At 42.6% G+C, this 117,073-nt stretch overlaps 4 protein-coding genes across 5 annotated transcripts; all 4 read right to left on the reverse strand.

Moving 5' to 3' along the window:
• Positions 1-32,730: 32,730 nt before the first annotated feature.
• On the reverse strand, positions 32,731-37,510 carry SPTSSA (serine palmitoyltransferase small subunit A). Its single transcript, XM_074585131.1, has 2 exons — positions 37,193-37,510; positions 32,731-33,980 (listed from the first exon to the last, which is right to left on the reverse strand). Exons 1-2 carry the CDS (start codon positions 37,293-37,295, stop codon positions 33,877-33,879), a joined length of 207 nt encoding a protein of 68 aa, XP_074441232.1. The 5' UTR covers positions 37,296-37,510; the 3' UTR covers positions 32,731-33,876.
• A 1,618-nt stretch (positions 37,511-39,128) lies between these two features.
• On the reverse strand, positions 39,129-47,146 carry EAPP (E2F associated phosphoprotein). The gene is made up of 6 exons (XM_074585132.1): positions 46,964-47,146; positions 46,237-46,418; positions 44,777-44,875; positions 44,293-44,416; positions 43,326-43,448; positions 39,129-41,814 (listed from the first exon to the last, which is right to left on the reverse strand). The coding sequence occupies exons 1-6, from the start codon at positions 47,035-47,037 to the stop codon at positions 41,550-41,552; spliced, it is 867 nt and encodes a 288-aa protein (XP_074441233.1). The 5' UTR covers positions 47,038-47,146; the 3' UTR covers positions 39,129-41,549.
• Positions 47,147-47,376: 230 nt separating this feature from the next.
• On the reverse strand, positions 47,377-76,625 carry SNX6 (sorting nexin 6). Of its 2 annotated transcripts, none has more exons than XM_074585135.1 (14): positions 76,547-76,625; positions 76,303-76,350; positions 70,495-70,599; positions 69,528-69,638; positions 67,827-67,948; positions 65,816-65,939; positions 64,458-64,553; positions 63,040-63,145; positions 60,506-60,581; positions 59,178-59,217; positions 57,930-58,016; positions 56,835-56,994; positions 55,696-55,781; positions 47,377-49,250 (listed from the first exon to the last, which is right to left on the reverse strand). In XM_074585135.1, exons 1-14 carry the CDS (start codon positions 76,550-76,552, stop codon positions 49,197-49,199), a joined length of 1,221 nt encoding a protein of 406 aa, XP_074441236.1. In that variant the 5' UTR covers positions 76,553-76,625; the 3' UTR covers positions 47,377-49,196. The 2 variants fall into 2 exon arrangements, with proteins under 2 accessions (XP_074441236.1, XP_074441235.1); XM_074585134.1 differs by having other exon boundaries at positions 76,303-76,353; positions 76,547-76,622.
• Positions 76,626-97,804: 21,179 nt separating this feature from the next.
• CFL2 (cofilin 2) lies at positions 97,805-103,651 on the reverse strand. The gene is made up of 4 exons (XM_074585136.1): positions 103,472-103,651; positions 101,726-102,033; positions 101,550-101,626; positions 97,805-101,458 (listed from the first exon to the last, which is right to left on the reverse strand). Exons 1-4 carry the CDS (start codon positions 103,472-103,474, stop codon positions 101,346-101,348), a joined length of 501 nt encoding a protein of 166 aa, XP_074441237.1. The 5' UTR covers positions 103,475-103,651; the 3' UTR covers positions 97,805-101,345.
• Between the last annotated feature and the right edge of the window lie 13,422 nt (positions 103,652-117,073).

Here is a 117,073-nt window from a genome sequence, read left to right on the forward strand (position 1 = left end):
TCAACTCTCTCTTTTTCAACCACGCGAAGACATCGGAAAGGCTGCTGAATTTTGATAATACAATAAATCTGTCTTAAAAAGAGGCTGAGTTCTGGGACCAGCCCCGTTTCCTTTGGAAATCCCATGTGTTATTTCTGAACCTGCAGACACCATTATGTTTTTTTAATTTAATTAACTTCCAATAAAGCTGCTTATACTGGAAACAATAAAACTCTTTCTACCATGTCACTCTTCCTTCTTTAACACACACACAAAACACACAGAAGCGTCAAGAAAGCTCCAGGCATTCTAAGAAAAGAAATAACCAAATACCACCAAATATTTAATTTTCTATACCGGAAATGAGAAACAGGTGTAATTAAAATAACACTTTTTAAATTAAGTGACCTCTCTTGACCAACCATCTGTGAATAATTCAGATTTTTTTCCCATTATTACTGTAAAATTAAAACTAGGGCATATAAATGACGAGATCCTCTTTAACTATCTTTAAGCACCAGCAATATATATTTTCCACCAGTTAAAATCCTTAATGATACCAAAAATCTGTCAAGCATAACTCCCCCAATTCATTTGCCTGAAACCATCAATATTTTATCATGCATTTGCAGTTGGCTTTAATTTAACAGTCCAGGTTACTAATCAAACAAAACACCCAAGTCATTAAAAGTTAGCGTGCCATTTAGAAAGTGCATTTCACGTTTATTAAAATATCTTTCATGGAGCCATTAGAAGGCTAAAGTTTTAATTACAATCAGATATTTAGTTCTACTTCAGTTATGCTTTTGGCACTCTCTTGCAACTGCCTTGATTAATCTTCCAGACAGAGCTCATCCATTACCTCCTGAAATTATTTTCCTCTTAACTTCTTCATAATTCATCTTTTTTCTTCCCCCCTCCAAACATGTAAAATGCATTAAAAAGGTGTGCACAATACCTGCCTGAAAGATAAGTCATTAGAAAGATTCCATTTCAAATGCAATTTATTCTCAAAAGTACCAAATAGCCATAATTCAAACAGATGTATTGAAATTGAAATGTAGGTTTTCTTGTCTTTGTTGTCATTTTAACTGTTTTCCTACAGATGAGAGACTAATATGCGCGGCTCTTTCTCCTGTCTCGGATTTTGAAATATACAGTTCAGCTGAATTTTGTAATTCTGAGGGCACCTCAAGCTCACACACAGCCTCTGCCACAGAAAATTTCCCATCTTTTTCCTCCTCCTTAATATAATGGTCATATTGCAATACATTTTACCAAAGTTCTGTGCTGAGACCATTTCAATGGCTTTTTTTCCATCCATTTTAGCAAACATTGTGTGGAACCTCAGTCAGCAGTAATGAGAAAATACTCTCATTTTGATTGATATTTTAGATCTTTGGTGTAACTTCAGCAACAGACACTTACACTATGTTTTGCAAAGATTCATCCTAAATAGAGGTAAGAATTTCAAGAACAGCCAAGGAAGCAAATCTGGAGAAATGAATCTGGCACAGAGACCCCTCACATCTCCAGCTTGAACTTTCACATTTCCTCTGGATCTGGAGTAGAGACAGATTCAGCCCTCCAAACTCTACATTTGGGACCCATATCTCAATCTCCATGCGTGTTTGCTGGAGATACAGCCAGGTTTGGATTGCACACACAAAAACAAGACTTTGAAGAACAAGTGGACAGCTGAAGATCAGGCTTGTTCATCCACAGGTTTAGATTCTTATGCACATTGGATTTTTCAGCCCCTTCTTCAAGGCTCAACCTCATCCTCAGATGGAATGGGATCAGAGAACGGCCATCCGTGCCTCGGTTCTGCAACATCATCCTTTACTTCTTCCATAACTGCAGGAAGTCTACTGAGATATACATTGGAGAGATCCTGCCAGATCTCAGACAGCCCTTTCCACCCAGCTGATAAGGTCTCCTCTGCACCTGCCTCTGTGCTCACCCCACAGGTTGCCCCTGCCTGTTTCTAGATGCCTCCTGGAGGAGGGTGGGCTGCCCAGGTTGCCCCATGTCCCCACCCCCACAGCTGGACCAGGAGACAGCCATCAACAGGGAGAGGTTCGGCCACGATCCCAGCAGAAGTCTCACAACAGCACCGGACAAACCCTTCATCTCCCCCTCCTCCTTCATCATCTGGATACAGGGCCACCTGCAAGAGGAAAGCCTCTGTGCCCACATTTGTCTGAGCCAAACACAAATCGGCATCTCTCCTACAACAGCGTCTCACCACAATAGTGAAGCCTGGTATTTCGAACCTGCAGAAATCGTATGGTGGGAGGCAGGGAATAGATGGGGTCCGATTAAAGCCCTCTACCCTCATTGATGCGATCGGCAGAACTGGCTCCACAGAAGCTCAGGAAGAGAAATGCAGACGTGTTTCAAGACAAAGCTCAATTACTTAGGCAGCAAAATGGGAGATGCTCGAAAAGCCTGTCTGCACGGCCCTTGTACGACACTGCGTGCATTGCACTGAAAAGCCTGTCTGTACTGTCTTTTGTTGTAGAGAATTTGATTGTTTTCTTTTGAACCTATCCACTCCATTTTTTAATTTATATTTTTATTGTTGAAAAATACAGCAAATTGCTTTAAACAGATCTGTTGGGGTTTTTCATCATATTCTTAAACAACATTTGAAGAAGTAAGTTAAGAAATGGGAGCATGTAAGTAGGAGGAAGACGGAGAATTACAGGAATGGATTAAAGAGATAGATGGGATATTGTGATTATCAGTAACCTCAGGTCCCCAGTGAGTGTCACACACTCCACGTGGACCGAAGAAATACAGGAACGGCAGCACCATTTGTAAAAGAAAAGGAAACAAGCAGACTGGACTAGAATGATGTTCAGGTTTGGAACCAGCCCTGCACCAACAAAAGCTCAAGTTTAGGGTTAGAAAAAGGTCTTTTTACTGTACCCATGTTTCCAATGTGGGTAGAGAAGCCCTACTCTGTCCCATGACTTGGAGAGAAAAGCAGGCTAAAATTGATGATGTTCTCTGCAGCAAAGCTCAGTAACGTAGCACCATCTAGTGCCAGCTGTGAAAAGCAGGGAGGAGGAACAGGCATTTCCCAAACCACCCCGACAGAGTTGCGTTCCCTAAAGCCAGACCCTGCTGAAGAATGAGCCTTTTAAACATGCGACTTCATGACAGCCAGACGGACCAAGGAAAATTCTGGCTGAGGAACTGAAGAATGGGGCTGCGACGAGAGAAACGGAAGAAAATGTGGGGCTATTTACAGCTCTTTAAAAGTGAAGGGTAAAAGTTGTGGTTCTGACACTGATGAGGGCTGTATGAAACTTTTATCAGGAAAAGGACTTGTATCACTGAACCTCCTAGACAGTTTTTGAAGGAAAATTTTTCTCCCCTTTAGTTTTTCAAAGACTGCTCTGATCATCGTTGGAACTTGGGACCTTGCTGTTACGTGAATTGGTTGTTAGATTTACTCCCAAGTATACTACTAAGCAATAATAAACCAAAAATACACTTAAGATCCTCTCCATGTAGGACGTAAGAGAAACTTCCTGTAGGTGGAACTGTTTAAGAGAAGCCGGGGACATGCCCTTACCAACACACGTGGCGTGAAATCCTATCCTCGCTGGAGTGCAGCGAGTGTTATCACTGTTTTCAACGGGACTGTGATCCCTTTCATTCCTCCTACATCTCATTATGGCAAGTGCCAGATGCTGATATAACTTATCCGAAGCCTCCCGTTATATGTACTGCACTTCACTAAATTCACAGGTGTACCAAATAATGAAATCTGCTGGAGCTATAGGCAGCGTTAGAGAGCAGAACACAGGAAGAAAATTGACTCCCTTTCATACATGGCTTAAGCATTGCCAGCTGACTGCTGTACTTAAGGGAAGAAAAATCTTCTGAGAAGCATATTGACTAGTCTATGCATAGAAATCATTACATAGCTATAAAGTTGGAAAGCGCAGACTTCTCCTGACAGCAAAATTCTGCTGTCCCTTAAGAGGACTGGGGCTCAAGGAGATAATACTTACAGTAATTATTGAACTTTTTTTTTTTCCTAAAAAATATCTTCATTTTCTTGTAAGTAGCATAATAAGGGCTGCTGAACCAAATAAAAATGGATTTATTCCTCTGCTTATAGAGCATCTTTCCCATATGGCTCCTATGTCTGTCAGACCTTGGGCACCAAAATGGTAAAAAATACCATTATTGATGCTAATACTTCTAATAATAATAACTTATAAGGAAAAGAATAAACTATAACACCCAGAGACCAACAAAATGCCAGTTGCTCTTTTGTCATTGGTGAGATATATCAACAGGAGTGGAAAGCATCAGGTCTTTCTTTACCTCTTATCTTTGGTGGTAAGAGTAAAGGAATATAACAAGAAAACAAGGAAAAAAATCTAACGTGGAACTAATGCGACATTTACCACTTATCATCTGATTATTGTACTTGCATGATATTTCTGTTTCTCTAATCTTTAATCTTCTTGTATGTAAATTGAAAGACCTCCAGGGCAAACTTCTTTCTACACGCCTGTGTAGCATCTAACACAGTGTGCTCCCGATCTTGCCTCTGGCCTCTAGGAACTCATGAAATTAAAATAATCAAACGATAAGGGTCTCCATGCTAGACTCGCCAAACAGTTTGGGCAACACAGTACTTAGTTTCTCAGCACCCCTGGGTACTTTGCCAGCTTGCAGAACTGAGAGCCCTAAATGAGGTGCCCAGTCTCCCTAACAACACACTGGGAGAGCTGGACTGGGCAGAGGCAATTGCCGCGTGGATAATGGGACAGTGCTATCCATAACCAGGAATCCACATGCCAGGAAGCATTAATGGGATCCTGCAGACCTCCTCACCTCCCTGGTAAATCTACGGCTACTTTAGGTGTCTGATGATGAACTTGACAGAGGCTTGAGCACACACGTGACCCCAGAGCATACGTACTTTGCTGGCAGTCGCAGATTTGCCCTGTGTTTCACATCAGCTCGAGCAGCACTGTCATTAAATGTCAAATGGGGTCTAAAGATTGATTCTTGAGTCTAAACATTGGTCTTGATTCTAAGGATTCATTAATATTACCTGTCATGTTGTTTAAAGCCAACTACAAGATCATTAAAGCCTTTCTAAATATTACTTCCCTACTTAAGTAGTAACCTACAGTCATAAGAACTTTGGTAGCTATCAAAAGGATAGATGAGCTGCGGAAATACAGATACAAGATCTCCACAAAATAATTTGTCTTTTATAACAGTTTACATTCTAGGAAAGTTTGAGAAACTTTGATTTGAGAGTGATTGAATAGTCATACGGCACAAGCTCTTCTCACGTTGTAAAGACAGAGTTTAAACTGTATTCAAACCATACACAGGAACATAGCTTGCTTTTTAAGTTTCTAGAGCATCTTGCCTTTCTTTGAGGACAAGATATTGTCACTCTTATGTCTTATGAGCACATCAAGTGCATTCAGCTACCAAACATACCACGTTTGTGCATCGGTTGAAATTTGCCTTTTTCATCCACTAGTATGTGGTTACAAGACACTTGATAGACCAAATTAACTGAATTAAAAAGTAATAATAATTAAAAAAGATACAAATAAAACAATGGAGTTAGGTGACTTCTGCCACTCAGTCTGCCACAAAAACTCTGGGAGACAGAAAGATGCAAGCTGGTGGAGACCACCAGTGGAGGACTCCTACCTCCTGGGCTCCCCATCAGCATACAGTGGAAAATGAAACCCTGCAAGCCCACAGCAAGAGAGCTGGCAGAAGACAAAGTGGACTCCAGATTAAGAAGGTATCAGCCAAAGAAATCAATACACAGCTCCTGACAGTCCTCCATGACAACTACACAAACTCCCTCCAGGAGGGCAGGATGACTAATTACTCAGGAGAGGCTTTTGCACTAACAACCTAATTCAAACAGAGATAGTGCAGTGCTCCTCCTAGATTTGCAATAAAAGGTTTGGATACATATTTTGACCATTTACATTTTATAACAAGAATCAGAGCTTCTAAAACCCAGAAAGGTGGGTGTCACAGGACGCTGAAGACTCGACGGGACAGAGAGCAAGGCAGCACACTGCTGTGACCAACCCTTCTCCAGTTGCAGGATGAGGAACATAAACCCACCTAGACTCCCTTCAGGACTTTCCCACGTCTGATTTCTTTGATCCCAGTGATGATCTCTCAGAGCCAATTCATGCCCAGTGGCTGCCCAAATACCTCAAGGAGATTTGCAGCAGTCAGGCTACACATAGTGAAAACGTGTATTTGAAGAAGTCGAACAACAGCTACCAGGAGGTGGCCCAGCAAATTGGATAATTTAATCTGAACAACCATCTACTCCAGACTGACAGCTCTCCTTCCTTGGTGCCTCTGAGCAGTGAGGAACACCAGCTGAAGGACTCTGTTGAACTAAGACGGTATAAGATGTTGACTAAATGTCAAAGAAGATGTTATTTTAGAGGCCAAAGACCACTTCAGAAACCTCCAAGGAAGGTACACCAGCAACAATGATAAAGAAATTGCAAAAACTAGGATTTTCTCTGAAGAGCGGTCAATAAGCGGTTGTGCAGTAGAGCTGATGGCAGAAAGAAATTCACAGTGAAAGACGGTCAGGAATACTAAGGCTGGTAGGGAGTCAAAGCATAAGGAAACAACGTGGTAACATTTAATTAGTCTGGAAGGTATTTGGGGTTAAAAAAAGTGAATAGAAACTCAGGTATGTGGACATGCCAGCAATACCATTTTAACAGGGTTATAAATCATTACTCATGGTTTGCTAATGTCAAGCAAGGAAACTAGTAATAGTACTAGACTGGATTATCAAAGTGAACAGTCAGTTAAGGTGATATTAATTGTATTTGACTGATGAGAAGGGGCGGGAGAGCGAATAGCTGGCAGAGGGAAAATGTAAAATTTGATGCCTGCTAAATGAGGCATGATGAATAATGGTTTTTCTTGTCAAAACCACTGCTAGATTCCCCTCGAGCTGTGAGCGGGTATTCAGGAACACGTGTCTGATTTTAACCAGGGGTCTGATCCTTCTCCTAATACAGGCAACAGAAATTATTATAACTGATGCAAACAGAAGCTGAAAAAGACCAAGGTAATGTCCTACAGCCACAAGCTGAAATTCCATCTTATTTCACAAAACGTACATCCAAAGCAAGTTAAAAACAATCCAGGGAGGGTATCTATTATCTTGCATGAACAGACAGCAGTTGTTGACAGGAGTTAATAGCATTTCCCATGAAATTGGGCTTAACCTGTTTTTTGTTGAAACCTATTTCGTTTCATGTATTTATTAACAGTAAGTAGAATTTCTGACAAGATACTCTCTAACCAAAGCATTAAAAGTGGGTCTCAGCTAAATAAAACAATATAGCAGCAACGTAAGTCATTCTGATATTAGGATAAGGTTATTCAGAGAGTTAATATCAGTGGTTTCTGTTTATCTTACCTGCTACATCTTTCCAGAAATTGTTCAGCTGTTAGCCTACTCTATTTATGTAAAAAATTGTCCCATTTCAATGTACATGAGGCTGAATTGCAGGGTTGGTTTTTTTTTTGGGGGGGAGGGGGGGGAGAGGGGGAGAAACAGTAACAATTACATCTGTTGGCATCAACCTGATATATTCTAAAACTGCTCTCAGTTTTCGTTTAATTGTAGAGAATCAGGACATTACCTATCATCATTATAATAAAATGAATTTGTGGTAGGGCAACCTAATAAATCATTGCTCTCTTCAGTTTTCATGTTACACAGAAGACAACTCTGTCCAATTATTGGACGAGAGCCCCAGGGGTTATGCACATCCAGACTTACTCCACATAACAAACCAATAAAAGATGCTGAAAGTCAGGAGCAGAGCAGAGATGCACTATAAAAGCAACAACGCCTGAGATTCATTCTCTCTCAACTCCCTTTCAGACATTTTTTCTGTATCATTGCTGAAGCCTATTAACGCTAGGTGTTTAACAGCAGGCTGCAGAAATAATTTTTAGGCACAGAACAAGCAAAGCGTGTCCTGGGGATGGACTGCGCAGCAAGCAGAGCCACCATCCCTTCAAGGTCCCACTGAATCCAATGAAGAAAACATGGAGCAGCAAGGGCTGTGTAGTGAAAATCATGCAGGGAAGCTACGTGGTCTCCACATCCAAAATTTTAAAATGGAGGTCAAAAAGAGCCTCAGCCAGTCATTCCATTGCAGAACTTCTTGCATCTTGCCCAAAGCATCCATTACTGGCCACCTCGAATGACTGTGAAACAAATGGATAGTCTGACTGCTGTGCGCCAGGCACAAAAAAGGAAATTAGTATTTTGAGAGATGCAGAATTAGGATTCCCAGCCCACTAAGTCACAGGATTGCAAATAAGGCCGCATCACCACGGTTCAGGCCCAAATTCAAACTTCCCCCAAATTTGGAGGGACTGAGAGCCCAAGTTCTAATTTAGGTTAGGTAGGATTAATGCATGAGCTCAAGGGTCAGCAAAGTCTGCTTATGAGTCATTCCAATGGCACCTAGAGGACAAGTGTACATTGCCACTGAGATCAGCGAGCAGGCCTGAAGACCTTACGGAGCCCTTGAACCCTTGCAGGCAACACAAGGCACAGGTGGAGGTCAAGCTGGAAAGGAAAAGGGACTTAAGTGCATAGCAGGACTTAAATCCAGCATCCCCCTGCAAAGTAAATTCAGAGGTGCCACCAGGCATGTCTTAGTGCTAATGAACTGATCCCGGGGAACCTTAAGTCTGATGACTTACTTGTCACTGTGTTTGCAGCCCTGTAACTATGCAGGTGTTTCTAGTCCGAGAGCTCTGCTACGCTGCTGGAGTACTCAGGAGCCTACCTCTGCTGGGTTCTTCTCGCTGCAGAGGTGGCTCCAGGCTCTCCCTGCAAAGGTCCTGTAGTCACACCTCCCTCCTCAGACACACACACACGCACATCCTCCTGACTCATGCACGCCTACAGCCACAAGCACCACCTAGACATCTTCTGCCTCCCTCGGACACAGCCTGCATATGCGCCTGCTGAGATGCTCCAGCGTTCACCCCACCATCAGGAAAAGAAGCTACAGCAGGTTTGCAGATGACCTGGAAGCACCTACCTCCTGCCCACCTGCACTGGGAGAGATGTCAGACCCAGCTCCAGCCTGGGTGTGCGCCAGACGAGGGGTCTGGCTTTCTGGGCTGTGTTTGAGGGACAGAATAGGCAGAAGCATGCATGGACCCCCCATGCAGTCTGTAGATTATAGCCCAGACCACGCTGTCATGTATAATTCAGAGAGAAGGCACTGCATGCTATTAAAGCTTTTTATGTTACAAAGCCCATGATGTACAAAGTACAAGTTAATCGTTACTCATACTTACTACCCAGGTAGTAAATAATTTGAGGGTTTGATTTCTTGTATTTTGAGGAGGTTTTTTTGTTGTGTCAGTCTTTTTCTTTTTTTTTTTTTTAAACGTACTCTACATTTTTTAAATTGCACTGCTTGTGAAAGTAAAAATACTAGCACTGGAGCGACACAAACAAACTCCACATAAATTTGTAAGCAGATTCCTACAAGCACTTCTTCAGCCCAGCCTGAAGCACCCCTGCTGATCCTATGCAAAAACTGCCAGTTTCATACAACTGCCTGCTGCTGATGTGACCTTTCAAAGATGTTAGAGTTGCAGTGAATTACAGAAGAGTTCAGTATGCCTCACACGGGCACCAGGAAGAAAGCACAGTTGTGTGTGTTGTTCAGGAAAGAGGAAAGCGCTATTATAGACGTGCCTTGCTGGAAACCAGCCCTTCATTTCTCTCTAACAACAGGGTCTCCCATTCTGTGCTCATTTCTGCAAGGAGTATACGTGGCTTTGTTTGATAACAGCAGCGTAAGCAACAAACAAATAAAGGGAACTTTCACTCCTTTTTTGTTTTTGTCCTTTTCCCCCCCCACAGCCTTGTGTGTATACATGAGATATTCCCCCCCCCCGGCTCCCATTGCCTTAAATCTATTCTAGCATGATGCCTCTTAATCAAAGAGATGCTGAGGTTGACAGGGACCCTTTGCAGGCCATCTAGCCCACCCCCTGCCTTTCTGCAGATTTCTAATCTCTGTGTTACAAGCACGCAAAAACAGAACATGGGTAGGAGGCATTCACACATGCACTTTTCAAAGGACTCTAAAGCCTTTCTATCCTATTAATTTTTCCATACACTGTCCTTTTTTATTTTTTCCACCAGACAAAAAACAAAACAAAACAATAAAAAATAAAAAAAAAAAAACACCAAAAGAAAAGTGTCCTCCTACAGCACTATGAGAAACAGGGAATGGGCCGTTGCAGAAAATGCCCAGAAACGCAAGGTGGGGATCGCCCCTTGGCCGCGAACGTGCAGAGGCACACACAAACGAAGCCTTCGTAAATTCAGATATCTATTAGCACAGTCTATTGTCGGCGGTAAAACTGTTGAGAAGGTCGTACTTCCACTAGCTGTCACCTCCCAGAAACTGCCACAGTTGAGGTAACTTCATCTATAAATGGAAATAGAGCGTTTACAGCTCCAACTCCTTCCCCTGAGGTACTTTGATACAGCCTGTAAAAGCAGCCCCCATGTGAGAGATGTCCTTTGCATCTGCTCACACAGGCGTGGGCTGAGGCTCTCCTTTGCGGAGGTGCTTGGTGGGGCCAAGAAAGGAGAGCGCTCATCTGTGAAATTTTGCGGGGGATTGATGGATTTTTTTTTTTATTATTTTTTATTTATTTATTTTCAAGCCAAGCAAAACAATTTGTAGCGTTAAACTGATATGCAAACACTATACCAGCCTGAGGTAAAAAAGGAGAGTAGGTGGGCAACATGGGTATAAAGCTGTGCCTGAAAAAAAGGGCTTGTGCAGATGTGATGAGGCCAGGCTGTAAGACTTCCCACTCGCACACAGCAGAGGGCTGTGTTGGGCTTAGCAGAGCCAGGACTGACAGCCAGGAGACTTACTCAGCCGCAGAAAAAAAAACACGGGCCCTAAGCAGAAACAAATCCCCAGGTCACTGTAGGATGGGGAAGAGTCAGGAAGGACCAGTACGACCCTCCGGGTCTTCCCTCCTTAGAGCACCGGAGGTCCTGTCATCACTTCGGTTCTGTAACCAACAGTACAATGGAAACTTTGGTCCATGCAACCCAACTTCCCCCGAAACAAGCTTACCTCCCCTTTGGTCTTGCCCAGTTTTAACCCTGAACATTAATTTATTTTGCTACACAAGTTTGTTCCAGAAGAGAGTAGCTCCTTTGTTGCCACTGTATAAATCAATTGGTCACCCTTTACTGGAGAAGTACAGGTAGTTCTGCTCGCTCCATTACAAAAGGGATGTATCAGCGCTGGGACCGGTTCTCGGACAAACGTTACGGATGATTAGAAACCCAGGAAGTATAGAGCAAGCACAATGAAACAGGGCTGTTATCCAAGAAAGGAGATGGGTGCTTCAGTATACCCTTTAAAACAACACAGATACTGTGTACCTGACAGGACACAAAATACTTCAGTGATGTAATGTGGGATATTCTGAGATATACAGTATGCACTGTTGCTATAACAACGTGCCAAGAGTGCTACCACCATAGCATTAAAACTGCAGATATTTCTGATGGGGTTTGATTCATAAGCAAAGAGACAAAAGCCTGGAAGGCTGTAATGAGCAGAAGCTTGTAGTCAGATCAAATACTTTTACCTTTCAGGAAGGAGGGGGGAAAATAAAGAACTTCAGGATTTGAACGAAGGAAAAACAGCATTAAACAGTTGTAATGACCACTCAGCCTGAACAACTGCTTAGCACCAACACTGCTTCTCCATAACGGGTTCGCTATTGCTGTAACGACAAAAAATGGCCTGTGTCAATACAAGGAAGAGCCCTCTTTCACTTCTCGTATGACTAAGCACATGAGGCTGACCTACCGTCTAAGAGGTGCTCATTTAAGGACAAGCTCTTCTGTTCCTGGCATATCTTGGGGAAAATGAGTTCGTTCTCATTTTGCTTGCTGTGATGTGTCAATACTCTGGAGAAATGACAAGTATTGTGGTCTAGACAAATCTATTGATGAGCAGCCGCCTCTCACGTATTTTTGAGAAGTAATAGTTTTGGTGTCTCCTGGAGCTTTATCAAGGGAGCTCTTTCCTAGCAATAGCACATGAGGCAGAACATCAACAGAGAGAAGTTCAGTCTTTATAGCACTTAGTTGAGCGGGCTCGGTACCCCATTGCTATTTTCATCGTTTGAGTCACCCAAGCAATGAGTGACTTCATACAGGAGCAATTTGTATAGGAACCTATTTTGAGAAGGAAAAGGCTTGCTCTCAGAGGTACACCAATTGCACATCAGGCAACTCAGCCCGTTCTCAAATGAGTCACAAAAATCTCCTCATCGGGGTAAATGCCAAGATACACTAGCCATGAGTCACAGCTGTCATCCTCCATTTCAAAAGGTTTGAATCCTCATGAACTTTTTGTGGGATCAAGACAGAAGCATGACGATGCTAACCTTGAAACACCGGAATTAAGCATTTCCACCATAATTTAGACGGGTCTGTCCTGTAGCCCTATTTCAGGTGACTGAATTAGCACCTGGACCAGAAAGGAGACAATTTATACATATAGGAAAGAGCAAGAACTGTCAGAAACTCGGCATCTCACCTAAGCAGTATATCTTCAATCTCAGGAGTTACGTGAGATACATCTCATTTAAAGGTTGGGTTACTGTCTCCCTTTTTGTTTTCCTGTACATCCAGTACAACCTGGGGATGGAGATTCCTCTGAATATAAACAATCTTATCAAAGTAAAAATTAGGTGGCAAGCACTGTGTGAGAAATTGCCAAAAAGATTGTACGTATTTTTCCACGATCTTCAAAAATGGTGGGTCTCATTTAAGAGGTACAAATCAATAACCAGAGCCAAATCCAGGAAAGCACTGCCTGTTTTTTCAGACAAAACTGGGCTGTTCATGCCAGCCTGATAAACACAGTAATGTACTAATATAAACAAACTAATCTCACTGTCACATAGTTTGCAGCTTTGTAATCATTTGCAGCTAAATTCATTTTCATTTTACAATGAAGCCTAATTGGCTGCAGATTATCACATTGTATTTTATATACCTGGCTTTGTTGTAATTTCCATTAACATTGCTGACATTGTAACCTCATTATTGTCATTATGCTGACAAGGAACAAGTTTGCACGTGTCATCTCTCTGCCTCTAGAGAGCTTTATGATAGGCTGTGAGGTTCACCATTACTGAGCTCACGGTCCCTCAATATTAAATTCAGAAAGCAGTAAACATCTAAAATCCGGCCAGTGCAGATTCAACCTACTCTTTGCAGTGCTGAGAGCTAACTCCGTACGGAGTACAGAGCATCGCAGCCAGGCCACCCATGCACAGCATTAGCACCCATCCCTGGGAATCAGAGGATGGACCTACGAGAGGTAGGCACTGCCCAGGCATGGCGTCACCCACGTCTGCTTCCCTTCTCCATGGCCAAAATCCACACAAAATCCAAGAGGAAGTAACAGTGGAGTCACTAAGGTGCATTTATCCACTCATTAATTTAAAGTATGCACATTCCCCCAAGCAGGGAAATAGACTGCACAGGGATGTTACAAAATCACCATCGCTGGTGATGTCTCAGGTTAGACAGACATCGGTCTAGCCCAACATAGCGGGTGATGCTGACCTGCACAGCTGGTCCTGCACCTGTGTGGGAGAAGTATGGCAATGTCCAGCCTCATTTTATTCTATGGATCTCAGATTGTGCTATCCTAACATTGCCTTGACTCTTTTTTCTTTTTTTTTTTTTTCCCCTATTCATCAAAACGAACATCTTAAAAACCCACAAATGTGCAGAGAAGCGAGAGCTGCCTCCCCCTTACAGCAGCCTAGCTCATTTTGCCCGTTAGTATGCTGATCATTACCCTGTCTCGGAAAACGTAAGTAAACCCTCAGCCTTCTGAGCAGAGGGAAACAGAAAGGGGGCATTGCACTGGCCAGTCTGCTCAAGATGAGCTCACCACCAAAAGTGCTCAGCACAAGGTGGAACAGTATCACATACCAGTCGCCTCTGTCCAAATATGTGGAGGTATTGCCCAAGAGTAGCTGGAACACTTAAGCTCAAGCAGTCAGGTAAAATACCTCCTAGATTAGACATAGAACCACAGTGCAATTAGAGGCGTGGTAGGAGCATACCTGAGCCAGACCCGCACCGGTGGAGCTATCTCAGGGAGGGCAGCGAGGTGACGGCACAGACTCAGCGTGGGCCAGGTACACATATAAACAACCTGTGTGTCGCCAGTGATGCTAAAATCACCTGTTTGTCAATATCAGGGTAAGTAACCTGACACAAAGCCGAGGGATCCCCCCCCCCCGGCAGCTCTTTTCCCCAGCGTTGTTTAGCTTCCCTGCTAAAGATTGATGATAACCATACCTTCCTCTGGGCTTGCAACCGGTCACTCTAAAACCCGCTGCCCCAGGTTGCTTCAAACAGCCCATCAAGCAGGGTCCTCCAACAGAGCAGTCAACACAGGCTTCATCACCTCCCGGGACAGGAGCAGAGCTGCTGGGGGCTGCTGGTCCTGGATACCCCATCCCGAGAAGGCAGCACTGCCATCGGCCCCCGTCTGGAAGCTCTGTAAAACACCAAGGGTTTTGCAGCACCAGCCTGGCCAGCACGTCACGGTAATCCCAAAGGATAACAAAGGTACATCTGGCAAAACTCAGCGTTACCTGGGCACTGCCATCATCGTACTCTGCATACTGGCTATGACAGCAAAAGCTGAACCTATAAGACTTCCCAGGTGGAATGGGATGCGTCTCAGCTGTACAAGTCATTTGCTCCTTGTATTTTTAAGACAAGAGCGCTATCGGTGGCAAACAATCGTATCTGATACAGTAAAAACACATACCTCTACCAGGCTTCACCACAGATCTAAGATTTATAGGGGCTTTTGAAAGCTACAAAAGCAGGTATTTGTTCCTTCCCCATACCAAACACTTCCGATAACAAGAGTCAGCAACCTGGTTGCACAAACCCTCCCTGACAATGAGGGGAAATCTCCATTAGCATCCAAAAGCTGCAGGCTGGAGTAGGCAGTAAGTAATAATCAGGTGTAATTTTATGGCAGAGCAAGCCAGAACAACATTCTGGACTCTGGCTCACCAACGGAGCTCCTAGGTAATCTGTAACTAGCACTTCACACTTCTTTCCAAACCAAAATATCTACAGCTGCTGTATAAAAACAACCTCAGCAAATAAGTACAACACAAGCATAAATCTAGATGTTGAGAAAGCTCAGAGAGAGACGGGTAAGCAAACAGGAAAAGTTGTTCTTCTAGGGTATGATAAAGTCAGACCAAACAAAACCAGAACAGTAGGGTAATAAATACGGAAAGCATATCATCCATAACCTAAGATATGGATGTCCTTGGCTCAAAAGCCTTAAAACAAGGGAAAGGATAACCAACCAAAGGCGTAGAAATGGGAGGAACCAGGAAACAGACTTTCAGGACAACCAGAAAGGGCATAAATTTAAAACAGTATAGGAGCTGAAAGGGAAAAGAGTGAGCAAAGAGGGGAACGAGGGACAACATCAGAACAAAAGCAGGAGGACAACAGAAATAAGCAGTCTTGTCAACTTTCATCTTCCTAAACGTAAAGATTCTGGCTCCAAAACATCATTAAATTAAAAACAAAACAAAAAATAAAAAAAATGCAGGATTTCAAGACTGAAAGGACTTCCCCCCCCCCCTTTTTTTTTTTTAAGAATGGGCTTAACCTCATTTTGTTTATTAAAGATTTTGACTGTGTGCAGAGCCTGCGCTTGGGTGTGCCTTGTTTGGCGCTGAGCTGCAATATAAACAAACTCCAGCTGTGATGCGTGAAAAGCCCAGGAGCAGTGGAGAGCTTAAAGCCTCTAATGTCTGTTTAGACGGAAAATGAGGCATTGGAGACTCCAGATAAACTTTGGCACGTTAACGCACTTCTAAGGGGAATTAGGAACTGGATAAATAAGAGTTTGTCACAGCGGTGCTGTTATATGGAGATGGGGATGAGTTCAGAGTATTTTCTGCTATGCTGTGCCCAGGCACAGTCATCCTTGTGTTTCCTTTTTCACTGCAAGAGCTATGGCAGGTTGAGAAGTGGAGAAAGATGTGAAGGAATACTGTGTTTAACTTACCTTCAGGTCTACCCTTTAAGCACTGCAGCTATGTCCAGATTTGACTTGAAACATAAACCACCTGAAGTATGGGTTTGTGCCACTGTAACACAGATAGGTTTTTCAATGTAGATAAGGTTTTCAAACCAAGAAGTGAGTGTCTGAAAGTCAGCTTTCAGTAGGGATAAAGAAGACCAGGTTCTCAAAGCTTTCATTAAACCCACAAGCCGGAAAACAATCATAACCTTTCCGCTCTCTGTGCGTCACAAGAAGAAAACACGGGGGCGCACACTCCTGCTGGAAAGCTGAATGTATTTGTGGGCACAAGCCATCCCCACTCAGCTCCACCGTCCTCAGAGCAGAGAGCTGTATTCCGCATTCCCCTGCTGAGGTTTCACAGGCTGAGATAAAAGCACAATTAAAGACAGCATATAAATCCCATACACCTGAACTCGTGGTACATAGCCAGGATATTTACTCTTCGCCTCGGTACTTACCAGGCAATGCTACGTACTTCTATGCTGTTGTTTCATTACCTAGGCTCTCATTAGTGCCTACTTGCCCAGGCTTGACCACAAGCACTTAGATCCGCAATAAAAATATCCGTAATCTAACTCACCGCACTATTGTGCGGCAGACCTCCTACCCTTCACAAACGTCAGGAAAATGACACAACGGGTCCGGTGCTCAGGCCACCGGTGTGGGGCTGCAGAGGCTGGCACAGACACCGACCCCACAATTCCCAGTCCTCAAACACCAGTTGGAGACAGTTCTGGAAAAGCAAAAACAGGAGCTGAGGCTGACCAGAGACAGCAAGGTGGTGGTGGTGGCAACGAGGTCAGCTACCTAAGAAAGAAGGTCGTATAAGAAGAAGAATTATTTCAGCTTCCTGTGTGTAAGAAAACACCTAATAAACCCAGATTGCAGCAAAATTGCTCTCTTCCACAGGTGTGTGATAGGATATATCATAGAAATAATATGGTCACAAAGTGCAAAAATTAATTATCATAGTAACGAATATCAACAAAAAAAAAAATAAAATACGCGTAGATTCTCTGGGATAAGTAAATGTAAAACAGAAAGTCAGTTCCCCCTGTTCCCAAAGCAAAGCATAGTGCTGCAGGCATCTACAAACTCTGTAACCCAAACTGCCTGGAACAGGCTCTAATCCAGCACCTCCAGGTAACCGTATTCCTCCGCTGCCCGTTTTCCAGCCAGGCCACAGCCTTCAAAAGCGGCTTCTGGCAAAAAGGCGTTAGTAACGCCTCGTGCAAGGCTCCGTCTCCCTTCAGAAACACTCTGTGAACAGGAACTTGGTTTAATCCAGTTGCCTGTTGTCTTCAGACAGACGATCGTTGCAACGATCCATCTAGTGGCTCATAATGAAAACAGTAATTAATAATCAAAATTTTGAAATGCAGGTATCCAGTGTTACTGATGTTAATTAGGAGCTTCCATTGGGTAAGAAGTGAACATTCAGTACCAGGCAATCCCATCTTTCAGGTTATTACCAGTTTTTCAATACTGTATCATATAAGATGGCCCTTCGAGTCAGGATTGAATCATCTTATCATCCCACCAAAAGCAGGGAAAATTAAGGTGTATGGATATTTACCACTGCCAATCACTCACCAAGTATGACAAAAGGTTAATTCTGAAAATTTACTATCTCCAAAATGTAAGGCATTAGGAAAATGCAATTTTTTTAAAGAAATACTTGGATTTCCACAGGCCAATAAAAGCCAAGAAGTCCATATGAAAGATATGTTCGCACAAAGCATCAAAAATTTATTTCACCCTTTAGAAATGCCTTTGTTCCTTGGAGGAAAGTTTTGAAAACTCCTCAGCCTCATGTCCTGCTTTAACCCGACCTGGAACACAGTTCATATCAGTAGGATCGTATCAGACAGTTCCGGAAAGCAAAAACAGGAGCTGAGGTTGACCAGAGACAGCGAGGTGGTGGGGTGGCAACGAGGTCAGCTACCTAAGAAATAAGGTCGTATAAGAAGAAGAATTATTTCAGCTTCCTGTGTGTAAGAAAACACCTAATAAATCCAGATTGCAGCAAAGTTGCTCTCTTCCACAGGTGTGGAAGGCATGGAACTAATATGATTGGATTAGCCAATTTTTGGCCCTTCATTATGCCAAAAAGAGATTGTTTTGCACCAGTATAGGTCTGTAAGAATTAAAAATCTCTGATTTTTTTTCCTTCTCAGTTATCCCTGGTTACCTTCCGCTTCCTCAGCTGATGCCAAGCTCCCCATTAAAATTAGTAGGAATAGATCCACAGAAGACGTAAGCAGTGGAAACCTTTCTCCCTAACTTTCTAAGGCACACCCTGGTCTCACCCGTCACGTTCTGGTTGCGCTGCCTGATGCTGACAGGGTAGCACCATCACCACTGGTGGAGGGCGGAGCTAGTGGTTCAATAAACGCCCAAGCTGAATAAAGACGAGGTAGAATTTCGTACGGCTTTGAGAGGTCTGCAACGATATCACAAAGCTAATGGAAGTAAGTCCTACTTGAACACTTCTCGAGGGAAGGCAACGAGCCTTTTGCACCCAACTCCCTAAGCTCAGCCCAAAGTGCAGTCTGAGCTGCGAGAAGCTTTCTGGGCAGTTCGCCAGAGATATACACTGTATATATACGTACAGCAAATGGACTTTCATCAGAAAACGTATTTAATTTCATTCTTGAGTTCAATGCACCTAACTGCCCTCAGTAAGAAGGAAGGTAAAAAAAACCTCACACGGAGCCGCTCTGTGCTGCCACAGACTAAACTATATGCCGTAGTGCAGGCGGCTCAGGCTGCCTGCAGTTCTCAGCTCTGTGCAGAGCTGAACTGTTCAGCCAGGGATTTTGCATTAGCGGTTCCCTGTTGATTTGCCTGGCGGGTAGCGATTTCCAGCTTCAGAGCCTTCAAATGGGCACACTTCATCAGCGCTCAGTTCGTTTTACAGAAGCGTTTACAGCGAGTGCAAGGAATAGACAAGTGTTTATGCTTTGAGAAGAGACTTTCACAAACATTCAGCTCCACCGCAGTGGGCTTAGTTGTCTTAGGGTTTGAATTTTAAGTACCACTTATAGGAGGGAGAACAAATAAGTGGTAAATCTGCTGCACTCAACAGACAATACAGCCAGGTGGCATGATCTCCCCAAACAGTTCAGAGGCGCCGAGGTGAAATCCTGTCACATCGGTGACACCAATCCCCTCACACCAGAGTCACCTAATCCCTGCGCTATCTGAAGAAAACTAGGAAATGGAGAAGAAAAGGAAATAAGAGCACTGGCTCAAGACAAGCAGAGACCTGTCCTCTACTCGCAGCTTGTTGCTGTGCCTTCACCATTACCTCACGAGGTCCAAAACCACGAGGCTCCTCACCGCAGCGCAGCTGAGCCTGCAGCCAAGGCGCTGGACCTGCTGCAAGTGCGCACTGTGGGGAAAGAGAAAGGAGCCAAGGGGAGGCAACAGGCTTCACCCTTTCTTAAAAGCACATGAAGTGATAAGGCTGCACCCCTACCGACTTCAGCAAAGTTTTGAAACGAGCTACATGTTTCCCCCAGCGAGACTCTGAACAAAATCTTCTAAAGAAAAAGAAGCGTCACAAAATTATTAGCTGCTCCTATAATCTGTAGATCCTACACAACTGTTTCTCTCTCCCTACTCAGTTCCCTTTAAGTCACCAAAGGGGGCTTTCACCAGCAAGCATCAGAAAACCACACAGGGGTTCTGTGGTATTTGTTGTCTTTGCAAATTTTGATGACGATCTGACAATTTTCCCAGCCTCAGCGTGCAAAGCTCTGCTCTCTGCTTCAGAGACCAGCCCTACCGATATTCTGTGCCCTTCATCTCCCTTCAGCTTCATTACCTGTATCAGCTAGCCTTGAACAGATACCTTTGCATTACTTTAGGTAACACTGAACTGCCTCATTTATTCTGGTCGAGATGAGCCCTACAGAGAATGTGTTTAGCTCACGGTTTCTCGTTGGCACACCCTGCTGCCCTCCTCATCTTCCCCCACCACTATCCATCTTCCCCCACCACTATCCATCTCCAGTTTTTCTCTGCTCCACAAAGAACACGGCCAGCCTCTGGAGATCTCAGCCGTGGCTCTGCCCTCTCTTTGAGCTTCACCAGCTCAAAGTAAATGTTGCACACTTCTTATGGCTGCCAGGAAGCATGACATTTTGGGGAAGAAGTGGGGAGTGTTTTCCGCGGCGGGGCGGGAAGAGGCATGTCTTCTTATCTCTTCCCAAACATACTTCATAGTCATCGAAACTTCCCTTTTGAAAAGTGCTGGTTTAATTCAGGGCTGCTGTCATCCTTTCTTTCATGACTACCATACTGCGTCTCCCCTTTAAAAGGAGAGTAAAGTGGCATAGGAAGCATCATACATCTGAAGATCTCCTTCCTTTCTGTAACAACGCAGACACTTTACTAGCTCTGGATGCTATTTGCAAAAATTTTAAGTTGCTTTATTTTTCTTCAGACGTCGTATATAAGGTGTTTGCTAAGATCATAGAATGGTTCGGGTTGGAGGGGACCTTCAAGATCATCCAGTTCCAACCCCCTGCCATGGGCAGGGACACCTCCCACTAGACCAGGCTGCTCAAAGCCCCATCCAGCCTGGCCTTCAACACTTCCAGGGAGGGGGCAAAATGGCTAAGTAGCATCCTGGGGTGGGAAGAAGGGTGCCAATCAATATTTCAAACCTCAGTGGATGCAGGGCTGACAGCCAGAAATGATCCAGCTTTATAATTGATTAGGCCACACGATCTGTTTGCTACATATTCACTGGCCTTATGACACATGTCCTCCCCTCCTTAATAACTGATACGCAACTCTTCCCTTCCCCATCTTCTACTCCTTCCATCACCTGAGATCACAAGGGGAGGACAAAGAGGAGCTGGAAATTAAAAACTTGTCATGTTCAATTACCATAAAACTACCAGAATAAATCATACCATCTGTAAGCCCACCAAAGGTACTAAAGCAGAGTAACGGTATGGAACAAATCATACCAAACCAATCTAATTTCCTTCCATAACAGACCAACAGGCCTTGCGGACAGGAAAGAAGCAATCGATGTCAAAACTCGATTTCAGTAAAGGCTTTTGAAGTTACCTAACATGACAATCTCGTAAGCAAGCTGCAGAAGCAAAGATTAGATCCAACCACCATAAGGATGGCTGCAAAAGTCATCAGACACTATTCCTGAGGGGTAATTACCCACAGTTCCCTGTCAAAAAGGAAAGATGCATTGAGATGGCTATTTCACAGATAACTGCCCCACTTCCAACTTCGTTCAGTGCTTTCAGTAATAATTTGGACAACGGAATAAACAACCTCACTAAATCTGCACATGAGAAAGTAAGGGGAGTTGTAAGTATACTGGACAGCAAACAGAATTCAAAGTAAACAAACTGGAGAAGCAGTTGGGAAAAGGAGACAAACTGAGCAGGAACCTATGTGAAACGCTGCATTTTCATAGTAACACCCAACTGAATGACTTTGGGACAGGAAACAGCTGCTGAGGTAACAGCTCTTAAGAGGATGGTAACGCAATAGGTATCAAGCGGAAGGCAAGTCAACATAATGCCACTGTGAAAAGGCAAACATCAGACGGGGATGTATGAACAGGATTATTTCATGTGTCTTTCAGGATACGTTTTTTCTACTTTACTTGGCGCTGGTCGGGCTTCAGATGAGAAAACACCCAGTTTCAGAAAGGATTTGAGGCAATTTTGCTTATAGAAGATTGTTAATTCCCCGCCTCATCCCTCCAGCCTTCAAGTATATAAAAACCTGTTGCAAAGAGAAAAGGAACAATCAGTCATCTTTGCGCACGGCTGACAGAACAGGTAGCAAGAGGCTTAAATGGAAGCAGGATTATGGTTAGAAATGAGGAAAATCTTCATAATCGGACGGGTAACAGCCCCACCCCACAACCGATTACCCGGTTTGTTCCTTTATTTGTACATGCATATGATGCATGCAAAAAGCATCTTGAAAAGACACGTTAAGGACAAGAACAATCAGAAGACCTTTTGACTCCCAAAGCTGTAGGTGACCCTGTTGGTCACGAAAATAGACTCCCTTCTCGTCAAAACCATGCACTGCTTTTTGCTGTGCTAGGAGTCCCCAAAATGAGTCTCCAATTGGAACAGAGCTCTGCGAAAACACACAGCTGGGGAATCAGCCACTTCCAGACAGACAGATGCCATTTCCTTCTCACTAGTGCAAACCCCCCCTCTCACTGACAGCATCCCCATTAAAAGGTAATTCTTGGGGGGTTGTCATTGGGCGACGGCTTTGTGAGAAGGTTGATTTGACTAGGAACCTTAAATTTACAGCTTGCTTAAAAGCATAGCAGTTGTTGTTTGATGTTCATAATCCACTTGACATTCTGGCTTGTTATACCAGTACATCAAGCAGGTATGACAAACAGGCTAATTAAATGGAGAGCCGGGACAATTTTCACAAGCTTCACCCACACCACAGAGGCGAGCTCTAATTCCTTGAGTGCTGCCACTCAAAAGAAGTCACCGTCTTTAGAGTTGTTGTCGGGGAATCACAGGGATTAGGTGTAGTTACCATGAAATATCAGTTGAGTTGTCAGTGGGAAATCTGTCTCATTCACAGAGTGACATTTTCAATCAGGTGTAAAGAAAAGCTGGAAGCTAATGCACTTGGAGCCAAACACACTGTGGATCAAGGGATACCTAGTCTGGACGTGTGCTAATGAGGATGCTACGGCCTCCCTGGTACTCTCCTAAATTCATTTGGATGTGAAAACAAGGACTGGAGCCTGGGTTCTCCCAGGTAAGTGACCACACTCCTACATTTTAGCTACATAAGTAAAACTGGCACCAACTTCAGCTAGCAAGTGTAATCACATCCCTTACCCGTTAAACTGGACACAGTGAGAAGACAAACTCAAGTTACAGGGATCCTCATTTTTGACAAGGTCTCAGAGCCCTTATAGTCCAAAGACGCTAAAAATCACCTCTACCAAGACTAGAAGCTCCCTCCCACCCTTATGAACTACTGCAAAAGGACACAAAATAAAGGTCTAGTCTCTGACTGAAGGCACCAAAGTGTCACTTTTTAAGTGTTCTCACTTAAAAACTTAAACAACAAAAAAACAATTCTTTACAAAGTGTTTTTTTTCTTGTTGATGAAGATCCAGGACTGGGAGACAACAAAGCATTCCTTTTAACAATTCTGCTTAACCACACATCATTTAGGAATTCACAAAACATGAACAGCAATTCTATAATAACCAAAAGGAAAGAAAAAATTACTCCATAAATACTGACTGACTGCAAAAACAGGCTTGTTTTCTCTGGTTTACAGTTTCAGGCCTTTCATGAGGACAACCAGCTCCCATAAAAAATGCTATTTTCAATTTCCACAGGGAACAGCCTCAAACTGGATTAGTGAAAATTGGATTCTTCTTTCCGTTCTCTTCCAGAAACAATACTTCACAGAAAATGGAGATGAGACATTTTGATTTCTTAACAGCAGAGTCATTCATGACTACAATATGTTAAGTCTCAAGTACAAAAGTCCCCGGAATATAGATAAGCATGAATCAACGATCAACCTTTAAGACCAGAAGACAACTCAGGACACGCATTCCAAGGCAAAAAAAACCAAGTCACTTTAATGTACCAACAACAACAAAGTACAGGACAAGTCCATGAGACACCTATTCTGAAAACAGAGCTCATGAGAAGGCAAATAATTCTGCTCAGCTCACAAGGTGTTCGGTTTTATAGGAAAAAGATTTCCAAAATATTGCAGCACATGCCTCTCCTGAATCTTTTTCTCATTTCAAGCTCAGAAAATAGTGCTTACCATTCTGTTGTTTTCAGACTCATTAACTATAACTTTTTATTGAGTAAGAAGAGCATTGAGGGAAATGCAGTGTTGCTGTGAAGATCATCTTGGGACCACATCACCACTGTCATCTCAGCACCTTCCCTGTACTTTCACTCTGTCATCCTATGAGTTTCTAACACTTCGGGTTCTGTATAATTCTCCTAATGCCTACTGCTATTATGATCTGCCTCAGTTGCTATTATGATCCATGTAAATTTTTTTGGTATCGCTTCTTCACCTGACTTTTTCCTCAGTCTTTAAAGAGCAATAGAAAAGCTGGTTCGAAGGGACTTCGGAGATCACCTAGTCCAGCTTCCCATTGAAAGCAGGACCATTGCCAGCACTAGTTCCATTCAGGTTAGTCACGGCCTTGTCCAGCCACGTCTTGAAAACCTTCAAGGACAGAGGTTTCACAACCGCTCTGCTGTTAAGAAATCAAAATGTCTCATCTCCATTTTCTGTGAAGTATGTGAACCTGTTCCTAACTCCTAACCATCTTTGTAGCCTCTTCTGCACAGTTTCTCACCAGCCTTCTGGAACCAAAGAGCCCAAAACCAGACACAGTATTGGAGCTGAAGCCTCAACAGCATGAAGAGGATAATAATTTCCCTTGATCTGGTGGCTATGTTCTCCTGCTGTAGCCTAGCACACAGGCTGACATATTTATGCTGTGAACTCACTGCTGGCTCATGTTCAGCATGTGGCACTAACTCATATGATCTCTCTCAGCAAAACTGAGAATTTTTCACTTCTCCTTGTCAAACTACGTGAGGTTTATGTCAGCCATATCCTAAAGCCAGGCTCTATCTTTCGGCATATTAACTCCCTCCCTCATAGAGGAACACTGTCTAATAATCAGGGTCATCTGTGAAGATACTGAACATCAGGCCCAGTCTCACCTTAGAGTACTCCACTTTTAGCCACCTTACAAATGAACATTGAGCAACAGATCTAAGTCTAGTGATCCAGCCAGTTCAAACCAACAAACAGTCCATTCACTTTACTCATACTTCTGTGGTCCAGATGAAAACGCTGCAGATGGGAGATTGCGTCAAAAGCCATTCTAAAGTCAAGGTACCAGAATATCTACCACTGCCCTCATCCCCATAACAAGTCATTTAACATAAGGCCACCTGGTTGTGTAAGCAACGCTTTTACACATCATCTTCATAGCCTGTCCTTACTTCTTTCCACTTCTTGTGAGCTCTTTTTTGGCCTTCTAAGTCACTAACAAGCACCTTGCTCGTATAAGTAAGCCTTTTGCAAAAAAAATTCATCCTCACAGGCAGGAGGTCACAGCAGACCCTCACCACAACATCATCACTGTTACTGTCTGCATCTTGTTTTCCTTTGTTGTTGTAACTCAGTGCTTTAACCTTGGTAATTCCAGTCTCCAGCTGTCAAAATATGTGTGGCAACTCAGCAAATGAAACCAAACGGACACAGATAAATTTCTGTTTCTCCTATACATGTTCCCTCTTACATCTACCATCCTTCTAATCTAGGCCTGAAACTATTTAAGAAAGCATACAGCAGTTGAAACCACTCTAATGCACAATGCAAAGGGTTTATCAGTAGCTGTATGGAGAGTTCAAATGCTAATGAAATACCAGGCTAAAGATGTTTTCCCCCACAGGACTGCTTCTTAAAGCAGGTAAAGACATCCATGACACTGGTATACCATGGGATGCGTATACATTGGCTTTAAGAGGAATAAATATTGCCATCATCAATCAACTTAGAAACCACCGATCAGCGTAGCATCTACTCCCCAGATTGCAGTCACCAGCCAAGGGCAAAGGAATGAAAGGCTTGAGCTATGCCTGCCACTCATCTGAACAAGCCTCAGGATCTTCAAAAGGCACAAGACAGAACATTTGCGCTTGCACATGCACATCACATTTAGCAGAAGCAGCACCAAAAACCAAGGTGTCATGCAGATGTGTAAAGGTTGTCCACCTCACGCCATGCGACACAGCGCAGAGGCCAGAGTTAGCATCTCTCCGTGATTCAGCTTATTCAGGATTCCCCGCAAACCCTTTCAATCTTTTCAACGTAAGCATGGCTTAATACAATTCTCTTTCCAAGGAAAATCAGAGAAGTTGCACAAGCCCTTCTGCAGGGTACTTTTGGCTCTCAGCATCACATTGATGAAGATGGTTTTTTTGAAACGAGGCTAACAACCAAGAAATAATTTGATATAATCACCCACTAATTCAGTCCCGAGTTTGGGAATTATCTGCTAATTCTGATTAAAATTCAGCAAGTATTACCCAAGCATAGAACTCTCCAGGGCCTGGGATGCAATACAGGGGATTTTCTTCAAAATGTTAGTTTTGAGCTGGTAACGTAACAAAAGTAAAAGAATAAGCTGTCATGAGTCTGGCACCTGTAACTAAATGCTCGAATTCAGACCAAGCGTGCCTTTGGATAACTCTTCAGATGATCTGATCATGCAATCCTATTATATCAGCAAGAATATTATGTGAAGACGTCTTCCAGAATTTCGTAATCTTTTGTGTATTGTGTGTATTAAATAGCAACACTGAAAAATGTATTCTGAGGCGTTTCTTGCTTTTTGAAGGATACAAAGCAAGAACAGTTTGAAAGAAAAACAATCCAAATGGAAGACATGAAAACACAGAATCGCAGAATGGTAGGGGCTGGAAGGGACCTCTGGAGATCACCTAGTCCAACCCCTCTGCCAGAGCAGGGTCACCTAGAGCAGGTTGCACAGAAACGCGCCCAGGCGGGTTTTGAATGTCTCCAGAGACGGAGACTCCACCACCTCTCTGGGCAGCCTGTTCCAGTGCTCTGCCACCCTCAAAGTAAAGAAGTTTCTCCTCATGTTGAGATGGAACTTCCTATGCTCAAGTTTGTGCCCGTTACCTCTTGGCCTGTCAGCTCTTGTCCTGTCCTTGTCCTAACAGCTAATTATTACAGAAGCAGGAGAGGAACACAAGCCTTGGCCAGAGGATTTTTGCTTTAAATTCTTATGTAATCATAAATACTTAGTTTTCCTCCCAAAAACAAGCAAACAAACTTCAGAGAAAAGAAAAATAACATCAACCATTGCCAAGACAATTTTTTCCCCAAAAAATTCTTTTGGGGGCTAGGTAGTACATCTTCTTGTCATTGTGAAATATGGGATGAAATACGCTGTCCCTCTCAAATTGCAGGGAGCACAAAATGCAAGACATGCCAAGACAATTCCACCTGCAGATATGGGCACAAATAAAAATCAGACACGTCAGACATGACGTTGTAACCGTATGAACATTAGTGAAGTGCTGATCATCTGTTAGTTCCAACTATCAGACACATCTTAGAGCAGGGAGCTTCAGGTTTATCCCATGGTACACCAGGAACATTCAGGTTTATGAAGATTCACATCCAAGAATGCACATAGAAGAACTGTCAGTCTTAATGAGAAAGCAACCAATTACATATAAATTGAATCTTGGGCTTCTTCCGCAAACATTATCTGGATAACCTTTTTATTTTGAGGCAATATAGAATCATAGAATGGTTCGGGTTGGAAGGGACCTTAAAGATCATCTAGTTCCAACCCCCCTGCCATGGGCAGGGACACCTCCCACTAGACCAGGCTGCTCAAAGCCCCATCCAGCCTGGCCTTCAACACTTCCAAGGATGGGGCGTCCACAGCTTCCCTGGGCAACCTGTTCCAGTGCCTCACCACCCTCACAGTAAAGAATTTCTTCCTAATATCTAATCTAATTCCTACACTCCCTGATAAGGAGTCCCTCTCCACCTTTTCTGTAGGCCCCCTTTACATACTGGAAGGCCGCTATAAGGTCTCCTCGGGGCCTTCTCTTCTCCATGGGATCCTTTAAGAGGATTATATAAAATAAATACTATGATTAATTTTTTTCTGGGAAGATAGTAATAAGCTGTTTATTACTCATATGCTTCATTTGCAGAAATCAAGCAATAAAGACTAGAAAAGCCACCTTCGAAGTCAGTTAACTTTTTACCATTGAAACACTCTCAATGTAATCCAGCCTAATGAAACATGTTGCTGTCACAAGATTGGTATTGTACACGGCACACCCGCTTCAAGGTTAAGAAAGAACAATAAAAGACAAAAAAAAAAGTGTCTTCCATTAACTTATAAAAGTGCATTTCGGCCACTAACAGGCTATAACAGAGAATCACCACCAAGATCACCAACATGGAGGATGGCTCTCGTCTTTTCCGAGATTCTTACATTTGGTTTGTAGCTGCAATTGGCATGTCCTTTATCCAATTTAGCGATTACTGCTCCATGATTATCCGTCTGCAACTGGCACATCCTATATCCAATTTAGCGATTACTGCTCCACGATTATCTGTCTGGCTTAAGACAGGTGTTGAGGCCGCAGGGTTTTCCATCAGTTTATTTCATCAAAACATCCGTTTACGTAACACGAGATATAACAGTAAAGCCTTTAGGATGATTATTCAGTCTCTAATCCCAAACAGCATCACTCCAAACCACTAAATAAATAAATAAATCACTGTGACATCCTACCAGTGCTAGCAGGTGCCTTTATGGCATGGAGGTTTCACCCAGGTGAAACCATAGGTCCACACATTCCGGCTACGCAGTCTATAATATGCAGTCATATTACCAGCATGGTACTATCACCCCTCAATTCAACTCTTCTGTCATGTAAGGCTCCTAGCTTGGTAACTGTTATATTTACAGGAAATACTTTCTTCCGTCTAGTAAGTTTTGTAGTTTAGCACAGGGATCAGCTTCAGATTTGAAAACATGGCTACACTTTCTGTTTAGGGAAATGATTCCTACATTTTCTAAAACATTAGAATAACCTATTTCATAAAAGTTTAAGTTTCACAGAAACCAGAGGCTTTGTAAAAGAATTTTCATCCCTCAGTTCATCCTGTTGCTCATCCAAGGCAAACAAGATTTTCATTTCCAGTCTCTTTTCTTTGGTATCAGTCGCACTGTATGCGCCTTCCCTGTGGTTTTACATAATGAACCATTTTTAGATTAGAATCACTGTTAACTCATTTAAAATTCCTCCAGAATGAAGAATGCCATTAACAGGGGGTCCTCTCCGCACAGGAAAGTGGAATCTCTTTAACAGACTCCAAAATGCCAAGGAGTTGTATGCTTCTGGAGCCACAAATTGTAGCAGCAGCAAAACATAGGGAACTGTTGTAAGTGTAAAACAAGAGTCTCTGATACTTGACAGGGCTCTTGCCGAAATAAAGCATGCTTCTCTACGTTCATATTATAAAGCCTAAATACCTGATCCGTAACCAGGTGTAGCTTGTAAATTGTACATGTATATCATCATCATATTGACTATTAAAATAAGCAGTACTACCTGCAAAATAAAGTGCTAGCTGGTGCCTTAGTTTGGGTTTGGAGGTTGTTTGGTTTGGGATTTGGTTTCTTTTTATTGGTGGGGGTTTTTTTCCCCACTATAACAAGAAGTCCATGCAAGAATAAGCCGAATTCTGTTAAGGGTACATACTGGATGGCTCAGTGAATCCGCAGAGCACTGTAAAGAGGTGCAGCAGCAACACAACCTCAGCAGAGTCTGACTTACAGCCAAGGCCACCTCCCAGCTTTTGTGCATTGTGTTAAACACTTAGCGATAAGGTATTGCGTAACATAATTCCCCATTTTATTTAACACTAAGTACTCGTAACATTCGAGATGGACACCTGCTGCCGTTGCAGAACTATTATGAAGGAAAAGCTCGACTTTAATGATACTTTAGAAATCGGATCAGCCTTTGAATCAAGTTTATGTCAAGGCCTGTTCAACTCTTACCCAGCTGAACTCTCAGGGAGAGTGGATATTCACAATTTCTTAGTCTTCAATCACGCAATGACGGTTTAGATGGACTGAGGATCTTGTGACGATATACTGAAGATTACAAGAAGATCTAGAATTTCATCTCTCACCATTACACAGAGAGGGAGCTGGATCCAGCTCTGGACTATGATGCCAGATTTTCTCCTTAAACCACCATGACACGAACAAAAGGCAGAAAAGACAGCAGCCGTTGTGCTCAGTGGTGACTGCTGTTTCAGGCTGACCCAGCAGACCAAACAGAGAAACAATGCGAACGACATGGAAAGCTTCGTGCTTTTGTCTTTAAAAGAAAAAACAAAAAAACCCAAACCCAGTGGTGTGAGGATAACATGTCAGCAAGAGGGGAAGAAACAGTTTTCCTAAAATAGCAGTTGCAGAAAACATGGGCAAATTAGCAGGGGAAAGGACCTTCTGGCACTGAAAACCTGTATTGAGGTCCCAGCTCCAGAGTAAGCTGCTCTGATATTTCAGAGGATGGCTCCTCTCTCCGCAGCTTTGGGCGCGGCCCACTAGTCCCACGGTATCAGATCTCTTCACCACAACATAGCCTTTATTTGCTGTTAGCCAAGAGCAAGCACCCCATCTCTAGTATTTATAGTGCACGCTTCATTACTGCACCTGAATGAAACAGGGCAAGGCCTCGCATCATACCAGTTGCACCAATTTGCAGTAATACAATGCACGCCTATCGCGCCAGATTCATCTTTACAGTGCTATGCTCCTTCCACACCTATTTATTTTTAATAGTGAATATTTACACAAATGCAAAAAGGGTTTTCTTGCTAAATTTTGCCAAGAAGGTCTCACTTAAGGATTCTCTGGTGTTTTCCTTCACAGGGTAGTTAAGAAACCAGGAAAGAATAAAAACAAACAACACACAGCCTCTGTGTCTAAATTAATGGCTATGTAATAATTTCTGACGAGAAATAAACAGTTTGTGTGTGTGTATATATATATAAAAATTATATACATATATATATAACCAATCCAGGACACACATACACACACATCCCAGATCCATTTCTGGCTCCAGACTGACTTTCTGCAATACTGTGCCTTTTCCTCTTTTGGTTATGGGAGCAAAGGTTTTTAATGATGATTTCTACAGCACCCAGCCCTCACGTCAGCCGAGGGGCCTCTGGAAGCCTCCAGGGCTGCGGGCTAGGCAGACTCCTGCCAGGGTGGCCAGCAGGGACCAGCACAACAAGCCATCCCAGCTGGGCGGGATGCTCCAGCCTCAGGCTGGGCTGACTGGTGGAGCTGATGCCATCAGTTCTGCTGTAACACGTCACGCATTTTTGAACACTTATGACTCTATCTAAACCCCAAGAGCTATTACTATTAAAAGACTAACAGAAAGCCACTTGCAGGGTGCTCAGGTTTTCTTTCTCAGTTCTCACAATTACTTTTTTCCAACTTTATCTAAATTACTGATGGCTCAATTATTATCACCCTGTTAAAACAAAAGCATAATGGACCAGCTGCCTCCAAATGGTATTTAAACTGCCTTCGACCTCCGGCTTGCACCAAAAATGCTTACGGTTCTCTCACAAGGAGGATAGGATCCCCCAACTAACATAATAAAGCAGACTGCAGTGGGAAAACAACTTAGTAGTCTTATGATTCATTTATTTCATTTATTATTCAAATTCAATGATTAATTAAATCCCTACCAATACCCTTATTTTAAAAAAGAAAACTTACTCCCCTTCATAATTATCATCCCTTGAACCGTCTCTTCCCTAGATCAACTTTAGGAAAAGGACACGTTGCAGAAACTTTCTTCTAGAAATTCAAACTCTAGTAACGTATAGTATTTTATTAACAAAATTATTCCATCTTTAACAGAGTTATCTGGAATCTAACAGAACAGTCCACAACTATGAGATTCTTGATTTATAATTAAAAAAAGAAATGCTGAAAAAGACTGTACTCAAATTAGCAAATTGAATTTGAGTATGATATCGATCAAGCTCACTCCAACGTAACACAAGTCATTGGAGATGATGGTCACTTTTTTTCCCCTCAAGAAACAGCAGACAGCTAATAAAAGTCGGGATAGCAAAGCCCTTTTACAAAGCCTTTCACAAATAAAAATCATGCTTAACATTCCTAATGTAACCAGATGGAAGGGCTTCCTCCTTCCCCCATCCCACTAAACCCCTTTCTCAGCAGGAGATGGGTATCAGTCACAGTAGTAGTTCGCAAAGAAACATCACAGTACCAATTTAATCCACAGACACCAGGAATTTATGCTACATCACTCCAAAAAGAGTATGTTAACTTATCGTTACCTCCTTATATATTTAAAATACTCACATACCACCCCGGATACATTAAAAAAACCCCACCACCCCAAAAACCTACCTATGTTTAGATAACCAGTTATTAATAAGCGAAGGCACTAATTTAGTGGGAGACTCCTACCAACTTCAGTGAATCGAGGGTTCACCTATGAAGTTCAAGGCTGTTTATAGCTCCCAAGACAACAACAGAGTTTTAATCAAATACACGTGAAGTTCTTAAATACAGGGGAAAAAAAAAAAAACAACGAAACACTCTATGCTCCTAAGTGTGCATTTGAGAAAATTAAATAAACCTAAAAGACAGTATCTTTATAGAACAATTTAGTTATACAGCTTAGGTATAATTCCTGATTTCAGTAGAAGTTGCATAAGTGATATAACTGTACCTATTATTAGTAAGCCATTAAAAAAATCACAATTCTTTTGTCAAGTATCATTTTTCCCCTTTTGGAAAGTTCTGAGAAAAGCAAGCAGCATTCAGAAACACATTAACTTCTCAAAGAAAGCTTTGCATCAAAGCTCTGCTTTTAAACTTTTATTTTTTAAACAACGACAACAAAAAATCCTCCACTTAGGAAAGTTAAGTTGTCACCATCTTACATTTCAGAATACAAAACTGAAAAAAATCCCTATAAAAAAAAAAGACAGGACTTCAGCCAAGTATTGAGCTACTTATTGCTGTAGATGTAACTCAAGTCCATTTAAACCCCTATGTTTTGGTCGTCTGTATCGAGAACATGTTTGGAACACTAGCAGCAATAGAAAACCCCTTTAAAACCTAGACATAGTTACATTGTTGAGTGAAAATCAGCAGAAACGATAACCATCGGAACGTAAGAAAGCATCCTGTAAAAGTACAATTGAATTGGTAGCTAGAAAAACAGGGTTGATTTAAAGTGCTATCCCAAAGCCTTATGTGGGTCTATGTCAGTAAAGAAAAGTTCCTTTTCCACTAGATATAGCCCAGAACCACGGCAGTACTCCAAACATAACGAATGCAGTCTTCACTCTGCCTCAATGCCTCACCTCCCCCGCCCTCCTCCAACAAGTAGAATACAGAAACTTGAAATAATTGCTAATTTGAAACTCAGGCGATACGCACAAATATACTGTTGAACAAAGTTTGGACAACAAACAGTACACCTGAGTTCAGTCATACAAACTAACTTTTGTAAATAGCATTAGACGAATATATCCATGTCTCTAATATGAATCTAGATGTATTTTCTTACAAAACGCATTAATAGAAATATCCAGGCAAATACATACCATACAATAGCAAAAGCTTTAAGCCCCATTTAATAAGATGACTTTCCGATTAAAAATAGAAGGCAATTAAGATTTACTCAAAATTACAATTAAGAAAAGCTTTCACAGTGCAATATTGAAACTGTCACAAAGTTAAGAAAATACTGATATCAAAGTACAATCACAATGTTAAAGTAGACAAAACTACTATACAAGGGCATATCTTGTAAAATTAAAAGGAATGAACACAACATAGGGGACATCTCTCGTCCCTGCTCTACATATCTCGTTTCCTAGTCTTCAGAGTCATAATTGTGTCTTTCCGACATCGGTAGAAGTCTTGTTAAAACTAAGAGGTTCATTCTTCTTTGCGGACCAGATTTCAAAGCCCGATTACTTCTTGAAAATACGTTCTTCATCACTGCACAATTTCAAAGTAGTGCAATATTGCCATGATGTGCTGAGGCATGAACACGTAGCCCGTGTAGAGTGCCATTCCGACAATGGAAACTAGCATGGAATCTGAATTACAGTTGAGGAAAAAAAGCATTTGAAGTAGAAAGTGCATTAGCTATCATGTAACTATAGCACTAAAACTTTCCCGGTAAGTATCTTATAACATTACATTTTTAAATCAGACGGGGTCAACTGTATTCAGCAATTACAGCTATGGGAAGAACCAACTGAACACCAAAAACCAGAACACTGGTAGGAACGATCAGGTGAATTACAGAAGGATGCCTTGCAAGTTATCCACTGCCTTGTCATGGACACACGAGGACAGGCCAAAGTACGGGAAGCACAAGGCAGGGAACAGAAAATGAGAATTGAGCACGTACAAGTTTTTACATGCATCTTCCTAGGTCTTCTGCAAGTCTTGCAGAAGCCAGCGCCATTCAGCCAAGCAGAGAAAAGTCAACTATCACAAAAAACCAAACCAAACCCACAATAATATCGGTAGCTCTACTGAGTAAGAGCTCTTATTGGTGGATGACCTACTCATTTTTAAGCAGAGGTCTAAGCATTAGACGCTGACCTCAACTTCTTGGAATAGAATGACCTAATAAATTTAATTTATGATGCGCAAAACACATCTGGTACGAAAGTTGTGCTGTTAGCGTAATGAAGTCAGGAAACCTCAAATCCATTTCTAGCTGCCAGTGTCCTCTAGGCTCTAAGTCACCACATTATTTCATTAATTTTTCCACCTGCATGTCATGCTCAGACCCTTCCTCATGGGCCGGCAGCTCAATTTATGTGTTTCTTTATCCTAACTACCACCAAACAACAACAGGGTGAGTGAAAAAGCATTAGTAACGTCGTGACATGCACCTTTCTAACTATTTCACTCACAAAGCCTCAGAGCATCAGCACAGCTTTGAGTCAAGTTGTGTACTTACACAGACGCTCATTAGTACTTTACTATAGCAGACCACCCGGCAAAACAAACTTCACATGAAGCTATGTGCTAAAAAACCTTAAGATGACCACTTTATTAGTTGAACTTCTAACAGGGACCTTTTATATAGAGAAGTGAGACGACAGCTTATAATGCATACGTACAACTGGACCTTTGTCAAGCTCTAGGGCTCTTTATCTACAGAAATTATGGCATCAGATTACTGAAAGATTATGCCAAAGTTTTGAATTTCTGAAATTCAAAAGTACTCAAAATTAATAATATGGTTTCACCCAACTACCTGCAGAGATTCAGTAAACTTAGACAGGAACACTATAAAAAGCACTGGAGATTAACAAGCACGATAACACTGGACAGCAGTACTCGGTTTCCACAGGTGAATCCAGAGGAGCTGCACATGCTCTGCATCTTCAAGAAATCAAATCACCACAGCACGTGTGTAACAAATGCTCAACGACCAACTTCCCCGTGGCAGAGCAGAGGTATTAGCTGCGCTTATTAGAGCGTACTAGCTGCTTGGTGTATTTTTAGTCCCAGAAGATCATACAGTAAGAGATACTAAAATGAAGGTCAACTCATAAATCCACGTTTCCGTATCAGCGCTCCCTTCTGATTCTGGAGCACAAGTAGCAGCCAGACCAGCAGCAGAGACACACACCAGCAGCTCCCAAGGCTGCTGCGTCTGCGTGGCATCCGAACACCACCCGGCAGACCTGTCCCACCAACAGCGAAAGCACCCAGTTTGAGGACAAAAAACAGTTTTGGTGACCCGAGATCGCAAACGATATTTGTGCCGCCCATGACATCTGTAAGTTAAGCGGCAATCACTTCACTACAATATAAGCATTTTATGAAAGCAAACATGCGCACACGCTCTCATTTACTTAACTGCTTTGCACAAGTTAAAAAGCTGCATGGTTAATACAAAAGAAAAAAAAAAGTACTTGCGACTAAAGTAACTGCAGGAAAAGCAAAGAAAGCAAAGATGGAAGTTTCCTCAGTTATACAGACATGGCATAACAGAGGAAGGTTATGTTAGCAAGGAACACAACATTTTGAAGATCCCCTACCTAAACAACTGTGCACTTTAAGTCTATAAATACTAGCAAAGAGGAATAGTAAGTTATCTCCACTTCTACTGACTTCACACAGGAAACAAAATACCTCTGATTGCAGAGCTGTAACTTGGGCAACCACTTTTATATAACAAATGTGAGTTGCTTTATAAAACTGAATAGTATCTCAGTAAAAGCAGCTTCTCACAACTATTTACACCCTTCTCTTTGTTAGTGTTTTGGCTAATTTCTCTCTCTGCCTCTCAACATTAATTGGAGATGGCTCAGGGTCATTCATATGAGAAATCATTTTAAGTCAAGATCAAAACAGACACGCTTAAGAGAAAAATACCTGTGATACCATAACAACGCTTGAAAGAATATACTGTCTATACGAAAGGGATGGGTAAAGAAGCAAACCTATACGCAGTCTTTACACAGACGCCTTCACATAAGCATCTATCAAGTTCTTCCACTCCAAAAGAGCAAAGCAAACTTACCAGCTCACGGATTAAATACTCATCTACTAAAAACCCATGTGGCAAAGCACCATGCAAAGGTAAGCCTGCAAGGATTTGCAGCATGCACATTTGCTTTCCACTAGGCAAAAATACAAAAGCATTCACGAAGGACACCTGTGCTTAACAGAAAGCTTGAGATGCCCGTGCAAAAGACAGGTGAAAGAACTACCACCACTCAACAGAAGAAAAATTACAGGAGAAATAACTTCAAGACAGGAATTTATGCCCGAGGAGACACAGGGACTAGACTGACAGACGCCCAGTGACGGGATGCGGCGTTCCAGTGTGAGGGCTATTCCCCAATTTGGGCGGCGTGTCCCTTTGTGAGGGCGAGGAGCTGTAGCCCCTGCCTGCGAGGAGGGGACCAGCCCCAGACCCGCTCCCGGGCGGAGGGTGCCGCTCCTCCGCCCGCCGCGGGCACCCGCCGCGCTCGGTGCCTCAGACCAGCCGCCCCCCGCCGCGGCCCGGCCCGGCCCCGCTCCCCGGCCCGGCTCTCCTCCCGCCGCCCTCACCCCCAGAACGCCCCGCCGCCGCCCCACCACCCTCAGCACGGCCAGGGCCCAGTCGCCTCCCCGGCACCGTCTCGCCTGCCCGGCACCGCACCGCACGGGCGGCACAGCCGGCGGGGCCGACACACCCGCCCGCGGCCTCGGGGCAGCCCCGGAGGAGCCCCCGCAGGGGGACGGCAGCCCCCCGCGCCGCGCAGACAGACGCCAGGCCCGGCCGGCAGAAGGATACTGAAGACAGTGCGCTCCCAGGGCTCCAGCATGTAGAGCGCGGTGACCAGCAGGTACTGGTAGTACAGCCACGACATCCGCTTCCAGGCCGAGCCCAGCGCCATGTCGCGCCCCGCGCTCTCCCCACCCGCCCTGCGCCGGGCCCAGGCCGAGCGGAGACGGGGGCGGTGGCAGCCCGCGGCCCGCCTTCCCGCCGCCGGGACCGGCACCGGCCCCGCCCCGCGCCCGAGCGGCCACCGCCCACCGAGATGGAGGCGCTGAGGCCTGAGGGCCAGGCGCGCACACGGGGCGCTGTGATCGCCACAGCCAGCCGCCCTCCGGCGGGGGCGCACAGCGGGACAGCGGCTCCGTCCCGGAACGTTCTCGTCCAGCGGTGGGCCACGGCCTGCGCCCGAGCACGTTACATTGCACGGCTGGCAGTGAACCGGCAGCAAACGGCCCGTCTGAGTGTCTCGGTTTGAGGACTAATTTCTCTTCTTATGCTTGGTAAAACTGCACTTGCAGAAGGCTCTAGTGAGTGAATTTGTGAAAATATTTACTTTATAGCCAGCTATGGTATGCAGGTTTCGAGGTCTGAGCGTTTTCGAGCTCGCCAGGTACAGGGACGAGGAGGAGCGAGACCTGGGCGCTTGACCCCGGCTGGCCAACAGCATCATTTCGTACCATGAATGTCACATTCAATATAAATTAGAAAGTTTTGCTGCGTAGTCTCCCTTGATGGCTGCGGTCCAGGGAACTCCTTGCCCTGGTGCCGGACCCCTGAGCCTTTCCCTTCCCAAAGCCGCAGCGCTCACAGTGTCCGACATTTGCTGTCCACGGCTCGGAATGGGCTGAGTATGATCCTGTATATTTTACATCGGTATTAGGATCAATACTGGTTCTTTAGTGTTACTAAGGTTAATTATCTAGTCTTATTCTAGTAAATCTGCTTATATTTGAACCCACGTTTCCTTGTTTTTCCCCCAATTCCCCTTCCCGGGTGGGGAGGGGTGAGCGGGTGAGAGAATAATTGTCTAAATGACAATAAATTGTTGTGGGTTACTCAAACAATAATACTGAGTCATAGCTAGGAGACGGTGCTGCAGCCTATTTTCTCTCATCCTGTGTAATCTAAATCGATGTTCTGGGAATTACAGAAGACCTGAAGCCTGGCCCACGGGAAGTGGGGTGAAAATGTGCTGCAGGAGCCTTCGGTGCCTGCAGTGGTCGGAGAGTAAAGCCCACCCAAAACCATGTCCCAGATAAATGACGATCTTAACAGTGGACAACTCTGGGTAGGTTAATGGAAAAATAAAGAGGTGACAGATCAACTGTTTAACTGTTGCTAATTTTGCACTTTCCTAAGGCACTAGGGGACAGAAACCAGAGGGTGTGGGACACTCCTGCCCTGGCTGCTAATGGGCCTCAGATAAGGAGAAATTCCCAGAGGCTGGCCTGGGCCTGCACAATTAGAAAGGCTGTTGGCAGCCTTTACTGACAAGCGAGTTGAGAGCTCTTCCCAGCTGAAAGCTCGCTGGAAGGGGACATACGCAATCATCAGGCACCATGATGAAGCAGAGCATGAGGTGCAACCACTGGGCACGGGGGCCAGGCCACCAGCCAGGACTTCGCACACCAAGGGTGCACACCGTAGATTAGAAGCTGGTATCGACCCACTGGACTCACCCTGCTTGGTAAATCAGTTTGCAGTTGTGTCACTGAGCGGTGTGATTCTGTTCTGGCAGCCTACCTTCACCTGTGCTATTAGTACAATGAAAAATGAGGAAACACAGTCGCAGGAGGATGCACGTACTGAACTATTTACACAGATGCAAAATACAACTACAGTACCAGGAGATGACTGTGAAAAAGAAAACCAGGTGGCAGAGACAACTGCAGACTGGTTTGTGTGGCAGAATCTGAAAAGGGATTTAATTAAACCAGAGGACATTTAGACACACTTTATCTATAAAGATTTATTTCAGTAGAAGAAGAAATGAGAGCATTCACACAATTAGTACTCCCACACAACTGGCTACAGCAGCTGTTGTCCCTATCCAAGCCCACTGTTGCTTGTGGCAATTGCAGCTGGAGGAGTCCTGTGTTGGTGTTGCTTCTTGAAAAAGCGATGGGAATCATGAAAGCCTCCTTTCTATATAAATATGTACACAGTTCAAGGACAGGTGGGGTATTCAGCGCAACTAAAGCATTGCTCCCATTCAAAGCTGCAAGAACGTTATCAATATGGGCCAAACGTGGCCCAGTCCTGCCTGCTCCTGGGCTTCCTAACCAGAAGCTCTGCCGTTCAAGTGATAAGGCAAGCAAGAAGCAGCAGCAAGCAAGTACCTGGGATGAGAGGAAAGGTAATGTCCAGAGACGTGCCAGCTTCAAAATCTCCCACTACATCTGCCCTAACCCACCAGGTGGTGCCCAGGCCCCTTACACCTTTTCAGTATGTTTTTTTTGCTTGTTAGCCCCTTAAGAAAATTGACAATATCCCTCTTTATAGAGTTTCCCCTCCTTCACCAGCTCCATTCTACCCCAGCTCAGGGACTGCCATCACCTATTGTTCCTCCTGCTACCACCAGCATGGACACTTGAGCCCTTGAACTACATTCCCGCATGCTCATGTTTCCAGTAGCTCAGTGCAAAGACCCTCAACCTGGCGCTACACAGAGCCTTCACGCTTCACCTGGAATGTGAAGATGGCTACATCGAGGCCAGTGTGCCCTACAACACAGACTATAACCTCTATTGCACCTGCTCCTCCACACTTCTACGAGGAAGAAACAGTTCTTCGAACATTCAGAATTTTCCATGTACACCTCCTGGCTTATGGCAGACAGGAACAATTTATCCCACCTTAGATGATCCCATAGCTATCAATATGCAAGTCAGACGCTCCACCGATCAGTCCGACTGTAGGTAGCAAAGACAAGATTGAGATATTATCTCAGGCAGATCCCAAGCCTCAAAACAAGCATGGCTCAGTTTTGATCGTAGGTTGCACAGGCAGAGGAAGGCATACCATACCAGCCAACCAAGCGTTCGGCAGCTGCCTCGACAGTTCTCTACTTCATCAAGCAGAGGTTAGGCTCCTGCTGACTTGAAAATATTAAGTCAGTGCTCTCCTCATGTAATCCTGACACAAGAACCAACCTTTTTTTTTTCCTTCTTACTCTCGTGTAACACAGTGTAGAAGGAGCGCGTGTCGGTTAGTAAAATACAGCACCAGGGATTACAAAAGTTAACCAAAGAATGACAAGATTTTATCATATCTAAGGCACAGAAGTATGTTCTTCAGGTTCCTACCTCCTAAGTTTAAGTATTTCTGACAATTCCTCAAAGCACATGTAACAAATTATTCCTAGTACTATTAAAAGAAAAAGCATAAAGATGAGATTTTTTTCAGACCCTTGTTCGAAGTGAAGTGTTAAAAAAAAAATAACTAGGCTATAAAGTGGAGACGTTACTTACTAAAACAAAACAAGATTTCACCTCTTGGGAGCATGCCTGGAGGACGAGAGGGAAGGATCCATTGTTAACACTGCAGTGGCTTCATAGACTAAGCAAGAAGCCTAAATATTAAGTAGCAGAAGCCCTCTATGCCCCAAGAAGAAGCTGTAAACGTACTAAAGAAACACAAAAAGCATACAAACTAGCTCTATGGTCATAGATTCTTTTTAAAATGTGTCTTTGTAAGGAAAAGACAATAGAAAAAAAAAGTCCAGTATTTTCTTCATATACATATTTACATTTAAAACTCCTAACTGTATTGCTAACCATCAGTATGTTCACTTAAATGATCCATGCCAACAAACTCGATATAAGCTAATCTTCCCCTCGGTATAAGTTTCCATTTTTGAGATCTTAATGGGCCAAAAATCCACATACAAAGACAATTCCTTCTTTAGCAAACCTACCTGTGTGCAAATCTAGCGGAATACCAACCTAAAGAAGCCCAACATCCCAACTATGAGTTCTTTACCACGTGCCACAGAAATGACCAATGCAACTATGGAGAACCAGCTACTACACAGTATTTATTCTAAGCAGCAGTTATGATATATATTGAGATAAGGGATAGTATATATACAGGGAATGATCATAATACACAGATGTTACAGTATATTTACAAAATTTTAAATCCCCAATGATGCAACCACCTGACAGTGTGAACAAATATTGCTCTCAAATGCACGCAGTTAACTGTATTCCCTTCATAAACTTCGCAAAAATCCAACCATTATGAAGTTCTCTGATGAAAATGTACAGTTAAAAGACCGCATTTTAAAAAAGGCTAACTCGCCTGCATTTCTGATACTCCACACAGTCTTAAAACAGTGCAGGTTTGGTTTTTTTTTTCCCTGCTTTGCGCATTAGGAATGGCTGGCTAGAACATTGAAGAAGTGAAAAACCTCATCTTTATCCATTACTGCCACTTCAGTTGAGCATTCAGTACATAATACTGGATGATACAGTTCCTCCTCTTCTTCATTTGATTGTATAGAGGCAGTTTCTTGGCTGTGCTTCATTTTCTTACTTCTTTTCTTTACCTTCTTTCTGTATTTCAGAATTTCCTCTTTGTTAACAACGCAGTTCATCACAAACATTGCTCTATATTGTGTTTTGTAAGATTCGTGTCTATGGAGAAGGGAAGAAAATGCAAGTCATACCACTGGTAAAACTCTGCTTCCAAGAAATCCGTTATCGTCACTGGAAATGGGATTACAGATAGGAAGTACCATGCCAAAGGGCTGAAAGCCAAATAAATATGATGTTTTATAAACAGAAAAAAAGTCACAACTACAAAAATAACAAAAAAAAAATTGGAATTGTAGCCATCTGTCTTGTTTTTAAGACATTTTTGAAGCACACTGGCTCTTGCTGAAATAAACACCCTGGAGTACAATGGTTTTGGTACTACAGCATTATGCATTGCTACATATAGCTGATGATAGGTAAAAGATCATGAAGTTGGGAGTGTAACTGACTCAGCTACTGGCACTTACATCATAAAATGTCTTGCAAGCCTGAAATTCCTTATTTATAAATAACAAGCTCTGACACATCACACTTGAGAAAGCATGTCTGTAATAAAATATAAAATTTCTTTTCAGCTGTCATCAGTGTAACAACTGAATAGCTGGAGTGCGTAGTAAAATTCAGGGCTGCAGTTCAATTCAACACAACGTCCCTCGGGCTGCAGTTTTACAGCAGCCTAAACCAACATAACAGGTGGCTGGAGAAGTCCAATCTCGACTTCTGCTGGCTTTACTGCTTGTATAACACTGTGCTAAGCTATTTCAGTTTATTAAACCCACAAAAGACCAGTCTGACAATAAAAATCGACAGTTTTCTTTGCAAACTGAAATACTTGACTACAGAGCAGGGTCAAGGAGTACCAGAGCCAGCAAAGGGAAAAGAGTGAGAAACAGCACCCGGTACTTAGATGGTTTTAGGCTACTGTGGAATTTCATCCTCAAATCACGAAAAATACTCGATAAACGAGAGGTAATTTATTCCTCATTTCAGATCTCCTTCTCCTTTACTCCCTGTTCAAGAGTCATCTCCTTAGCATGGGTTAGCAGTACTAACTCGGTTTGCAGTGCAGTCAGATACTGGAGAGCTGCAAAACACACTATGGATTCTCACCTAAATGCTTTCCAGGCACTTTTAAATGGAACTATACTCAAAACCACAACCGTTAAGACTCAAACGAAGTAAGAATATGCTATCTTGATGTAGCTTAATTCTCCCCTAAACAAGGCACTTTTACACAAAAATAACCTGGAATAATTTTATGCCTCTGAATGTCAAGCCAACACATTTAAGAAAAAATATGAAAAAATCAGCCTGAACTGCCTGTTTAGTCTCCATGAATTATTATTTTTTTAAAATAGTTTACCTTACTATGCTTAAGTTCTACCCTGTTTTTCCCCAGCTCCACGTTGCAGGTTAAACTGATCATCCTCCTTACAAACTAGCATTCACCCCTATATCTGATTCATATATATACACACCTGCCATCTGTTTATTAGTGCCACCTTGCAAGGCAGACTTGATCAAATCAATTGATCAAACTGAATACACTAAAAATACTATTGACTGAAAAAAAGATGTTACAAAATGACCCCTTATTGTTCACTAATTACCTCTGGCAGTCCAGGCATAACGTTGTCATGCAAGCAGGGCAATTCAAAACAGCATCGCTGTTTGGAACAGCTGAAGGCTTTGTCCGCTGCTGTTGCTTTGGAACTCTTCTTTGATTACGGTACCTACCGATTCAAGAAAGGAGAAAGGAGATATAAAAAGTGAAATTACATGCCCTTGCTGTAAAGCATGTCAATTTATCTGTCAAATCTTTTTTATATTAAAATACCAGTTAATTATATTAAAACACCAATTAATATTTGGCTCCTGAACACCCTTTTCAATAACTCATAGAACATAAATAAATGCATATCAGTATCTTTTCATTTACTTTGTACAGAGAATTTTCATTTGGTGAGACAAATACATCTGGCTTGAGAATTTGTGCCTAATAACCCTCTCACGTAGGTATCTCAAATGCAATCTCTGCAGGCAATATACATTAATATTATCCTTTTCAACATATTTACATGGAGAAATTTACTTCTACTGCAACGACCATTTTGCTACTTCACCCTTCAAAAAGCCCTCAGTAAAGCAGCTTTGTGCTGTTCCTGTTTTGTCTGAACATTTTGTGGCTTGCTAAAATCAAAGTTTTCCAAATCCAGAAATACAGTACTTGGCAGGAACAGATATTAATTTAGCAATCAAAGTATCTCACAACCTTTTCATCCCCAGCATGGTTATATAGATGAGATCTACAGACAAAAGGGGCTTACAGAACTAGGAAGTCTTCATTTTAAAAAACTGCAAGTTTTAGAACTGTGTAATTTTGAAGACTCAAATTCTATTACATACACATAAAAAATTTACAGGCTTATAAGTTTCATGTGCTGTGAATTCTAAATAACAAATATTTTCACTTCATGGACTTGACAGCATAGGCTTTTTCTCTATATTCACCATTTTCATTTCAATTTTTCAGTTGATGTTAAGGATCCTACAATTCAAATATTTATGGTCTCTTACCCCCTTCTCTGTGAGTCCACCCACTCTTGGTCTCTATTGTCTTCTTCTGGGTCATACAGCAGTTCATCATTGGAAAGAATCTGACGTTGCTGATGTTTTCTCTTTTTCCGGATGTCCTGTGTAACTGGAAGGATTTGCGCAAGCACATATTACATTCATCAGACACAAGACGATACTCTACTTTAAAAATCAAAATATCAGTTTTTCAGTTTTCCTTTTCCACACTTGCAATAAATCTAAACCAAAACATAAAGGTCTAGCTCACCTCTCTTGCACATGCACCACCCCAGAGCATTAACACACCTTACATACATTGGGATACACCATAAAGTTGCAGGAACTACACTCAGATGATATAGGTTGGTAATTCCCCCCAAAAGGCTGCCTTCGGGAACAGCCCCTTGACCCCGCAAGAGGTTTCTACAGCATCCAAGGGAGTGCTACTGTAAAGATGTCCTCCTCTCTTCTTTCCCCAGCCATTTACCTGTTTTATCTTCATCCTCTGAATCAGAATCAAAGTAAATGTCATCATAGTATTTTGAAGTGGCAGCAGGTCCAGTCTGCCCAGTACCTGAAGAAGTACCTATGTGTGAAATCAGAAAGAGAAGTGGTAAGAATGCCCCACCAAAAGGACAGCAAGTATACAGCCCAGAACAAACCTCCCTTTTCAAGTCACTCTATCCAGAAGTGCTCTGCTTTATCTGGGTGTGTTAAGTAACACCCCTCACAATTTATTCCCACATCCTGATCATCCACATCGCTTGTGTGATTTCATTTACAGATGCTCCCTCAGAGCAAAGCTGCTCACTCCCTCTGAGATGAACCTCAGGTACAGTTCTAATGAATATTTCTCCCAGGGCACACTCCCTTTAGGCAAAGAGGACACCACATCAAATATGCCTGCCTTTGCCCTCTATAACCCACACAATATCTCAGACACTCCACAAACCTTCAGTTATGTGAAAGAAATACAGGTGTGGCACACATTGTTTCACAAACTTTGCTTACAATGAAATTCACTAAACATCCCCCCCTCAAAATTTCAGGGCCACAGAAGTTCAAAAAAGACCTAGATGAATTGCCAAGCAGATCTGTCACAGACAGTCTGCACCAAAAATCCTGTTAGGTGCTGGATGGATGTGGTGGTACAACTGTCGCTACATCTTCTTAATTGCACAAGTAAAACCTGCAGATCAGATCTGCCCACTAACACAGATAAAACTATTAAACCTGCTGAATACAAAGTCAAGTCCCTACATTACAGTGAATACTACATTGATTCTCCAGGAAATTAAGAACACTTCACCAGGTGTTTTGTAATAGATAAAAAAGAACATATGCTCTTCAAATGCCAAAGCAATCCATCTCTTGCACCCACAGTACACAAACACCAGAGCACATACATCCTTAGTGCAGTTTTACTATTTGATGTAAAATGTAACTATAAGCAGGTAAAGGTGAAAGAGATTAATATTTTTCCTGAGCTTTTCCCCCAGCTGATTTGGGATGTCTATCTACCATATGCTACTCCTTTCTTCAAGAAAGGGCTGCAAATGTTGATACCATCTAGAGCCACTAGACAAAGTACAAGAGACTTCTAAATGCATGTGAAAGAACTTAAGACAGAAGTTATAGAGATACTGAAAAAAAAAAGGGGGACTGATCCAACAAAGAAATATCTCATTAAAGCAGGAAATCAACAAGTGCAGAAACATCAAAATTGAAGTCTTAGAAAAGACGAAACTCAGGCATTCACTGAAGTGGCACCTAGTGAACATTTCTGCAGAAGTGATCGGCCATTTTAAGATCTTCTGTAGGCTTCAAATGGCACTTGACTGCCACTACACGCCTCTAGCCACAAGAATAACACATCAACTTCACACCTTAACCGGACATCACTGAACTCATGATTTCACAAGCAAGCAGACGTTAAGCGTGATTTACCCATTTCTGGTGATTTCCATTTGCCTTCCATAGTCCTCATGGTGGTGTTCAGCTCCGCTTCCATCTCCTTTTGGAACTCATCGTCACTGGAAGACTCACTCTCCCCAGTCAGGCACTCCCGTATCAGCTTCCGCTTCTGGTCAGGAGTGCCGTGCAAGAGCACCTCCACCTCATCTTCTGAGCTACAAATATTTAAGTGTCACACACCTAATTATTACAGCCGGCCTAAAACATTGACCGAGTCATTTGGAGAACGAACATCTGAATTGTGGGGGTGCACTGTGCAGTCCTTATTCACGTGTGTGCGGGAAGTGTATTTATTAAAACGTTTTATTAGCTTGTTGGTATTAAAACTCTGGTTGGAATGCAGAGGAGCCTCAGCCGACCGGCTGCGGCCTCGGCAGCCCCGGCAGGCCAGGCTCCCTGCAGGGGCGGGGATGTGTTTACACACGGGCATTTGTAGGGTCAGAAACGTTAAATACTCCGGTTTTATGGCAGAAACTCGCGGCGGCAGCTGCGAGGTGATCCTCCCGCAACCCCCGGGCGGCGCCCCGCGGCCCGGCCGCGCAGGGGCCCTGGGGCCCTGAGGGAGTCCCGCCGCGCAACGCTGAGGGCACCGCCGGCGGCACCGCCGGCCTCGCCTCGCCGCCCCGCCAGGCCCCGCACCGCCTCCCCGCCCGCCGGCCAGGAGACACCAGAGCGGGGAGCGGCGGGGTCTCTCCAGCACCTGCTGAGCGCTCGCTCCTCATCGCTGGGCTCCTCCACCACGTACGGGTCGTCCTCCTCACGCAGGCGGCTCATGGCGGCGGCTCGCCCGCCGCCGCTACCAGACCAGCACCCGGCACTTCCGGGCGCCCCCGCCGGCTTCCGGCGGCCGAGCCCCGCCCGCCCCGCTCCGCCCCCACCGGAGAAAGGCGGCGCGGCCGGGCCCGGCCCGGGGATCGGCCCCGCCGCTACCGGGCGTCAGCCCGTCGACCCCCCCCCCCCGCCTCCCCCTGGCGGTGCCCGTAGCGGCCGCCCGGCCCGGGGGGGGCTCTTCCTTTGTCCCTCTGGAGGTGGAAGTCCTCGGGTCGCGTTTTAAATCTATTTCTTCGCGGTTTTACCCAGGGTTCGAGCTCGAAGAGACACAGCCGATACCGAGAGGCTTGGAAAAAATTTAATGAGCCAGTTAACGCCGAACAACGAGGACTAAAGCTAAAAACTGTTCCCACAGCCTACTTAAAATATGTACAATTTTGTTAACTGTATATACATTGTCATCTTTGTCCCTTATAGTCTTATTTATAGATGAGTTCCTTAGGAATTATAGCTGCTATATCTGGAAGATGAACAGCACAGTATTATGATTTATTATTATTGTTTAGGTAGAGCAGCGGAGCTGCCGGCAGCCACCAGTGACCTGTCTGAGGCTGCGCGAAAAGCAACGGGACGCAGGATGGGAATGGTAGGGCCAGGTGAGACACTTCTCCGCCTCTGAAATGTTCCAAAGTGCAAGGCGGCAGGGTAAGTATACGACACTGTGCGATGCACCCCATTTGAGAGAGAAAAAAAGAAAAAAAAAAAAGGCCAGAAGAAACCCCGTCAGCACGGGGAGGCTGCAGTCACACAGACATGGACCTACATGAACCGGCGTCTCCAAACATCCCCTTCACCCAAAATACTGCTGTTCCGCCAAAGGTCTACAACCCCCCCGCCCCCCGATAAAGCAGCAGTCCCCCCGTGAAGAGCAATTCATCAAGTAAAGCCTAGTTTTATGACATCTTGAAATAACACAACAGAACAGCACCTCTTAGAAAAGTTTCATAGTTCAAGTAAAAGAGACAAAGCAATACAAGTACAACTGGGTAAATCGCTCTAAGTTTTAAGTCCAGTTAGCAGAATGAGATCCTTTTCAGGCATTCTTTGATTGGGGATAGCTCTACTTTCCATTTTCTGAAGTGATGCTTCTTATCTGTATCAAAGTGGGGCAGTATTATCTTTCACTGGTATTTTATGCACTTTATGATCTCCCTTCTGCTACTTTATATCCCCTTTCTACAAAGAAACCCCAGAAGTTCTCTGAAAAGGACTCCTGCCAAAGGAATTGCAGAGTCAGCCATCAAGCTCAAAACAATTTAAGTACACTGGATAGGAAAGTCACAGACAAACGGACAGGCAAACAGATAAACCTGAGAATGCAAGTGAAAAATTACTGGGTGAGTAGTGTCAGACCAATCCAATACTTCCTCAGTGGTTTTACAGGATGAATAGAGAAAAAGCTAATTAAATTAATCTGATTTACTAGAAAATATTAGGCTTACAGATGATACAATGTCTGCGCAATTTTAGAAAAATCATCGATTTCATGGTTTATTTTACAATAATTGGATTAGTCTACAAGTTAAGGCAAACATACTAATGCATTTGCTTTTCTTTTTAAATCATAGTTATAAAGGTTACACAAAGTTCTCCAAAATTTCTAAGAAATGTTCACAATTGAAAAAAAAGATTAAGTTTCTTGATATCAGTACATGGAAAAAAAAAAACCCTAAGTGTATACAATGCCATTATAGTAACAATATTCAAATATCTAATGGTAATATTTAGGCCATTTGAACAATGTGCTTCAAATGGTGAACTTCGGAAATTACTTACAAAGGTAGATAAGATTGGCAGCCGTATCATAGTATTCGTAACATGAACATAATTATATTGGCTATTTTCACAAAAACAGAGCATTTGGTTTCTGAACAATGAAAGCATATAATGATTAAATAAACATGAATATGTATGTATAACAAGTATGCTGTTGCTTCATATAGTCTGGAGCTACTTTCAGGTGTTTGTTTTAATTCTTTTGAAAGAAGGAGCTTGCTTATGTGCACTTTGTTTTCTCCAGAGAACTGTAAATGCCTATTTAAAGTCATGAAAAGAAAATCCAGAGGAGGGCAGCCCTTGTTAGTGGGAGGACGGAGCATAGCTTATGTATCACCATTTAACACTGCCAGGCAGCTCTGCAGCAGCTGTAAGTTACCCTGTAAGAAAAAATAAAGAAAAATATGACCACATTTCCCTACTTTCCTTTATGCTTGTGACAAAAAGTTGTTTTTTAAATAGTAATGACACCACTAAAGGAGAACAGACAGGTATTAAGCTTATGTAGAAATATTTGGGTAAGTAACTTCTATCTTAAAGAGTTCTTTTGAACGTAGGAGCATTGTGTCATGGAACTAAATGGAGCCAACCTGAGATTCAAAAATAAGCACTGAGTACCCTTTTCCATGTTTCTTCACCAGTTTCTCACGGAGATCTATTCTGGCCACAGAAACTATTCACTGCAGAGTACGCTCTCAGCAATGAAGTTCAAAGTTACAAAGTTTTCATATTTTATATAGTATTGCCATTACTGTGTGACTGGAATATTATTCCCAAAGCAGAAGTATTCAAGTAGTATACTGAATTCATCGAGAAGCATGAGCCAGTTCACAGCACTCAGTACCTCCTCCCCATAGCAGCCATGTAAGCTCGTAGCACTGTTCAAGGACGTGCTTGTTTGAAAGACGACAGAATGATTTACATGCTTATCCAGGTGATTGAGCCATTAAAGTTGAGTTTAGCCATTAGAGCCAGAGCTATCAGAACACTAAGCAAGCTTTATCTCTAAACCTAAATTCTGCCCTTCTTTTCAAACATCTGTAGGTCAGTTTTTAATCCTATTTAAAGCATTCTCACTCTACCATAAAACACATACAGGTAGACTTTCAGATTTCTGAATGAATTTACAGAACTGACACTTAAAAATTTACTCTTGTGAATTAAGCAAATGTGATCAACAAGTAAGCCAGGATTTACTTTCCAGAAAAAAAAAAAAAAACAAAAACAAAAAACCAAAAAACACACCCCGGTATTCACATTGTTGTGTGCATTCATTTACGGTTAAATCACTTCAAACTACTGGTTATTCACTATTAAATAGCTGTACTAGATTTGTTCCCAAACCTGAAGTCTCTGTGTAAGAAACAACATTAGGCTGTTGACAGTGTTAAGGGTAATTCCTATCAGGTTCACATGAAATGCAAAACAGTTTGACACCCAGTTATAAACAAGGGAGAAACTGCTTCCTTCTAAAAACTTTTTGGATCCAGAAAGAAACCTGTAAAGAAAACTTCAAACACACAAAACCATGTAATTAAACAGTATCAGTAGCTGTGATTTGCATGTCCTTGATAAAAAATCCACACAAGTACTAAAGAATCTGTAATTCTTACTTTTTCAGTTGAAAGCATTCCAAGTGATGTGTGATAGACAGGCAGAAGGACACTTGTCCCTCAGCCCCAAAAATAGTGAGAAATCGTAATTCTATTCCCCATTAAGGTTCTTATAATCCCAATTAAGCAATTAACTGAATTCAAGTCCTCAAAGTAGAAGATTCACAGTTGTGTCTACTGAATCCTTTTCAGTCTTCTCCAGAAGACAGTGATTTCAGTTATGGCTTCAACAACTTCTTGTCCTTTTATGCCTATACAGGCAGAGGACAGTCTCAAGCTACTTCAAAGGCTTGTAATTCCATGACACAAACAAATTCAATATACACGAGATGCAGGGGGAGTTGGTGGCCCATCTTTGACGTGTACAGGATTCATAAATCTGCCTCTATTACTGAACAGCTCATTATTGGCTGTTATGAAGTAAGAAATGAAAAGGAATACTTTAGTCTTCAAACGGAATCCTTCGGTCTGAAGTATAATTGTGGACTGTGCACATGCTACCTATAGCAAAAGTGTGACAGTAATCTTCTGGCCATCAGCACTGGGAGCATATTTGCAATTCACAGGCCACTATGTAGCACTCTAAAGAAAAGAGGGTACCAAGACGTCTTTTATATATCATTTCCAGACTCAGCCAGCCAGTCTACTGAAATTTTCCGAATAGGAAAATCTTTTATTTTCATTAGATCAAATTTACAAAGCTCACAAGAACAACCTGATTTAAATGATAATAAATCAAGGACAATAGAGGCTGTGAGCCATTATTCTTTCCGGCTGCAACATTTGACGTACTTGACTTACTCGAGAAAGCACAGCTCAAGAAAGTTGTATAAATTCAGATTCAGAAAAGTGTTTCTTGCCAACTCAGACTCCTAAGCTCTAGATATTACAGTTTTTGGCAGAACCATGGTGACAGAAACATCCTTTTCAGGAAAGAAGGAACAACTGACAAAGCATTTAACCAAATTCCTTAGCATTGGATTTTGCTTACTCCCTTCTTCTGTCAGTTCCAAACAGACATCTGTTGCTACTAATGCAACAAATTCTTTTTCCACAAAAGCCCATAGAGGCAAGAACAGATATATTAGTATGTGTGGAAAGAGCTGTTTAGATTTTTTTATTTTTATTTTTTATTTGAAGGAAGTGGCTATCTTAGCTACAATTCATTTGTCAAGAGACTCTAAAAGTATAGCCAAGGCTATAAATGCTTTAGGTACGTGATTATAACCTTAGCAGCTTCACCAGCTATCAAACCTCCCTTCTTGAACATGAAATCCAACACAGGAACACCTCAAAATCCAACTGTTTAAAATACTGATTAGGTTTAAATGCAGCTTTTGCACTAAATGCCCAAACACTTAATCAGGTCTTACATTAATTTCAGCTGCATGAAGTCATGAAGAAACACAGAGCTAGCAAAACAGAAGGTAAACACTACCTAGAGGGATAGTCAGACAGAATGGCCATAGGAAAACAAACATCAATCTGTTTAGCATAGGTCAGAGACCAAGCAGAACCTACATCTGCACTCTGGCAGCTGTTTTAAGTAAATCAAGACTACATGCTGCCGATAAAGCAGCAGCTCTCTCTTATCCTCAGACCCTCCCTGCCAAAACCATGTGTTTTGACATAAGGGATGCTGTGAAAACAAGACTAAAATTAAAGCTTAGAAAAACTCACAGCAACTTTTAGCTTCATCTTACTATGCAGCTGCACACATAATAGTGCCAACATAAGGGAAAGGAACAGAGTCATCATCATCCTTCCTGGCAGTGGTTTGCAGTTGCATCAACTTAAAGCAGTCTGAACTCACAGTCTGATTTTTAGCTTTTTCAAAAGTCCTGAGCTGCAGCCAGGAAAGGATAAGAGGATATTTAGCAAATTAAAACAAGTATTTTATAAGGAAGTAGTATAAACATAACTGGGCAGAGAAGGTGCATTAGTATTTGTATATACAAAACACACTGTCCTTGATTTACTAAATATTGTATATACAGTGCCCTTGATTTACTAAAAGCTTGATTCCCCTATCACCCTCCAGTCTTCCAGGGCCACACAGCCAGATACAGCTCAGGAAAAGCAAGCTGTCTCTCAGAACCTTCTCTCGATACTTTGGTCATTGTGACTTCTTCAGTGCAGTGATGTCTGTGGTTTGGGATTTGTGTTTTTCTTTCCACACAGAACAAACAACTTTTAACGGCAAGTTACACAGCAGCCTTCATTGTGGCTGACTTCTTCCCAAAGACAGCATCTCAGGTGAGTTCCAGCACCCATTGCTGTATCAGATTTCACTCCATGCTTTCTGTGACAGGCAACTCCAAGTCCAGAAACCACATGGCTAGAACCATTCAGAGACAGATGCATCTGCACAACCTCTAGTCTGGAGGTACTCCTTGCCACAAAAAAAACACAATAGAAGACTTTTAGCAAAAGCCTGCAGCAGTGTTATCTGTTGCCCCCAGCCCCCTCACCCCAGTTTACGTTTTTGATGGAAAAAGCACTTAGGCCTAAGTAACAGGTCACATTGCAAAGTTTGGGAGTGCTGTGCTCCACATGCCATTGACAAGCCAAGCGATTCCCAGTTTGGGGCTGCTAAAACTTTACCTGCTTCCAGTAGCTGCAAAAGCATAAAGTCAGGGATTGCTGCAGCTTCAGGGAAAGTATTTTGTCCAGAAACTTGAAGCAGGGGGCTTTTGATCTGACTTCATTAATGTATTGCCTACATGAAAAAGGAGCTTTCTTTTAGGTGTCTACAACCATCCCAGCTTAGCCCAGCCAAAACTAGGGCTAGTGAGCCTCCCAGAAATGGGAGCGTCATTTGCATTGCAACAAGTATAAAAATATCCTCTCTGGAATAAGAAGAAACCTTCATATTCCCCTAACCTTGCCCTTCAGACATCAGGGCACAATGCTATCTCAAAAAACCCCCAAGTATTTTCATATCTTCCTTCTTCCTTTTATGGAACTACCTCAACAGTCTCCACCAAACCATTTCATCCTTCAGTACTCTGTACAAACCTATCCATAAGACTATCCTCAAATACATTGGTTTATAGCATTAATCAGAAAATTTCCCATTATATAAAATTGAAAAACATGATCTATTGCACTTGTAAACTCCGTAATAATCCAACTCAGAATCTGTAGAAGTAAAAGCACAGCAACCAAACTGATCCATCTGTAGTAGCTTGTTTTGAATAGATATGAAACACAGGCCTTGAAAAAAACAGAACTTTCAAATGTAGTGAGAAAGAAAATATCCTTTCATTCAATAAATCACAGCATTTGTTAACATTTCAAGAACTGTCACCCTTAGTCAAAATGACCTTTTAAATTGTAAAGATTTAAATATTCAAAACTGTCTAGTGAATCTTACAGTGCTCCACGATTAAAGTAGGTGAAAGGGTCAGCAAAAAAAAGCTGACCTTCAAAAACAAGACTACAGTTCAAAGCTTCTATTACAGCCTTATTAGTAAATTGTTAGTAAATTTACTAAGACAAGGTAAGTCACAGACTGAGACAGACTATCTGAAAAATTAAGTCTTAAACATAAGCTGTAGTGACAATTGAAGAACTGCTGAAAAAATTCAAGCTCCTCCAGGAAAACTGAGGACATGAAGAAGCACATATCAAGTAAGTTGAAAGCTACGGAAAGTAAGCATTTTGCCCCTGCCTTCTTCAGTTGTTAGCTGTCAAAATTCACGAAAATATTACTACAAGGTTTTGACTTGCGCAGAGTTAATACAAGTGATTCTTTGGGGATACTTTAGAAGATAGAGACATTTTTTAAGTATTCCACTCCAAGGCATGCGGGGACTTCAGCAAGAGTCGGTTCCAAGATGTGACGAGGAGTCAACGACTGAAGCAGGACAGTAGCTCTGTGGATTCATTGCCTTATTAAAGCATGATACGGCAAATCAATAAACACTGTTGCAAGTATGACTGTTAGGGCTATTAATTTCACTAAAACCCATAACCAGTATATTCATGACCAAACGTGTAGATTTCTGGGAGACTCAGGGCTGGATATAGACAGCTGTTACACACAGACAAGTAGGAAGGCTGAACGGTGCCAAGTGTTATGAGAAGTTTTAAGACTTCAGGGAAAATATAGTTGAATTTCTGATATAGCGCATTAAAGTAAGCACTGTTCATTTGAAAAGGAGTCGAGTATCCCAGACCTTACTGATTACTTTACCAACTAGATATCCCATCAAGCTGAACTTACACCTACAAAGATTAAAAAAAAGAAAAAGTCACCAGAACAACCGTTTTTACAGTGCATTAGTTCTATAACCAATGGGTTTGGCAGAATGAAGAATGACACCATCAACACTACTGAAAAGAGTATAAAGCAGCAACAAGTTACCTCAGCAATATTATACACCTCTTAACTAGTCCTTTCAACACATATATTCCAAGTTAATTCAAAGCTTGGCAGTCAACACACTTTCAGATTTGTGATGAGAATGCAAAATGCTAAAGAGTTGACTTTTTAAAGAAAGCTGCCTTCTGCTATGGGACTGTTAAAGAGACGGTTGTACTTGTCTATGAAATCAAAGTAGCTAACCTGATTTAACCACAAATATTAATTTCGTATGGATTAAAAGAATTAAATACATTGTGAAATTTAAGTATAGTACAGGCCCCCTAAAAGCTTTTTTCCTGAAAAAAAAATTATTTTACTGAAGAGGCTATCTGCAACGTTCCTCTGTTGTTAGCACATTATAGTTTAAAGGTTCAAAAAGCACACTCACTGATCTGACTTCAGACAGGCCTGTGTGATCTCATGCTTAATAGTTAGCCTATCCTAGACATCAAGTCCACAACATGTGGATAACAGGAGAAACCACTTCCTATCTCACAGTTAAATGGTGAGATGAGGTTTTATAAATAGGGAGGTATTCAAACTGTGCAGCTATAAATATCAAAGAGCTAGAGAAACAAAACTGACACCAAAATTGTCTTCAAGGAGATGAGTTTTCCAAAGGCACCTCAAGCATACCATTCTCTCTGAGATATTTCACCTATACTTTTTTTTTTTCTTCTCTATTATTCAAGAAAGTTCAACTTTGTCGATGATGCTTACCTTCAAATTCACCTTCTTGGATGTGATGTGCATATCACACAAAACAGATGTAGCTGTTTTGGTTATTCAAGCATATAATATTTAAAATCAGTTGAAACACAGGACAAAAAGGACCACAATTACCTTAGCATGCTTTAATTCCAGTTCTGCTAGTTCCACCAGATTTTTTCTGAATGCTGCAACTCTTCTTGTCTTAAAGTCTATCAGTTCTATAGAAAATAAAAATGGATTCATTCACAGTATTGCTGCTCGTGTCCTCAACTGTTAACAGACTTTCCTTCAGGATGGAAGAGGTGAAGGGTGAGAGAAGGCAACAGAAAAAACCCCTCAAGTTTCATCTCAGCACATTCCAGGCTCAAAGATACTGCTGTGCTGTTGGATGAAAGGAAACCATCATTGCAGTTCCTCATCTCTAGTTAACCTTTTGTGGACACAAAGCTCTTTTCAAAAGACTGCAACGTGGACACTTTTGAACATTTAATTCTCTTATTCCATGTCCACTGTTCCTTCAAGGCTGATATATAAAATTCTAGGGAAGATATTAAACTGAAACTAGCATGAAGAACAGAGGAAGCAAGTGTGCTTTATGCATATACCTTTGAGGCTAAAGGGATCACTCATCCTCCACTGTCTCACTTGCAGGAATCATTAGTTTTTTGACCCTGTAAATCTGGCTATCTTAAATGATAAAACCAGAAGAGCAGAGTGTTTAAACCTCAAGCAAACGTGCCCCAAATGATGAGTCAGATGACTACTAACTCACAACAATCTTAGCCCAAAAAAAGAGAGTAAGTTTCCAGGAAAAAGGCAACACATAAATATGGTTCTTTTTCTCTAGAACTACTGTAACTCTGCAACTTCAGTGAAATCTCATTTCATGATCCCTCCCTTTTCTAATGTAGTATCATCTCTGCAACAGACTGCTGCCTTCACAGAAGAACACATAAGACCAAAAGGGGAAATTCAACAATACTTTAAAAGATGAGGTTTGCGTTTACTGCTGGCAATTATCGTTTTGTATTCTATCCTATTCATATAAAAAAAGTGGTTAACAAACAATTTGCATCTAGACTTTGCTTTCCCTAATGGAGCTATGAGGAGCCAGAGGAAAATATCGTTTGAACTTTCTAAAATAAGTAAATACTGATTAAAAGATAATAGTTCTGCTTACGAAACAAAACAAAAATCTATTCTCATTAACAGTATCCTAAAATCTGTTAATTTTCAAGTAGTAACATAGGATCAAAAGACCACCCAAATACCTTGTTTTGCCGATTCAGATATTTTCTCAAATTTCTGACAGCATATTTGCTGAGTAGTTTCAGCTTGCAGCACATCTTTATTTTTCGCTCTTGCTTTATCCAATGCCTTATTAGCATTTTCATAATCCACTAGTGACCTAGATCTTCTATATAGGAGATCCTACAAAAAAGTATAAAGGAGGTGTAGAGTTAACAAGAATCTACCCAAGAATTTTAGTATACACCAAGTAATTAAAAAAAAAAAAATCAGATTCATTTTAGTCTTTCTTGCTGTATTTCAGTTCTAAGTTATTTGCATTCACTTTCTTTCATCCTGCACGACACAGGAATGTCCGTACTGGATGTAATTTACTGGACACGTAATTTAATCTCATTTGGTCTGCATCTTGTCTGAATGAAGCTAGCACCAGATGGCTTAGATGATACTCCAAAAAGCCTAAGAAGGGCAAATTATTGGAAATTTCACAGCTTCTTCGATTAGAAACAAACTATATTTAGATTATGTTTCGGAAACACACACAGGGCCCAAGAAACAGCAGTAGCATGTTTTGTGCAACGGTTACTGCTGTGATCTTCTAACTACAGATACTTTCTGTCAAATGCTTCCTCCTGCCACCATGTTGCTTAATCATCTTACATGAAGCAACACTAAGAATGGCATTTTCTGTAGGTATAGAATATCAAATTTGGCCCACGTGTTTTTTGTATCAGCACTTGCAGAGAATCTGGAGTTTCCGTTTTTAACATTAACAAAAAAGTAGGCTTCCTTGCAGTCTACAAGCAGCAAACACACTGCAAACACATGAACAATTCACCAACAGCTCTTCTGCTGTTTTTAATTATACTGCACAACCTAGCCTTGATAAGTGGATCACATAGTTCCGAATAGTCAGTTGCACAGTCAGCAACTGCGTTTTCACTCCTTACATACAACTGAGATCCAGGTCTTATAGTTGAGGGAGAAATTGCAGGCTAGAGGTGGCAATATTTTAACCTAACTACCATATATTTCTCAAGATGATCCCTTCTCTCTCTTTTTTTTTTTTTTTAATTAAAGAAACACTATTTCACTGAACAGAAAAAGCATAAATTCACCTTAGCAGCTTGAGATTCCCTTAAATAATATTTCAGAAGATCGGAAAGTTTAAGATCTTCATCAGCGGATACCCGGGCCTCTATTTTCTGGAAAAACAGGAAAAGCAAGCATCAATTTAAAAAACATCCAGACTCTGGGTATTCACTTTTATCATGTAAATACACCACAAAATACACAACAGTACATGACAGATCGTCTTTTATAAAAACTAAGATTGTGCATTTGTGACAGAATACTTAAAGATGCATCATGAGAAGCAGTATTAGGATTTTATATTAAAATGTAAGCAATAACCTACTGTGTGAGCAGTAATTGACAACTAGCTTTCTATTTTAAATAATGCTTTCTTCCCAATTTCAATTATATGTATCATACACTAGGAAAACAGCAGAGAAACAAAAACTTATCTAGTATAAAGAGTTGCACAAGAAGTTTTGTGTTGTTTTTGAGATCAAAGAAAAACAAATTTTTAAGGCATCTTTGCAGACTAGTTGTGTAACTGCGTGTATTAAATGGTCCAAAATACCTATAAACTTACTTGCTTGCATTTAAAATGGACATTTCTGTGAATTTAGAAACAGAGTCTGCAAGTACATTTTTTAAATCTTAATTTTAAAAAAAAAATCTAAGAGACAATATTTTAGGTCAAAGCAAGTAATTCCGTTAACCTCATTTTCTTCAAAGTACGCATTTATGCAGATACAACTGTCTGTGTTTCAGAAACACACACATTTTTCATTCAAAAGATTTCCTGATACGTAGCGTGCGCCTTCTGCTCCACCAAGCCAAACAAATAAGGCAAAAGAGACAAGACAGTTGAAAATCTGGTTAGGAGCATCAGCAATAGTATTTCTGAGTCGAATAATTGCAGAAACAGACCTTGGCTCCAGGAAAAAGCAGCATGACCACCGTTTTTTGGATTAAGGACTATGTTTCTTTTTTCCATAACAAGTACAGAAAACCTCTAAGCATTTTAGAGGAACAGCAGCTTTACTAGTGCATTACACGGAAGACAGAAAGACTGCCTAGAAATGTTTAGTAGACTGAAGACCCCTAAGGATCAATCATTTTACATAACAGATGACTGAAATCTTATGCTTTTCCATTCCCCACCACACATTGCTTAAATGCTTCACATAGAAGCATCCATAAAACATCCACGCATTAATGTTTACGTGACACAAGATGTCCTGCCACTTCCAGGATGAACACAAAGAATATATCCAAAAAGGTTTCATAGTACATACCCTTGTTTTGTCAAATAGCTCTGATACCTTCAGAAAAAACCTGTACAAAGGAAACAGCTTATATTACAACATTAATTTGAACAGTCTAATTACTTTCTTGAACTTAAAATCTAATCTGTGTCAGGCAATAAAGCCTGTAAAGACACTGCTTAGAACTGTAATTCACAGAACTTGGAAAACATAATAGTTCCAAATTGTAGCACTTCAAACATCTGGGAATTGTACTACTTAAGAAAAGGTAAGGGACAAACAAAGCATAACGGATGGGTGTTTTTTACTAAAGAATAAATGCACAGCTCCTTGGGGATTCTTTATGCTTCTGTGAATTAAACCCCAAACACCACCACCCTGGGTGATGGTCCTGCACTATTATCAAGCGTCCTTCACTCAAATTTGAATGTACTTTTCTTCACACAGTAAACATGACACGTGCCCTACTTTGAATTCAGGGAGATTGAGCAACAATACGGCACATCTTCATCCCAAGAGATAATACAAGGGTTCAGTATAACAGCACACTGAATTACAGTCAAATCATACTATTTTGACAGAAGACGGGCATGATTCCTGACACATCCTAACAGACTACATCAAATCTCAATACTATAATCAGAGTAATCAATATGTAAGCTACCACCATGTTTGGAGGCATATCACTGTAATTCGGGTAAATTAATAAAAATAAGTTAACATTCATACTCATCTACCTGTCATCACACTAACTCTTAATACATGTACATGTTCACAAGCATCCACATCTTTCAGCTAGTTAACTAAGTTTTACTTTCAGATACACCAAACTTCATATTCAAGCAAATCACTGAAAGATTAAAGGACAAACATCTGTACATAGAGACCCTCTTCTATTTTCAAAGTTTTAGGGATCTCTGTAGATTCTTTTCTTTTCCTACAGGCAGTAAAAATGCCGGAACAGCAAAACTATTTTTCAAGATGTTGGTACGGGGAACACCCACAAAAATCAGTATACTCAGACTGAGACCTGTTCTTGCTGTGTATGTCCAATCGCTTAAAAAAATGCTAGTGAAAGAGTGGGCTTTTCTCCTTATTCTATGAGGACTTTTCCACCTCATCTGTGTAATTTTCTACAAAATGCAGAAAACAGCATTTTTTCCAGACAAATATTACAGCAAAAATATCAAAGCAGCGTGTTACTGAAATGAAATACGAGAGAAGAAAATCTCTTAATGTGATACAACTATAATAAATTATGGTTTTCTCATAACAGGAGAGCTACCTGCTACCTCAGCAGGCCACCATTACGACTGCTACTTAGCAAATTCCCCCGTAAGCTATTAACAATATCTTACTTGCATATATCTGTGGAGTCCTGCGTTCCTAATGCATATAATGAAGAACCAATTCTATTATAGTCATCCGCCACATCTAGAAAAACAAACAAGCACTTGTTTTACTATTTCATTCCACTTCCTGAAAATTTTGAAGTTCTTCTCTTTCTTCGAGAGTGGATGTTTTTCTAAAAGGAACATGCTTTAACACAAAAGCAGAAATAAAATTTCAATCACGTCACTTTTTATGAAGGATAACTTCACACAACAAACACGGTGCTCTCACCAAACCGGGAAGTCTGCAATTTATCTGGGGATATTTAATACAATTAGCACCTGCTGAGTAAATTTATTGTGCAACTGTGTTAGGTTTTATTTTGAAGATGTACAAACTCAACGTCTAAAGTCTGAATCTAAAGTATAAAGCTATTTGGAAAAAAAATCACAGCCTAACAGTAATGAAGAATAAGGCAGTATGCTTGAGAGTAGTAAACTGAATACAAACTCCAAACTACCAAAACACAGTGCTACACGTACAGCACCTTTTCTAGCACACATCTAGTTTTCAAGAAACCCTCACCTCATCAACAAGTGGTCACTGGTTGAAGTAACGTTAGTGTTAACGCATTTTAAACAATGAAATTAGAAGCAGGGTTTGTAAAGAAGGCTGCGTAACTTGACTAGTGAGGAATTGCTATATAGTAATCATAAAAATCAAATCTTTGCACAGATAGCTTTTTTAAAGAGCTTTTAGTATAAACTCAATGGATGATGAAAATGCTAACAGATCTAAGCAATGAATAGGAAAATATACTTGCTTGCTATTTTTTAAGTTTATATGCCTTTAAGCGGAATTATCTTTTTCTTTTTTTTTTTTTTTTTAAAATAACACAACCTTGTTTTAACAGATTGATTGGGTCACCTTCCACCCAATTCATTACTCCATACATCCCAAGGGCATCAGTTGATTGGTTACAGTGAAGAATAGTATTAGGAAGCCATTAACCTCCCCTTCTATTCCTCCCATTTAAATGTAAAAATAGATTTTCTGCTGGAAATGGGAAGTCAGTATCTTTGCTCTGTCAATCATAAGTTATCCATAAACTGCAGATTGCCAGTTTCCAAAACGGGCTTTCCCAGGTCACTGCTCTCCTGCTTTAGCCAGGATTTCAAAAGGTGCCATTGGTCCCAATTCGCAGTTTGATAAAAGTTGTTAATAAACACCCTAGGTGATTTGAGTCTGAAAACCAGTGAAGCTTTGTCACGAGTTTGATCAATCCTTTCCCATCAGATCCTCTACAATCTCATTTCTACCATTTTTCCTGGTTCTACAAACAACGTGAAAGGCCGTCTCACTACCTGAAGTTTGGTACCTAACTACCATGAACGAGGTTCAATTTTCATTTTAAGAGAGCAAACAAAACACCAGAAACCACTTCAGATGGGAACTCAATGAAGACACAAGGTCACTTAGTACTTCATTAAACCATAACTGACTTTCCCCACCTCCTAGCATAGGCACTAAAGCTACAAAGGACTCAGTCTTCATACAACAGCAAGAGAAGCATCTGAAGAGCTCAGTAAATTCTTGGTTTAATGTCTCATTCAACATCCACTTTAGAGTCCTTACCAATCGAGATTCATAAAAGATTTGTGGCCTGGTTTTGTGTCAACTGTATTACTGTAGAAAGGAAAGACAGAATCTGTGAATCAGACACAAACTTCGAGAAAGTAGAGAGAACCTAGTAGCTCAATTTTGATTTATCTAAGGCACAAAAACTTAAAATCAAGGGCACTAAAGGTCAACCTTTTTCTGAGCGTCTCAAAATACAGTAATCCTAAACAAAACACAGTAGTCCTAAACCAAAGATTTTCCATTTTCTCAAATAAATGCGCTGCACTTGACAAGACTACCTAAAGCTTCCAGAAATCACATTAGCTAGCACTCAGCTCAAGAAGAGAAATCAATAGCTAAGTGGAAAAAATCTCACCTCAGTAAGAAAAGGGGTCCTGCAAACCAGGCTAGTGAATATACACATTCCAGTCTCCATTCTAAAAGGCTGAAAAATGGAAACCTAATTTCCTAGACTACAACCAATGGTCCGAAGAGGAGTTTGCGGCTCAGCAAGGTAACGCAATGCCTAGTGTGCCAAGAAATTGCACTCTCATGAATGCAAACTGATCCAATCCAGAGCAACTTCACTGGGAGTTAAATCACATATACTGCTGTTATTACCCACCTTTACACTTTAAAGTCTAAGACTCAGACTTCGAAGAAATATTATTACATAAAGTGTGTTTCTCTTCAACGGGACAGCATGAAGAATCAAGATATCTTCAGTGTCGCTTCAGGCTGTTCTTACTCCTTCTAGTCTATTACAGCAAAGGCTGAACTTTGAAAGTCAGATTAAGCTTCTTTAGACTATTCGAAGACTACACTTGGAGAAATTAACTCATTTTTCACATGCAAAAAGAAAACTAGAAATTACTGCTCCCCACAAATCACTTCTGTATACATTAACTAGTACTATTTTCACCCTAGAAAAAGAACTCACTTTTATGTGATCTTGTCATTTTATCAGATTTGGCAGAAGCATCTTTGACTCGGTTGTGATATTCTACAAGGAATGTTCTTTCATGTTCAAAGAAGTCATCCACATCCTACAAAAAAAAAAAAACAAACCAGGATTTCATTCACTGTACAGAGCAATTGCAGAGTAACTTCAGATATATTCCTGTTGCTGTGACATGAAATGCAATCTATTTTTATTGTCTAAAACATCATTTATATAAACTGATTTCTTCTTAATTTATTTTATCATGATCTGAAGTTTATTAAGAATTTATTAAGAATCAAGAATTTGCAACAAGCACCTTAAAGGTCTAGGTAACTAAACCTGGAGTGAAGGAAATAATTTCACTACTAACTACCACTTTGGTGACAGAAAAATAGAATAAATGTCAAGGACTTAATAAAAGGACATCTACCTAGAAAAAGGGAAGGGGGAAGAAAGACACCCAGTTGCACAGATGCTGCGGGTCACAGCAGAGACGATATGAACACCTAGCTCAGGAACGCTGATCTTGATGACAGATTTCTTTCGAGTTGGTAAATGCAGGTAAAGTTTTAATATTTTCCGTATTACAATTTTAGATATTTGGTTTATATTTATTCACAAAACCCTTCTAAAATAGCACAGATGCTCAGTACCATGGAATAGCCTACAATATGGGTTTGAATAATGTACTTATGAAAACTGCTGGTTTCATATTTTTCTCCAAGTCATAATTAATCCATTATTATATCCACTTTCCACCAGTTTCAAAGCTCAAAGTTTTACAACTAGGAACTTTAGCCCTCTAATTTGCTTGCAAATTGAAAGTTACCACTAGAAAGAAAGGAGATCAAAATAATCTTTCGCAGAATTTATGCTTGTTATAAAAAAATATCTCAACTTTAGGAAAAGTCAAAATTAAATTAAATTTTCATTACATTTTTTTTCATTCCTTTTTTTTTTTTTTTGTCTCAGTTACATTCTTGCATCTACTGGGAAAAACAGTATCACCTCTGCTGCTGCTCTTAGCTTTGAAACAGTAGAATGTATTTACAAGGCTGGTAAAATTCACACTGCGTTAGTACCTTCTGAGCTGCAGCAGCTGTCAAAGCTAATACCTTCTCACTATATAAAATAACAGGACAGAACAGACAGATCAACTATCTACAGATTAAGAAAATGTTTAATTTCATAAAACAGGGGAAAGAGTACCGAAAGCCATCTTTCACAGAAAAAATCAGACAGCTCTCAATTATCTTGCATCCAGGGCCACACGTTACGTCCCACGCTCTGCCTCATTCTTAAGTTGCACTGCTACAAAAATCCCTTTTTTGTAGCTTTGCAAATTTCTGCTTCATTAAAAAAGGGGGACAATAATGTTAACACATTTTAAATCTTGAAATGTAAGCAGTAATCACCTTTACTCCTGAAACAATGACACCATCTGCTGATTTAACCATATTTTTAAAGAAGTCTTCAAGTTTCTCTTTCTTATTTTTCCCACGAACGCTCAACTGAAAAACAAGTTCATTTATCAAGTTAGTTCATTTTCTGGAAGCAATAAAAGTTTTAAGAAAAAAATAAATAAATAGAGCTATATACCACAACATGCTACTCCTAAACCAGTTTTCCTGCTCTCTGCTTAGTCTTACACTCTGCATTAATGGGAACAGAGCACCGTGCACCCAGAATGAGAGACTACCTCATTTACTAGACTTAAAATACCACTGCAGGAAGAAAAAAAAACAGATAACACCAAATGTACAAGGCGTACATTTCAGTTACCAATAATAACAGTATTTATCCTGCACAGTACAGCTATTGAGTTAACCTAATATAACCAGGTTTTGCTCTTTTCAGTGTAGAATGGCAGATCTTTGACTTTCAGAAACTACAGAACCATTTCCCAGTCACTGCACTGAGGATAACATTGGTTTCAGCCTCCTCACACTCTTCCTGTCCATCTAAACTTGACCAATTTAGGTAAGCTGAGTTCCTGAACCAGTAAGCATTTCTACATCAAGCAACAAGATATTTTGAAGTTAAACATGCACTCAGTTGAGCCAATCTTTGTAATTTTGATTTGTTCAACATTCAATGCTGATTTCTGCAATTTTAAAAAGCAACTAAAAACTGGTTGCAGAATACAAGCAACCACCAACTCCAACACCAAAGAGTTATTATGAATCCATGAAGTCCTCTCCATTAACTCAAAATTTGATAGCAACTCAGTATGTAATATGTGTATAGCCACACAAGTCCAATATCTAGGAAAAAAATTAACCAAGTTTTCACCTACATTATTAACCAAAGGGTTTTACTTATCAGAATATTTTATTAGAAGTCCTCTCTAGTTTTGTTAGCAACAGAATTTAAACCACAGTTCCAAATCCTAAATATTAGCATTCCATCTTTGTTGCATCATCCTTCCCCACAAAATAAAATAAATCATAAAATTCAGTCAAAGAGTGGACAGGTATAACATCACGTGAAATCACCACCAAAAGCTAATCTATTTAATCCAAAACATATTGGATTCTCATTAATATTTTTAATGCTGAGGCTAGAGCACATAGTGCATTTGGTTCCCCAGGTGGCAAAAAAATGAACTCGTACAGACTAAATGAATTTCTAACTTTTACAATACAAATATGTCTGGTATGAAGGAATTGATGCAATTTGCTCCAGGAGGTAAAGCCCTCTTAATCAGTTTTCCATCCTACCATAAAAGTACATCTTGATTTCTCTCGCCAGCAATTCAGTTTCCAATACTCACATCCTGATTATATTCCAAGAATACATGGAAATTTAAATCCTTTCTCAAAATAGGATGCGCTGCCACGCGACACAAAAACACTTCATGCATTGCAACTGTCTTCTTGAATATTGCCAAATATTCACTGAAAACAAGAAACAAGACATACATAAGAATTTCATGTGAAGCAATAAAGTTTGAGATAAGCCTAGTGAGAAGGTTTAAGAGATCCTCAGTAAGGATACAAAATTATAAGCCAATATAGTAGAGGTTATCACTCCAATATTTGATGTATTGATAAATAAATAGTACAATGTTAATACCAGGGGGAAATTTGAAGCCCTACCGTATTATGGAGAGACTTTTAATGAAGACTCAACAAACGCATTCTAATTTTTAAGGCTAGCTAATACCGACTGGTTTGCTGAAAGTGTAACCTCATTTAATTGTCGTTTCCCCAGCTCTCCCAAAATCAAGAAATTGAGATACAGACTACAGTCACTAGGCACTGTGTAGCTGACGTGCAAATTCCTTCCTCCCCATCTCCATCCCCTTGCCTATTTGCACCCTCCTTACTTATTTAAATGTTCATGTAGTTTTGTTAGCTCTTTAGATAGCAGTCTTTTATTCCATGTTAAAGCACCTAGCCTTTTTGGGCTGTCTTGCTTCATAGAGGTTCTAAAAGTGAAATTAAGTGCTGCGTTTGGTAGGTACAACAAAAAAAAAATAAAAAAATCACATTTAACCATGACAATCACATAGCTGCTCGGTTCATCCAACTCAACTTTAAAGCAATTACTCATTTGTGATTTAATTAAGAGGAAGGCATTCTTATCAATACAAGTTTGCTAGAATTCATTTTACTTTGCAAATTCAATGAATAAGGGGTAACTTGTCTAGAAATGAGGAAGGATCTCTTTTCCCCATTCTGAGGTCAAACAGTGAAATGATAATCAACACTTTTGCTTCCACTGTGTGCAAGGAGGTTAAGATTTACATACCAGCAAACCAGCAGGGCCAGTGTTGGGAGATGTTTGATCTCAGTGAGAGTAGTAGTCATTCAGTGAAGACAAAAAAGGAGGATGCAGAGGATGGAGGTGGCAGTAGAAGAAACCCAAAGTTTTCTGTGTTATCCAACCCCTAACCAGACCACAAGAGAATCATGATCAGGGCCGCTGGAAAACCACAGATTCTTTAAAGTCTATAGTGTTTTGCTAAATTTCCAGTTTTCTGCATATGAAGTGTATATCTACTCTGCTATAAATTACATTGTACGTAACACTAATACAGAGCTTTTTAAGACATTTGCTCACAGCAGCTGGAGTTCAGAGGGAAAACAGCAGTTCTAAGAGTTCTATGTACTTTTCTTGCCAATTCAGAGCTCTTGATAGAAGCAGTCTAGAAGCAGCGTAAATATACACTTGAAAACTGAAACCAATGACAGAAAAAAGATCAAAGAAGTGAATGCATGATAAGGAAAGTGGATGAAGCAAGGAGAAACTTCACTGCGTAACTCAATATGGACCAAAAGCCTTAAAGCAGATATTTCAATACACATTAAATTCACAGTAAGGGAAAATACTATTTTCAGGAAGTATATTCTCCTTGTCCAAAATAAGGGAGTGTCAAAAGAAAGTATTTTCTAGGAATCTCCACATTTCTTGGGGAACAGAAGGTTGGCATCTATGTTTACCATACCAACCACATGCAAAAATCCCTAGTTCAATCACTACATGTATAAACTCATCCCTTTGCAGGTGTTCTGTGTTTTTTCCTTATAAAAGAATGCTCAAGAACAAGCTGATTTTTTCCCTGTTTCAGAATATCTTCCATGAAATTATTTCTACAATTTTCCTAATGGCTCTGATCATGATCACTAAGATAACCCTCGTTATGTAGCAATTGGATTTTCAAGCCTGTATCTCACAAAGAACCATTAAAGTAAACAGGAACATGGGACAGCAAACAGCATTAAAAGAGAAAAAAAGAGAAAAAAAAAAAGAAAAAAAAAGTAGTAATCAAGTCTACATACGCCTCCAGTTCTTGTTTCATCTTGGTGAATTCTTCTTTAGTCATTGATCCTTCCCCTTCTCCAAGTTTCTGCAATTTCTCCCTTGAGGCATCAAAGTCAGGCCTGGGTGGTGCTGGTGGAATCTGGAATTGAATCAATTTTTTTTTAAATTGCACATCTTCTCAGTCAAACAACATCCATTCAGTACAGGAACTGTAAATTGCCAGCAGCTTTTTAATATATGGCTCTCTCTTTCATCATTCATTACAGTTTTTATGGATAAATTCTCTCATTCATGAGTTAGACATGCTGCATTACTATACCAATTTTGGCCAAGTGTCCTGGAAGATTACTAAAGAATTAACTAATGGCTTCAGTATTTTAATTGCAACAGAAACCAAATAATACCTAGCTTTCACACTACAATGAATTAAACCTTGAAATCATTATTTTATAATTAGTTTTGGTTTAGCTTATTTGGTCAGGATCGTTTCTTGCTTAAAGAAAAAAAGAATTCCACAGTTGTTTTCACACCATCCATTTATAACTCCCCGAAACTTTAAAACAAAAAAAGTCCATTCCATATTGTTTGCAGCCATTAGTTGTTTCTCACAGCACTGTTGACACTAAAGATACATCTGTTGAAATAACAAAGCACACAGTAAACAAGTCTCTAGGTTAATCCTGTAATATAGCATTTTAAACTTGAAAGAGAAAACACCATAGTCAAACTAATTCTGAATTGCTATCAGTAAAGGGACACAGAACAAAGCTAAACTATGCTTAAATTTTAGTTCACCGATATTTGCCCATTACATTAATGCATTACAAAAAAGAAAAATCCAGCATCTACACAGTCAACTGTCTGAAACTAGCTATTACCACACTGAAGGTCTAGTCACTTCAAATAGCTTTTCTGACTGAAAAAAAAATAGCTTAAGAATGGTATGACACATCACAGATTATATTCACGATTATGTACTCACTATTAGAAATAGACCTTTACCTTCTGAATCAGTAGACAGCTCCCCAAACACAAAATGAATACCTAACTTTCACACCAAGATGACAAATATTCCTATTTTTAATTAAAGTAGGAACAGCAACACCCATTTTTAATAGGCAATATCATAATGTGACTGTTTTGGGACCTCTGTTCCCTGGAAGCCTGAAACAAACTTCAAAACGTAAGTTAAGTTGCATATTAAGGTTCTCTGTAGTTCTAGATGGTATTTGTGCTGGTTATTTCCCCTCCAACTGATTTATGGTAAAATTATTCTGATCTTCATGATGAAAACTGGAACAGTCTAATTACTAGAGCTCAGTTACTGCACTCTGCCATTCCAGCTAAAACAAAAGCAACATGGAAATTGTAACTAAGTTAAACATTAGCTTGCAAAAACAATACCAGTGAGTTATACAGTTAACCTATTTCCCACACTTTTAACGCGGTAGACTAAAAATACACTTGGGTACAGACTGAACTACTCAGTCTTTAGGAGTGAAAGGTAAGAAAGTATGACAACTACAGTAACTTTCCTCCAAGGTCGCTTCAACCACTAATTTCGTGTAATTGCATAAAGTGAAGTATTAGAGCATCTGATCTGATTTTAGAAGGAATGAACATCTGCTGTTTCCATTGCACTTAAAAGCAGCCACAAGTACTTTTGGTACAGTCCGCAGAAAACAGTGCATGTAAACCAAGACAACTGCAATACTTACGATATAGCCAGCATAGTCCTCATTCTCAACAAAAGAATCATGAAGCCAAATAAACTCTTCATGTTGCCGGACAACAGAAAACTCATTTTGTTTGAAATTTGGTAAGGAACTCTAGAAGGGGAAAAGGAGGAAGGATTATTAAAAAAAACAAAAACAACTAAACAAAAAACCCCCAAACAAACCCACACACCAAAAAAAAAACCCCTAAAACCCACAACGTTTACTATATGAAAAACACCTTGAAGGAACAATAAAAATATCCCTGTAAAAATAATCCAATCATCCAAGTAAGGATTTGACCAAAAAAGTTGGTACTGCAATAATTACCCCTGTCTTAATTAGTGCAGCAATCAATTGCAATGGGTTGCCCAAAGAGGTTGTAGTGTCTCTACCCTTGGAGATATTCAAAACCCAAACAGACAAGCCCTGAGAAACGTGCTCTGGTTCACCCTGATTTAATGGTGGGAGTGAGGGAGGAGAAGGGACTAAATGATCTCCAGAAATTTTATTCAACCTCAACCATTCTGTGATTCTGCAATCAATAAACATTCAAATCTAAAAAAAGAAGAAAAGCCATAAACAAGCAATAACTGAAAGTGATTCTTGAATGTAATTCCATTATGAAATACATTTTTAGAATCCGAAACCATAGCTAATGTAATAAAAAACTATACTGAAGAATATTTAGGTACTTGTAAATAGGCCAAATGATAAGCATGGGAATGGCATGACAACACATCAGTACAAAAAACGGAACATGGATTTTTTTCTAAGCCGTTTTTTAACCTCTTAACTTTTTAGCCGTCTTTTTCTTAAGCACTGCAGATACACAGTCTCTTAAACATGAGATAACGCTACTTTCTCATTTCCTTTGGATTGTGTTACATGTGCTTCAATAAACAGTTTAAGCAAACTTTCTTTTCTATACAATTACGAACATATTCAGTGTACAAACCCAGGCTTTTACCTTTGTATGGACAGTGAATTTCACTTTGTCCCTCTCACTGAGAGCATCTGAGATATCCACTTGCAGAGCAGCATCAGTCTGGAGATCTACATTTATTGCTCTAAGCTAAACAAAGAAAAATCTATTTAGCTTAAAATAATAATAAAAAAAGTTAATTATATTTCCCTTATTCTTTCCTTGAGAAGAACCCTGATCCTGCAATGCTGAACAACCTTAAAAGACAGAAGATAGACTACAAAAAGCCTTAACACTAAAAGATTTTTTCCAGTGGAAAAAGAAATTTCAGTAGTATTCCTCATGGCACACGTGACCATACAACTAATTTCCTTTACCATACTCCTTGTTAGTGCACTATTATCATTTCTGTATATTGTTAACTTGCTAGTAATCGAGAAGACAAAGTACATTTACAGACAGCAAGTTCAGTAGGTTTTTCTCTTCATTTTTCTCTTCATTCCCCCTGCTCACCTGAATTGACAACCTGCTGTAAGTAAACGTACTTGTAAAGGTAGTTATAGAGGTACTAACAGTTGGAAAGCTACTTTTAAGGAGAAAAGTAATCCTCTATTTCAAAGGAGCAAGAGCTATTAAAGATCTGGTTTACTCACATTGTCTTACACTATTCTTTTGTTTAATACTTCCCATGATACATTGAGAAAACTTAAAAAAATACCCTGAACTTCAAAAAGCTAAGTCTCCTTGGAAATATTTTTCTGAAAAGACAGAAAAAGAAAAAAACCAAAACAAACAGAAAACAAAACATCCCAAACTACAGATTTCATCTTTTAAAAATCAGCACGAGAAATGTCAAAAGAATATGCATATTTTTTTTCCACAAGACATGAAACTTGAACTCTCTCACAAAATAATTCTGAAGTCACATCAAAAATAAAATGAGAGAATGATCAAATATAAAAAAAAAATTGTAAGATTATCTGAGCACTGCAATGTTTGTCAGTAACTGGACCAAAGGCTTCAACAGTATACTTAGTGAAACTAGAACATCACCTAGACCACAAACTGGAAATTCAAGTCCCCTCACGCTTGCACCCTTTTTGTTCTACAGCAATTTGTCCCATGACAATCTCATCATCATGATCAACAGACATTCAGAATATTTTCACGAGTACTAAGGCTAACTCTGAAAACTTCTGCAATCACACTGGCAAAAAATATTTCAATGTCATGCTCATGAGGCTTACTTATTACTGAGATGCTGTTTTCTTTGAAGCTGCATTTTTTCTAGAAATATCACATTCTATAGTATATAAATGCTTTGCTATACAAAGATACAGATTTTTTTTTTCCTGCAGAATTTTTCAGGACTACATTTTGAAGTCCCTACTCAAGCACAAAAAATGCTTTAAGTACCAGCAACACACAGTACAAAGGTTACACATGAGCTGATTTTGAAGGGAACACTGCAAGGCACTGGAACAGCACTAGGAGACAAGCATCAACTGCCACATCTTGTTTTCCACCAGTTATCTTAATCCTTATCTTAAGAATCACAGCGGTCAGCTCCCATTCTGGTTTTCTTGTTAACCTCAATGCATAGACAACTCTGCTGCTTACACAGCAGCAACCAGGCTAATGTAACTTAGAATTAGTGTATTAAAGTAAACCAAAAATCACACCATCTAGCATATTCTGCTAGGCTAGCAAAATATAACAGTTCAATAGCTATTACACAACTGGTAATAGCTTTTCCTTACAGCAAAGTTGGAAATCATTAAAACCACTGCACAGTAACATATTCACACACGTGACTCAGGCATAGCTTTTTGTTTTGTTTTCCCAAGGTTTAGGGGGTCACTGCCTCACAAAGGCACATTACCATGCAAGGATCCATTGCAGAGCACTTCTCAGAGGCAGAATCTCCTAGCTCCTACTGAGTTTCTAATGTGCTTAACATCTAATTTAGGAAACAAAAATATAATCTGACATACCAATGTCTGCCTTAAGTCATGACACCACATTTTTCAGCTCGTAAAAAAGTTCTTAGTGGTTACGATGTCTCAGGTACTGTTTGTTTTTCTCTGGTCCCCCAGAACACATTAACAGAGTACTCGCAGCAAATAACATGGATTTTCCAAATAGTACTTTTGTAGTCTTCCGCAGGTCACACAAATTTCTACCAAAATACTTTTTTTTCCTCCCTCCCTTTTTTTTTTAAAAAAAAAAAAAGTGGTACAGTACAAAATTCTAGGACTCGGTATAACAGCTGTTCAAGTTTGTCACTAGTGTGTATGCAGTCTCTAGTGCAGCATGCCCTGGCCATATGCGCTATTCACAGCTTTAGAAACAAAATGCTTATCTGTACTGAGAAAATTAAGAACTACCTAAACATGACAACTTCACTCATGACGTACAACTAACTGTAAAGGACTATTTGTTTGATTTATACTGAATTAAGTTTGTAACAGTTTTGAAGAGTTTAATCATATGTTAAATTATGCTGTGTAACCTGACTGCCAACAGGGAACATTTTAATCTGCAATGGTAATGAAGCATTTATGAAAGGTGTCAAAGACAATCAGAAAGTTGAAGGACTTTAAATGTATTCATGTGACACAGTGTTTCACGTTGCATTCCTGGGAATTAAATTCCCAAACAATATCATCACACAACTTAAGCAATCTCTTCATCACTACTTCCAAAACAAAATCACCACCAATGGATGGTTTTCTAGTCATGAAAGGAGTAGAAAATTAAAAAATAAAATACTACAAAACCTGATATGGATAAAAAAATCTTATTTGTATGAAAACAGAAATGAAAGTACCTCAAATTCTGGAAAAAATGGAGGTGGGATACAGTTCCTTCATATCTTACCCCCCTTCCCTGCAATCTAATACATACAACATAGCACAATAATTTTACGGTTAGATACATGCTCTACACCAATGCTGAACAACTTGTGAAACAAAAGCTAACTTAATTTAGCTGCTTTACAGTTTCCTATGTTCTACCAAGAAAGCCCCTGTTTTATTCAAAGGGTCTAGAAAATACCAGAAGCCAAAACCAGGGCTAAGCAACCTTACAGTACTAAATGAGAACACAATGCAAGAAGAGGATTTAGCACCTAAGCCCTTGCTTAAGGATCAATTATACTTCAAATGATAATGGGAGGAAGCTGGTAGAGACAAGGGAAACAACCAAACCTTACATTCCTAGGTAGTGCCATCCCTTATCAACAATGATTTCTATACTCTAAGCTCTTTCAAAAATGTTAAAGAAAAAGGACCCTTTCTTCAGCGGTTCTTTACAGGCAGATAAATACGAAAAGCAAGGGAAACAAACAATACTTTTACAACAAAAGACTACTAAGTATCATCAGGGTATTAAGTTTCAAGCAGACCTGTTCTAAGGTATAGCTCATTTCCCCTAAACGAGTAGACAAGAGCATTAGCCAAGTCGGCTAAAGTTTATCCAGATATAAAACACACAAGACAGTACTAGTATACCACCTTTCAAAGCACGTATTGTTTATGTTAGAGAGATCACAAGAAAGCCCAACAGGAACTGAGTTACTCCAAGCGAACTCAATAGTATCTTCCTAAGTGAGATTTAGAAAAGCAATTCCCGCAAGTTCATTTTACGCAGACCGCTTATAATAAGTTCCTTCTACAGACCACCCACTGCTACTTCCTCAAAGATGATTCTCAGTGCTCTGTTTTACAATTCTCCGGAAAAGGCTCCATATGGTATAACACAATTGCTTGAGAATTACTGTTTTATGTGGCGTCAGCATAATTTCCAGCCTTCTTTTAATGCCATCACCCCCACGTTAAACTTAACACAACTATAGCTGGCCAACAAGAGTTAAAAGTACAGATGTCATAGCAATATCTGAATTCTAGAGAGGAAAGATTTTCGAAACTAAAAGCTCAATTACTCTAACCAGAAGTTGTCATTGGTGCTTTCCAGTAAAGGCTTGACCTACTCGTTTTTTCATTGCAAACAGAGGAAGGCGACAAATCAGAACCAGGGAAACATTTTATGAAAAGATGTTTATTTTTACTACTGCTACAAAGACAAAAAAGTTATGGTTTTGAAGATTAAAGCACAGCAAATCCATTCATGAATAGACTGCCAGTATTGCTTTTGATTAGATTTTCTGTATCACAATCAAAATCATGCAGATAACAACCTGTGTTTTAACCTCAGGGATTTACATAGCAGTGAAAAAATTAAAATCCCAGAGTGACTGAAAATAAGAAACCTAAAAAAATTAGTGAAAGGAGAAGGACACTGTTCTGGTTTAATTCCTCAGTTCTGGATGAAGATGGGGGAGGGATAGGAAGGGAAGAAGAAAAAAAAAAAAAAGACTGCACTTGGCCAACTGAGATGATGTAAGTTGTCCAACAGCACAAACAAGACTGCTAAGGGATTTCTTAAGGCTTTCAAATTACCTTATGAACTCTGACTACCTGTAGCCTTAGAGAGAAAACTAATAACCAAACAAATAAGTTTCACGCAGGATCAGATCTGCATTGTTATATTCTACCTGCACTTTCAGATAAAGGCAACTTAACTGCGCACTTCAATGTCTGTTCCTAAATACCCGGGGCAACCTATGTGAAATATAACTCCATAATCAACAACTGCTTCAGTCCTTGTTCTGAAGACGCTCAAAGGACAACAATTTCCACCTTTTCTCTTTTTTATCCAGTATTATTACTAAAGTAGCTGTATCATTAAAGGCAAAAGCTCTAAAATGTATTAGGCCAGAATTGGCACAATACAATACTAGAATTCCATTTTTAATTTCTGGGCATAAGCTGGAACACAAAATGCAATCAATTCCTACCACATGCATACAGTCAAAAATCACTTATTACTTAACATTATATTTGAGAATGGCATGCATGACAAAAGGGTATACTAATACAGTGTTTTTCAGATTTTGTATTTTTACTAATATACTGGGTGTAGCCACTTTAGTAGCCAGCAACAGCCAAGGCAACCTAAGCAACCCAGAAGCTGATTTCCTACCTTGCTCAGTCGTTCTCAAGATACTAACCGGTAGGGATAATCAGTCTGAATGAGTTATACTAGATTAGCTGATTTGTTGCTCAAGTGAGGCAGGCAAGTTAAAGAAAGATAGATGCAGCAGTCAGAAGAAAAACAAAGGCCAGAAACAGCAGGGAAGAGAAAAAGGTTTTCTCAGTAAGAAACATAATCATGGCATCCTGTCCCAACAACAGAACTTCTGTTCAATACAGAGTTTATTATGCAGCATGCGCCTGCAATGTCAACGTCCCATTGTCATCTCTGGGAGAACCTCTGGGGCCTGAAAAGAGGAGAGAGGGCAGGACTGTTCCACCCAGGGCCTGGCTCAGGATTGAAGATGGAACCTGGTGCTCTCCACAAGGCTGGTCAACCTGGCCAGGAGCACAGAACAGCCGGGGTGACTGTGGGGGGATGGGGGGCACGTACCAGAGCAGGGAAGGACACCGAGAGAGAGAGAAAAGAGGAATCTCTGGCAGCATCCACAGCCCCCTCTCAAGCTGTTCCAGCAAAAGCACTGAAGAACTGCCCTTCCAAAACTTGGGGGACAGAAGAATGAAAAATTCAAGGCAAAACACGGGGGCACACAGAGACTGGTTTCAGAGGGAGGCAGTGCTATTTCCACACCAGCAGACCCCAGCACACCGGACCCTCACCGTCCCCCGCGTCCCTCCCGCTACCCACAGCGGGCCCAGCCCGGGGAGGCCCCCGGTGGGGGAGGCCGCCGGGGGAGGGGGCCAGCCCTGCCCTCCCCCCCAGGCGCCGGGGTCCCTAACCCCTCCCCGCGGCACTTACACCTCGGTCCTCCTCCGAGAGGAAATCTGGGCCGTCGTCCGAGCCTTCCTGCTGGGGGCGAAGAGGAGGAGGAGGCGGAGCGGGCCGGGGGTGGGGGGACGCGGCGGGGCACGGCCGGCAGCCGGGGCGGGTGGCGGCGGTGGGTGGTGGTGAGGGGAGACAAAGCGCACAGGTTAGCGACCCGGCCGCACAACGCCCGCCCGGCCCGGCCCCGCCCCAGCCCCGCGGCCGCCCCGAGACCCACCATCATGGCTGCTCCCAGCGCTGCGCGCCCGCCGGCCCGCCCGCAGCCCAGCCGGACAGGCGGGGCTGCGCGCGCGGGGGGCGGGGCGGGGAGGGGCGCGCGGGGCGGGGGCGGTGGCGGCGGCGCCTCTCTCGCGAGGGAGCGGCGGGCGCCGGCCGCGCGCGCCTCGCCCGCCCCCCGCCCCCCGCCCCCCGCCCCCGCGCACTGGGCTGCCGCTGAGGGGAGGGCGCGAGGCCCATGAGGGCGGGTGGGAGCGGCGGCGGCGGCGGCGGCGGCGGGGGGGCCTCGCCGCGGGTGCGGGATGAGGAGAGGAGGGGAGCCGCCCCCCGCCGGCCGGGGAGCCTGCGGCCGTGGCAGCCGCCTCGTTTTTCGCCTTTGGTCGGTGGGCGTGGGCTGGGCCGTGCTGCCGCAGGGCCTAGCGATGGGTCCGGCGAGCGGGGGGGACCCCGGTGGTCAAAGTGGCAGCCCCGCGTCGGTGGTCACTGTCTGCCGTGCGCGGTTTGCAGAAGCGAGAGCGGCTTTGTTCCTGGCGCATGAAACGGGAAATTCATGGCATGCTCAGAGCAAGTGTGCAAAACCTCTGTGCAAACCCCTCTGCGTGACAGGGCGGAAACGGTACTGCCATCCCTGACCTTAATTCATGACCAGCCGCCTCGGTGCTGGCCTGCCCTTCTTCCCATCGTGTCTGTGAGAGGTGGGCTTCACAGCACCAGCTCTACGCCACATGCGTTTTTAGAAGCGTGTGTGCGAAACAGGCCATGCAATTATACAGTGCAAGAAATTAAGTGGTTCATAACGCGCCTTTGATTTATGGGCAGTTACGTGACTAAGATTGGTGACTGCCTTTGATCCAGACTAAGAAATGGAGCCGTCAAATGCCTCTTTGTGTCATGACGGTGGGAGACATCAGCATCCGCAGACTAAACTGAATATAAGCATGAAGGGTGGGGAGTCCATGCCTGAGACCGCATTTTTCTGTGAATCAGAGCTGGAACAGTCAAGAAAGAACCTCAGGGTGGGGTTTTATGATCAGCACAAGCTGATGTAAGCGTGTGCCATTGCCGGGAGATGGTGGCAGGTGTGGACACTAGCACTCCCATGGGCGACAGTCAGACAGATGAGGGCATTGATCCATCTGCAAATTAATCCTGCAACAAATGATTATTTTCCATCAGAGTCAGTTCCATAATCCAGCCCAGCTCATGGTTACAAGCAGTAGTGGGACAGGACCACTGCTTGCCACAGTAGCACCGTGGATTTAGACAGAACTGAGCTGACCAGGAAACTACACCTTGAGAAATGGTACTTGTGCAGCCTCAAGATAAGCGAAGAGAAAGCTTTCCGAGCCCTGTACTGCTTAAAAGTGTGCTTTGGAATTCAGAAATGGAAATTGTCTCTTGAAAATTGTTCTTAGTACGGCCTCTTCTGCAGAAAGAGGCCTTTGAATATACATTTTGTAAATAATTTAAAAAGCTGTTCTTTAAACAATTTTCATGTATGCAGTCTGTTTCTGTCTTGATACAGACATGTGCAACATCGTCCAAAGTACTGACTTAACTACTCAGGTCAAGAGAAGTAAAAATATTGTACAAGATACCGAGAAAGAGTATGTGACCTCCGTTTAAACACCAGACTTATCGTGCTGGAAGGCTAAAGACAAAGTTACACAGAAAACTGGTTTTGGGGGGTTCACCTGCATGTGTTTGCATCCTATTCTGTGCACAGTCTGGGCTCAGTACCCTGCCTCTCCTCCTAGCAAACATCTGTGTTTCTGCAAAAAGTAAAGTCAGTGACAGAATTACCTTTTTTTTTTTTTTTTAATGTTTAGTGTTTATTGTTAATACGTTTTTGTAGGACCAAAGAACCCAAGTCAAAGGGATGAGGCTTCACAAGTAATAAAGAGACAATTCCCTTTTCCAGGGGACAGCTAATTAGTCCAGCTGACTGGCATGAATCCAGCAGGATGACCATCTCAGGTGCACCTACAAAATTAAGGTTATATGGCTTTCTGGTGTGGCTCTGGGGGCAGTTCAGTCATGTTTTGGATGGCACAGAGGCTCACGAGGGACATACTCCAAAACAACAGCAGTACTGTGGCTCTAAAGGTGCTCTGTACCAAATGATACAAAAACTGCTAAGCAGCGATACTATCCGTGATACTAATCTTTCGTCCTGCCCTGATCGACTCATCCCAGCTCCATGTCTTGCCCTACTTTTGTCCCCATGCTCCTCCCCACTGGCAAAGCAAGGCCGGCTGCACGATGCTTCTGCTTCAGCGCCTGAGAGACAGATCATATTTGCCGTGGGGACATCCTAGCTAGTAGGTGGGAGAAGAGCACTGTCTCTTCTCAGCACTCTTCTGTCAAGACTCAGTTTGATAAGCCTGCTCGGAAGCTGCAGGATCACATTCACTCTCCTTTGAGCTCACCCCACCTAAGGAGTTTCCATCTTGGCTGTTTGCACACTCTCCTCTGCGTCTACACAACGATAATAAACCAGGTCAATGAACTAAATATAACCCAGCAAGAATGAAATTGCAGGTTGTAACGGAGGCAATCTGACAGCCCTTTGGTACCATTGCATTCCTCCCCTCCTTCTCCACACAGCTGGCTGTCTACTTTACACCAGCTCTGGTCTCCAGTGGGCCCTGACTCCAGTCAACCTGTCTCACCAGCAGAGAAATTACACGGGATAAAGGAAGGGAAAACTGTTTTGACGGGTGAGTTGCGTTGACAGATAAGCTGCATAGATGGCCCAGGGGAGGATGCAGGAGTTTGAAGCCAGAAGAAAGGAAAGTCTTGGGGCTCTCAAATTACATCTTGAGAAATTATTCCCTTTACCAACAATATCTCACTTTTGCTCCAGGACACACTCTGACTCACTCAGCTACTTATTTTTTGTCTCATTTTTTGTCTCATTTTTCCTCCCTATTTTCCTCATTTTTTCTTGTCTCTCTGTGCGCAATTTTGTCTCATATTTAGCTGCTAAACTCTTGAGGCAAGCTTCATCAGTATTGTGAGATTACAGAGCAAGAAGTAGAAAGAGAGACCGATTCTGCACCAATTAGGGGAAAACTGCTGCACTCTTGCAACACACAGCCCTTCACATTTTTTTTTAAAAACATTCCCCTGCAAAGACTCGTCAGTAGATGGTGCTATATACACATCTTTAGGAATGCTTTTTGGCCGAGGTTTACCCAACCAATAACGTTTCCTTTGTGTTTGAGTGTGATACCCCCGGAAACCTAGAAGCCACACAATTTAAGAAATATTTGGCTTTTAGCAGGGAATCACTGCAGAGATCTAAAGGCTTTCCACTCCTTGACATCATGTCGTAGAGTACTAATCGTGGAGCAATTCGATGAATGCAAGGGTTTCATGCGTGCAGGTGCTGTAGTTCTGCTATTTCATTAGCTGTTATGTATTTAAAAAAAGTATGAGGAACTATTCTTCATGCGCTTTTCTCTTTTGAGAAGTCCCTGGACTTCCCTCTCCAAACCTAATTACTCTCAGTTTCCTTGAAACAACGTCATGTGTCCTTCACGTGGAGTTGAAATGCAACATCTTGCAGACAAACGGTGGTCATCAGGACCAGCTTTCCTGGGTCTCAGTGCCAGATTGATTCCTGCTGTCGTTTCATCTTTGAAATGAAAGTATTTTGTTCCCTTACGTACTTCATTTTAATTTTCTCTGCTGCTGCTAACTGAAACTGTATTAAGGAACCATATCATTAAAGCTGTATTGCAAGACTTTTTTGTGGTAGAGCAGAAAATTACATTTTAAAAAGATGAATCAATATTTACCTTTTATTTCTGTGGAAAACTAGAGCTTTTAAGTGTAGTGCTTTCAGAAGATTAAGGCTGAAGGAGAAAAAGACTTCAAAATCTTATTATAAAACCAGTCTAAAAAGCTCAGTTTAGCAATAGAGGCTTTTTACCTGTTACGGAGATAGATCACTTTACAGCAAAAAATGGCTATGAAACCGATCATATTCCTTTAGAAACATAAAGAGAATATGAGCTGTAGGTTTAAAAGAACAGAGAGGGGGAAAAAAGTATAAAGTTCTAGAGAAGAAAGCAAAATCTAGCTTAGTACAGTATGTGCCTAGCGACTTCTAGCCACTCTGAAGAACAATAATTTCCATCAGAAAAAAAAAAATCGGTTTCTCAGTGTGGAATAGACTTCTGTGAATTCCAAAGCATAATGGGGCCATATGCAAATAATAAGGATGTGTGGGTTTCTATTCAGACTGCAGGGACCCTGAAAAGGCTCGCTCTGCAGTTTTAAAAATCCTGGCCTCCTTGTGCCAGATGCTGACTATACGTATGTATATACATTGTAATGCAATTCAGCACGCTTCTTCCCTAGGAAAGAATCAGATTCTTTTTTTTCTTTTTGCCTTTTTAAAATTCATTTATGTGGCATTATAGACACATTCTGTCTTTGTCTGCCATGAATGACTTAATGCATGTATACAGCTACACCGATGCAGAAAGCTGAACTATCTAAAGGCTTATTTTTCAGCAATACCATGAATTAAGGCCAAGAAGCTGTAAGGTGAAGACTATATTATCCAGTAAACAGAGGTAAAAATCACTTATTCTGAGCTCTGAACCTTTTGAAGGATTTTGTCTTCTTTGGATTGCATAGTTATTAACCTAATCATCATATTTCTGTAACAGATTGTAGACAATCATTGCTCAACACAAATACTTTATTGCAAATGGGTGTACAAGGAGACTGCATCTTCTGTAGCTCCTATAGGATTGTCTAGGAAAGAGCCTATAAAGAAGCTGTCTCCTTCCCTGGAACACAGGGATGCATAGAAATGTTTATAAATAAAATCACAGACTGATCAGCCTTTCATCCGCCTACTCTGGATTTAAAGCCATTGAACTCATCTCTTTTCCTAAACTCCAGTCCCTTCTCCTTTATAAACCGTGTGAAATATGGAGCACTTCAGAGAATATTCCGAGAGAATCCTTTTTTATCACTCTTCCCAATCCTTAATATGTCTTTCTTTAAGAGAAAGCCAGAATTTCTGGCATCAACTTTGCTCCAATCTAAGGGTTTTACTCGCACCAAGTACCAGCACAAAATTCTTTAAATTATTGTAAGAGAATTTATTATTATAACAGAAACAGAAAAACCTTTTTTGTTGACATCACAGCTGAAACCAGGGAGATTCTTTTCCCACATTGCTTCTCAGGTTTTTAATTTTAGAGCTGCCTGGTTTAAGCCCTGGGTTGTGGAGGGCAATAGGGGTGCTTTGGGATACCAGCCTCACAGTAGAGTCTTAACTTTATCAATCAGGAACTGCAATGGTAGGAGCACTATGGGAGACTTCTCCGAAGCAGTTTTATTACTCTTTTCACATCAGATTTGACGAGTCTGAGGTAGAAATACCAGAAGGTTTTTACAGTAGTGCTTTCATCAGGTCACTGATGATTCTCGTCGGGGCTAGGGAATATTAAAATAGATTCAGAAAAAAACCCTCAGTATAAATAAGGCCTTGTTGATGAAAGTGTGACCGAGAAGGATAAAAAGCAGATTTGCTAACACTGACCTCATACACGTCATTCCCCAAAGGCCAGCTCTGCCCCAGCAGGGCAGCACCAGGCGGGGCAGACAAAGCCGCTCTTGTCATGTCTCGCTGCTGGCACAATAACGGGTATCAGGAAGGACTGCACAATGCTGCTTATTTTGCCAGAACAGACTGAATGACACTTTCTGCCTAATTCAGTAGATACCTATTGTTGGGGACTACTAGTCATTATTCTTTCTCTTTTGCTCCCTATTATCTTATTTCCTTTTCTCCTAATACTTTTTTGTTTCCTTTTCAATTATTTTTCCCTCTTTTTTAATATTTAGCATTTTTTTCTTCCTAATCCCTCATTCTCCTTTCAGCCTGTCTCTTCCTTTCTTCTCTTTGTTAGTGCACTCTGTTCCCTGCTCCATTTTCCTTTGGTCTTGCCTGAGGCCAACTGTCTGTTCTCTCCAGCTCATGACACCTCTCTCCTCACTCCTGCGCCTTCATGTCCTCTCTGTAATCAGTCCCAGCTCATTCCAGTTTTCTCTCTCTTCTTACTCTTAATCTTACATTCAATCTTCAGTGCTCCTCGCTGTCTTCTTGCTCACTTGAATTTCACTGTTGCCCTCTTCCACGTCTGGCAGACAGACACACACTCTCTTCTGAGTTCTCCCCTAAAAACCTGAGATGTGTCCTAGCACGTCCTATGAATGCCAGTAGTACGAAAGCATCACTTGCAGCAGGAGAGAACTGAGACAATGTGATGACCACTAACCTGGTCTGCTTGAGGCAACGTTCACAAGCTCGCCAAACAGTAACCAGGTGTCCTTTGTCTTCCTACACATATTGGGTGAGCCTTACCTGACCAGCATGCTGAAGACTTTCTGACCAAAGGGGTCTCATTCAAAATGATCCAAGATAAGCCAAGAAAAAAAAACAAAAAACCAAACATGTTATTTCTGATATACATTTGTCAGAGAAAAGGCTCAGTTTGATAGATGCCATCAGCCAGCATTAAAACAACAATCAGCTGAGGCATTATTTAGTGGCCAGGGGCAGCTCTTCAAGCATGATGATGTCTGACTCAAAACCAAAGCTGCTTCCATCCCCAGGTGAATCTGTTGTGACACTCAAATTACAGCAGAGCTGCATGGGAGCTGCCGCCCTAAGAGACATCCTATGTTTCATTCACTGTCTCAACGCCTGCTTGTCCCCCCAAAAAATAGAATAAAAATTCTATGCTCCATCCAAGTGTGTTGCTATCTGTATAGTATCTTCAGAGACAGAGGCTTTAGGACTGACTTGAGGGGTAGTCTGAAAAGAAAAATAAATCGGGCCACACAGACATTGGCTGGCCAAACATATCACCGTCTAGGTTCTCTTTTCCTGACTTAACGGCTATGGAGATGCAGATGCTTGTTAATTTTAAATCGCGTTGTATAGCCAGCTCCAATAAGAGGCATGGGCTAAGATGCAGCTGCACAGAGCATTCACTGTTAGGCTTCACTGCAGTTTTACTTCCGGCTGTCTGCTTTTGAGTTAACATCTCCTGAGACAGTTTGCCATGACTGATGGTGCTCACGCTGCAAAACAGCCAAGATGTGCAGGGCGATCATAATAGCTGCGCTGAATAACAGATTCCCACAGTGTGACCGCCAGCACTTGAGTTGCAGCCCATGCTCCCGGACAGGCCAGCTCTGTCTGGTTCATCACACCGGCTCTCTGGGCTGGAGATGCTGAACATGAAACAACCATAAAGTGCAGTTTGGATTAAGCCCATCAAAGGCCATGCTGCTGCAGGAGGCGAAGTCACGCCTGCCCCTGTGCCCCTACTCCTTTTGCTGTCCCAGCCCAATTTACCTGTGTTTCTTGCAAGATCATTTTTCAGCCGGATCACTTGAGCCAGCATGATGGGAACATAGGGAGAATATAAAGGGTAGCCCCACTTTTCAGCAGCAGTGCAGTTTTAGATTGGCTTAAGCCAATCAGGAAACCTCTTGAGGCATTACTAATGGATTATTTCAAATCGCACTTCAGCGAAGATGAGCCCACAGGTGCATTACAATAAAGCCCCCTGCTGTGAAAACCCAGGGGGCACACCGGGAAAAATTCATGTGACTCCTGCTATGGTGTTTTAGAATAGTGCGGTGTTTTTCACTGAAGGACAGGACGTGCCATGGGGCAAATGCACCGAGCCTGTCTCAGCGCAGATTCAGCTGGGAGAGCTCGTGTCACCGTGGAGGTCTGCACAAAGCATGCCTGGCTACAGATAACAAAAGCCCTTGTCCATCAGCCTCTAGCCAGCACTTTATGATCTTGACCAGGCCAGGCTATAATCTGGAATGAAGGCTAATGGAACAGCATTTGGATCTCCATTAACACTTTATTGAGTTGCAATAGTCCCGCGGTCACGGCAAAGATAATATGATACTATGGGAGGTTATATCTTTGTAGGCAGAAATTAGAACTGTAATTCTGTATTTGAAAGCAAACAAGCCTTGTGTTGCAATGTGGGGAACTAAAGCGTTCGGTATTTGAGATACTGATCTGTATTGCATGGGGTGAGAGAGAGAGCTATTTGTAATGCTCGTGAGCAGGTCCAGGATCAGGTCTTCAGAGGAGAACTGAGCACTGTTAAGGGTCCTTTTTGTCCCAGCTGGTCAGTGTATGGTGAAGGGGAGAAAGGAAAGTATTGGTGCTTTGACTTTTTTTTTCTTTTTCCCCACTCATGCCTTTTGACTTACAGATTTTTGCATCTGGGTGGTTGGATCTGATGGTGAGCAGGTGAACCCACCTCACTGAGAATTTGATATGTGGCCAAAGGGAATGCTGGGCTACATGGGTGGCTCTGCGAATGGCAGCTGAGCAATGGGAACCAGCCTAGCAAACACTTCCAGTCCTCCTGCTGGGATCAAGCTCTCTCCCTCCCAAGGTACAAAACCAGATCCAGAACGTTACTTTGGGTTTGGGAAGGTCAGCTGTGTTATCGTAACTGCTGTGTTCAGATCTGTCCAGGATTATCACAGCAACTGTGACATATAGGGCCAAATCCTGCTGATGCATGGAATAACACCAGCACCAAAAATTCTTCTGTCAGGACAGTGTTTGACTCCATGAAAAAGGCAGAGGGTTTAGCGTCCTCTTCGTTGCTGATGAGTTCCCAGGCCTCCCTGTTAGGTCCCTGCCCCTGTGGTAGACACTGTACAGGTTCACAGAGCAGTACATCCCAGGAGCGGAGCTGTGCCTCAGGACTGGTGAGGCACCCTCATCCAGGCCAGGAAAAAAAGGAACTAATTCAGATCCTCCTCTGGAGTGGGTTTAGTGCACTTTGCGCACTAGGGCTGTTAAAGACAGCTTTGGCACTGAAAGTATAAGGCCCTGCAGAACGGAGCTACAAAAGAAACAAAACCCCTTAATAATCTTTATTTTTGAGAATTATTTCAGGGAGATTACCCACATGAGCAGGATAGTCAGGAATGCACCTCCTTCCTCTCAGCTCTTCTGCTAGTGCAAATCAATGTTTTTTCCATTAAAGTCAATGGAGCTTTGCTGATTACATGAAGTCAGGATCATTATGTACAATTTATTGGCTCTAGTCATTTGATAATACTCTACAATGGGAAATCTTTTACCTCTGCTTCTTTTATAAAACACAAAGGACCCATACAGTTTCAGATCATTATATTTTGCTCCAGTCCCACCTTCTCAGAAAAATTCCTTTTGTTATTTCTCACTTGAGGGGGCAGCTATGACTAAGTGGCTGAACAAAACCTTCAGATTTACCAAACCTGCAATGCAGCTCATTTCCCACCATTTAAGGCAATGCTATTCTTGGAATTCGCACTTTGAAATCTCCCCACCCAGAGGATCAGTGCCTTAGGACAAAGGTAGGCACCAGCATAAAGCCCAATTGCAAATGCACCAAATGAAAGTTTTGGGTTAAATTTTGCCTTTCACATCTCATAGAAAAAGAGGTTTTTTGCTGTATTTCTTATTTTACACCTCCATATAATCACCGAGCTGTAGCACTGGAGACTGATGAGTTTCAGAAATATGTCCTGGCAATGGATTTCCCCTCCAGTCTGGGCTGAACTTTTTTATCTCTGGACCTCATGTAATCCTGTCTCCCAGTCATAGAGTCGCAAAATCAGCTCCGAGCCACCAAAAGCTAAGACTTCTGCTTAATCATGATTACTTTATGTTAGAACATACATTTATTTCTGCTCTGTAAAACACCCCAGTGCTCTGTAGTGGTACAATACTGTATCAAATCCTGCAAGCACAACAGAATTGAGTTACACCAAGTCGGTACCTGTGGGACGAGCTTATGGGAAATGACGGCAAAAAGTGTCACGTTGGTGATTCCTGTGGTGGTGCTCTTCCCTCTGCAATGCTTCTGAACCAATGCCCCAAAGTACAGGGATCTCTGACTTCCACATGAATCATAAGATGTTTTGGCTGCTGGAGATGTGATTGTGTGTGACACGCATAATCTTTATGATGAGCTAAAGCAAATACCTAGAGCAAGTAAGGTTCAATAAGGCTCTGCATTAAATCTACACATTTTCAGCTCAAGTCCCCACCTAGGATTCTAGCAATTCTTCTACCTCCCTCCTCTTTGGGCCCTGGAGTTCACATCTGGTTCTGAATCTAAAACACATCAACGCTAACATTTATTTTAAGGGTGTGCAATGTCACAGCTGAGTCTGAAGTGCTACCAGCAATTAATTCATATCGGGCAACCAGGCTTTCATGTGGGGCTCTATGGTAAGGTGACAGCGTGCCCCATAGTTGAAAGTTGGCTAAATGATGCTTGTAGAACTTGTGAATGCCACCCACAATAAAGTTTATAGCTGTTTCATTGTTTTCATATTTCCCCTCTTTTGAACATTTCTGAGACACTGTTTTATAATTACTGATAGAATATTAGAAAATCATGTAATAAGTTCTCATTCTCAGCATTTTTATTTTGAATGATGTACCAAATATTTGAGGCATAATTTATTAACAATAAAGTGAGATACCAATCTCTTAATATTATTTTTTAGATATATTCAAAAAAGGGAATGAGTGACCTAGGGAGCTGCCAAAGCATGTATGTCTGAGCTGAATAATGATCAGGATTTTATGACACATTTGGAAGGGAAACGTAATAAAAGATAAAGAAGGATATGGAAGCATGATAAAAATACCCATTTATCATTGATAAATTATTCTAGAATTGTTTGATATATTTATTTGATAAAATGATTGCGTATTCTTTACAGAGATGGACACTAGACCTGACGTTGCTGAACTTCCTGCGTGTATTCTGTATAACATTAATTAAGATGAAAATCGAGACTAACATATGAACTGTAAAACATATAAGAAACTAACTGAAGAGGAGCCTTCCGTCAGGAGAAAGGGGAATTATTAATTGAGTTTCCTAGATTCAGTCTGGAAACAATCTTATTTAACCTTCTCACTAATGACCTCGGCACAAAAAATAGGAGGTAAATGAGCTATTGAAATCTGCTGACAACACAAAACTGGAAGGTACTACTGGTACAGAAGAGGGCTGGAGTATCACGCAGGAAAACCTTCCTGACCTTGAGGATTGCAGTAATAGAAGCAGGATGGAATTTCATAGTGAATAATGCGTTGATGATCTTAGGGGCCAAAAGAAATTTCTATAAGCATGAGGAGGAGAAAGAAGTAGATGTATCAGTCACATGATATGTATCAGACTTTAATGGAAGAAGGCATAGGATCCTACAATGCAGAGAAAGGAATGCATTAATATCTTCATAACATGTAGTGATAAAGCATGGTCAAACGTGTTCAGGAAAGAGATTCAAACTCAACCAGGTACCAAGAAGTGCTGCTAGGACAATTAAGGACATGAAGAAGTCTATCTTACCGGAAATATCTTTGTGTGAACAAATGAAATAAGAGAATATAATATCAGGGGGTACAAAAATGGAAAGGGAAGGCTATTCAAAGTAAAGAACAGTGTAGGTACAAAATAAAATGCCCAAGAATATATATTTAGTCTGAAATTAAAATAAGGCTTCAAAATGTCAAAGCAGGATTCTGGAACACCATCTCCATCATAGCAGAAAGACAAAAATTCACTAATTTTAAGGTGAACTTGCTAAATTTGAAAAAAAAAAAAAGTGGGTGGGAAGGGTGCTATATGGCTTGATAGCTGGCAGTAGCAGCTGATTAGAATGAAAGCCCCATTGGGTGGCATCAGGTTCTCCTTTCCTGTCAGCCAATTTGTCATAGAAAAATGATGTGCAAACTTTGACGTGTGCAGCATGGAGTCCTGACCTGTACCATCTCTGCTTACAGCAGGTTTGGAGCTCTGAGATCAGACTTGGAGATATTTCAGGTGCTGTGGTACATCATATGGCCAGAATACGGATAGGGAAAGTTTGTGTTCCTTTGGCTGTGGTGGCCCGATGCTTCAGCAATGCACAAGACCAAACAATTCCTTCACGGGAAGAACTGAACAAAACAGCTTTGGTCCTTTCAGTAAGTCCAAGCCCTGTGCAAGCCCTGGCAACACCAGTAGTGCTGTTATTTGCAGCAGTAACTGATTTTTATAGAAGCAGCTTACAGGGACGCCTCTCTCACTTCCCAGACTGTGAGTGTGTGGAAGTATTTCTTGGCATCTCATCGTTGGAGCTTAGACTGAGAAAAACACATTCACCTCTGATCAAAGACAGTGACTGAGAGTTGATTTCTGGAGGAAGTAAATTAAACACGCAGTGATGTTACACCATAAAAATAAATAAAGAATTCTTCCGGCAGCTGAATCTGATTCTTCAAAAAAAATCACCAGGCTTACTAAAAAGAAGTACTAAACAGACAAAAATAACATGAGTAAGGCGTGTGTTAGACATGGAGATGTTCATGTTATAATCTCGAAGAGCTGAATCTACGGAGTGCGAAGTGGAGTAGATGTGATGACACATCATCACCAGGATGATACAGACATCACCACCTCTGATTTCTAGATGTCTGCTCCCTAATCACTAACTAGCCGCTTTTTCATACAAAACATTTGTGCAGTTCTGGAGGCAGAAATGAGGCAAACAAGACCCTAACCAGTAGCCAGTGTCCTTCAAGATGTAAAGTTCTGCTGCATTCAATGTAAGGGTGACGGTGTGTCAAAGCACTTGAGAGGGTGACGTTTGTACCTGGGTGGCATCAAAGGATGATGAGTCTCAGCCATCAGGCCAGGCTGACACACGGAAATACCAGTGAAGCCCCTTAACCTGCACTCCAGAGACTGGAGTCCACAGATCTAGTCAGGGTGCTAACATGTGAATTAGAACCACATCTAGTCGACAGAGAGGTGAATTCAGACCTCTTCCAGAATGGGTGGATTATAAAATAACAACTTATTTAAAACAACCTTTTGATTAAGAGAATCGAATCATGGCTGCATTTCTTGTATATATTGGGACCCATTACATTTCAGTCTGGACTATTATCTTTGCTGTCTAAAGCTACAGATCCATGATGCACGCTTTGAAATATGTATAATGCTGGTAAAATATTGGTCTTCATCTACTGTATACCCAGAGCACTTCCCTGCTGCCATTGCATCTCTCCAGGCTGTTCCAATGATTCCAGACACTAAAGAACTTGTAATAAGCGTTTCCGACTTCAATTGATTTTAATGGAGCTGCTTCTGATTATGCCTGTATTACATCAATCCTGACAAAAAACCCCAAACTTCATATATCCTTAGCACATGTGTGCACCGGTTGAATTCCAAATACATATCAGGTGAGCCATTTTGCCTGTTGCTCTTGTTTTCTGACTAGCCTGTAGTAAACTCATCATTTACTTCTCCACTCGAAGCACCACTAGATACAATTCACCTGGAATGCTAACAGCTGAAGCTGGATGAGCAAATTTTGTCTCCCTAGGAACTAAATGAACAAAGCAAAACTCAAAGTCTCTAGAAGTGCTGGATAGTCAAAGCTCTGCGATGTGCTGTACATGGAGCAAGCATGCTTGCCTACACCCTCAGGAATACTATGGCATGGCAGGACTCCCAGTCTCTGCAACGCTTGCAGTCAGCACTTCAGAATCTGAGGAATTTAGTTAATTCATATCACTGATCTTCATGGGGGAAGGGTGGCCAAAATACTATTAAAAGGAGAGGAAGCAAGAGCTGGAGTCAGGCATGCACATGCCTCATGTAGCGCAACTTCAAGTTTCATCTTAAGTTAAACATTAAAATGCCTTTACATGCCTTGTGCAGCGTTACCAGTTACTGAGATTTGATGAACTGATTTTCACCACTGCCGTATAGATGTACAGGAGTCAGAGTAACAAAGAATATGCAGTTTAGAGTATGTACGTGACAAGAAGTTGAGATGCAAGCAATCATCGGGCTTTACAGATTTTTTTTCCCTGAGATTTGCCAGCAGAGACGTAGAATCATAGAATCATCTAGGTTGGAAGGGACCTTTAAGATCATCGAGTCCTACCATTAACCTAACACTGCCAAGTCCACCACTAAACCATGTCCCTGAGCGCCACGTCTACCCGTCTTTTAAATGCCTCCAGGGATGGCGATTCCACCACTTCCTGGGGCAGCCTGTTCCAATGCTTAATAACCCTTTCGGTGAAGAAATTTTTCCTAATATCCATCCTAAACCTTCCCTGGCACAACTCGAGGCCACTTCCTCTTGTGCTATGTATAACCATGTCAGAATTATTTCACAGGCCAAAACATCTGATGCTTCTCATCTATCTTAAATATACTGTGAATGTACATATCTGCTGTTTAATTTACGGACAGAGAATGTCTAATTCTTCCTAGAAGAGCTGGACTTACTCAAATGTACAAAATGTACATATGTAATACAATAGCCTGGCGTCGCCTGGAAATGCACGGAGCAACACGCAGGAGCACAGTGGCTGTCATGAACACAAAGTAAGTTTGACTCCTCCAGAGACAGCCTGCATACCACACACGCTGAGTTACCAAGGCTGAGGCAGTTCTCAGAAACATCTGAAACATTTCAGGCATCGTGTCTTCCTAAACAAGCAAAAAAAATAGCCTTTCCAAAATAAGGGAGAAGTGCAGGTTCCTCAATTCACTGGCTGGTGAGGCAGGGTTAAGCACCAGTAGAAAAGAGGGGGAACATCCAGCCCGGCTTCTGCAGGAATCCCCCTCTCATCCCACACGTGTCATTAGACTTGCCTTCGCTATGTTGTCGAACAGCACCCTCAGATGGCCCTACTTCATATATCTCTTCATCACAGACTTCTTTTTCTTCTCTTTTTGAGATCAGGAAAAGGAAAGAAATCTACACGGCAGTGCCATCGGCTTCTGGTGCTCGTGACTGCAGAGAAAAGCTTGAGGAGATGAATTACGCATAATGCCAAGGTTTCAGAACAGGGCGAAGATTAAAACTCTTAAAGGTTATTATATTAATATAAATTCTGATTATACAAAAGGTTACTTCATGCCTTTTTTTATTTTCAGAACATATAAGTAGGTAACATGGACTGTAATCCTTGTGGCAGTTTTCTATACATTCTCTATTCTATACATTCTATATAATACAGAGATTTTCTTGATTTGACTATTAAGTCTTAATCAATGAGCCACGCAATTAACTTTCAGGTTTCTATGTTGGTACACAGTTTATTTCACACTATTTCTACAGCTTCAGTTTTCAATATGACATAAATTCATGCATCCGTAGCATCTCCCCACACTGTAAGTACTTATCACTTTTGTGAAAGTTAATAGCTGAAACCAGATGCTTTAATGATTGCAAAAAAAAGGACAGTTGAGGCTTCTGGCACTGAGGAAAGCATAAAATAACCCAATATGGCAATTCCCCATCTAAATGGTGGAGTCTGGATTTCTGAGTAAAACTCTAGGAGCGGAATGGAACCGTTCAAACATCTCGAGAGATTATTTCAAACTCTGCCACTTTGGGAAACTGCAGCCAAGTTTACTCTGAACAACTTCTTCATAAGTATAAGGCTAAATATTTTTAACAAGAGAAAACGGTAAAGGGATCAAAAGTGATTTGGGTGTTGTTTTTTTTTCTTCTTCTTTGCTCTATGTTTCTGATAAAGACTAAAGCACATTGCTAATATGAGGGAACAGGAGCAGAGGAGAATCGGAGCTGGCAGGGAGCGGAAAGGATGGTGATGAGAGGAGGTGAGAGCGAGGGAAGGGAGGTAAAGGGGGAGGACTGGAGGAAGCAGGTGAGCAATTCCTGCACGTAGGCCAGAGCAGGGGGAAATCCTTTGGAGGAGAAGGGACACGGAAAGCAAGCCAAAGGGAGGGGAAAGGCTCAATTTTGCCATTTTCCTCTTTAAGGAAACAAAGACACAGCGGGAAACTTACACCTGTTTAAAGGTAACAAAATGATACTGTCTATGAAAATGACAAATTCTGATCTGAGAATATTTTTTATTCCTTTTGCATATGGCATGACGTGTAACTTCACTACAATTAGATGCATTTAACATCACAGATAACAGATACTATGTCACCACAACACCCTGTGTATGCACTCTTTCACGCTGTGCCCAACAGGTGGAAAAGCAAGCCTGACTGATAACGTTATAGCAATCCCCGAAATAGATGAGGTGAACCAGTTGCTTCTATAACCTTCACTTCAATTTTCAGCCCTAGGTGAACTGGTTGCTTCTATAACCTTCACTGTAATTTTCAGCCCCTTTAAAGAGGTTAAAGAACTGCATTTCTACTAATTATGAATCATCTTTTAAAAAAACATAACGTGTGACAACATCAAAGCAGTCATCACAGGTATAAATATTCCATTCTATATTTAACTGGAGAACTCCAAGTTTATAACAATGGAAAATTATCTCAGACTAATATCATAAAGTAGCTAGAATATTCATCTCTTTCAAAGGCTGATGAGATGGTCCATGATTATTTCAGGATTAAGCACTGCAATAATAATCCCATTCCCACTGAGTGCTCCTAAATACTCTCAGCAAACCCATTCGTCCCTTTTCCTTAACTGTGATCCCATCCCTGTAGAAAGAAATAGCTCCATAAAACTGGGTCAAGCAAACAGTTTATTCTTTCCTACAATAACTGTATATTTTATATACATAATGCCTCCGTCCCTTAATAACAATTTAATCCGGTCCATATTAGACTGAAACATGATGCAGTGTGGGGAAAGTGAGAATACCAAAACCAAGTAACTAACGAAACAGAGAGAAAAGATCTGCATGGGCAACTTGCAGCATGAAAAACTTTTTAGCAGAGAAAAATATAAGCTTTAAAAAGTTACTATTTTTTCCCCCAAATATGCCCTTTGGTACTTAAACGGTTTTATCTCATAGCTCAAAAACATGTGCATGTTCATATTAATACTGTAAAACGTGACTTGCAAAAATCCTGTCTTCTTGTCCGTTAACCACTGAATGTGATCCAAACACTATTTTAAGAAGAAACTGAGAGGATCTGTGTTTGCACACAACGTAAGATGCTGATGCAAAGAGAAATAACTCTTCTCATCTTCCCACAGTTTGCTATTACAGCGGAAAGACTGGTTATTAACACCTTTTCCAAAAAAAAAAAAAAGTGGTAAGAGCAGGAAATTCCAGGTTCCTAAATATCTAGACAAATAATATTTAAAGCACAAACATGAAAGTATACTATTCCATTTCCTGGATAGTAATTAGTAAATCTTTGGAAAAATCTTATTCTCCCAGTTTTCCAAAGAAAACAGCTGTTACATTAAAGTAAGAGTCTGAATTACTATGGGCATTAAATGTATTTTTATGTGTCATTATTACTTTGTGCACAGGAGAACTGCAGACAAACACAGGGGCACGTGCTTCTTGAATCTGGCGTGCACAAAGCTATTCTTGGAAACATCTCAACTTTGTCTTTCACTATTCGCAGCAGCAGCAGCAGAAGTCCTGGTGTTCTTGAAGATGTCTAGAGCTATCGGTCACCCTGACTTCTGAAGAGGAGGGTAGAGCAACAATCTCAGCTTCCCGAAGAAGAAAGTCTAGAGCAGACGTAGCCTCGGGATGTTAGAGAGGTGTTGAAGGGACAGAGATGGAGCGACAGATACTCAGACTCTCACCACAGCTCTTTTTCTGGGCTCTACCAAAACACGTGCACAACTCAAGTTTGACACGATCACATTTTGTATCTGCTGCGACAGCCCCAACAGCTGAAAATGGTTACGATGCCCACATCTAATTCCAACGGCGTATTTTGGCCTTATGCTGCACAGCGCTATGGGAAGCGTGGCAGGGGGGGTGGAACTAGATGATCATTAAGGTCCCTTCCAACCTAAAACATTCTATGACTCAGGTAATCATGACAGAAATAAAATTCATAGCTGAGGTGGTTGACCGTATTACCATAAGAAAAAGCTGTAATTGCAGCCTGCCCATTCCACGCGGAATGCAAAAGGAGGTGAGACGCTTGAGACATTGGCGCCACAGTAACCTCAACGTATCCCAGGGTAGGGAATTTACCCATCCACGCAAGAAAGCAAAGCAAACTGCTCCGATGTGAACTCTCCAACCCTTCTCCAGCCCCACCATGACAATCTATGGCGGGTGTTCAGTCGGGAGCTCACTGGAACACCACCCGACTTTTACAAGAGTTGTCATCCTCCTTGCAAAACTGAGACCAGGCTATAGAAATTAAATTGATTTAAATTATTACTCGTTTTGACGATGATGACTTTCAAATGTTGTTTATGCTGTGTTACGAGCACTGTATTGGCAATGCTGAACTCCAGGCAGTTAAAATTGTAATGGAGTTGAAGTGACTGAATTAAAATGAGACTGAAGCAACTACCACAATTATCGAAAGATTATCTATCTAAATATAGCTTGTCCAGAAGATATTTGCGGCCATCGCACCTGTCAAAATAAATCTATACAACTGGCTAGAATCAGAGACAGGTGTTTTTGTCAAAACAGGTAAAAAAAAAAGATTTTAAAAAGTGGTTATATCACTGTGACCCCGAGAGCTGTTTCACTCAGCCTTACCAGTGAACAAGGCACTCAGCCAGCTTGTAAAGCCTTTACCTGAGAACAAATTAAGGCATCCTTCTCTGTTTCCACAAGTTTTGTGGGCCAGGCTGTTGCACACAAACCCAAATGGGTTCTGAGGTTCTCATCCGAGTAACCCAACAGTCAGAGATGACACGCAGGGACAAACATGTTCAGTGGCCACGTAGGCTAATGCCACGCATTTGTTTCCTATGGGCATTCTACAAGATGCCTTTCTACTTCAGTCACGCAGAATAAATATTGTTTAGGAATTCTGGTTACTTGGAAGGAGAGTTCTGGGAACTGGTTTTGAAGTGTGGATGCAGAGAAATAATGCAGCACTACAAAGGGAATTCACCAATGCAGAAGAATAAAAACCTTCAGGTGACAGATTCTGCATCAGTATAGTCAACAAAGAGCTAAAATTATGCTACTGCTTCGTAAAAGAATTTATGCAGGCAATGAATTCTGTGGACCGGGAAGTGTTTCATCTCTAAGTCATGCTTAAATAACAGGGCTAAGGCTCTAAAATATGACCATAAATTACATTTGTCACTTGCAGTCACCTGATTAAGAACTCCCTCACCCCCAATGCAATAGCTTCATTATTGTATTTGGTATAATCAAAAAAATACGCATTTTTAAGGGGTTGTTCAAATGCAGCTTGGGTGCATGGCCTATATGGTATCGCTAACCAAAAGCCCCATCATAGCACGGCTTCGCGTTTATAGGAGCAAAACGCATTTCACTGATACAGAGCTGTACGTTCACATTTCATTGCTTAAAAGCACCGAGGCAGTTGACGCTGTGGAATCAGTATGTTCAGGCAGAGCAAAAGATAACATAAGCTCAGTCTTTACAGTTGCAAGCTCGCCCTGAAATTAAAAGGAGACAAACGCTGTGCTGTAACCCTCTTTTCCCCGCTCAGACGCACAGGTCTCTATGAAAACCTGCTTCTTCTAAACCTTCCTCTGCTTCCCCCCACCTTGTTTGCTACACGCACGTTCAATTTTCTGTTGAAACAGCTAAAATGGAAGAAAAGCTTAGCTCTCCCATTAGCCTTAATAGAAGGTCACGGATGAAAGCAGCGCTGCCACAGAGAGGAAGCAGACACAAATAATGCTCTCTAAACCGGTTCTCAAAATCACATCTCTTTTTCTCAAGCCAGTGTATACCCCGCAGCTGTGCTCACCAGAGAGTAACTGATGCTTTTAACTTTCTGCATAATAGAAAAGCTTTTGAGGAGCATAATATTACAGCGTTCATTTTTTCTAAATCAAATCCCTACAATCGCAAACAAGAGAGGGGGGGAAAATAGATACTAAAAGGTACAAGTGGAGATTGTCCGTAAAGCTTTCCAGAAGATGGTGGGCAGATGGTAGGGATTTGCAGTGACACAGCTGTTTTTAAAAATAAAGAGGTGGAAGAGGAGAAGGCATGATTACAGCTACACACACATTCCTAAGCCTGTTCACACAAGAGCAAAAATTAAGCTAACAGCAGGAAATTGAAGTCGGCATTTTTTTAATCATCCGAATTGACATTTAGAATCCTTTTAAAATAATCAGCAGCACCTTCAAGTTTCTTTTCCAATCATTAGTTTTCTAAGTAACTATGAAGTAAAGCTGACAACAGAAATATTAACCTACAATAAGATATTAAAAAGACAGTGTCAAAATTACTTTCAGTACCTCCAAATAGGGCACATTTTTGCTGTAAGCCTTACAATATAAAAAGAAAGTTCTATCGTAGCATCAAACAACCAACATAAATTACGTTACCTGCTTGGATTTCCTGTGAAAGGCTTTCATTTTTCACTTTTGGGGTTTTTGCCCAGATATTATCAGTAGATGGCAGAGATACGCAATACAAGGACCAGTGAGATGTATGGGGGTTATTGTAGATTTAACAGCATGGGGGGGTGAAGCAGGGAAATGCCCAAACTCGATAGGGTATCAAGCACTGGATAGGAATATATTAAGAATAGAGCATTTTTTAACTAAGCAGTAATTTGTATAGATGCTTAATTTCACAGAAAACTTTCACTCATTTTTAATGCATAATCTCATATACGTCCCCTACAGCCACAGAGAAAGCTTACGTTAGGTAAACACTAAAAAGATTGTTTTTCTATAGTGTGAAAGCCTGTCTTCCCCAGAGAATCCAATGAAGCTGTTTCTTGACGGCTTTGTCTACAAAATTAACCCTCTCCCAGCTAAGCTATTCTAGATCCAAGAAATGTTACGTTAACAGGAGAGACACCGCTGATACCAAAAGGATCATCTTTTGACCATTCTTCATGGAGTCACCTTTTCCACACTGCAGCAGCTCACTTTCTTCCAAGTATTAAAAATGACTTGTCAGTGTAAACGTACTTTTTGTGACCTTTTTTTTTAAAAAAAACCCAACACCTAATTTTCTGAACATAAGAGTGGGGACCCAACACAAGCAAAAGGTTACCCAGCACCGACCCACTAAAAACTTCTTTATACCCAACTCCAGAGCCACCGCTGCTGGCTTTTGCTACAGCTGGGTATTGAACTGAAGGGGCTGGTGGTGAAAACCATTCCAAAAAAGCAGCCCTTCCACACATTTATACTCCACGATCTCTCCTTTCACACTGTCTGGGCAATCCAAAGACAACAGCAAAGTGATTAGTGTAGGCGCTGCCTAGCACACAAACATACTCGACGTCAGGAAGACATTTAAATTAATTTTATTTATACCAGGTTTTCAAAATCAGAAATATTTCAAAGAAATTCAATACTTATAGACAGGTGCTACATTGATGATCTTTCATCCACCATTAGTGCTGTGTTTTCACTCGACAATCATTAACTCGCCACCACAAACTAAGGGGAACTTACAGAAGTTTATAAAAAATAGGCAGACATGAACATTTGGTTTATACTGGAATTGGCGTAAGAGAGTAAAGCTTATTCTCAAATTGTGGCAATTGCTGTATTCCATCACTCGTTCTGAGGGAATGGTACAGCAGAAAAACTCTTCCACTTAGAGAAACACTTTAGGTTTTAACTGAACACGCTCAAAATGCATTGAATGACCCGACTAGGAGTGATTCTTACGCTCAAGTCCATACAAATTTAAGCTTTGCATTTCTAAAATTGCCACAAACATAAACCTCACCTACTCACACTCATCGTGGACCGATTTCCCTTTTCAGAGAAATCAAACCCATATGTCTACACCTCTTCCAGGATTTACCAAATCAAACATAACGAACGGTTGGTTTCAAGCCTTTTTTTAGAAGAAAAAAAAAAAAAGCCATTTCTGTGCAAGCTACTCTCATGAAAATTTTATTTAATGTTTCTTTATCAATAAAATAACTGAAGCCAAGATACCCAAAAGTCACGTCTACACGGAGATACACAGAAGATATTCAACTTGAGAGGATTTTCCTCCGCTTCTCGATCACAATGAGGCCCTCACCATTTTGCATAATGACAGAAAACAACAGCTGACAAACCATTTTGGAACAGATGCCAGCTGTCTCTCATTTGTTTTATAATTCAAACATTAACAGTTCTGTAGCACTTTATTGGGTTTTTTTGTTTTGGTTTGGTTTTTTTTTGTTCTGTTTTGTTTTTTTTTTAAAAGCAAGCCATCTGAATTGGACCTCGCATCAGTCAGTCAGTCATTTCAAGAACAAACTGAAGGCAGGCTGATCCTTTCGGATCCAAAACTTGTTTTGGTAGGAATCTTACATAAATACAGTTTGTGCTTCAATTTTATATCTACTTGGACTGAGTGAATACACACCTAAGCTAGTTTAAAAAAAAAAAAAAAAAAAAGGAAAAAAAAAGTAACCCTTAATATTCAACTTCAAAGCCACAGACATCTTTCCAGACTGTTTGCAGCAGAGACAAACAATAAATTTAAACACAGTACTGCTTAAAAAAGTTTACTGTTTAAAATGAAATTCAAATGGTTTATTAAAATTTAACTTTTCAGTTTTGGCTTTTTCTAAAGAAACCATTTATACCTTGTGAAAATCAGTTAAAAGATCATTTCGTTATACTGTACTGAACTCAAGTCAAACATAAAGCACAAAGTAGATCTTTACATTAAACTGGGCTTTGCACACAACATGAATAATCAGAGAGACTATTTTGAGGAATAAAAAGATTTTTTTTTTTTTATCTAGACAACATGCATACCATCAGTTACTTCTCAACTTTAAAAGGTACCTGAAAGGAGAGTTTTGTAGAACAAAACCAAGACTTATTAATACACATAGTAAGTCAGTGGTCATCATGCCTTTTTTGTTAAATTCTAGTAAAGTTTAGTCTACGTAGAACAGCTAACACAATGAGGTGTGCAAGTCAGAGGGACAGCCAGAAGCCTGAAACAAAGTCTTAAAGTTCTACAGGACAAGAGAGCCTAAACACAGTACAACTAGGTTATTTCAACTATTAAGAAGAAAAAAAGAAAAAAAGATTTTGATTATGATCTGCTTCCTTTGTTGAAAAGGGGCTATGGACTGAACGTAAAAGAGCCCGTACGTAAAAGCTCCCCGGTTGTACTCTACCAACTTTTTAAAATAAGGTAATGATAAAGAGCATTCCTGCTAGCAGCATGTACAGCTCGGCTGCGAGTGGCTGCCCAGCAGCGCTCCTTTACGCATACCAGGAGAATCATGTCCAGTTTTGCCATTTGTGGATAACGATGACAAGATACAAAAGCATGTGTTTGCCATAAATAGCTCTGGCTAAGGGAGGATTGCTCACACAGAGCAGATCAAATTCTCTATAAGGAGAGCATTATTTGGCTCCCAGCCAAAACATGTCCCCGATGCAAGCCTCGGTAGCGGCACTTTCCAGTTCTATTTACATAGAAGCTCACAAGTAGAACAGTTCATTTAGGCTATTTCTTGTACCAAGCCCATCTTAACTGCAACACTCAAGAAACAAACAAAAAAAAAAACCAACCTATTTACCGGATTCATATTTGCGTATCATGTAACTCTCATTACGCATCATCTTACTGAAAAAAGACGGCGAGCTGTAAGATTTCGTGCAAGGTTTTACTCTGACATGTAGAACTTTAAGAACATTCAGGTGCGAAACACACTGCGTGGCTAATTACTTCGTATTTTGACGTTTCTGACACAAGTGTTTCATGGAACTAATGGTCTCTAGTAGTGGTAGCTTCATTACTTTAACGGTAAACTAGGATCAGGTCCTTTATCGAATGATCGAACAGAGCCGCAAAGTATTGTAAAGCAGTGCCTAAATCATGATTAGGAATGAAAAACTTGCATTAAGATGAGATTAATGATTGTTTATCTTTACAATACTTTCCACAGAAGTTAAGTTATTTGAAATATGCTTAAATTAAACATACTTAAAAACTGTATTTTCCAATGAAAACAAGGCAACGCTCTGTAATAAGCCACAAGTTTTATTGCAACGTGGCCAGTTTTTGATCTCAAAAAAACAATGTTCCATTTAAGGCTCTTTTTAATACAGAAATTGCCACCATGACTTGATGTTTTACAAAACTTTAGTGTTTCAAGACTCACATGGTAAACAGATAACTTCTACTCCTGTTCAGTAGTGTACATTCAATGGAAAACAAAAGGCATCGTTAACAGCTACTTCATTTATAAAGATATGCATGTAACAGGAATGAAACTGAGGTACTACAATAATTTGATGACACAGTTACAGCAACTTAATTGGCATTCCTTTGGGGGGGAAGGGCGGGTCAAACATATTACAAAAAAGTGCTTTAAATGCATAGTGTTGTGTGCTGCCATGTCACAAAAATAGGCTTGTCAAGGCAGGTGAGGTGTATGAATGCACAAGAGCCTCATGGAACTGCAATCAAGTGCAACTGTAAGTAATACTGTATAGAGTCTACCATCCGACCAGTGGACAACACTTTCAAGGCATTCAATTAGCTTACCCTTTGCTGTCTGCTAGACTATTCACATTAACTATCACATTCATTGTACATGTTGCAAGGAATGCCTGCAACGTCAGTTTTGGCTAAGAGTATGACGTGAAAGCATTCCTTGGATCCTACATAAAACTACCAGGATTAAACAGTCTAATGGCAATCACTGGTAGACTGCTTAACAATGACATCTCCTTCAGGGGCATTGGGGAAGGGACTTATTTTTTGAGGAGGGAAGGGGACGGGGAGACTAATGCTATTCCAATTGAACGAGCTGCAGAAATGGAAGCTCCTTAGATCCAGATGGCACTTGTCTGTCTTTTTATAAGGGTTTTCCTTCAAGTGAAACTACCACGTTGCCTCCCAATTTCTCTCCAAGTGTTGAACGGTCCTTAATATCATCCAAACCATTTACTTGCCACTCATGTTTAATACCTGGAAGACAGACGGACAACAATGTACTTGTGAGAACCTCAACATCTAAACAGCATTATAATTAATGAGCCAAATATTTTTAGGTCTGTACCTGTAAATTTCTTTTTAATGGCATCTTTAGAGCTTGCGTAGATCATCTTGCTTTTTAAAGGTGCGCTTTCAGGAGCCCTTTAAAGGAAACAAGAAAACCACAACAAAGCAGTTATTCAGTCATCCAGTGTTAACTCCAGAATATTCAATTTAACAGCAAGCTTTGCTTTTACACACCAGAATATAAATACCAGGTCTTCTTTCTTAGATTCCTTTGTCTCGTATGTGGCATCATACAAAGCGTATCGGCAATCGTTCAAAGGTAGCAACTTCACAAAGGCTGTATAGGGGTCCTCCACAGTATCTCCAATGTCACCAACCAATATCTGCTTTGACTCCTCTACAATTATTTGTTTTTTGTCATCACTTAAGCAGAAAAGAACGGCTTTCTTCCTTTTTTTAATCTCTTCTGGGGTTGAAGATTTCCTTACTTTCATGTCATTAAAAACCTTTATGACTTCATCATTCACTGTTACTCCAGAAGCCTGTAAAATGAGATCAAAGGAATAATTTAAACAGCAAAAATTAGAAAAGATGATAGCCCACAGCACTACATAAAGAAGTCTCCCTGCCCCCGTAGGAATAAAGATACTATACTCAACCTGAACACACTATGCATTTATTAATCTTTGCAGGACTGGAGCAGAAGACACAGAGGAGGTGTAAATTCCATACTCTCTTGTTGCAGATCTCAGCATCTTCAGCTGTGATTCTGGATAGCAGTTTTATACAACCAGGCACACAACTGTACTACTCAAGCAGTTTTCCATTACCTTATCATGCATTTGGCTTTTTTTGGGGGAGGGGGAAAGCAGGAAAGGGGGTGTGGCGGGGCAGCTGAACACAGGAGAGGAGTTTGTAGTTTTGGGTTGGGAGGGGGAGTGGGGGTTTTTGTGGGTTTGGTTTTTTTTTTTTTTTTTTTAGTGGAATAAACGCTACAGCAGCAGTTCACATCCAACAAAATGAGAGTCATGACAGCGCCGGGTGATGTAAGGCTCCACAAGCAGCAGAGATGTTTTCTGCATTGTGTCAGCTTCAACACCGCGCTTTAAAAACTCCTGAATTCTACTTGGTGCTGCCGCAGGAGTGCGATGTGACTGCCCTTCCTCCAGCCAAAAACACCGGCGACAACCCGCCCAGCTCCCCATCAGCCTCGCAAGCCGTTCAAAACCCGAGCCTCCGACAGCACGAAAACTAGACACTGAGACAGGGCACACGGGGAGCTCAGGCCACAAAAAAAAAATTAAAAAAAATAATGAAAAAAGGGAATAATTTAGCAAACCCCATTGCGAGCGAGGGAGCTACACCCGTCTGCAGCGTCCTGGCTCCAACGCCCTCCCCGGGCTGCCGGGGGCGGGCAGGTGCAGGGCTGGCCGGGAGCCGCCGGCTTTGTCCCCGGGGGAGCCCGCCTGCCCCCTTCCCCGGCTTTGTTCGCGGGGACGCCCTTCGCCTCCGGGGAAGGGGGCTCCCGCCGCCCCGCCTCCCCCAGCCCCGCTCTCCGACACCCGGCGCCGGCGCTCCCGGCCGATCGCGACACCCACTCCCCACCGGCCCCGGGCCCGGGCCCAGGCCCCGGGCGGGCCGCGGCTCCGCCGGGAGCCCCCCATCCCCGGCTCCCCGCCCCTCCGGCCCCCGGCCCGGCACCCGCACGGCCGGGCGATGCCGCAGGGAGCGCTGCACCGCCCGCCCGGCCCCGGCCGCCGGCCCCCGGCCCCCGCCGCGGCCCGCCCCGCCGCCCGCTCCTGCCCCGCGGCCGCTCCCACCGCCCCTTCCCCCCGCACCCGGCTAAAATTAGACTAAAATGGCCGCCGGAGGCCGCGGGGCCGGGCCGCGCCGCGCCAGGCCTGCTCGGCTCAGCCCCGCGCCTCACCGGGCCGCGCTGCCCCCGCCGCCGCCCTCCCCGCTCGGCCGCGCCGCCCTTACCATGGCGCCGGGTCCCGGTGCGGCGGCGGCTGCCTGCGGTGCGGGGCTGGTGCAGGCAGGAGAGCGCTGCGCTGCGCTGGGGGCGAGGCGGGCGGGGACTCGGGCCGGGCGGGGGATGAGCCGCGGCGGCCGGGGAGGGCCGGTCACATGGGCCGCGCCGCCACCACGTGCCGCCGGGCCGCGCCGCGCCGGGCCGCCCCCCGCGGGGCAGGGCCGGGCCGGGCCTGAAGGCGGCGGCGACCAGCAGCGCTCCCGCCGCCCGGGAGCGGACGCCCGCAGCGGTGCGGCTAGCAGCGCCCGGGCGGCCGGCGTTGGCCTCGCAGCCCCCGCGGCGTCCCCGCCTTGGCCGGCCCCGGGCCTACCCCGGCGGGTGGGTGTTGAGGGGGCGGTGGAGCACAAGCAGCCGGGAGTCACAGAATCACGGAGCGGTTTGGGTTGGAAGGGGCCTTAAAGATCATCCAGTTCCAACCCCCCTGCCATGGGCAGGGACACCTCCCGCCAGACCGGGTCACTCAAAGCCCCATTCCGCCTGACCTTGAACACTTCCAGGGATGGGGCATCCACAGCTTCCCTGGGCAACCTGTTCCAGTGTCTCACTGCCCTCACAGTAAAGAATTTCTTCCTGACATCTAATCTAAATCTACCCCCCTTCCGGTTGAAAACCATTAGTCGCTCAGGCCGGGGCAGGATGGCGGCACAGCTCCTTCTGGGGCCAGCCATGACCACCCGGAGGGCGGCTGCTCCCTGCCCTGCCCCACGCTTCCTGCCCAGCGCTGTTCCCCTTGCCAAGGTGCTTTCTCCTGCTCGAAAGTCACAATTTTGGCATCCATCCCCTGTTCAGGTTTCACGGCCGAGCGCTGTCTGTCTGCACGTGAGGTGTTGTGTGGTTACAGGGTGCCGTGGCTCCTTGTCGCCCCTTGGAACAGGAGCTGTGCTGCTGCCGTGGCTGCTGGTGGTCTCTGTGGGGAAAGGTCGGGAGACCTGGGGCAGAGACAGCACCATCTGTGATTTTGAACGAGCTGCTCAGACCACAGGGTGGGACACAGCACAACACGGAAGGAGCACCATTAAGAGATAGGAAGATGACAAACAGGAAAACCAGGAAGGATCAGCCTCTCAGGAGTGTTTCACTTCTCCGTACCGAGCTGGACGGCGTTTCAGGCACAGGACACCAATGATGTGGAGTATTTTATCTCTAGGCCATCCAAGTGGACAGGAGGACTGTCAGCACTGTGCGGCGCTCTGCTCCCCAAACCGCTGTCTCCGAAAGCCAAAAGCTCCTAGACAAGCAGGACCTCAACCAGGGGGACCTGTGAGCACCCAGCCTGCGTTGTGGCTGGTCAGCCGTCTCTCCCCAAAACACATGAATTGCTAATAGGACAATGGTGGAAACCAGCAAACTAGTGTTTCTCAGCATGCAAATGCATGTATGTATATATGTACGTACATACATATATATATGTACACACAGACACATTCATGTTGCATTGCATGAGGGATGTGGGATTTTTTCCCTTTTCTCCCTTACCATATGACACCATGTTGACCAGATGTTCCCAAAGGACTCCTTTTTTAATTACATCCCACCCTCTCTGTATGCAGAATTCTAGACTGAATTGCATTAATCAATATTCGAAATTTGGCCCATCAGCCTTGAAATCACTAACCTGGAGCTAATCACTAACCTCCTGCTGCTTGCATCCATGCATTCAGGAATCCCCACCACCACTCAGCTGAAAACAGCAACTCTATTAGACTCAACATTTTTTTTCCAGCTGGTGGCCACTTGTTCACCCTTACTGCCTGTTCACTGCCAAGAATGTGGGACCCAGGAAGGAGCACCTTAATTCCTCATTGCTTATTTGCATTTAAAGAGTCAGCCATTACCTAATTCAGTTTTCAAATACAGCACGTGCCGCTTTTTGATCAAACAAGCAATGAGTTAGGTGAAGATTTGTTACAGGAATTAATAGGACAAATCCTAAACCAGGTAACTCTCAAGACACATTATGGTTGGCCTAAACCAACATATAAGTCCATGGGAACATCTTGACAGTCCCGTTTCTGGGCATCTGCTGCTCTTGCACAGCTTCATGGACAGAGGTGGACTTAAGCAGCTTCAGATCCTCCTCATCAGGATGGTTTAATGTATCCCAACACAGCCTTCAGGGCATGGTGTGCATGACACATGCCCTTCTCAGTGTCCCAAAGAGAGGTCTGCCTCCTTGTAGCCATACACAACGTCAGGAGGCCATTGGGGCAAACAGCAGCACGAGGGTTCCTTCGCCTTTGTAAGCAAAGGTAGCCGTGCACGTGTGCAGTACATCCTCCAGTGCCAGCCACCACAGCCCCCCAGTCACCTTGGGGGCTGCTTCTAAGGCTTCTTCAATACCATGAAATGGCCATCTGCGAGTGCCCCCATCTCGTGCCCTTGCAGCACACCCTCAGCTGCCCCCGCAGGGCCTCTGCACTGCACACCCCAGCCTCGTAAAACGAAAAACCAACCAAAAACCAAAGGTGGAGAAAGAGTTACCATCTCCAGAGTTGTACGGCCGGGGACGGGGAGATGCTCCAGGGATGACAACTCCAAAACCGTGCATGACTCACCCTCCATCTTTACTACCATGGAAACTGAATAATGAATCAGAAGCATTTGTTATTCTCCTCACCTCGCAAGGTGCGTACCTGAGGCACCCAGGGCTGCTGCTGCACATCACTGACCGGTCCCTGGCAGGCGTCAGAGTACAGAAGCAGCAAGGGCTGAAGATAAAGTCTTTTATGACTTTGTAGAAATCTCTGAGAAAGAATGGCTTTACCAGAATCAGAGAGCATTTCTCAGGGGTGGAAAAACAGGTCACAGGTAAACAGAAAGGGGCTCCTCATTTTCAAGAAAATGGACAATGGTCTCTAGGTGACTGCAGCCATTGGAGAAGGAACTTGTGATAGAGCCCAGCGTTGACCTCGGAGGCCACAGAAATGGCCAGTATCCAGCCACGAGCAATAATGACCAAGCAAACCTTACTGCTGGAGCACACGCAGACAAAGCCGGTTCCCCACCTTGGCATCTGGCTGCGCTCAGGCAGCGTTGAGTTTCACTGCCCTTGTGCCACAAGACCCGCATCCCACCAGGCACCACCGAAATAGCCCTATGATTCAGAGAGCCCAGCAGCAGCGGCACTGCAGGCTATGCGGAGCGCATGCCTCTGAGGAAGCCCTCCAAGCCTCCCCTCACCCTCCGGGCGCGGAAGAAATGACTCACTGTGAGGCAGAAGGCACTGTTCGTTTGGATTCAGCCCCTGGATGCTCATTAGCGCGAAGTGATTATAATGCACTAAGTTACCTTATGCATTGAGGCTCTCTGAAATCATAGTCCTGTCTTTATGTATCCTGTGCGTCCTCTTTGCTTCTCTGTCGGCGTCACTAAACTCAACGTTACCATTTCAGCCTCATTTCCCATGGAAGCAAGGCCTCTGCCTGGCCTCCTCGGGCATCCCCTCTCTCGCTTGGGCTAGTCCTTGTCCCAGTGACTTTTTAACTTGTTAGCTTATTTGAGTTAAATCTGGCAGAAGGATAGAGGTCACAAGAGTAATTAAGATCCTTAATTAAGTAATTAAGTTTCATAAAATAATTCATTCGAGATAGCAGAAAGTGGGGCTGTATGTCTACTGGTTCAACTCGGGAACTTGCTAGTTTCTGCTAGGAGACATCAGATTTCTTACGGTGTAGCCAGATTACCTTCAGGAAGAGAACTACAAAGGGAAAGCAGAGGAACTTGCGTAGGTGTACACTGAAATAGCAGAAAGTCTTAACACTGTTCAGTTTAAAAAAAAAAAATAAAAATCAATCAGTCAAGAGAGAGAAATCCATAGGAAACTGCATTTGATGAGATCTGTTGCTCAGGGCACTTCCTTTTTCCCTTTGCTGTCCTGCATACCTCTGGAAAACGTCCATTTTCCCTTCCAACAATTCTGTGTTTTCAGTGGGAGTGCAAAGAATGACAAAAAAAAAAAAAATCTAAGTTCTAGTCAAAATTTAAGTTCTTCTAATGTAAGAGAGTATTGGAGAAAACCCCAGCAAAAGGCGAACACCGAATTTTTATGTCTTTCTTTACACTGTGGATACATTTCTTTTAAAAAATTGTACAGTAGATATGTTTCACTATAAGTGGCGGATCCTAGGGTGAATTTGTGGCAAGTTAGCAAGACTTGCCATGCCTCCCCCGCGTGCTGATCCCGAGAGCCTGCAGCGAGGGGCAGGATGTATGGGCTGGTGCGGAGCACGGATGCCCAGCAAGCCCTGCTGTCAGACCAGGAGGCGGATTTCCCCCTAAGAGAAGCTCCGGCTCCACCGTCCTTGGCAGGGTCACTTCTGCTGGCTTAAGCAGCCTCTTCCACTGGTGTGGTCCCAAAATCCCTCTGGGGCTCCGAGCTATCAGTCAGCTTCTTAATGGCTTTGGCCAGGGGTGAGGATGAGTGAGGTGCTGGCTGCCGCTCCCTGAGGAGCCTGCTGGCCTTTGCCCACCTCCGAGATGGGAGCGAGCCGGCCCCATTGCGTCACCCTCGCCGGGCGCCCTGGCCACCCGTGCCAGGACATTCCTCCGGCTGAGTCACGGCCCGGGCTGCCGCCCAGCTCCCACCACGCTCGGCAGCCCCAGCGTGTCCCCGAGGATGCTGCCCGCCTGCCAGCTGCTGCCCCCGGTGTGGGGGGGCTGCCTGCCTTCCCCAGCCACCACCCCAGGCTCCAGGAATCCGACCCTCTGGCCACAGCAAGGAGATACGGCTCTCGGAGGTGAGGCAAGATTTCCTCAAGCTGCAATGCCAGTTTGAGAGCTGTGATACTTCGGTTGGTTTCCCTGCCAAGCGGAGCTGCTTTTCTGACCCAGCAGCAATGTGGCTGAAGAAAAGCCCTTATTTTTTTCCTCCTCAGAAAGCTCTTCAACCATCGGCGTTCCCTGGCTAAGCCCACCTTACTCCAGGAGAGCGGGCAGAGGGAAGCAGCAGGAAGCGGCAGCAGCGGCGTAAGCCCAGCACGGCCAGCGCAGATGCGCGAGGAGCAGCAGCCACATGTTTTTTTGGGGCAGGGTGGAATTCCTCCCTCTCCCCCTGTGACTCTCAGCGCCGTGCTGGTAAGTCACACGTGCCGGTGAATCATAACGCCGGGCAGCCACAGGCCTGTCATTGGCCAGTGGACAATGAAAGGGAGATTTAATTGAAATGTTATGTCTCATAATGACATCATTTTAGGGATGGTATTTAAACACAACAGAAAAGGAAATAAAAATTCCTCCTGTGAGAGAAACATAGAAACTAATGGCAGAAAAATGGCTAAATGGAACCAAAAAATTCCCCCAAAGTCCAAAATACAAGGAAACTTTGCTCAGCCTTATTCATAAAAACAGGAGATAAAAATTACTTTTAAGTAATTAGCACATATTCAACATTCACAAATGTTTGCCCATTTATAGCACTAGAAAAAGCAACTACTGTTTACCCTGCTAGCCTTCATAAATTCCTGTATGCCCTGCAAAATGCGTTTTCCCTGGAGCAGTTTCTTCCCCAGTCTCTCTTCTTGCTGCCTCTTGTTCACAGCTGAGATAAATTTACAGCATAACCTCAGGTAAGGAAGGATTTATAAGATGAGCCCCTGACTCTATCAGTTATTCAATTAATTAACTTTTTTTTACAGACAACTTTCACTTTCATGGTAAAGACAGCATTTTTTTTTTTTTTTCAATTCTACTTGTAGCGTTTTTATTCCGAGGTCTCAAAGCTCTTTATTAAAATTATCAGTGAAGTATCCCTGCTTGATGAGTGTTATTTATCCTGTTTGATGGGTTGCCTGGGGTCACCCAGGAAGGCTGTGGCAAGCCGAGGGGCAGGGCAGGCAGGCTGGGGTCCCCGTCCCCGCTTTAAACCCCAGCCCGTCCCTCCTCCTAAGGAAGGAAATGTCAGGCAGAACAATCCTTGTCTTGAAACCCCTGTTTCAAGCAAACAGCAAAGCCAGGCTTTCCTTCTCAATAAGAAACACTAGGTCCGAGGAGTTTGATGTTGGCTGTTGTCTCCAAGTGCTGATGTGTCAGAGACGCATATATCTCTACGTACAGTGAAGCAGAACTCCGGCTGCATAGCAGACATGGATGCAATATGGTAAATCCTCTCTAAAGAGAGGAAATGTAAAAAGCAGCATAATTTTCTGGGAGCACGGTAGCTGCTGTGCATCACAGAATAACGCTTATTACAGTGAAATGGCAAGAAGGGAGCCAAAGTGACCTTTGGAAAACCGGGCACATATAGCTGACCTATACGCTGGGTAAGTGGATTAGGGGAAAAGCTGCCAGGGTGATTTGGAAGAATAGGCTGTAACACTAGACAAGATATAGATTTTATTATTTAATTATTCTAACAAAATAAAAGTCCAGAAGTGTTCTTCAAGCAGCCAGAAAGCAAAGGAGTAATTTGCTAGATGTATCGGTCACCTGCAAAAACCTCTTCTGGATAATCCATTTTCTTCTTTCATATGTGTAACTTTTTACTATAAAATGAGCTAATGGCGGAGTCCCCTGAAAGTGAAAATCCCTCAGCCTGGAAGCGTGCCAGCTGTGAAACCAGTATGAAGTATGAAGTATGAAACCCAAAATATTTTCTGGTACTGCCAGCTTGTTTTCAGCCGAAGAACGCTGCTTTTAGTTTGAAATATGTAATTCTGCCTGTCTGTGCCTGCAGCAGAGGAGCTGTGGCGCAGAGGAGGGTGATGCAGGAGAAGTCACACCTGGGGGCTCTCGTTGAAGCACCTTTTCCCCGGCCCACAGCATCCCCTCACAGCTGCAGGTGAATCCAGCAGCCTCGTACTCCTCCCTGGCGCTACTCAAGGACACGCATGCGAGTAACACAGAGGAGATGCCATGAATAACTTTGCTGGTTTCTGTCGGGAATTTCTAGCGGAGCTCTGAAACTGGGATGCCTGAGGTTAGCAGGGATGTTCCTGGGGAAGCACCCAGGAGGTGCTTCTTCAGTAGCGATTTCACCCCTGGCTAACCTCGTGAGCACGCCTGTGGGAGCTGCGCCCAGGTAGAGGAACTTCTCCGCTTGGTGACAGAGCTCCAGGAGGAGGGGAGTAGGCTGAGGAGCTTCAGAGAATCCAAGAGAGACTACAGGAACCCCACCCTGCCTTCCCTGGGACAGGCCCAACGGGCAGACAGGACACATGACATGGAGGATTCCCTATCCTCCTTCCACCTGGCTGAACATGGTGACTCAAGGGATAGGGGACAATGTCGACAAGTTCCTGCCCAGCGCAGCAGGCGCGTCTCCTCCATGACTGCCCCACCTTCCCGGGTGCCCCTGTACAATAGCTATGAGGCTCTGCAAGTGGAACCAAACAATGACAAGGACGATGGTTCATCTAGCTTGGAGGTGTTGCCGTGGTTAAGTCGGCCTACGCCCTGCATCAAAACTGCTTCCATAAAGAAAAAAGATGGGTCCTTGTCCACTCCTGAGGGGAACAGAAGGCCCAATATGCAGCAACGTGAAGGTCCAATATCCACTTCTCAGGGAAGTCTGCTGCCTCCCTCGGGCACGGGTTAAAGATGTGGAGAGAAAGCTTCCTACCCTTGTATGGCCCTCGGATTGCTATCCATTATTGATTTTCCAGGTAGGCAGCGATGAAGTTGTAACGAGAAGTCCAAGGGCAGTCAAGGGAGACTTCAGGGCCTTGGAACGATTGGCTAACAGATCCGGAGCACAAGTGGCATTCTCCTCTATCCTTCCAGTTGCGGGGAATGATGAGAGAAGAAACAGGAAGAGCTGGCAGATCAATACCTGGCTCTGAGACTGGTGTCACCGGCAGAATTTTAGCTTTTTTGATCATGGGTCAATTTACACAACCCCAGGCCTGCTGGCCACAGAAGGTGTACACCTGTCTCAGAGAGGGAAAAGGATCATTGCGCAGGAGTTAGCAGGGCTCATTGAAAGAGCTTTAAACCAGATTTGAAGGGGGAAAGGGGTAAAACCAAGCTCACCAGAGATAAGCCTGGAGGCAGCACACCAATGTGTGAGGGTGTGATGGTTTGGGCCGGACTGGCACTGAGATGAATGATAGATGCTCTCCCCCACCTCTCTCTCCAAGGAGAGGAGGGAGAGAGAGAAAGAGATTTATGGTGAGCTAGCGAGGTCCTTCAGTCTGCCATCTCAGTGGAGGCAGGGGATGGAGAGCCACGCAACAGCAAAGAAGCAAGGGTTATTGATATGTTTGAAACCACGGAAGCACCGGAGAATGGTTATGTAGGAATTAGGGCTTCTCCTCTGCCAAAGGTGATGGGATCAATAGCCCAACTGCAGTGCATCTCCACCAATGCACACAGCATGGCCAACAAACAGGAGGAGCTGGAAGCCATTGTGCAGCTCGATAAACAATGATATAGTTGCCATCACGGAAACATGGTGGGATGACTCGCACAACTGGAGTGCTGCAGTGGATGGCTATAAACTCTTCAGAAGGGACAGGCCAGGAAGGAGAGACAGCGGGGTAGCCCTGTGTGTTGGGGAGCATTTTGACTGTCTGGAGCTTAATGATGGTTATGAGAGGGTTGAGTGTTTATGAGTAAGAATCAGGGGGGAGGCCAACAAGGCAGATATCATGGTGGGAGTCTGTTATAGTCTGCCCAACCAGGTTGAGGAGGCAGGTGAAATATTCTATAAGCAGCTGGGAGAAGTCTCACAATCACTAGCCCTTGTCCTCATGGGGGACTTCAACTTATTAGATGTCTGCTGGAAATACAATACAACTGAGAGGGAACAGTCTAGGAGGTTCCTGGTGTGTGTGGAAGATCACTTCCTGACATAGCTGGTGAGGGAGCCGACTAGGGAAGGTACCCTGCCAGACCTGTTTGTGAACAGAGAAGGACTTGTGGGTGATGTGACAGCTGGAGGTCGTTTTGGGCACAGCAATCAAGAAATGGTAGTTTTTAATTCTCGGAAAAGTAAGGAGGGGGGTCAGCAGAACTGCCACCTTGGACTTCTGGAGGGCAGACTTTGAGGGGTCTGGTTGACAGAGTCTCTTGGGAGGCAGTCCTGTAGAGCAGCGGAGTCCAGGAAGGCTGTGCGTTCTTCAAGAAGGAACTCTTAAAAGCACGGGAGCTGGCTGTCACCATGTGCCGGAAGATGAGCTGGCAGGGAAGAAGACCGGCCTGACTGAACAGAAAGCTTTGGCTGGAACTCAGGGGAAACGAAAAAAAAGAGTTTATGACCTTTGGAAGAAGGGGCAGGCAACTCAGGAGGACTATGGGGATGTTGTGAGGTTATGCAGGGAGAAAATTAGAAGGGTCAAAGCCCAGCTAGAACTTAATCTGGCTACTGCTGTAAAAGACAATAAAAATATTTCTATAAATGCATCAGCAACAAAAGGAGGACTAAGGAGAATCTCCATCCTTTAATGGATGTGGGGGGGGAACATAGTGACAAAGGATGAGGAAAAGGCTGAGATACTTAAGCCTTCTTTGCCTCAGTCTTTAATAGCAAGACCAGTTGTTCTCTGGGTTCCCAACCCCCTGAGCTGGAAGACGGAGAAGAGGAGCAGATTGAACCCCCCATAATCCAAAAGAAAATGGTTAGCGACCTGCTACACCACTTAGACGCACACAGGTCTATGGGGCCAGGTGGGACCCACCCAAGGGTACTGAGGGAGCTGGCAGAGGTGCTCACCAAGCCACTTTCCATCATTCATCAGCAGTCCTAGCTAACTGGGAAGGTCCCAGTTGACTGGAGGTTAGCAAATGTGACACCCATCTACATGAGAGGCAAGAAGGAGGGTCTGGGGACCTACAGGCCTGTCAGTTTGACCTCAGTGCCAGGGAAGGTTATGGAGCAGATCATCTTGAGTGCCATCATATGGCACATACAGAACAACCAGGTGATCAGGTACAGTCAGCATGGGTTTATGAAAGGCAGGTCCCGCTTGACTAATCTGATCTCCTTCTATGACAAGGTGACCGGTTTAGTGGACGAGGGAAAGGCTCTGGATGTTGTTTACCTAGGCTTTAGAAAAGCCTTTGGCGCCATCAAAGGAGGTTTGCATTGGATATTAGGAAAAATTTCTTCACTGAAAGGGTTTTCAAGCATTGGAACAGGCTGCCCAGGGAAGTGGTGGAGTCACCATCCCTGGAGGTATCTAAAAGACATGTAGATGTGGTGCTGAGAGACATGGTTTAGTGGTGGACTTGGCAGTGCTAAGTTGGACTTGATGATCTTAAAGGTCCTTTCCAACCTAAATGAGTCTATGATATTTGAATTTTATGGCAAAAATTTGCTGCCTTTGCCACCAGAAGAAAGTTGTCTGTTATTACAGCAGCGTTCAGCACTGTCGTACGCCGCACTCGAGTCACATGTCTCTTTCTGCTGCAGTATCCTTTTGCTACGCACGAGCCTCAGCAGCGGTCAGCAATTTTTGTTTTTTTCTCCTGTGTCTTACAAATTCGGTGATAGCCCTTACGCTGGCAGTCTCCGAGCACCGCTTCTCTCTCCAAGTTTAGGAAGTCCAGTTCTCTTACACCAGGATTTCAGTAGACGTGCCACGGCACAGAAGTAGAATTATTTTGTTTCTCTTTAAAATCATATCGAAGATAAATCTGTGGCCTGTTTTCTTACTCTCAGTGCTGTGGCTCAACGGTTTGTTCTTCACTTGCTCACAGTATGTAAAATTTAGTACATAAATATAATACAACTTATCTACAACTTTCCTAACAGGGATTTCATCTTGTTTAGGTTTCTGAAAACTTGTTCAGCCCCAGAGCATCGACTCCTCTCAGCGGAGGAGCAGGACAGCTGGAAGGGGCAATTTCTGGAATGGCTTCAGCCTGGTTTGCAGGAGGACGACAGACAAAAGTTAGGATGCGGTCAGACATCTCAGCAGACGACACAATTGAAACTGGTACGCCTCCGGGAAAAGGTGGCAATGAATTCAGAAAGCTCTTTCCCTTCTGGATAGATGCTTCCAGACCTTCAAGACGCTGGGGCTGGCTGGCACGTAAGGAATACAACGATTCAACTTTGTTACTCTCTTCTTTACAGAAGAGCCCCCCAAAAGCAGGTCCCCTGAGACAGCCAGGGTTCCTGGTGGGACAAGGAATCCTTGTTTTCCTGTGCTGGGCAAGTGCAAAGCAGCACCGTACACACGTTGCACGCAGATTTTGGGCACTAATCCCAAGTCTTGCAGCCTTGGCCTGATTCTGCTCCTAACCTTCATCGCTCCGTGCTTCCCCTCCTACTGGGGTTATGTCATCACGTTGGAATAAGATCCTTGGAAAATGGACTGTTTCTAATCACAGTCAGCCCTTCTATGACATTGTAGGTCTGATTTAAGGAGACATCTGTGCAATACAAAAAATAATCACCAGGAAAGGATCAAATCCTCTCCAGGAGATGGAGGAAGCCATCACAAAAGTGCCAAGACAGGGGAGATTATTCATATGGCCTGTTCAGATTGAAGGTCGCAAAGGCCAGACAAAAAGGAGGACAGACAGTTTTGGTTCTGAAGTTTTAATATTATTAAAATTGCTCCAGACAGACCTAGGACTCTGCAGCATTGCATCTGTTTGATGAAGGTTGAACCCAAGGACTGGTTCTAAGAAACCTGTTAGAAGCAGACATGGACAACTTATGGAAACAAAAGATGCACAGACTAAACCTACTTAAGCATTGCAAAGCCCCCTCACAAAGTATGTTGCTTAGAAAGTTGATCTTGCCTTTTAAAACCGCTAAGTTTTTCAGTTAGCGATCTAAAAATAAAACATTAGCTAAGCCTAACATGCTAAATACATGAGTTGAGATCACTTTCTGTTGGTGGAGGATAGGCTTTAGGGATGACTGGGACACGGGAATATTTATAACCGTTGCTGGATCGCGGGACCTGTTGGTCAGTGCAAAAGTGTCCTCGGTCGACAGCCGCGCTCCCGAGGGGTGCCAGGACCGCCGAGCCCCGCCTGCGACTGCCGGTGGGATCTGCACAGGAACGCTCGCGGAAGGCAGCTACGAAGCCCTCACCCCACCGGCAAATGCCCTCCACTGCCCGCAATCAGCTGCAGAGCTGCCATCCAAAATCCAAACGTTTCAGCATCCTGGTTGAAGCGCAGCCCGACTCCGTGCAGCCCTTCCCTCACCAAATGGATTTCATCTGTAAGGCCCTTGGAGAAGAAAAATAGGAAAGCACATAGAGTGTTAGATATGTTCTTATAGGACTGTTAATCTAGGAAATAGCTATATAAAGCCTAAATAAATTGGTAAACTAAGAATAGCAAATCGACAAAACTCAAGTTAGGCTGTATATTAGCCTAGCAGAACAGGAATATCCTCTAGAGGACAGCTTTGTTACAAGGGACATTGTAGTGCCAGCGTGCCGTTTTCGGTTCCTCCGCACAGCACAAGTAAATCAGGCTGTACTCGGCGCCAGAATAACTCTGCGCTGCGATGCGATGCCACCGCAGCGGCACCCCGTCACTGGAATAAAGACCCTTTCTTTCCTGGTTCTTTGAAACAAGTCTACGAAAGGAAAGGCGAACGACTGCAGAGAAGAATACGTGAAAGCTGATCTGCGGTGGGCAGCGGCCAGCGCTTTGGGGAGTATGCTGTCATGTAACATCCGTGTAGGAAACTTGGCCCAATCGAACATTTCTATCATCAAAAGCGAGTGACCTGAACAGCTGGATATGCTCCGGGAGCTGCCGGGAGGGCGCGGGCAGCCCTTGCTGCCTTCTCCCCCTTCTGGCAAAGGGCGAGGGACTCTCGCATGGGACCAAACACCTCCCGCCCCGGCCGTACCCACGGCCTCTCGCAAGGCAACGGCTGACACGCTCCTGTGTTTGGAGGCCCAGAAAACTTTTTTTTTCCCCCGTTCTTCTTTCATCCCTAAAAATTTTTAAAGATGGAGGCTGCACGTGAAATAAGTCATCTGAAGTTAGTTTCAGTGATTCAGCTGCTGGAGAGTGGACAGCAAAGGGGACTAGAACGTCTCTCTCATGAGGAAAGGCTGAGGGACTTGGGTCCTTTTAGCCTGGAGAAGACTGAGGGGGGATCTTATCAACGCCTATAAATACTTAAAGGGTGGGTGTCAGGAGGATGGGGCCAGGCTCTTTTCAGTGGTGCCCGGGGACAGGACAAGAGGTAACAGGCACAAACTTGAGCATAGGAAGTTCCACCTAAACGTGAGGAGGAACTTCTTTCCTTTGAGGGTGGCAGAGCACTGGAACAGGCTGCCCAGAGAGGTGGTGGAGTCTCCGTCTCTGGAGACATTCAAAACCCACCTGGACGTGTTCCTGTGCAACCTGCTCTGGGTGACCCTGCTCTGGGAGGCAGGTTGGACTGGATGATCTCCAGAGGTCCCTTCCAGCCTTGACCATTCTGTCATTCTGTGATAATTTTCCAGAACAGAAGCACTACAAACCCAGAAAATTGATATATTATGGTAGAGAAATAAAACTCAAAGTTGGCCTCAGTAGACTTTTTGGAAAACATATGCAGCCTGTGTCCTTCTGCCACTGAAAACCTCAGGTGTGCTTCATATTGATGTTCAGCATGTTTATGCACTCCAAATATTAAAAAGCATTGGTTTGGA

The sequence above is a fragment of the Larus michahellis genome, chromosome 4, assembly GCF_964199755.1.
Source record: "Larus michahellis chromosome 4, bLarMic1.1, whole genome shotgun sequence".
Taxonomy (NCBI): domain Eukaryota; kingdom Metazoa; phylum Chordata; class Aves; order Charadriiformes; family Laridae; genus Larus; species Larus michahellis.

Coding starts and splice junctions, on each gene's coding strand:
- EAPP (XM_074585132.1), bottom strand. CDS start 47,037: ATGAGCCGCCTGCGTGAGGAGGACGACCCGTACGTGGTGGAGGAGCCC. Junction 44,876..46,236: donor ATGGAAATCACCAGAAATGG/GTAAATCACGCT, acceptor TTTCACACATAG/GTACTTCTTCAGGTACTGGG. Junction 44,417..44,776: donor AGAGGATGAAGATAAAACAG/GTAAATGGCTGG, acceptor AAATCCTTCCAG/TTACACAGGACATCCGGAAA.
- CFL2 (XM_074585136.1), bottom strand. Junction 101,627..101,725: donor GACCTGGTATTTATATTCTG/GTGTGTAAAAGC, acceptor TTTCCTTTAAAG/GGCTCCTGAAAGCGCACCTT. Junction 101,459..101,549: donor CATTAAAAAGAAATTTACAG/GTACAGACCTAA, acceptor TCTGTCTTCCAG/GTATTAAACATGAGTGGCAA.
- SNX6 (XM_074585134.1), bottom strand. Junction 59,218..60,505: donor GACTCCACAGATATATGCAA/GTAAGATATTGT, acceptor TCCTTTGTACAG/GTTTTTTCTGAAGGTATCAG. Junction 49,251..55,695: donor TGGAATTAAAGCATGCTAAG/GTAATTGTGGTC, acceptor TTTTTCTTACAG/GGTAACTTACAGCTGCTGCA.
- SPTSSA (XM_074585131.1), bottom strand. CDS start 37,295: ATGGCGCTGGGCTCGGCCTGGAAGCGGATGTCGTGGCTGTACTACCAG. Junction 33,981..37,192: donor CTGGGAGCGCACTGTCTTCA/GTATCCTTCTGC, acceptor ACTGTAATTCAG/ATTCCATGCTAGTTTCCATT.